Source organism: Manacus vitellinus, unplaced genomic scaffold, assembly GCF_001715985.3.
Source record: "Manacus vitellinus isolate BGI_N305 unplaced genomic scaffold, ASM171598v3 scaffold_0_pilon, whole genome shotgun sequence".
NCBI classification, from domain to species: domain Eukaryota; kingdom Metazoa; phylum Chordata; class Aves; order Passeriformes; family Pipridae; genus Manacus; species Manacus vitellinus.
The window spans coordinates 27042155-27165091 of NW_021938789.1; the positions used below are offsets into that span (position 1 = coordinate 27042155).

At 40.6% G+C, this 122937-nt stretch overlaps 3 protein-coding genes across 8 annotated transcripts; 2 read left to right on the forward strand and 1 right to left on the reverse strand.

Annotated features, from left to right (window-relative positions):
- The first annotated feature begins 50093 nt into the window (after positions 1-50093).
- Positions 50094-89455, forward strand: ACSL1 (acyl-CoA synthetase long chain family member 1). Of its 2 annotated transcripts, none has more exons than XM_018070310.2 (21): positions 50094-50219; positions 59379-59606; positions 65681-65795; positions 66199-66263; positions 67548-67649; positions 69729-69828; positions 69991-70169; positions 72980-73012; positions 73190-73241; positions 74052-74125; positions 75163-75240; positions 77547-77681; positions 79303-79437; positions 80184-80279; positions 81292-81364; positions 81919-82007; positions 85001-85117; positions 86721-86864; positions 87361-87462; positions 87560-87631; positions 87828-89455. In XM_018070310.2, exons 2-21 carry the CDS (start codon positions 59412-59414, stop codon positions 87966-87968), a joined length of 2097 nt encoding a protein of 698 aa, XP_017925799.1. In that variant the 5' UTR covers positions 50094-50219; positions 59379-59411; the 3' UTR covers positions 87969-89455. The 2 variants fall into 2 exon arrangements, with proteins under 2 accessions (XP_017925799.1, XP_017925805.1); XM_018070316.2 differs by lacking the exon at positions 50094-50219 and adding an exon at positions 50794-50873.
- Positions 89456-91140: 1685 nt separating this feature from the next.
- Positions 91141-105549, forward strand: CENPU (centromere protein U). Its single transcript, XM_018070375.2, has 11 exons — positions 91141-91497; positions 92957-93074; positions 94478-94583; positions 95162-95252; positions 96322-96394; positions 99266-99383; positions 99774-99852; positions 100941-100988; positions 102330-102391; positions 103706-103862; positions 104581-105549. The coding sequence occupies exons 1-11, from the start codon at positions 91447-91449 to the stop codon at positions 104716-104718; spliced, it is 1041 nt and encodes a 346-aa protein (XP_017925864.1). The 5' UTR covers positions 91141-91446; the 3' UTR covers positions 104719-105549.
- PRIMPOL (primase and DNA directed polymerase) lies at positions 105013-121220 on the reverse strand. Of its 5 annotated transcripts, none has more exons than XM_018070329.2 (13): positions 120964-121213; positions 119114-119298; positions 117975-118066; positions 117157-117298; positions 115954-116101; positions 111518-111811; positions 110036-110198; positions 108697-108794; positions 108248-108334; positions 108053-108161; positions 106781-106863; positions 106655-106701; positions 105013-105706 (listed from the first exon to the last, which is right to left on the reverse strand). In XM_018070329.2, exons 2-13 carry the CDS (start codon positions 119291-119293, stop codon positions 105401-105403), a joined length of 1749 nt encoding a protein of 582 aa, XP_017925818.2. In that variant the 5' UTR covers positions 119294-119298; positions 120964-121213; the 3' UTR covers positions 105013-105400. The 5 variants fall into 5 exon arrangements, with proteins under 5 accessions (XP_017925818.2, XP_017925842.2, XP_017925832.2 ...); XM_018070336.2 differs by having other exon boundaries at positions 105450-105702; positions 120964-121220; XM_018070363.2 differs by lacking the exon at positions 106655-106701 and having other exon boundaries at positions 105567-105706; positions 120964-121220.
- Between the last annotated feature and the right edge of the window lie 1717 nt (positions 121221-122937).

Sequence of the window (122937 nt, forward strand, 5' to 3'; positions counted from 1 at the left end):
CCCCGGCAGGTGTGGGACCGGGGGGCTGGCACACGATATCCCCCTCATCACCCCCCCCTTTTTTTTTTTTCCGCCGGCCCAGGGAGGCTCTCGCCAGTCTTTGGCACACGACGCTCCTTTTTTGTGTGGTGTGCGCGTCTGTGCGTTGTTGTTTTACCCCCCCTGCTCCCCCCCTCTCCTTTGGAGAGGCTCAATTTGTAGCCTATTATCCTATAGGAAAATGTCCCATTGAAAAGTATGAATAGTTTCATTGGGCCTAAATTTTAATAATGCGGGTCAAAGAAAAGAGGGGCAAATAAAGAGGGGATCGCAGCTGGTCCGAGAGTGCATTATTCGGTGTCACCTGCGAGCGGGATCGCCGACAGACCCCCATTCATTTGCCTAATTTTGGTCAATTTAACAAACTTCAGGATAAATTATTGTGGCATTGTTAAGCAGAGTAAAGCTTTCTGATCGAATTAACAGCATGTTTTGATCCGGTAAATGTCATTAAAAAGAAAGAAACAATCGCGTTTAAAGGGGGGCTCCGAGTTAAACGCGCCAAGTGGAGACGCCGGAGCGCAAAGCTCACAAAGGGAGCAAGTAACTGCCACAGGGGAACTTTTGTACGCTCACATTGCTGAGGTTTTTTACACAAAAAGGCATTATTTCATACTTGAATACGTTTAATCCAACAATTGTCTATTTTCTGCAAACATATTTTCACAGCATTGTTAGCTTTCCTCTCCGCGGCCCTCCGCCCGGGCAGCCGCGCTCCTCGCCTGGCGAGCGCACCGAGCCCCCGGCCCGCCCCGCCCGCCCCGCACGGCCCCGCACCGCCCCCGCCGGGGCCGCCCCGCCGGCGCCGGTGGGGCCGCTCGCCCCCGCCGCCCGCTGCCCCCCGACAGCCGGCGGCGGCGGGCGCGCGCCCCCGCGGGGCTCTCACGGCCGGCGGTGCGCCTCCGATCGGCACCGGCCCGGGGCCGCCCGCCCCTTCCCCCCCGGCCCTGCCGCCGCCCCCGCCCCGCGCTGCGGGGCGCGCCACCCCTGAGCGAGGGAGGGACCCGAGGCGGCCGGGCAGGCGGCGCGCGGGCCAGTCTTGGCGCCTGGTTCTGCCCTCCCGGGCGACGTCGCCGAGCCCTAGGCAGGACTGCGGAGACGGCGACATCCCCGCCCTGATAGCTCGGGGAGCTGTTCTCTCGGAAATCTCCACATCTCCTCCCGTGCCCCGCGTTTTTCCACCCGTTCCCCCTTGCGATTTAAAATGGGAGAATCATCTCCATGGCATCTCTCCGTGTGGGAACGGCGGGCGGCACGGCCGCTCTCGCCCGTTCACTTCCCCAGAGGTGTCCGGGGGACAGGCGCGGTGCCGGCCCTAACCCCGCGCCCCAGGACGGTCCACAGCCTCCCCGGGCCGGCCGGGAGCACCGAGGGCTCCGCGGGAGGATGCTCCGGGATGGCCCCGGGGCGCGTCTCCCCCGGCCAGTGGGGCGGATCTGGCCGGGCCCGCTGCCCGCCCGGGCACCCCTGCGTGCCGTTCCGCCGGCCGTATTATTCTTCCAGGAGCCTTGTAGGTTTCGGTATATTCATTCTCGTACAATGGGATTAAACACTAACCGTTATCATCCAAATTAACTAAACTCTGAATAGCAAATGCTTGGGCTTTTATTTTTTTCCTCCTCTTTTGCTCCACTGGCGGAGATGGAGTTGATCCTCTTACTGTCTGAGTTAACCGCCAGCTGCAGGCACCCGCGAGGCAACTTCTTACATGAGGGAAGTTGTTTATTTTCTCGCTGGCTTCTCCCTCGTTGATTCCCCTTCGGGCCGGGCTGCCTGGGGCAGCGGCGGGCGGGGGGCGTGGGGCAGCCGCGGCATCCCCGCGTGTACGGTTTCCTAACCCTCGGAGAGCTGCGGCGGGGCTGAAGCCAGAGGGAGATCACCCGCCACTACCGCGGTCGGACTGTCAGTCTTATAGGGAAGCCAGGCGAAGGCGGGTTTGAATATTTTTTAGTTTTAGTTCCCCGTGGGTGCCTGTTAGCTCTCCTTGCGGGAACGCGTGCACGGTTCTTTGGCAACCCAAGGCGGACACCCGCGTCCCCATCACCCACCACAAATTCTCTGCTCCCGCTGAAGTGCCCCGCCGGCGGCAGCCCTCTCCCCGGGCGAGAGGCTGGCCGGGGGCCGGGCACAGACCGTGCCCCGCTCCGCGTGGAGGGGGATCAGCCCGCTGGCACCCCGGGACCGCAGGGGCGGGGGGAGACAGCACCGCCCCGGCCGCCCCTCTCACCCTCCCCGCGCCGGCCTGGGGTCCCTTGCCCGGGGGCTGTGCCCCGGGAGAGGCCGGGCCGGCCCCCGGGATGCGCTGCCGGGATGCGCACGGTTGTGCGGGACCGGCGGCTGCTCCGTGACCTTCGCCGCGTCTCAGTGGCGTTCGGCCCCTGTTCCGTGGACACTGGCGCTGCCGACCTCTGCCAGCCGCGGGCTCTGCCGAGGAGGCGAAGGTCATCTCGGAGGTGTCAAGTTGCTTTGAAGTGGCATCTAGGTTTGCTTTTTTTAATGAAAACAGGTCGTCTCCCCGCTGTTTCTTTCCCTCTTCTTTTTTGACTCCTGTATAATAACCTTGGGGTTATACGCAATTACTTCACCAAGTAATTTAAGCTGCAGATATTAGGCTTGAAAATCATTGTCACTGTGCACACGCAGGAGGCCAGCTAATCAGTCTCCCATGGAAAGTGTTGCCCGTGAAACTGGTGGATCGAGTGCAAGAAGTAAAATTCCCAGCGTGGCTGGGGCTGGAGTTGGCCCTGCCGGCATGGTTTCATACTCGCATACCGGAGGTCCTGCTGCGTATTGCGGAGAGGCAATCATGCTTCTGGATGATCTCATGGCTGATAGGGAATGAGAGAACTCACTGGGTACAACAGGTCTTATTTGTTGGAGGGGGTAGCTTTATTACTTGGCAATCCTGAATCTGCGAAGAAGCAGTGATCACAAGAGAAGGTATTTCATTTAGTAGTTTAACCCTCAGCTGTACATACAGCAGTGCATCACACTGTTCTGGCTTCTGCTGTGAGTTTGTTTACTCTCTTGTATTCTAGGTGAGGCGAGATTGGGTTAGCAATTTTGGAACAGGAGTTCCCAGTCTTTTCACAGCTCCTAATGATCTCTGACTCTGTGTCTGGGGCTGCTTTGTCGTCATATTATTCCTCAGCTGCAGAGGTTCCCCTTACCTCGATGTTACTGTTGTTTCCAGCTGTGGTCTGCCCTGAGTTTTCCTCCTCTGTCACAGTGGAAGACACATGCTCCTCTGTTTGCTAACCTGCCATGAATGGTGGTATCACCAGAGCTAAACTTTGATCCTAAAAACTCTAAAACTTTGATCCTTACTACAGGAAGTTGTCCAGTATCTCTTGGTGCTTGTGGTGGCAGATAGGATTTCCAGGTCAATAGCACTCCCGAGTGTTGCTATGTGCTTGTTGTATTCCACCTCTGAGGAGGTACATTTTATTGTAAGTATGTTTTGTTGTGTTTTTTCTTCGTGATTAAAAAGCCTTTCAGGAATGTAAAATCTGACTGGTTTGGTTTTGTATTACTCTGTTTTGTATGAACTTTTTGGAGTACGGATTATTTGAAAGTCATTCTCTTTCACATGTTCCTGTAGTTTCTGGTAACTACTTTGTTGACTGTTTTTTTCAGCAGACTTTGTCAGGCTTATATGTAATACAGCTAATATATACAGAATTATATAGGGTAAAATGCTTCACTGATTAAAACCAGGTGTAGTTATGTATGTTATAGCCATTTACAGAAGCTGATTTACATTGACAGAAGACCCAGTATAGCTTTTGCCCACCAAATGTTTGTGTATATATAGCAAAACTTGAGAATGTCCTCTGTGTCTTTGTACAAGGTGAGTCCTGCAAGACAGTGGAGAGATGTCTGCAGTTTTCCTGGTGACAGCTATCTTCTCAGCCATGTCACTGTTGAGATAGGATGCATTGCTCTTTAAATGACAGTCTGTCAAAATGAGTGCTAAAATTCTTTTCAGTTGGATTTAGATAGTCACAAATCACTGGCGAGGTGTACCTTAGATTGCTTGTGTCTGAGGTGTTCTAACTAGTCGAATAGCTAGACTTAGTGGCTCTCTGGCATGAATAAAAACTGAAAGGTTTGGGAAGTACAAGAGCTTTTTCTGTACTGACGTCTAATACTGATAAAATGTCTAACCTCTCCAGTCTTAGTAAAAACTAAAAACAAATAAATAAAAAAAAAGTAAAAACTTTCACTCATCATGGCTTCACAGAGGGGAAGTCATACTCGATCCACCAAATAATCTATGATGAAGTGACTGGCTTGGTGGTTGAAGAAAGAGCAGTGGATACTCTGAAGAAGAGAAGGCTTCAGGGTAACCTCGTTGTGGCCTTCCAGTACTTGAAAGGACCCTACCAGAAAGCTGGAGAGGGACTTCTTGGCAGGGCATGTAGTGATAGGACAAAGGGTAATGGCTTTAAACTGAAACAAAGTAAGTATACATTAAATATTAGGAAGAAATTCTTTACTGTGAAGGTGGCTCTGGAACAGGCTGCTGAGAGAAGCTGTGGATGGCTCATCCCTGGAAGTGTTCAAGGCCAGGTTGGATGGGGCTCTGATTAGTCTGCTCTAGTAGAAGGTGTCCCTGCACACGGCAGGAGGGTTGGAACTAGATGATTTTTAAGATCCCTTCCAACTCAAGCTCTTCTATGATTCTATGATTCTGTGGTACCATCTACCTGGATTTTGACATTGCCTCCTGTAACATCCTTGTAGAGAAGCCAGTGATGTGCAGGCTGGATGAGACAATGAGGTGGATTGAAAACTGACTGAATTGCCAAGCTCAGAGGGGGATGATCTGTGGCACAAAATTTAGTGTCCAGTAATGTCCAGTTACTGGCAGTGTACTCAGCAGTTCAGTACTCAGTCTAGTCACATTTAATGTCATTGTTAATGAGCTGGATGGTGGGGCAGAACGTACCCTCAAAAAGTTTGCAGGCGACACAAAACTGTGAGAAGCAACTGATACACCAGAGGGTCATTCTGCCATCCAGAAAGACATCAACAGGCTGGAAAAATGGGCCATCTGCAATCTCATGAAATTCAGCAAGGGTAAGTGTGAAATCCTGCACCTGGGAAGAAACAACCCCCTGCACCAGTACATACTGGGGGGCTGACTGGCTGGAAAGCTGCTCTGTGGAGAAGGACCTGGGGGTCCTGTTGGACACAGAGCTGAACATGAGCCAGCAATGTGTCCTTATGGCCCAGAGGGCCAATAGTATCCTGGGGTATATTAAGAGGACTGTTGCCAGCAAGTCGTGGGAGATGGTCCTGCCACTCTACTGAGCACTGGAAAGTCCACTGGACTCTACTGGAGTTCGGGGTCCAGTTCTGGGCTCTTCAGTACAAGACAGAGATGGCCATACTGAAGAGAGTCCAGCAAAGAGCCACAAGGATGATCAGGGGACTAGAACACCTCATGTGTGAGGAGAAACTGAGGGAGCTGACACTGTTCAGCCTCAAGAAGAGAAGGCTCAGGGGACGCTTACCGATGTTTACAAATACTAGAAAGAAAGGTGCAAAGAAGTTGGAGCTGGGCTCTTTTCAGTGGTGCTAAGTCATGCAACCAGAGGCAATGGGCACAAACAGAAACACAGGAGTTTCTGTGTAAACATGGAAAAAGCTTTTCTTCTGTGAGGGTGGTTAATCACTGGAACAAGCTGCCCAGAGACGTTGTGGTGTCTACAGTCCTTACAGGTACTCAACATCTGTTGGGTTGTGGTCTTGGGCAAGTGGCTCTAGGTGGCCATGCTTGAGCGGGAGGAGGTCAGACCAGATGACCACCAGAGGTGCCTGCCAACCTCAGCCACCTCGTAGTTCTGTGCACTTCCTGTGTGAACATTTAGTTTTTATGTAATTCAGTCCCAGTTTGGTTTAGCATAGAAGAAATGTCTTTTAATTTTGTCTTACACTACACAGCAGATTCAGCTCTTTTACTCTGTTCTCAATAGAGAATTGAGAACAATAGAGAATAGAGAAACAATTCATTTAGATTCAGGGCTTCTACACCTGTGTCAAGCAGAATGAATGGGAGGGAAGCAGTCTTTTTGTTTATTGTACTTCACCACGTGTTGCATTGCAACTCGGCTCATTAAAGACTCGTTAACATCCATTATATCTATGATTGCTTTGTAAACAATGCTAATTCAATAGGACTTCAGAGCTTAATTCCCTCTAGAGTCCTCTAACTCCTAGCCATGGCATTTTTTCTTGCTGAAAGGGAAAAAGGGACCCCCTGAGAGATTTATAGACTCTGCAAAACCTACTAATTTAGTAATGGCATAGTTCAAGCATCCTATTATTATGAACCCTCAGTACTGAGCTTACTGCATGGACTAGGAACTTCAAGGACTTCTTTTCAGCGAAAAAATATCCTTTGGGTCAGCCCAGTTTTGCTCTGACTTCCAATGGCCAAGTGGACCAAACACTACTCCCTGTTACATTGGCTTCCAGAGAATTAATTATGCCCTTTTTGCTAACTCTGAGGGATTCAGAACGCTGCACAGAAAGGCTGTGCCACGTTTCTCAGGTTTAAATGTTGGGCTTGTAACAGTCATGACACAAATGCAGAAAAAGAGGTAGATGATGGGACCCATATCTCCATTTCTCTTCCTCTGTGGAACAACGAGGTGATATCGATGGTCCTGCATGTTACACTGGTGGCTGGCTTTAATGAGGTTTTCCAGTGTCAGCATGTGGCAAGAAGCATAAACATAAGATCTCAGAGACTTTGTGAAGGCAGCTGATGTAAGGGTTATACTGTGCAATAAAAAAGAGAAAGGGACTGATGCCTTGGGGTTCCTGCAGAGTCTGTCATGCCTTCTAGGCAAGGACTGCAGTCCCAACCAGTTGCCTTTTGCAGCTTCATTATTGTTGGGTGAGTGGGTGGCCAGCCTTCCTGCTGGTTGTTTCTGTGGTTTTCTGTTGGTGTTTTTTGCTTCTCCAGCTTTCATGGCTCAGGTTCTCAAGCATTCCTTATGACCATTAGAATGGAAAATTATTTTTTATTAAATCCTTAGATCCTTAAGCAAAAGTGTAACCACTCAATTTCATTGGAATTGCTAAAGGAAAACAGAATGGCTTGAGGAACACTAGAAAGAGTGTCTGTGATAGATATGGTGCCACCTACTTTTCATTTCATCTGGCTTATTTTTTAAACTAATTATAGCAGGCTGGGAAGAAGTACCCATGTCCCCTCTGGCTTTAATGCCATGTCTGTCCCATGGACCTTCTGATGGAATTTTATTCTATATGACATGAGAGTGTATAACCATCTCATGCATGGTCTCAGATTCCATTCTTCCTTCACATTCACACTCCATCCCCCTAATGGCACAGATAAGAGTGTGTCTGGGCACCCAGCCTGTTGTGGAACTTGAAACATTAGTTACTTCTTTTTCTAATAAATTTGGTTTATGAATGGGATAGGGAAAACAAAGCATGAAAGTGTCAGTGCCAGAAAGGAGAGCTGGGAAGAGGTTGTCAGTGCCAAGCATTGGAATCACTTACTGCATTCAACTGATCTGGCATTGTTTCACTGAAGATATATATATATATATATATTATATATGTACATATATATATATGAAAGTATTATATAAATGGCATTGATATAAAAAGCACTAATTTCTGCAGTGTTATGTTATATGCATACACAAAGATTCACATAAAAATGCAGATCGGAATGTCATCACTGTGCCCCATGGCACATGTGGCTGACAAGCTACGAGGGAGTGGAGAATGTGTCCCACAGTTTGGTCCCAGCACTTGCAAGGTTGAAATGTCCCAATTCTTCTTCCACAGCCTACCTGTCTGTGGTGCTAAAGGCAGGCGCTGTTAGATAAAGAAAGAAAACATTGTTTGTATTACTTGTCACCACGAATTTTAAAAAATAACTAATGTCGAGGAGTGTTAACACTCGTGGCGAACAGGAAGGCTTGCTTTTCACCATCCAACACGAACATCGTCACCGGAGAGGCTGGTCAGCCCATTCCCTGTGTGGAAGCCTTCATAGCTTTGTGGGAAACTGTGGGGACATTAGGGGTTGGCTACTGCCCTCTAGTGATCTTCACCGTCACCTGAGGTTTTAATTCGCCTTTTATTTTTCTAACCAAGTTGCTAAAAATAAACGTTGTGTGTGAACAGATGCATGAAATTCAGTATTATGAAACAGTGTCTGAATCACCAGATTGCAGGACTTACATGAGGCGATGGACTGTACCCAGAGTGGACACCACCTGATACAGCTCTAAAAATACAGTTAGTGGAATCCAAGCATGCTGTGCAAGGCATTTATATTATCACCTAAGTTAGTTATTTCCCAATTCTTTGGAAATTGATTTATCTTGGTTTGAATAAGCTTATTGATAAACTTTTTCCTTAAACAAAACATTGCTGCGTTTTAAATACAGCCTTTTAATAATAAGCAACTCACCCTTCTCTCAACAAACAAATAAATGAAACCAAAATAATGACCATGGGAAACGTTATAGCAGATAAATTATTGAGAAATAATTGAGAATTACATAAAATATTGAGAATATTTGGTTCAAAAATAATGATTTAGCTGGATTTTGAGTAGCACTACAGATCTTTCTCCTTTTTTCTTTTTTTTTTTGTCCTCTATGCTAAGATGAGCAAATACCTTTGAGTTAAGAAGTAGAATGTGTGGCTTTTTTTGCTATAGCTATTGATTCAAAATGCTTGGTTCCCTGCTTAATTTCTCATCAGGTGTTACCTGATGGAAGTGCTGTTTGAGCAGAATTCTGCTGTTGGCATTAGAGGGCAGCCTTGAGGGTGTATGTGATTTTTTTTTTTTGCATATCAGTCTAGCTAGGATCTAATTTAAAGCAGCTTAAGGCTATTTTTGCTCTAAAAGCAGTACAGTCAATTAAGAAAAACTGTCTCATTAAGTCTAGTGCCCAGCTGTGTTGCTCATTCATGAACATCAACAACTGCGGGTGAGAGACAGCCGAGCTGCTCTGCAGATAGAATGGCTGCAATTACGAGATCCTCAGAGCGACAAGTGTGTTGATTTAATTGGCCTATGTATTAAGCACACAAGAGAGCCACCTTTACTTTTATCCTGGAAAAATAATTGAGTGAAAAACTGGTTCACAGCTCTGACTTGTTTTCACAACACAACTTAGCAAAATGAACATGCTTCAGTTCTCTGCAGAGTCCCATAGACTGCTCCATGTTTTGAGTCTGGGACATGATACCATCACACACACGAACAGTGCAGCTTATCTGCTCTATCGTGCCTTTTGTGCTCTTGCTTCTAGGCCAATGAATTCTGCTTGCCATCATCTGTAGGTACAACGTCTTTGTATTTCATCACTTATCCTTGAGACTTATGTAGGGCAAAGGTTACAAAAGTTCTTGGCATCTGCTCTATGATGTAGGAGGAAACCAGCATCAGCAGAGAGTCTCTTGTGTAATCTACTGATGTTTTTGGAGATATGTTTGGGTAACAAAATGTTTACTTTGTATGATCAGGCTGCTTCCTATAAAGATTGTCTGCTATAAAAAAATGTTTTTGCGGCAACTTTATAAAATGAAACTACAAAGGCATGAGAATAATTAGCAAAGCCCAGACTTATATGACATATAAGGAAAAGCTCTAGAGCAAATAGAAAGCAAACAGAAAGCAAATGATCTTTCATTAACATGGGATTGTCAAATTATAGTGATTCATCATTCAGCTGCGGGCAGGGGAAGGTTAAAACAAATGTGGAAAAAATGATGATCTAGGTGAGAATGTGTTTCAGATCCTAAATCACCTCTCCATAAGCCATGCTGATAGCTACTCTGTTTTTTGATGATTGTTCTAAATTTAACATCACTTGTCTTGAAATGATCTTGAATGGTCCTAAAAGTATCTTGGTACTGGAGATGCCAATTTTTCTAGTAATTTCCTTAATGTGTCAGCAGAATTATTAGCTATGAGAAGCAATGCCCTATCCTCATCTCCATGGCGAGATGATGTTTGTCTGCTGCAATACAGTACTTTAAAAAACAGCATACTCTCCATTTCTATGGTTTTCAGTGTGTCCTACATACCTTTGAAGATAACCCCATTTATGGCTGACAACTGCAGAGATAGGAGGGTCTCATGTCCCCTAACCTGATAGCTGGGCCATTCAAAAAGGTGAACAGGGGTCTCACCAGGTGCTGTGCTAACAGAGCAGATTTTTCAAGGTAATGGGGTAAACCAGGTTCCCTATAAACTGGCTAAACCTGAGTCAGGCTGTTTTTTACCCCCTCTTCTCCTAACAACCTCTTTCCTCTGCTTTCCCACTCTTATCAGAGCCATACTGATTCCAGCAAAAGCCAGGAATCTGGAAAAACTTGATTTCCACTGAAATCGGTCCACAGCAATGACTTTTGGTACTAGATACAGAGGAATCTCTTAAGTATCTTTAGGAGTACAGCATTTAACATGTGGAAATCCTGGTCTCCTTATACAATTAGTTGCTCCAGATGCATCAGTCAGCCTGCAGTAAGCGTAACAGCTCTGAGAGCGACCAGAAAGTCCATAGGACTATCTCAAACCTTTGGAAACCTGATAAACAGCAGCTCAATGAAGCAATAGACTCTGCTGCTGCCTGAGCACATCCCACACTGTTGTTTCTGTGGAGGCACTTGCATACGTTTGGCATACAAGTTAAACATACACAACTAACATACTGTACTTCTGCATAGAATCACAGAATATCCTCAGTTGGAAGGGACCCACAAGGATCATCAAGTCCAGCTCCTGATATTGCACTTGACATCCCCAAGAGTCACACCATGTGCCCGAGAGCATTGTCCAAATGGTTCTTGAACTCTTTCAGGCTTGGTGCTGTGACTGCTTTGCTGGGGAGCCTGTTCCAGTGCCCAACCACCTTTTCCTAATATCCAACCTAAACCTCCACTGACACAGCTTCATGCCACTCACTTGGGTCCTATCACTGGTCACCAGAGAGAAACATCAGTACCTGACCCTGCACTTCCCCTCATGAGGAAGCTGAGACCACAATGAAGTTTCCCTTCAGTCTTCTCCAGGCTAAACAGATGAAGTGACCTCAGCCACTCCTCACACAGCTCACCCTCAAGGCTTTTCACCATCTTCATAGCCCTTGATTGGACACTCTCTAGTATCTTTATATCCTTCTTATGCTGTGGCACCCGAAACTGCACCCAGGACTCGAGGTGAGGCTGCACCAGTGCAGAGCAGAGCAGGACAATCACCTCCTTCAATCAGCTGGTGATGCTTTGCCTGATGCCCCCCAGGACATGGTTGGCCCTCCTGGCTGCCAGAGCAGGGCACTGCTGACTCATATTCAACTTGCCACAGACCAATATCTCCAGGTCCCTTTCCTTGGCACTGCTTTCCAACCTCTCGTTCCCCAGTCTGTACGTACATCCGGGGTTGCCCCACTCCAGGTGCAGAATCCGGCACTTTTCCTTGTTGAACTTCATATGGTTGGTGATTGCCCAGCCCTCTAATTGGTCAAGATATCTCTGCAGGGCCTCCCTGCCTTCGAGGGAGTCAACAGCTCCTCACAGTTTTGTGTTATCTGCAAACTTAGTCTACTGTGGAACCCCACTAGTGACTGGTCACCAACCAGAATAGTGCTGTCACCTAAAACCACATGGTGGAAGGAGAGAAAGAGTTCATCCCAGGGAACAGCATTTTATAGCTTTCTTCAGTGTTATAACTGGCCTTTTTCTCCCTTTGGTGACAGTGGTCTGCAGAGCCCCATGTTTCTTCAGGCTGTCTCTAGATGGTCTTCCCTCTGCCCTGCTCCTGGTTGCCAACATGCACCTCCTGGGAAGACAGAACCTTATAATTATTAACAAGTGATAAAAATTAATTTACTTTAATCCCTGCACCTGAATCGTCACAAGTTATCCTATCTGTCTGGCAATCCCATGTGAAGAAAGTGGGTGAGGACAGAGTCCTGTCGCTGCAGATCTGACTTACAGGGCTGGGCTGGGTTGCACAAGCTCCCACTTCACCTGAGAGGCTAAGGGGAGCTGCCAGCAGCTCACCCCACTGCTCCAGCTAGCAGGCTCCTCTGCTCAGCTAACTGAATAACGAGGGAGAAGGGTAAAGAGAGATAAGAACGAAATCTGAGGGAGTAACTGGTGTTTAAACAGTGAAAGTTTTTCTCTGGTGTCTGCTGCGCAGGGCTGAGTAATGGTGACAGCTGTTTGTATGCAAATGGTGAACTTGCCCACGCTAACTGCTTGCCAGGTTAGCTTAGCACAGAGGCCCAGTCTGAGGAAGCTACTAAAACACTGCAGATCAGCAGGAAGAAAGTATTGCATTTTATTTATATTTTATTAAAATATTGCATGTTTATTGCCTTGTTAATTTTGACAATGATTTTATACTGAAGGAGTAAATCATGATTAGCACCACTCATGTGTATAGGATACCCAGTGGCAGCTATAAAAGTATAAGAGGTAGACTGGGAGGGGAAGATTCTTAAGTTTCCCATGAAGACTATTTTCCCAGCATTTTTCTGTTATCTTCCATTCCCTTTCTGTCCTCTCTTTTGTGCTTTGCAAACCCTTACTCCTTCTTCATTTACTTACCCATGGCTAGGATGTACACAATCAGCCTTCTACATATTGCTATTTCCTCTCACAAGTGTTTTTGTGGAGAGGGAAGTCACAATCTCCCCATTTGTGTTGGACCTGTGATCAAAAACCCGTAACAAACATATATTTGCTTGATGATTCGGCACGCAGACTGTCCAAAGATGATCTCACAGAAACAACTTATTAATTCAGTATGCACCTTTGCAGGTCATTTATACTTAGAGTGTGTTTTGCTGTATCTGTCTGGGAAGAATTTGGTTTGAAATAATGTCGGGAAAACAAGTGGCTGTCTGCTGTGATGGCACTCAAGAGCAAATGCACAGAGAAGAGCACGGGCAAGCAGCACAGACAGCGCTGCAAGAAATGCATTTCAGTGCATTTGTTGTGTAAAACAGGAGCACCACTTGTGCCTTCAATCCTGCTTTTAATACCCATGAATCAGTATAAAGTCAACTGCAAATTAGACAGATTTTGACACAAAATCAGAAGGGGCATATGAAATGATGTTGACGTGTTTTACCTTTTTGAGATATTTTTGTAGCATGCATCAGCTGATTGTTCTCATAACACTTCAAACTGCCTTGAAAGCTAAAAGCATTAATGAATCTGCAAGTGAAATTAGGAGAGTTTTTCTTTTCCTTTTGGTACCTCCATCTGTAAAAAAAGTGTTTTTATTTAAAAAGTCATGTTAGTTAGGTGAGATTGCTCTGCAGGATGGGAAGGAGACTATCAAGAAATATGTTGATGAACAAGTAGACTGATGAACACTAAGGGACTGTTTTCACATTCGTTTTATATTACCACCAAGAAAAAAAAAAACCTGTGCCGTCCTCTTGACCCTTATGGCAGAAATGAGGGACAGGAGAAGTTGGTCCAGGATGTACATGAGAGGCTGGATGGACACAACTGTGGCTGATGGCTCTTGGAACATGGCCATGTAATTTTAAATTACAACTGTGCTATTTTTATTAAGCAATGATTCTCATCCACAGCTTTGTAAGTCCCTGCATTATGAGTTCTGTTACTTGGATCCTCACTTAACCTTGGCCCATTGGTATTTTCCTTTTTATACGATAAACACAAATCACAGCTTTTCATTATGTGTAGACTACATACACCGACCAAGTCATCCTGCTACTGATGTCAGCACTGGAGCCCTTAGGCACAGTTCTGGTTCTTTATTTATGGTCCTTCTTACTCTTTCTGCATGAGCTGACATTGCTACCTCTTGCCTCTCAAATCATTCCCAGTCTGTTGCAGAGGTGGTCTTAGGAATCACCTTAGTCATGGCACTCACTTGTGCGATGTAAATGTGTGTGTGGTATTATTATATTATTATTTTAGACTTTCTCTGTGTGGGGATGCTGCCTGGGTGCCTCTCTACTGTCTGCAGAGGAGTGCTGAGGTTTGACAGCTGATACTGCAGGCACTGACACAGGAGAGCGGGTGCTGTACGGCACAGGGCAATAAGCAGAAGGAGGAAAGGGGCCATGGCTACTGTCACTCTTGGTCCCAGATGCTCTCTTTCAGAGCAAAACTAGTTTTATTTCACAGCCACTGGGCCTTTTAACTCCAAAACAGTCCATGAGAATCTACTGGGGTCATTCCATTAGCACCAGAGAGCATTAAATTATATCTCTAATGGCACTGTTTTCACTTGTTGGCAGTTTAAGTCTATTTAATGTTTTTATTTACACTGCATGTTCATCTTGATTTTCTAAACATGGAGTTAAAACATTGAAGTGTCAGAACAAACTTTCTCTGTTGGTGATGCTACTGATTTTTGCACTGAATATTTATTTCCATGAAAAATACAAGTTTACTTTTTAAGGCCACTACTGTCTGAAGAGGGCTTTGGTTTTTCAGATATATGAGGAATCAACAGTTTAAATTCATGTCTGCTATATTGCTTCTGAACTTAGTGAATTTACATAAGGGATAAATTTGAGCAAACATTTTCAGACAGCTGTCACTCTGCTCTGGTCTTTAACCTCACTATTACAAAAAACTCTAAAATAGATTTTGGAGATCTGTTTGGTTAAGAGAGTGAGTGAGTACATGAAAGACTACTTGAGCTGCAAAAATGTCTTCTAATGATGATGTTCAAGCACAAGCAATTACTAGATGGGTGCCAGTAGGAGAAAGATCTGTAAGGAAACCAAAAACCTGGGAATGTATCCCATGGAGCAGGGCATGGTGAAGGGAGCCCACAGCTAGCACTAGTAAAAGCTATGGGAGTTCAGAAAAGCAAAAAAAGAGGCCTTCATTCATAGTTTTTGTATAGACACTCTTTACTGGAAGTTGTCATGTTTATCAGACCATGGGACATACCTTCTATTTCCTTCAAGGAGTTTTTTTCTGTTCTATTGTTGTGTTATCTGGCAGCTGGAAAGGGAGGTAAAGAGCAGCCTCAGGCAAAATAGTTAAAGGGAGAAGGAGGAAGACATTAAAATTTAGGAAGAAAACCAGACTAATTTTTTTGATCTATTATACTAAGGCATAATCTTTCAAAGAAGCTGCATTAGCAGAGTCATCTTTAAACACCCTGGGTAGAAAGCTCAAGGGAGCACTGTAGGGAATTGTCCAACCCTGGTAAAAGGGAGAAGTAAATTGCTTAATAAGCAATTCTCCATTTGTAATCCTTATTACATTTCACCCTAATCACTGAGCGTTAACAGCAGCAGCTGTGATAGCAGAAGTCATAAATTTTTTTTGGATCAGAGAATTCTCCCTCTTTTTCTGGGAACTTCATATTCCAGTACTATTTTGGGAGTTCGGGGACCTTTATTTAGCAGTGTAAATTTTAGTTTCCAGACACACAGAAGCATATTTTGTAATAAGCTTGCTGAAGACAAATTGCTGGTATTCAGTATCTATGAGATGCATTGTCAGAAAGTTTAAGATTTTTAGAAATTTAAAGCACCAAATAAGCTCAGGTACCTGTTTAAGTATTTTGCTAAATAAGGTTGTGTTTAAGACTGCTTCTTTTCCAGTGGAATTTGTACCCTTCAATCAGTGTGAAAGGTTTGTCAATGGAGTGCTTAGCCCAATAAGCAAACAGCCAAATATTTAAATAAGCTCCTACTGAGGTGGTTTTGTTTTCCTGTGGTTCTTGGAAAACAACATGAATGAAAGGTGATACAATTTGACTTCTAAACTGCTGTGAAGATTGGTAAAAAATCCAGAGGATCTCCTATAGATTGAGGAAAGCCCTTCCAACAGATATAGGTTTGTTGCAGCAATACAAGGTTTCGATTAAACAGTGGATTTTAGGTTTTCTACTGTTTGCCATAATTCGTATTGGTTTTTTGGTAGAAAATAGTGTTTTTGCTATCTGACCTTTTTGGTATTTGTGAGCGGCATTCAGGAATGAGCCTTGAGCCTCACCCGAGGTGTCCCACTGCAGAAGTGGACACCTGACCCTTCAGTTAATCACAGGAATGCCCTGCACAATGCTTGAGGTAACCTACATCCCTCAAAGCAGAATCCAGAGTTGAGGCAGTCTGGTGGTTGTTCTTGCCAGGCCCATAGGAGACGGTGGCTACCTGCCTTTTGTCACCAATGCACCGGCGACTGCTTTCCTTTGGGAGGCTTTTCTCACATTTTCCTTTTGTTTTCTTCATTTGGTTTGTTTGCTTCTAGAGAACCATCAGTGTTGCTTTCCAGATGAGGCATTTAATCAAGGTTTTGTAAGTTCTGCACAGTTGCCATTCATCTTTTCTAATGTGTTGTGCTAGGAATTACCTCCTAGTGCCTTTAAAGGGAACTTGGTTTAATTTTGAGAGTTCTTCTTTAGATCCATAGTAAGGTCCTAAAAATGCTGGCCTGACTATCCCATGGTAGGAGATTTGACAGCTTCCTTCAGGGTTTGGTCCATCTGACAGCTGCAGTTCACAGTCCATTGAGAGACCAAATAGTGTGTATTTATCTTGGATTGACATGTCAGCTCAGCTCTGGACTTTGCCCTTCATCAGCTTTCATTCCGAATGTTATACAAGTTTGCAGTGGGAATCACAGGTCATCAATTTGGGGATTAAAAAAGTCAACGTTTTTTCAAGGGAGCAGGGGCAAAGGGAGGTCCTTTCAACAACAGCTTGGAGTGATAAGACCACAGCAGTACTGACATGTTTAAATATCTGGAGACATTTAAATCCCACATAGACGTAATCCTGTGTAACCTGCTCTAGGTGAACCTGCTTTGGACCAGATGATTTCCAGAGGTCCCTCCTAACCCAACCATTCAGAGATTTTGTGATTAAGTATAGAAAAAACTTTGGCACTGGCCATCTTTCCAGAGTATTCTCTGATTTCTTGTGGCCTTTGGCACTTCTGTCCCTCATGTCTCTGATTCACATCTGCTTTTGTCTGCTGCTTTAGATTCTCATCTGTGTTCACAGTATCAGAGTACTGCCATAAACTGTAGGGGTGCTCTGTGTCAGTGTGATGGGTGTGCCTTTCTTTGGTGGGCAAATTCTCTTTGCTTTTTCCCAAGTTGATTCTAAATCTCCCAGCAGTATTTTGCTAAATTCTTCCCGTCCCAGATCTGAGTTATATCTCTTGTTAGAAGTTCACCAAGCTTCTCAAAGGTAGCTCTTTGCCTCCCACAAGTCACAGATCCTCTTGCTGTTTCTCCTTTCTTTTTGTAGTTAAAACCATACTGCTTACAGGTCTCAGTTTTATGAGGCATCTTACTCTTCATTCTTTTGTGGAATGTTTCGCAGTTTACTCCATCTGCCTTGGTCAGGTGGAAGCTCCTACAAGGTGATTTTGAGATGCCCTTTACTAGAAGCTAGGCTGATTTCTGATTGCCTTCCTTTTTGCTAGGTCTCAGGGTTTGTAGGTAAAACATAGTCTTCTCCAAGACTATCCTCCTGATTTCTTTTCCTGGCTTCCATAAACACTAAGAATTGTGACTAATGTGGATCTACATCTTTTGGTGTCTGAACTCTACCTATACAGCACTAGGATTAATTTTGCAGCAGTCTTATAAAGGTCTGTTCCTTCCAAGAGTGACTTGATGTTACCCTTCCACTCTGCACATGGATGTGATGGGCATGTCAGTGAGGAACGGAGAAAAGAAAGGTGATGTGATGGCTCAAGAGGAAATGATCTGTGAAGAAGGTGTGCCTGGACTGATGCATTTTGTTTGGTAACACGGTGAGCTGACCAGTCCCTGGAAGACATGGATGAAACTGGTAGATGTTTCTAGTGGGGCAGTCTTTTTTATTCAGGAGGACCTCAAGGAGCAAACCTGGACTATTTTGATGTTTCAGCATTGAAAAATAATATTGATCCATCTACAATCATACCTCCTTGTACTGTTTCTCTTGTGCCTCTGGTAGTTCTTCTCCCTTTTGTGGGTGCAAAAAGAAAGAATGCTAACCCAAAATGTAGTGTAAATGTAATGCCTTAGGAATTACTTGAGGTAGGATGCCTAGAAGTATTGCCATTTTTTAATTTTCTGACTGGTGTTTCTTTTGAATTATACCTTTCAGCTAGAGACTCCCTGGTAAGAAAGGTGTGGTGATCTTCAGACTGGTTTGTTTACTTGATTTGAAAGTAGCTTTAAAACTAGGTATTTAATCCTCTCCTGTTACTCAAGAATCTCTGTCATTGAAACCAGGAGTTTAAGCTGAAGACACATTGCCTTGATTGAGTCCGGCTGCACCTTGCATTTTAGATAATATAGAAGCATTTTTAGGTGAAATTTTCACTAATAAGTCTTTAATGTAATAAGGTTTAAGAAAAAATGGATATTTTTAAACCTTAAATCTGTTTAAGAAAGAAGTTGTTTAAAAATGTCGTCATCATCACCTAAGGCGTCCTTCTGCTGTGCCTTTTGCAATCTGACTTGTCTATCTCACATTGGCCTTTTTAATCACCAGTGCACTTGTAGCAAGTGTGGGTAGAGTCCTTCCCAAATTTTTGTTCATGAAGACTAGCCATGATGATGTTTCTTTTTCATTAAAAACTATGCTTACTGTATTCTGGGAGACAGGTTTTTTTGAGGTTTTATCAATGCAGAATCATTTGATGGGCATACTATGCAGATTGTACAATTGTTGTGAAAATGACCTTTTGTAACCTCCTCACTTCCTTATTAGGTTATCTTTTGCCTAGTGATTGTCTCTCAAATGAATTCTAATTCTCTGTACCAAACCCTCAGGGCACCTCAGCATTTGTGAATGGTTAACTCTGATCTCAGATAGCTGGTTGCATTCTTTCAGGAAACCCAAACCAGTGATATTATTTTAACCTTTTACCTACTTAACTTTTCCCATAACAACTACAGTTCCCTCTGCTCTATCTACCTTACACACCCAGCAAAAGGTTGAGGCATTCATGGCAAATACATAACACATAATACATAATACATGCAAAGGACGTATGCTTGGTCCTGAAAAATATTCTCTTTCACTGCTGTGTTGTTCTCCAGTCTTTGCTGCTTAAGAAACTGCAGAGATGACCATTCTAAATAGTTTTGCAGCATATGGAATGGTGCATGTTGCTCCAACATGCAGTGTCACAACGGGGTTGGCAAAGGCAGCCTGAAAGAGATCATGGACCCAAATTGCTGCAACAGTCTGATGAAAGGCTGTGGAAAATGCAGTGTTGCAAGTCAGGCAGAGGTGAACAGCAAGCACAGCGCTGGGAGTTTGGAGAGGACAAGTCCAGACCTCAGGAAACTCAATCCGTTGGACCCTCAGAAGATGCAAAGGTGCATCCAGTCTACCTCTAGTGCAGGGAGCCACCTTTTGCCCATGTGTCACCATGGTGCTGGTGACTCTGAGGAAGGAGCCCAGCTCAGCATATCTGTGCGGATTTAATGTGATCTATGAGGTCAGGATGCACCTTAGATGTCTTCTACTGCATGGTGTGTTTAAAATACAACTTGCATCTATACCAAGCTTCATGGACCTGACCTTATCTGCTCACAGAAACCCTGTGGTGGCTGATGGATGGTAACAGGAATGGCACTGGGAATATCTGGGCTGCTGCACACATAGGTCATAGGGATGTGGCCACAGAGGATGCAAGGATGTTCCCCAAGAGATCTGCCTGCCCAACTCCATGCAGGAACAGTTCTTGGGCATAGAGCTCAAGCCTGTGCTTTGATGGAGCATTGTGGCATCAAGGTGTGCTTGGATGGTCTGTGGCCTGAAGAGGTAGAGGGCCATCAGTAATCTGCAGTGGGGTTCCTGTGACAATGGCACCAGTAACATTGGAGGAAAAATAACATTAAAATTTGTCCATTTTTTTCAGCACTGGAAACCAAGAGAAGATGATGTACTATCCAGGCTAAGGCAATTGCTTGCAAACTACAGTTTTGCTAATAACAATTTTTGGATGGTAAGAATGAGAAAAAATTTGAGACACAAAAGTAATTTTGGCTTCCTATTTTGTTTGTTTGTTTTGTTTTGTTTTCCCCTGAAACATCTCACAAATCTGCACTGGCTTAGGAAAAAAACCCAAACATTCTTTTTTGGGTTTGGTTTATTTTAAAATTAAATTTGGGTTGAGAGAGCAGTTCGAAATGACAGTCTGAACTTTTGTACTGAAAATGTGAAAAGGAAAAAAGAAAATGTAGTGATGAGTAAATGGTGAGGTGGAGGCCTGAAACTGTTGATATAAATATGTTGATATTGATATAAATTTATGACTATCTTTACTGAGCTGCAGGGAAAAACACAATGACCTACAGATCACAGGTTTGAAATCTCTGTGTACCAGGACAGGGATTAAAATAATAATTGTTCAGACAAAATTATTTTCAGTATGAAGGCTGTTATTTTCAAGAATTACTGCCATTCTGCTTATCCATCTTGAGATTTCTGTGCAAGTGTCCTCCTTTTCTCCCACTTTGCCTGAGGTCCAGTAAGACAGTTGAGCAAAACAGATACTTCTAATATAAGAAAGAAGTATCTCCTTAAGTAAAGTTGTCAAGCTGTGAAATGTTCTACCATAGGTGTCTGAATTGTTGTTATTAATTACTGTAGTGCATAGAAGTTTGCTCTTGGGCTGGGTGCTAACAGTTCTGAGCAAACAAATATTCCCACCCTGAGGAGCTTGGTCTGGGTCAAAGGCTAAAGGCATTTTGGCAGGGTAGGAGGAAACTGAGAAGCTGCAGTACAGCCTGATAGATGATGGTCCCAGCAGACCTTTTCTAAAGGTCTTCCTGAAGGCCTTCTTTGTGTAGCAGTGCTTTAAGAAAGCATTAATTGGAAGGCAAGTATGGAATCACCCCAGGAAGACAATGACTACAGAGGCTTTTAGTGAGGGGAGGGGATGGGAGCAGGTGTGAGCTACATGCATCTCTCAGATGGGACAGGGTCACCAGTGCACATGAGGAGTTAGAGAAAAGAGCAGTGTAACATGGCAAAAAGGCTTTTAAGGATTTAGGAGAACAGCTTGTCCTATGCCAAACAGGTGTTGAGAGTGAGTCCAGGAACATGATGCCCAGTACAAGAGGAGCAGGAAGGTTTTGAAACTCCTCTCAGAACTGCTTATATGCCCAAAGAAGGACCCTGCAGAAGAACTGCATTTGTAGCTAGTGGTTCCCCTCTGGATTATTTTGAGGGAAGCACTGATGCTTGCTCTGAAAGGATGCTGAGGTATTTTTCTCAGGAATTGAATGCCCTTTTTCCTCTCTTGTTTATGTAATAAGCTCTGGCTGACAGATTTTGTTTGCTTGGTTTTGGTTTGGGGTTTTTTTGTTTTGTTTTGTTTGGGGTGAGGGGTTGGGTTTTTTCGGGGGGATGTTTTTGCTTGTTTGGTTGGTTGATTAATTTTGGACAGTGTGGGGGTGGTGATGGGATTATTGGGGGGAAGGGGTTGTTTGTTTTGTTCTGTTGTATAGCAGTGGCATTTGGTGTTCTAGGCTGGAAGCAAGAACAGCTCCTGTGAGCGTGAGAAAATTCAAATCTGGTAACATGAGAGGATAAAATTATGGGAGAAATTAATATGGTCAGTTTTTCCTTAGATTAAATCAGCAACATCTTGTGCAAAGAGAACTGATGGAAGGGTGTAATATGAGAAGAAGAGGCCAAACTGGGGTGGATGGTGTTTCTGGAAGAGGAGAGAACACTGTTCTGTTAGGGAAGACCATCCTTCCTACAGGATTTCTCTCAGAGATGATCTGTAGTATCAATCCAGGTGACAGGTCTTGATGAATAAGTAGGACAAGGTGAGGTGGAGAGAAGTTGTAATGGGAGGGACAGGGAAAAGAATCAAACATAGAAGAGGATACAGAATGGTGAGAAATAGCACTGTGCCAATGGATAAAAGAAGGCGAAGCCAAGAAGAAAGAGCCAAAGTGTAACGATTCCTTGCAAACCACATCTCACAGGATGGAGTGTCTCGGGAAAAAGCTTAGGTAGCTTGAGGCCAAAGAACAGCTATACATTAGATGAGGAATTGGAGGTGAACTACTTGCAAAGAACGTCTTCATTCAAGACTCTTCTTCTGAATGGAAGGAAAAAAGGACTGTGAATTGGATGAAGTTGTGATGACAATAAAACATACAACTGAGGGATGGAGTGGTTCCTTGAGCAGAAAATGGAATTTTTGTGGCTGTGACAAATTGAGAAGGCAGAGGGAGAAAAGTCTTCAATCAGAAGGCTGGTGGGAAATAACTAGGTGAAGTTCACGTAATAACATGGCAGAGAAGAGACTGCAGGGCTGCACGAGGATGATAGAGATAGTGGAAATTGCAAACAGCAGCAATATAGCAGAGACTACCCACCTCTTTAAGTCTCTTCTCCTCCCTTTCTTGGGTTTGATCGAGATGAGAACGGTGAGAAAAATTAGATACTGTACTGGATTTTCAGGTCAGGGTATATTTGCCTTTGTAAGTCTAGCTGCAGTGCTTGAAGGCAGAAGCCTTGAGTGTGGTTAGGCATCCCTTTCTTGACTCATTTTCAAATACAGTGATTGTCTTTCAGCCAAAGTGAGTTGGATCTTGGCACAGTTTGGGATCACTTGGAACTTTAACTGCAAACAAAACAATGTCTGGTTTCCGTTTTGACCTCACAATTCATAGCATAGTTTTACTCACTCCTAAGTTTCTCCTGCTCACTTTTGGATCATAAACACAACAAATATTTTGTCTCTGTCTCTCTGAAACCATTCTCTTACAATTGTTTGTGGAAGAAAATAAGCATATAGATGCCAGCTGTCAGATAAAATATATCCGTGGTGACATGTAAGAGAGTCCTAGTGTTGAGAACACATGCACTGTAGGATTATGCAGTGAATTAGAATTTGTTTTGCAAGAATACCCATGTAACCATTCCATAAACAAACTTAACAATGTAAAAAAGATGCAGAGAATGATAATAACCAGCACTCCCCTGCCCTTCTCTTTCCCAACTTCTCTTGAGATGAAATCTGATTTAATAAAATAGTATCTGTGAATACATAACAGCTCAACAACCACTATTCCTTTGCACCACTGTATCCAACTCTGCTGCTGGTGCATGTGATGCCATCCTTAAGTGTTCTTAATCTTTTAATAATATCCATACAGAAAAGTTGTATAGATTTATCAAGTGAAACCAATTTGAAAACCATTGTAGTCTAATTAATTTGAATTCTTTGTGCATGCAAACTTTCAGTTTTCATGCAGTGACATGTCTGTTTGCACCATACTATGTCAAAATGCTCTGAGAGTGGTAAGTACAAACACACGTAAGCATAAAATCAATGTCACACCAAGTCAACTACAAAGCCAATCAATAAATCATGGAAGGTGATCCCTTTTGAAGACCAGACTAAATACAAGGTATTTCTGTGGACATTGATACCAGTTTATTGGAGTACCTCAATCACTGTTAGGTAGTACCAGCACAGTGGTCTGCACAGGAGAACTGGCTTGTTACTCGATTTTAGAGAAGGGGAAAACTAAGTGTCTTGATCAGGAGTTCTGAGATAACCCTAGGTCTCAAGGTCTTGCCCAAATTTCTGTGGCTTTATAGTATGCTAAACTACCTGGTAGCATCTAAATCTGGCCTTAGATGAAAGCAAAGTTGACGGTTGCCCAACGGTAGTTAGATACGACTGGAAAAATGGTGTTCTGAAAAAGGAGTTGGGGTGAACACAACACACCAAGATTTTCACTTGTCTCTTCTGCCCAGGTCAACAGCACCATATATACGTATTTTGAAGGTGATGGGGAGAGGTACAAGAGTAGTCTGACTACTGTGGGTATTTATGTATGCAAAGAGCTGAACTAGACTGTGACCTCCTGTTCTTGGGATAAGGGAGCTCACTTAGTTATAGTACTATGAGCTTGTCTGAGGCAGCAGAGTCTGGCACAGCCCTTCTGCCACTGCTGTTCAGTTGAATTTTGACCCCTCCAAAGGAAGAGCAAAGTGTGCCATTCTGCTTCATCCTCAGAGCAACTACGGTTCAACTTTGCCCAGTCTACTGAGAAATGCTGAGCATGCAGGTCCGACTATGTATGATTGGCACAACAGGGCTGCCAGAGCAAAGTCAAATCTCTAGCTATATATAAGAAGGAAACAGAAATCTTTGGACTTGCAACAGTGGACTTTTCGCCATACTTAGCAGTAACAGTTAGACTACAGATCTAAGCAGGCAGAAAATCCATGACTCAGACAACCTTAGTTAGTGGAGCTTAGAGGAAATAAACTATGCTTTGAGGCATTGCATTTGAGAATGCTTGCAATGGCTTATTTTGCATGTTTCAAAAGAAAGTCAAGGCATTTAAATGGAATATTTTTTTTCTGAGGATATTCAGGATCAAAAAGAAGTCATGAAGAAGTAAAACATCTTCATGAACAAAACTATTCCCAAGAGGTATGCAATGTAATATAAAAGCATATCACCCTGTGTAACATAAAATTATCAATAACTGACCATCTTTGGAAGGTCTTCTTACAAGAGAAAGAATGCCTTTCAGTAGAAACAGATTTCAGGACAATGTAAACAAGTTTTATGACAGCAGTAGATCAAGAATAGAGGCAATTTCACCTACTCCTCTCAGAATGTTATAATAACATGCTGAGGATGCAAAAGTGCATGTCTTTGGAAGTGGTCCATGCCTTATTTTATCTACCATTAGTTGATCACTGCCATCCATTGATAAATCTGTGCCACCTTAATGCAGAGTGGATCAGGACAGCCAGGTATCCCATGGTAGCTGACTCTGCTGGACTACAGAGTGGTGTGGCTACCCCACCCTTTTCACTCGCTTTCCTGGAGCTGATGGCAGAAGAGTTTGAAAAATCTACACAGTGGATTTGATGACCTGGATGAAGTATAGTATAGGATGTGCATGTGCAAAATCCATGAATTTGGATGATTCTGTAACAAGAGAAACTGGCTTATAGATAAAACATTTAGCCAAATGAGAAGTGTACTGGAGGTGTTCTATCAAGAAGTCTCCTTGAAGCCTGTAAGATGTTCTCCATGAGATCAGGGCTGGCTGTAGGTGAGAGTACCCTGCCTGGGCAGCAGGAGAAGGAGAACTGAGGGGCTTCAGGTTGTGGAGGCATAACTTGTTCCTTGTTCAACTCTGTAAGCCTCTTTCAGAGCTACAAGAGCTAGCTGTCTTGTCCTTTCTGCAGACTCTCTTCCTCCTGATAGCTGAAGGGACAAGGTGAGATCCAAGAGCTGGCAGCTGTAAACAGCTTCTGTGAGCCAAGGTTGGCAGACTTTGATTCCCATGGCTTGCCAAACAGATGCTCTGTGGCTGTGAGTTAATTACATTTGGGATTGCAATGAACTCTCCCCAGTTCTCAAAGCCACGAGGGGCTGTGTGACTGCTTCAGTATTACTGTAGTAGCTGCAAGTGATCCAAGAGACAGCTGGGTAAAACTGTAATTATGAAATTGCCTATGAGTTGCTAAGTACAGACTAGCAGAGAAAAAAGCCTTCAAAGTAATGCCTAAATGTCTCTCAGTCATGCTTAACCTCTGGTGACTGAAACTTACATGTTCCCTTCCATATGTGTGGATGAAAATTTCCAGGGCCTTCAAGCTTGGAACAAAACTAACTTGGAGGAAAACCATATCCATGTGTTAATTTGCTCTAATGTGTTTATTTTCTCTGCACCTGTTGGTGTCAAAGCAATACTTTGGTCATGAAAAATACACCAAGAAATCTTTGAACGAAGTAGGTTTTCTAGAATAAGTGGCTAATACAACACTTGTGGGGAGGTGAGGAAAGAATGGCTTACTTGAAATTCAGAGTTAAGAAACCTATGTGTCAGATAACAATGTGTGATGATTGAAAGGCAACTGCAGATCAAGGCTGCAGTGCAGACAGACAGAGGAAAAAGCAGGCAGAGCCTCTTTGTAGTGCCTGAACTTCCTTTATCTTTAGGAGCCAGGAGATTTCAATCACAAGTAATACTGGCAAATAACTTACTTTAAAGGGCAGCTATCTCTGTGACCTGTAGTATGCGAATGAAGCATAGCTTACTCAAATGGCAAATCAGCAGTGTAATTTTGAATTAAATATTAAGCAGTTCTATCAAAAATAAAGTCCAAGAGCATGTTAGAGGCGTGGTGCGTGTGTAGTGTGTGGGGTACACTTGTATGCATAGACATGCCTGTGCTGGGGATGGAGAGGGCAGCAAGGAGCAGGGAGGGGCAGGCTTGATTGGATGTGAATAATGGGCTTGATTTCCAGGCTTTTCATCATGAAGCCTCTTCCAGACTGAAAACTTTCCTGTTCTTCCTGTCTTAAAGCAGATTTCATGGCAAAACAATTCCAAGACTTTGGCTGTCATCCAAACGTACTTGGAACTGTAGTATTTTAGCTGATCAGCAGGCTCCTTTAATTTTTTTGTCATGCAGCCAAGATCTTGCCGTATAAAGATAATCCTCACTTCAGCTTTACCATCTGAAATTACTTTTCCTTAGGAAACAGTGTTTAGGAAAAATAGTGTTTGGCCTTAGTGATTCTGGGATATTTCAGTAGACTGTTAATGGATATTACAGAAACATCAGTCTGATTTTTTATATATATCAGATATATGTATGTATGACTTTTAACAGGATTTTAACAAACTGATAATAAGTTCTGCCTGAAAATAGTGGGACACTGATAATTGTATCTATTTCTGTAGGCAGCAAGTAGGGAGACTCTTCCTTGTATTTTTAAAAATTCTTGTTTATCAAACTGCAATTATACACCTTCATTGTAGGCAATAAGAACATGGGTTTGTGGGAAGAAAAGTTATGTGATGACAAACTATGTGAAATTAAGTTGCAAACTGTACTGCATGAGTTTTGAATTGTTTTCTGTTTAAAGGTAAGATCCTGAAACCCTTATTTGTAAAAGTAAACAGACTACAGGCAACAGGATTGCTCCCCATAAGCTATATTGTTTGCAAGAGCAGGATGCACATACCCTGAAATTACTACACGGCTCAGAATCCCAGTGAGCTTTATGTGTCTGTTTTGCTTACTGGTTATTTTGCAAGGCTTTGGGCTTTGATTGTCAGTGTATGTTGCTTCCAAAAAGTGATTTGCATTTTGACAACTACTTTGTTGTGTAAGTTCCTATATAGTGTCTGTCCTTTTCAACGACTGGCTATGGAGACACTGCTTTGCCTTCAACAGGGTGGCTTTATTTTCTGCAAAGCAATAAAATTGAAATATGTCTGTGTCCAAAATTCTTTTGGACTATCTTCGTTTTAATCCATTGTGTGCTTGCACTAATGTTTCCTGATGGATTGTATCAAAATGGCTTTATCAGTGACATTCAGAAGGTACAGCTTCTTTTTTTTTTTCCCCATCCAGCCATAACTATCACGTTCAAAAGAGGACTGCTGGCTTCCAATGACTGCAAGGTTCCCACTGTGCACACTTAACTGCATGAAATTTCAGTGCTTACTTTTAAACAGTGTTGTTACTTTGCAGATTTTTGTAAACGGTGAATGTCAAGTATGTGAGGAACTGCCAACAGTTGCATTGTAGTAACTTGAGGGGATTTTTACCATCTCCAGAAGAATACAGACTTTCAGTTCATGATCTTCTTTTTATTCATAAGGTAGTTTGTATGTTTTTAGAAAAATAATATTTCTATTCAAACTGAACATGACTCCTATTCCGCTTGTGAGAAAACAAGTTCAGGAAGCATCGATGTGTGTATAAACTGAGTTTACATTTACTTACTTTTCTTCATATCCTGTGGGTCTGTATTTGCCTTCCTTCCCACTTTCCTGCCTATCCTCCCCCCATGTTTTTCAGGTGAATCTCAAATATGACACATTTTTTCCAAGATCCTGTTGTTCCTGTGATAATCTCTGCCCTTCTTACAGTTTGAAGTCTAATAAAGTCTCAGGCCTGTTCCAGCTCAGGACTCCTCAACACAGCAGTGGGAAAATTGTCTAGGGAATGCCACGTAAGGTCTTGAGAACCTTTTATCACACAAGAGATACCTGAGTTTTTACCCAAACCTTGCATATAGGAGTCCTTTTAATGCTGTTTTCACCTGAACTTTTTACAATCTCCACTACATCTTCTAGGAGCACTGTGTCATTTTCAGTGGGTCATTAAAGGAAAATGTTGCTGCTTTATGCTCTGACTCCTTCTATAACTTACTTCCCCTGAAACTCTAGAAAGTCTTCATGCTGGCCAAGGGGTTTGTCCATAGTGGATCAGTGTTGTATGGAGGCTTTACCCTGGAAAGGGACTAATTTGAACAAGTTTTCAATGTGTTCAAGTGAGCTTAAATTCATTTAAAAAAACAATCAGCACAAGTGACACCCCAAAGTTCACCATAAAAGTAGTTTATGGAAGGACAAAAATAAATGTCACCACTGGAACTCCAGATTTCTGTTCATCAGTTTGAAGCAAGAACATTTCCTGGAGCTCAGTGCTATTATCCTGGTGTTTTGTAGTCACAGGGGGTAGCCTGAGTCTGAACTCCAAAACATACATCTTGTCACTCAATTTTCATTACCTCTCGGGAGTTTTTATGCCAGTCCCTCTGACAGATCCTAACACTAATTCTTATTTTTGCAACTTCAAGGACCCCTGATCTTCTCTTCCCCACCACTGTGCAAGGAGAAAGCAGAAAAAAGAGTCCCTCCCCTCCTCAGATAAACTTTGACCCAATTCAGGCTAATCTTGGGAAAGGCAAGTGCCATCAAAAGCTGCTGGGAAGCTTCAAGAGGAAGAGGGCACAGAAGAGCTTTGTGTGACAGTCCAAGTCAAAGCTTAGTCATGTATTAACTCAGCATTGATGACACATGCCACCCTACATTCAGCCTTAGCTTCATTCCTTCAGATGTTTTATTGTTATAGAGGGGTTTTCAAATGTAGAAAGATATGATAAGACATCAGCTTCAACACATAATTATACTTAAAGTAACAAAAAATACCCAGAGCATAAATTTTTGTCATACCATTAGCTTTTGCCTGAGCATGGATATTGTAGACCTTTTTCTTGACAGTTAGAAGAAAGAATCTCTTTTTGGTTCCTTTTGTTGTGATCACCATACAGAGGTGAATGAGGACATTTTATGTTCTGGCTTCAAATATACTGTGGGAATCCTGAAAGATTACAGAGGGCACAAAGGACCAAGTATCATTTGGAAATAAGAGGTCTCGATGCTGATGTATTTCCCTGCTTACTAAAGTAGGGAAAGCTCAAGGGTTAAGTCATGACTTTGTCGTGCACTTGAATATGAGGCCTGCTAGCTCTGATGCTGTCAACGGTGTGATTCAACTTGTGGTGTCCCTACACAATTTCTGAGGATGTCTGCAAGAAAAGAAATTCAGGAGTTTGTCAAACTGTGAGCAACGAGGGAATAAAAAAAGTCAGTGCTCTGGTTGTTGACTCCTATTGCAATCATCTTAGATATCAAATACATTTCATACAATGAAAAAGGTCAAAGCTGACAATTACAAAGTAAACTTGAGTACTGACATTATTCTGCTTTGAAAAATGTTTTACCACTTTTTATGTTCTTTAAGAAAAATACTTGATATTGGGAAATGTGTGAAAGAGAACATACAGAGAATAGGCAGGGGTTTTCTTTTTCTTTTTGCTTTAGCTACTACTCAAGAAGTGACTTTAGCACTAAAAGGGAATTACGAAAACAGCTGCAGCAGTCCATCCTGGGTGGAGCAGCACAGCCAAGTCTGGTGAAGGAGTGTTTTGCCAGGGCATTTAATAACCAGTGCAGACATGGCAAGACTCCCTATTTTTCTGGGTGAAATAAGCCATGCCAGCTCTTTTGAGTGTCGTCATGTTGACACCGGGGGCCCTTGCCAAACTGTGTTGATATGGGACTGTATCTTTTGCCACCTTTCCCTGATTTACATCAGGGAAATTTTGCAACTTGTATCTGAGCTGTTTAATGCAAAATAGAAGTAAAGATTTTTGGCACTTCAGGTTTAGTCACTAATAAGTAGGCACTGGAGTATCAGACAACAAATACATGGTTTTATCCTGCCACTTTTCATTGAAGACCTAGTAGTAGGCATAGAGGCAGAAACATTTTGCAGTTTTGCTCTTATTCTTGATATTCATTTTGTTCTGTGGGCAAATCAGTGCACTTCTCTTTGCCCTTCTTTCTCAATCTGTGAAATGGAGATAATGTTGCTCTGAGATTTCAGATGGCTGGGCAATGCCATTGCGGGCTAAATCCCAGGGCAGTTTCAGAAACCTGAAGAGGTCAGCATCATTGTGACTTAGTTGGAAACAGTCCTGGCTTGGTCTGGGTATGTGTCAGCAGAAAAATTGACCTCAGGAGGGTAAGACTGAAACTGTGACTTTTCTACTAGTGATGATAATGCTGTGAAATGGAAGGCAAGATCTGCACTGTTACAGGAGACGTGCTTTTGGTGTAATCAAAATGTACGTGTCTTGTGGTTGGTTCTGTGGTAGCTGTAGATCTGGAAGGAAATTAGGAAATGTGGTTGTGAAAGAAAAAAAATATGTTGACCAGAGCATTAGGAGACAGTTACCCTCTCTTCTGTAGGAAACCAGGAATTAACTGTTTTCTTTAATGATTGGAAATAAGATATATTCTATTTCAAAGAGACTTCTTGAAAGGCTGGCTCAGTTATACCAACCTCTCCTCAATCACACTCCAGCTTGCCCTCTGGGCAGCCCTGTGAACTTGTCCATGGTTTGTTTACAGGCTCACTGCCTGCTGACAAGGCTCGGAGGATGTGCTGGGAAAATGGCAGGCAGGCAGTACCTGCAGTGTGGGAAATTGTCTTTCTTCCAGAATGGAGGCCTTTAAGCTCCTGTACTATTGCTCCTGTTCCTCTCTGCTGTGAAGAGAACAGAACAACTCTACTTCAGGTTATATGCAGATTGTATTTTCTTTTCCAGAACTGTCCTAGCAGCGAAAAGAGATCAGACAAAATCTCTGCAGGGGAGATTTAACATACTGCAGGGCTTTTGTCTAATGTGACATATTACCTGAAAAGTAAAACCTCAGAGAGCATTTATTGGAGTGACAGAAGCCTGGTGTCCTCGCAAGTCCTTGTTTCTAGCTCTCCATTCCCCATGCATGCCCTGCATGGACTCTGTGCCAGAGCTTTTGCTGCACTGCTGCTGGCTGATGTAGCTGATATGCTCTCAGTTCCTCTCTGAATGGTGTTTGGGGTAGGAAGATGTCATCAGAGAACCAATGAATACAAAGAGTAAAATCGTAGCTGAAAATGGTCTTCTTTCAGTTTTATGCCATTAGGATTAGCAGGCTCCCATTGACCACAGCTGTCTGGCTGCTCAGCTCCCAGGAAGTTTCTTAACTTACCAGAAACTTGAGCTGACACAGAGTGGGTCAGGACTTCCTCTTCTCTCTTGCTGTATCACATGTAAGAGGCTGATGATCCATTGCATCATGCAATGGAAGCAAGTGGCTCTCCTGGCAGCAGCAGCTGCAGATGTGTCTCCATAAGTCAGTCCCAAAGATACTCCTGTGTTGCACCTCTGTGCGGATATGAAGTGAGAAGGGAATTAGGGATCTTTTTCTTGGATGTTTCTTCTCCACTCTGTATGTTCGGACTGTTACTTGGAGTAGGGAAAAAAGAGTGATGGCAAGTTTGTGGGTTGCCTTCTTGAAGCTGGAGTGTGTAAACCATGCTGATGCTGCGCTTGCGAGAAGAGCTGGATGTGGGAAGGGAAGCTAGGGTATGTGCTGGTATGAGATGACTGCAGTTTCAGAGGGAGAGCGAGCAAGAAAACTACTACCAGGAAAGAGGAAGGGTATGCCTTGGGATAAATGATAAGGAAGAGTGAATATTTGCCAATATATTGCGGGGAGCCCTTGGTGTTGAAATTATATTTGTGATCACTGATCCATCATAGCACCTGGGATTAAGGGAGCAAAAGGCTCTCTGGTGACAGAGAGGCTGCTTGAAAAAATGTATGCAGGCTCCACAGTCAAGTGTTTTGTGCTCACAGCCATGGCGGGGCTGAGGGAAAAGCCAGACTATTTCTCCAGTGCTATCTGACCATTGGCCAAACTATATATTTAAAACAAATAATATTTAAGTCTGTAACAAAGTTTTGTAGCCTAGATTTGTGCAAGGTACTGCCCCATCTCCCAAATTCTGATTTCTGCATCGGGTGTTATTTCTGTTCCTTTTTCAGAACTGTGATCAATACTTTAAGAAACAGAGTCCATGCACTTGCTTTTTGAGTGTGTCCAAATTTTCTGACCTTAATGCAGCACCTACGTGTCTTTTCCTTTTTGCTCTGTTTGTGCTTCTCACAAGGCATTGGAAACTTTCTTCCTTCTTCCCCCACTCATGTAAATTAGCTGAGCTTATCAGAATGCTGGAAGCCTAGGCAGGGCAGTTTGGTTTCAGGATTGCGGTAGCACAACTTAATCCAGTCAGACCTCAGATTCCCCCTGCCTTGCAGCACAAGAGCTCTCTGAAGCAAAAGGAGTTCCTCCTTAAAGGCAGCTGCGATATTAGGATAGCTTTGTATGGCAGAGGACAGCTCAGGACTTCTTGTTTCTTTGACATGTCCTTGAACAAATATGCCAATGCGTGTATAAACCTGAACAAATACTGTTTTTCTTGGACTTTTACAGGGAGCACGGACGAATGCGTGGCTTAAGCACTCACTATTCTGCTGTAAAGTGAGCCCCAGCAGCATGACTGTACAGCAGCAAAGCTATAAAACACTGCTGCAGAAAGGGGTGGTGAATTCAGAACTCAGCTGCTCCCTCCCTTCTGAAGAGGTGCCACCTCTATAAGCAAACCTTTCAGTGCTAAATTCCTCTCTCCAGGCAGGAAAAGGAATATAGAATAGCCCACCAGGAAACAAATTAACCCTAAGAACTTTTCCTCTTCTCAATTTATTAGCATATAAAATCCTTGAACTGACCCTAGAGTAGATTTTTATGCAGAAATAAAGGCAGGTACCAAGGGTTTAGTAGACTTTTACCACTATTGTTGAATTAATATGGAAGATCACTTGGTTTTGATGGCAGTGATCAGCAGTGCAGAAATGTGAAACAGCTGCCTTTGGATGTAGTGGGTTTGGAGTCATGGGCTGATAGAGTTCCTACCAGCATGTGCTCCTGTGTTAAGGAGAAAGGAAGCAAGAGGTATGTACTTACCAGCCAGTTCCAGTTAAAACCAGAAAATAATTTCCACCCCATAATCTTTAAATTACTTTGTAAGCCTTGCAGGTTCCCAACTCCCCTGTCTGCAGACACCACACCTGTGCAGTGTGGATGTGAGTGGGTAACCATATAAATCAAGCATTAGCAATCTACACTGAATAAGCTGATAAAGCAGCAGGTACTTGCATACCTTCTTTCAAGATATTATTGTAGCTAATATTTGGTTTGGGTAGTCATGGAGTTTTTCCTCCTAGCTGGGCTAGTCAGAAGGTAAGAGAGAGACTACTGTGTGCTATGGAGAGAAGGTAGGTCAGAGTTGTGGCTGCAACCTGTGGAGACCAAGGGCTTGTTTAGAGATGTATTTGTGATTGTCTTCACTGCTGTGCTCTCCTCTCCTGTTGTGCTCTGGCCAATTGTGTGTAGTGGACTATGTCACAGATCTTACAACATTGATCTCCATCTCCCTGTGGGAATTGTCTCTCAGTTTTTATGGCTTTGCAGTACCGTCTTCCCCAAGGGATAATGATCAAGCGCTCTGCCACTGTTGAAGTGCCACAACTGGCTGAAAATCAGCCTTGCTTTTTGTTTTGTCCATCTCACCCAAGCTCCAAGTGCCCTTCTTTCTGTGCGCTAGAGAGTTTTGTTTTGTTTTGTTTAAAATGATAAAGCCTTCATAGCAACATCCAGGCTTGCATTTTGACCTGCCATGAAAAGGAGGTCCTAAATAACTGTTAAGGTAGTTGATGGTTTGCTTAAATGTCACACACTGCTGGAACATCCCTTCCAGTCAGTCAAAATTATCTGGGGCCATCTGTCTTCAGGTCCAGCCTAGCACTGTATTACCCACTCCTGTCTCACCGAGGGTTTATTACTGATGCTTGTAAAGAGTTCTGATGATAAAAGACCCGATGTTTGAGATACGGATATCAATACTGTACTCAGAATTCATCAGTCACCTATCCGTAGGTGCTTTGCACTAGTTATTTCCTAAGGAAAATGGAAGCTCTTTTACTGGAAAATGGAAGCATAACTGGTAGGGGAGTAGAAAAGGAATAAGGAACTTGCCAGCAAACCTTGTGAGTCATGGGGTTGTTGAGCCTTTTATTGTGTAATGGCAGTAGGTGCTGGTTTTGGATGTACAACTGAATGTGACATTCCACAAACAGATGTGACAAACATAAGGTAGCAAAATAAAAATATTTAGATAAGCTACTATTGCAGTATTTGCATCAAAATAACACTCAGACACTTGGTCTTTCAACAGGTGATGTGAGCAAGCAGCACAGTGTGCTTGTGCATGTATGAAGTTTCAAAAATTAAGTTGCTATGCAAGTGAAGCTGGGTAGGGGGCTGGGGAAGAGGACCCTGTTACAGCAAAGGTTCATTCTGATTTCAGATGTCTTTAGAGGCCTGGAGGTGACTGAGCTTTGCTTTGGGCTCAGCTCATTGCATAGAAGCAAGGATTGTTGGAAAGAACAATTATCAATCTTAATTTCTTCCAGAACTTAAAGGTTAGAGGAGAAGTTTAGTCTGTCATCACACAAATGTAACTTACAAGCCTGTTAAGAAGAAAACCGTGTGCCTTTTCGAAGGAATTGTGGAGGAGTAAAATGCACTGACACACAATATTTGACTATTCCCGAATGCACTGCAAGGTGTGTAATGCTGTAGAGGGTGGACAAAGTTGGAAGAATTCCCTGGACTTGGAGCTACATGTGCTTTTCTCTTACTGCAGGATGGTAGGAATATCACTAAACAACTTCTCATCTTCTAATGGCCACAAATGGTATTGAACAGCCCTCTACAGCTGTGCAGTGGCACTGGCTTGGAACTCCAAGAGTTCCTTTTGTTGCTGCTGTTGTTCCCTTGCAGTTGATCCACGCTGAGTTCTGTACAGCCTGCTATGGTGAATCTTGGATCTTCTGTATTGGAGGGGAATGACGCTAAAGCATGGTCTGGGGCACAGGGACTGTCTGAAGAGCTGCACCGTGCTGTTTTCTGCTGTGGCAAGGAGATGAACATCCACAGGAGGCTGAACCTCTCCAGCTCTTAGTGACTGCAGAGAGGGAGCTGCATTTATTGCGCTTCTCAGGTAATGTTTGTTCAATGACACGATGCCAGATAATTCAGCCATTCAAAGCCATTTGGACTCATTTGTCTAAGTAGAGTGTCAGCTCTGGGCTAATCTCGTCAATTATTTAATCATCTTGTACTGCCTGAGAGCACTAGTGTGGAGATGTCTCTCAAGCACTTATTCATTTAGGTTGTTTTATACTCCATTTATACCTATGCTTCCATTATTTTGCTGCACCATGTGAAGATGCACATGGAAAGGCTCTGAAAGGCTTTGCTGCGTCGTGGTTTTGCACCCAAGGCACGGGGTAGAGGCTTCGTCATGGGAATGATGATTTTCCTCTAGCTTGAGGAAAGCTTCTTAGTTTTCTTTCTTTGTAACCAGGCTTAAGACAGCAGATGCTCATGAAGGTTTTAATTCTTGATTTGTCTCTCATGGCTCACAACCATGCTCCTGAGAGCCAAATTGGGGCTGATTCCCAGTCCAGATATGACAGTAGCTCTCCAGGGGACCCTGCTGCCCTGTTGCAGAGAGAGAGGTGAAGTATATGGACGGTTCTAAGTAAGACTGTGATGTTGGTTTTGGAAGTCCTTGTTGGCTTGCTCTTTATATTCAGCCTAGGATTTGGATTACCCAGCAGTGCATGTGTCAGCTCAACTCTGTTACTGGTTACACAACATGATCCCCTATAGGAACCTCAGATAAATGTTGTTTTAAACACTGCATCTTTCAACTTGGTCCACAATTTACTAATGTGGTACACAGTCTGTGTAAGGTTGTTATTTCTAATCCTATAAAATAATTATTAATGCTCAGAGTGAGCTATTGTCCTGGTGTGGGAGATGTGGGACAACTGTACTGGGGTAGCAGTGTAGCAGAGGAAAGGGAAAATGCAGTCATGGTGTGACACCAGCATGCAGACTATCAATGCACAGACTCTCACCTGAACAAAAATTTAGCAAGTAGTGGTTAAGATATTACAACAAATTTTCATCAAGTAATGGTTTTACCCTGATGATTTCTTCTTCCTATCCACAATCCAAAGATTTTGCTGTTGCTATTGACTTTACCTGGAAAGCACTCCTGATATTATCAGGGGAAGTAGTCTGCTGAAATTTAGGATGGATATTATATTTGCTCCCTGGTGATTTAGTTAGGATTTTAAAATACTGATAAGGTGTGTAGTTACTACATCCTGTACTTATTTGCAAGTCCATTCATGCAAGGTAAGATACCAATTGCATGCTTCTCATTTGGGCAGAGATCTTTTGATTAAACACCTCTCCATAATCTTTCTGAATTTCATTCACATTATGTACTTTTGGGTGCTGTACATATAAATGAGAATATTCTCCACTTTGTTGGTTCTGGATCCCTTTCCCCCCATGGCGTGGGGCGGCCCAGTTCTAATTCCATTTCCATCTGAGGAACCATTTCCAACGGCTTGACGTGGATAGGGAAAGGGAACTCCAGCACCAGGGGTTTCTTCAGGTCCTGAACCTGGAGGGGAGAGGTGCTCTTCCCTCCCCCTCCACCCACGTGGTCCCATGGCAGCCACAGAGACACCACAAGAGAGAGTTTATGGTTGGGGGGGTTACATTTATAGGGTTAGGAGGATTCACAGAGTAACCAATTAGAAGTCTCAAGGGGCTCACAGGAACACCCAATCACAGGAAGGGGTTAACAAGGTCCAATGAGAACACCTTAGGACATCTTCCCAGGACACTCCTGAGATAACACTACCGTGGGGGGTCTTGGGAAGAAGAAAGCACGAGCCAGCAAAGAGACTACAAAAAGCCATTTTGAAGCATGTTTAAACAAGTTTCTCATCAGATTTGCTGCTACAGTTGGTCCCTTGAGAAATGTGGATATTGGTTGAACAATTTTTTTTCTTTTCACTCAGCTCTTCTTGTAGCTTGTGAAATTTGTAGCCAGTCTAATATTATACACATGTAGTTTTGTGAATAAGTCTACTTCGACTGTATGCACACAAACTGAGTATGAAAAAAACAGATTAAGGAAACTGAAAGTCTACAAGATAGCATCATGTTAAAAATTAATGTTTCATAACCATCCTGAAACACAGCGTATGAGTTCTAGACTTATTTGTAATACTTGCAAACAGAAAAGAGAATTACTAATTCTGACTAATTTACCCCAAACAAGTGGTTTTCTATGACCTAAAGGACTGAAATAAAAGCTTTTTTTTTTTTTTGCTTACTTTGGAAAAGAATCGGTTTTTCTGTGTGGAAGGAAGCAGTCCCTGGGGAAGAAAGGGGAATTTATCAGTAGTGAAATTACTGTGGTTCTCCCCACTGATCACAACTTCTCACTCTTGGTCCTCTTCCCACTTAGCACAAAAAAAATAAAAGGAGTCCTAATACAAGATTTTATAAAAATCCCCTCCCACTTTCCCTAACTGAAAAGCTGAAACCCTTTCATGCCAGAAAGCTACTAAAAGGAGTAGGTACACAGTGAGCTGAGCAAGAAAGTCTGAGGAAGAACAAACTGGTTTTACCTTTTTTTTTTTTTAATTAGGGATTTATGTCTGGAGTTGCTGGTCAAAAGAGGAAACATGAAGCAAATTGGAGATGACCTTCTTTTTACCAGACCTTACCATATGAAAAGCCAGGGAAATCTTGTCCTAGATTTCCGTGGAAGTAGGACTGAGAGAGTCACACTAACCTGTGAATCCCTCAGCACCAAAAGGTAACTTATTTCTGTTGGACTGGAAGTCATTAGTAAAGGATTCTGATGCACACAAATAATCACAGTCTTAAAACTGGAGTGTTATCTGAAAGATACAAGCATCTTCCTATAAAATGGAAACAGTATTTTTGCCCTTTCACTTGGAATTTTTTCCATGTTTTTATTTCTTAAGGATAACTAACTAATTACTTTTCCAGTTGTGGTCTCAAATGACTGAAAACCAAGACACCTCCTCCAAAAAAACGTACCTCAATTTGTGCTTCCCAACATTTATACTGCTCTTTTCCTAACCAGAAGTGCTGTGCAGCTGCAATTTAGTGAGGAGGTCTTTCCATGTTTGCATGTCCTGCAGAGAAGGCCCTGCTTGGTGGGAGTGGGCTGCTGTTCTGCCAACACACCACATGGTCTCTCAGTGGAAAAGCTCATAAAGGTCCTTTATTGAGAAATATTTTTGTTACATGAAGAGTTTGGATACTTGAAGTTTTTAAGTTTTCAGAGACATTTTGGTCAAACCCATTTGCTTTGGTACTGTAAAATTCTTTGGGAATCCTTCATAGATGCTGAAGGGAATTTTTTACTTGGTGGAGAACTTGCATTGTAAGACATACACATTCTTAAACTATATGTGTCTTTAAAATCTGATCATACCAAGGGTAAATACAACCGTGCAAAACCAGTGCCATTTTACTGTAGATAAAACCTCACCAAGCAGCAATAGATCTTTTAGGCAGTACACTGCACCTGCTGTGTATTATTAATATCCTAATCTAGATTCTGTTGAATCTAGAATCTTTCTAGGGGAAAGATTTTCATCAACTCCAGAAGAAGTTGAATGAGGTTATTAGCTGACCCTAGTGTTCATGTGCGCACATAATCACATTAAAGGACTTCTAAAAATTCAGTGCTGCTTTATTAGTTACTATGGTGATAAGGAGGAGACCCTTACTGTATATGGCCTGTTTGGACTGATTGAAAAAAAGGTTGAAGATGATCTCTGCATTGCTTCCACTCCCTTTGTATTTCTATTTCACAATTCTTATTGAATTAACCTGTCAGAAAAGTCCCTGTGGTTCATCATCCTATGCTACAGTAGGTCATAACAGATGTCAGGAAATATCTGTTGATGTGCTTCAGTTGAGTAGCTTTTCCTGAAGTTTAGAATTATATAGCTTTCACTATGTGTTCTGAATGACTGCACCATGCTGCTGGACACTGACACAATTTCCTGGCATTCCAGGCAAGCTCAAACCACCCTCTCACAGGAGGGAGAACTCCTTCTGCATGAGGCAAAGCCATGCCCTCCACTACTTTCTGGTAATATGATAAAGGTTCTGTCATCCTTGTGAGAGCAAGATCTCTGATAACTCAGCATAGTTTGTGACTGTGGTTGCTCCAGGGTTTATATTGTAGGCTTTGAAGGGTTTTTTTCCATGCTTAGTGGGGTAGATAACAGTAGAGAGAAAGTTGCATTCAACAAGCCTTTGAAAGCAAAATGAGAATATTGAGTTTACTGAGGGATAATGAATGAACTTGTATTTTTACAAAGCCAAAAGCTACTTTTCAGCTTCATCACTTACCACCGATGATTCAAGATGAGCCTGTGCTTACTAAAAGAGACATGCTACAGGATGCACCTGGTGTAATGGTGCTTCTTTCCAAAGTGGGTACAGAACATGGGGATCACGTGCCCTGCAGCCTTGGAGGCCATGGGCCAGCTGTAGGAAGAGAAGAGCTGTGCCATTACAGAGGGTAAAGCAGCTGCTGAGGGGGAAAAATATTACCCCACTTTCTGGAAAGGTTACTAGCTCTTGTATTTTTTTTTTTTTATTTTTTATTAACAGCTCATTTTAAATTTCTAATTTTTCTACTTTGTTACCAACTAGTCTCTAAATTGTTATCTAAAGGTTACCTCTGCTTTATATTGCCTGTTAAGGTGTTAGCCAAAGAGAGCAGAGGGAAGTTTGCAAGTGCTCTGGGGAAGAACCTATGCAAGCTGCACATTTGCAATTTTTTTTTCATGTCCAAAGTTGAAGGGGAAGTGTAGGATACTGAAATTTTTGCCACATTTGATATTTGCTCAGGAGTCCTGAAGTTTGTGGTTTCACCCTAAGATGCCATGGGTTTAGTGAGAAGAGCAGCAACTGTATTTAACCTTGTAGGTGTGCAGTTAATAACGTAAGAACAAAAACAAGTAAGCAAAAACTTCCTCGTCTGGGCTTATAGGATAATTTTCAGCTTGTCATTAACTCAGACAAAGCCAAACTGGTGTCTTTTGCCTTCTTCAATGATTTGTGCCAAATAATATGTTTCAACCTTTAGTAATTTCAGCTGAAAGTGTATTTTAATCTTACTTTGGTGTTTTGTTGTGGTTTTTTTTTAATGTACTCAGTGCTCCATACTAAACCTCTGGGTCCTCATTCTCCATGGTCACCTCAAGAAATAAAAAGTTAAAAAAACCCCTGCCCTAAATGTGTGTCTTGTTAAAGTTCTGTCAGCAAACGCTCATGTAATGGAAACTTCATGTGTAACAAAAGCAGTACCTGGTGCCACACAGGTGGAGTAGGAATGCAAAGGTAGATTTTATTTCCGGGCAGTTGGGAACCACAGGCTTCTCTGTGACCTTGGGGTGAGCCTTGCCACCTGTTGCCCTTTTAACACAAGTAGCCTGTGCCAGCCAGCATGAGCGAGTGTTGACCTCTCTGGGGGAGAAGCAAGCAGAGCACAGGAGGGCAGTGAAGCAGCCTGGCAGAGCAGTTTGGTTTGGAGCACATGAGGTGCTTGTGACCAGCACGAGAGTCCCAGGCTTCACACACTGCCAGAGCTGCTCCTGCCTGCTGGCACTGCCAGCGCCTGCACCTCGTACTGCTGTTACCACGTCTGGATATGCCAGGCAGTGCTGGCTGCTGTTGCAGGGAGCCCAGAATAAATTCAGTCTTCCAAATTGATTGTATGATTTCTCTTTAAGCGTGGTTGTAGTACTAATAATTTCAAAACAGAAATGAATGGAGGATCGAATAGGAAAAGAAACTGCAAAATGTTTATATAACTTGAAATAAAAATAACTGCTTTAAGTTTAGCTAACCTGAACTTAAATATGGCTTAATCAACTCAATTTTTATTTAACATTAAACTTTAAGTCTGAATTTAAAATCTTTGCTCTTTTCACCCATCATATTGATCTAATAATTTCTTAGTTTCTAACTCTGTTTCTCTTTACAGCTCTCCAGCTAAAATATAAATATATATGCTGTATTTACCTTGTGGGAAAAAACCCCACCATTATCTAAATAGCAGCCCAACTGCTGGGGTGTTTTGCCTATGTAACAAAATTCAGGATGGTCACTTTTTTAGGTTTTGAAGGTGTTAAACGTTTTTCTTGAGAACAGGTCCTAGCCACTGAGAAGCAGTGATTGCATTGGGTTGTTTGGTGGCACCTGGGACTCACTAGCCCATTCTAGAGACTCTAGTTGTTTCCTTAACTGAGGTCTTGAAGTTTAATAGAGTGAAGGACCATCACCCTTATAGATGCTTTCATCAAAAAAGGGTACCTCAGGTACACCTCGGGTATCATAAAGGTAATGAATAAAATAATATGGTGAAAGGACTGTGCTGGACCTGCTGGCACCTGCAGCCAGCAGGAACTTGCCTGTGTGTTCTGTAACATGCTGCAAGTACTTGCACTGTCTTTCATTTTAGGGTCTCCGTGTACTTTATACATATACAAATTTATGGTAGTGCTTAAGAGACTTAGATCTCTTCATCTGAGTGATCTCTTACTCTGTTGTCACTGTTTCATAGAAGAATGTTAGGAAGGAACTTAATGTAGTTACTTTTGAGACAGATAAAATTACGGGGTTTTCTGTCTAGTAAATGTCTGTTGGTGCTAGATATTTCTAGACGGGGACCCTGGAAAATCAGTTTTCTAAAGTACAAACATGTAGGTGTCCATGAATGTCCATGAAAGCTAAGCACTTCAAATAATAATTTTTAATATCATTAAGTGGTTTGTTACATGAAGTAGTACTCAAAATATCCCTTCAGGCCCATCTCTATCTAAGGAATAGGAATTTCATTACCAGGATGTATAGTAAAAGATGTATTTCCAAGGATAAATGCTTTTTCATCACTTAAAATAGTGTTGGATGTAGCTGACTCTAGGACGTTTGCATCTTAAAATATAAGAAAACAAAATAGAGAATAAACTTAGACCATTAAAATATCCCTAGACATGTTCATTAGTTCCTCCCACAAGACAACAGGTTGCAAATGATCTCTTCACTGAGTCACTCCTCAGTAGAGACCACTGATGTGTATCTTCCTGTCTTGTGTAGCATAGGAGAAAGGAAGTAGCCTCAAGCAGCCTCACATGTCCCTCTCTGCAGGAGCTTGAACGTTGCCTGGGGGAGGACAGCTTGCAAGGACAAATATGCTCTTGTGTGGAGCAGAGGCTCCTGCATCCCATCCCAGGGATCCCTCTGCTCCAGCTGGGTTGCCCTATTGCATGAGGCAGCGGAGGGTAGCATGGATGAAAGGCCACAGTTGGAGCCAGGGAAGATCAGGGACATGATAAAGTGAGGTCTCCACGATAGGTAATTGGAGTGGTGTGATTGGAGTGGTAGGTGTCACAAGTGGGATGGGCCAGGGAAGCAGAAGTGATGGCTTCATCAGCTTGTGCTGTTCAGGAACGGGATAGGGAAATTGCATTTCCAAGAACTACTTGGTGTTCCAGCTCTAAAACTTTCCTGGGTCCATGTGTGGTGGTGGAGTCCGTGTTAGCCATCACTCACCAGTAGGGACACCGTGCAAATACCTTGTAGCTATTTTGTGTAGACAACTGGATACATGCTCAATAGATAATCTGATTAATGATGGTTCCTTCTAACATAGGCATGGACAAACAATGCTTATTTTTCTCTTATAATCAATGTTTTACCAAGCAGAGGCATATTTAGCCTGGTTTTCATGTCCATTTCCCATGAACTCAAGTTTGCATAGGCAGGTTTGTTAGTCACAAGCCAGACCTATTTGTTTTCCTGTGCAGCAACTCTATGAATTACCCCATCACAGTGGAGGAAGGAGGGTGGAATTGTTTCCACCCATTTCCAGAGACAGGTGATTTATGATGAAGGGCCTTGACAGATTGCTCAGTTAATCCCTGGATTGGCTTTTATCCCAAATGAAGATGTAGTTTACTGATGTACCTTGCTGTGGAATACTTTAATGAGCTGTACGTTAGCCATGCTGATCTTATCCATGTTCTTCAAGCCTTTTATTTAAAGTATTCCCAGGACTTGTCTTTGCCACACCATCAACTTGTGAGTTGGCTCTAGCTCTCTCCCTGTCCAAACACAGCTTTGCACTGAAGCAGGAAGGAGTGCACAACCTCAGATTTGTAGACAAGAAGGAGCTTTAACTAAAGCCTGAGCTGCTCCAACTGCCAACCTAAGCTCCCTGCACTTAGTCCCTCTTTCCCACAGAAGCCAAGCACTGGAACAGGGCTTGCCACATGTGGAAATTGTAAGTCTTGTCCAGAAGCCTGTGCTTTGGCATCTTTTTATGCTTACATGGGTGGCTCCCGTGGATCTTCTCCCTTTGTTTAAGGCAGGCAGTTGATAATTTCCAACATCTGCTCGCCCATTGTTTTGGTCTGGCATCTTCAGGCTCAACTTGTTTGGCATTTGATGGCCTCGGGCAGATGAGATGTGGGGCCAACCTTTTGAAAGCAGAGTTCTGTTTACACACATGGTTCAAGTATTGTGACATAAGTGTCATATGAAAATGCAATTAACAGAATTAATGTGCGTGTTCAGTCTGCAGATATGTTTTGTAAGAAATAAGGTTTGTAGAAGCCTTTTTGAATGCTAGGCACTAATTTAAAGTCATAGTATCAAAATCACTACATGCAAGCTCTTTGGCCTTGGGAAAGAGAGCTAATTCTTTCTGGTTTCTCTTTCTGAGTCCAAATGAACCCTTGCAGTGGTGGAGCATGCTTTTTAACTGACAGCTTTGGGGAAATGGGCACACTCAACTTGAGATATCCTTGAAAAGCAGATGTTCCTTGCCATGACATCTAGACTCCTCCTGAGGCTGAACTTGTGAATTGATTCTCATTAGAAATAGTTGCAAGAAGGTGTGGGTATGTGAAGAATGTGAGATCATGCTGTGCATTTAGCGGTCATTGTTGGCAAGGGACATTCAATATACTGTGGGCTGGCAATACCTGGGGTTCTGCTGTTCATTTTTGTGTTAAACATGTGCCGGTGAACTGTGAATTCTACCAGATAAAACAACTTACTCCTTTTGGGAGCTGGAAAATGTCGTAATCAGGATATGTTCCAGCAGAAGAGATGGTATTTTATTTTTTGACACAGACAATTTGTTTCTTAGTTACAGTTTAAACACAATAAATATTTAATTTCTGAGCTTTCTTGCTCTGATTATCTCTGTGTAATATTTTGCTTGATACTCAGTTAAGCAGACAGAACGTTATGGTTGGTTCATATATTTCAGTAATATACCTTTATATATTGCAGCTTCTGTTCTCAAACAGATTTTAGAAGTAAAGAACATAAACTTTATCTTTTTTTGTGTGGTGCCTTTGACCCTCAAAAAGATATATATACAGTGGAATGGTGGTTGGAAAATACTTTACAAGTGAAAAAAGCGAACAAGTTGTCTTGTTCATATTGTATTGACAGAAACAACTAGCAGAACATTCTTCTTATGTTTGTGATTTAACTTAAATAACTCTCAAATTTGAAAAGCTTTATGTTGATAATTTTGATTAAGCAAGTAGTAAACTTGCTAGTAAACTTTCACACATGTAGAGCTTAGAAGAGGAAGGAGGTGGAAACAGCCTGCGAACCAAAGTTCAGAAAAAGAAGGACTAGTGGCAAATGAGCTGACACAATTTAATCTATTGCTGTTTTAGGCTGACTTTTCCAGCCCTGTGTCATTACACAGGTACCTTATCATTTGAGGAAATAACATTTTTGTTAGCCTGACATAAGCAAGCTGAATCAGTTATGGCCAGGTTGTCTTGTTTTTACTGGACAGAATACTATTTCCATAGGACTCCTCAATCTCCTTCATATTTTCTGGGGTTCAAACTGACACCTGAATGCTTTGAGAAGGGCAGTTTCTGTGTGCTGAGTGTGAACTAAACAGAGACTTTGTCAGTTTGTACAAACGTTCATTGGAAGATCCTAAACCATAAGCTACACATTTATCTTACAAGAGGTATGGAGCAGGAGAAGGAAAACTATGTGATAAACAGAGACAGTAATAGAAAGTGGAAGGAACAGTAAGCATAGCCAAAAAATCCTTCCTGTATTTAAAAAAAAAACAACACACAAAATCCTCAAAACACAACAAAGTCATTACATGCTTAAAAACATGGAATTGCTATTAAAGTTGGCTTTCTAGTTTTGTTTCCTTTTTGTTTTTTAAGTCTCTCTAGATATATTTGTGTATGTATGTGTGTAGATCTATCTATCTATCTATCTATCTATCTATCTATCTATCTCATGTCTCTTTTCTAGTGTGCAATAGAAGTTTCACAATTTTTTTTCTGTGCTTTTATACAGAGGATTTTATAAACATTTTATTTTCCTCATTAGGTATCTCAACATTCAGAAGACCTATGCCTCATGGAACTCAGTACACTCATTAATTCCTTACCTCTGTCTTTCTAAGCTGAAGAACTATTTAAGGTAACATATGGAGGGTGACTGAAGCATGGTTTAGGCTGGCTCTGCGCAGACCTTTATCCAGAGTCCTGCCAGTACAGCTCATTCATGACCCCAGTACGTTAGGGTTTGTGTTCATCCATGTGTAAGGAAGGCAGATGACTGTAGTTTGCAAGAATCTCCCTACATATATTTTTTCTCTCTGATCTAGGACAGAGTTTCTTACTTCTGGGCATCTCTTACTTTTGGGTTATTTGCTGCAGTGCCCAATATGATGTGTTGTTTCTGAGAGCAAAATGCACTTGTACAATGACATAGACCTGGCATAGAGATAACCAGATTCAGTTGTCCTCAACAAACCAGTTTGTCTGTTTCAAGCCCACAATATCTTATTCTAGTATCTTCTTTACACAGTACCTTTTTGTCCCATTTAGGTTGGAAAAGACCTCTAAGATCAAGTCCAACCATTATATAACTGTCATATAACTTCAAGAAACTTAGGTCCCCGTGTCTTTCAATGTCTTTCAATGTGTGGCAGGAATATGTGCACTTGCAGCCCAGAAAGCCAACTGCATCCTGGGCTGCATCAAAAGAAGTGTGGCCAGCAAGTCAAGGGAGGTGACATATGTCCTAGCCTTGTCTTCCCCAGTGCTGGCTCCTGCTGTTCCCCACTGGGTCTCCATATGGACCCCAGACCTGACTTATTGCCTCAAATTACCCAAGGCTGTTGGTCCTGGAAAAGAGCTTTGCTTCTGCTGGAGTTGGACTCAGCTCCTTGCTGGTCCCTGACTATGGAGGGACCCCACTCCCCTTTCCTGCTCCCTGGTGTTTCCTGTCAGCACAGACATTCCATTTCTCAAGTGTATGAAAGTTACAAATGCAAAATCAACATTATTCCATTTCCTACTAGGAAGAGGATTGACAAGACATAAGTAACTTCCTGCTCCACAGACTGGTGTAGTTGCTTATGTTTTTTAATTGCTATATATGCTAGACATTTTGAAGTGCTTATTTACATAACATCTTTGTTTTAGTTCTCTTGCGATTGAACACAAGTGTTAGCAGATGCAGATACAGAATGGTAGGCTAGACAGTCTGTTTTGTATAAAAATGATATGCTTAGGATGGTTCAGAAATGATACACTTGGGACTGCCATATTCAGTAGAGTCATGTGCAAAGTCTGTAAATAAAAATAAAAAGAACACATCTAAGAGATTTTTTTTCTGTCAGATGCTTATTTTATTTTGTCAATGACCACCAATACATTTATACAAGAACAGTACTTTGACATCAACATTACTGGGAAAAGCAAATAACAGTGCTGAAAATTCTATAATGTCCATATATTGCTGAAATGGAAATCCTCTGTTTTGGGTAATCTATGGGATAATTGCCCTGTTAATGTCGTAGTCCTGGAGAGAAGAGGGGTCCAAGAAAGCTGATTGATTTTTTAAGGATCATCTTCTCCAAGCTCAAGAGTAGTCCACCCCCACATGATCCTTCCCCTCTGCTCAGCACTGGGGAGGCCACACCTGGAGCACCGTGTCCACTTTGGGCTCCTCCATACAAAAGAGACATGGACATACTGGAGAGAGCCCATGAATATGGTAAAGGGACTGGAGCTTTTGTCATAAGAGGTGAGGCCAAGCAAAATGGGATTATTCAACCTCAAGAAGGAAAAATTTGGGGCTAGGGGGGATCTTCTTGGTGTGTGTAAATACCTGTTTTGGGGGCAAAGATGGAGGCAGACCCTTCTCAATGATACTCAGGGAAAGCACAAGAGGCTATGGGCACAGGCTGGAATACAGGGAATTTCCTTTAAACAAGAAAACCAGAATCTCCTTTTGGATGTCTTTATTGACTCATTTGTTTTATCTGACATATTTTATGAGCAGATTTCCCTAATTAAATGGATTTAGAGTCTGTATACCATGTACATCAATAAAAAGAGTTGGTTACACCTCAAATATAATTAAAAATGTTTATGTAGTTGCTAAAGGATCCTAGACCCTGCTGGTCCACAAGAACACCGGGTTCCTTAGTACCCCTGTGTAAGACAGTCCAATATTGTTACAGTAGACCTTGTTCATGTACAGCTCCTATTCCACTTGGTCTATGTATGTTTCTCTACACAGTTTGGTTGAGACTGGGTCCCTATCTTTTCTGAGCAGCCGGAAAAAAGCCAGTTTCAGAGAGTAATGTAGTCCCTGGATGTATAATGTGGTAAGTGTCAAGGAGCATCAGAGAGATGATACCTGGCATTAGAGAGATAGCTATTTAAATATTGGGTAGCTGGGACTTTTGCAATTTCATGTTGCTGACAGAATTCATGAAAAGGTATGTATGAGAGAGAGAAAGAGAGATATTTTCTAGACACTCTCTTTCCAGTGAAAGATGAGAAAATCAGTTCACTGAAGTTTCTTGGAGAAAGCACTGAAATGTGGTTTATGGCCTTTAGAAACCCAGATGTGGAGAAAGATGTCCTAATGAAGGATTAGTTAGCATAGTAGATAACATAATAATAAGTTTTGGCATTTGGCAGATGGAACCTAGATGCATTCAGGACAAAACATGAAATTACCTGTGAAATGGTGTTTGCATTTCTTCATCACTTGTTTCCTTCATCCAAAACCCTGGACAAAACGCAAAAATCAGTTGGCAGAGTCTAGCTGTGTCAACATGAGCACGAAATGTGGTGCAACAGGAGCAAAGCAGCAGAGCCCACCCGTGGCAGAGCAGCTGATGTCCATGCTGCCTGTGCTCTGGGGCCTTACTCAACTAGCTTTAGCATGGTGCTATGGACTCCATGTCCATGAGCAGCTGCAGTCAGTCAGAGGCACTCCTGGATCATGTGCTTCCACCTCCTTTCCTGAGAAAGGAATTTATTTTGCATTTCTGAGCCACTCCACAGTGTGAACCCAAGTGAAGTTAAGTGGGGCCTATCAGCAGCTTCACAAGTGCCCTCCTCCTTTGTGCTAAAAAGTGAACACAAGCTCCTTCTTTTGACAAAAATCTGTTCTGCAGGAAATCCTTTGCGTGGTATACTCCAGTATAAACTGAAGCATCAGGAAACAGTAGTTGCTTTTATGTAAAATAAAAGTACCCCTGGTAATTTATAAAATATAATATATATATATGAAAGTGTACAGCCTTAATCCCCCCCCACATTACACTCTTAAAATAACCCAAACAATACCCATGAGACACAGGAAGATTATGACAATGCAGAATGTGTAACACTGTGGGACTTTGACATGTGGGTTGATGATTTACAGGTCTACTAGACTGATGCAGCACATGGCCAAACCAAAACCAATTGCAGTAAAAACTGCCATCCGGAGGCACCCAGACAGACTTGAGAGGTGGGCCTGTGTGAACCTCATGAAGTTCAACAAGGCCAAGTGCAAGCTGGGTTGGGGCAATCCCAAGCATGAATACAGGCTGGGTAGGGAATGGATTGAGAGCAGCCCTGGTAAGAAGAATTTGGGAGTGTTGGTGGATGAGAGGCTGGACGTGAGCTGGCAACGTGCACTTGCAGCCCAGAAAGTCAATTTTGTCCTGGGCTGCACCAAAACAAGAGTGGCCAGCAGGTCAAGGGAGGTGATTCTGATCCTCTTCCCCACTGTGGTGAGACCTCACCTGGAGCACTGCATCCAGCTCTGGGGTCCCCAGCATAAGGACACGGACCTCTTCAAGCAGGTCCAGAGGAGGGCCATGAAGATGATCAGGTGGCTGGAGCACCTCTCCTGTGAAGACAGGCTAAGAGAGTTGGGGTTGCTTAGCTTAGAGAAGGCTCTGGGAAGACCTTACAGCAGTCTTCCAATATCAGAAGGGGGTCAGCAGGACAGCTGGAGAGGAACTTTTCACAAGGGCATGTAGTGATAGGACAAGGGGTAATGGCTTTAAACTGAAAGACTGTAGGTTTTGATCAGATATGAGGAAGAAATTCTTTACTGTGAGGGTGGTGAGACACTGGAACAGGTTGCTCAGTGAAGTGGATTCCCCATTCCTGCAAATGCTCAAGGCTAGGTTGGATGTCTCTTCGAGCAACCTGGTGTAGTGGAAGGTGCTCCTGCCCATGTCAGGGGGATTGGAACAAGATGATCGTTAAGGTCCCTTTGCAAGCTGTCACCTCAGACTTGGAAGGTGTTAAGCGAGGCACCCTGCAGTCCAGCGCTCCCCTCAGCTCCCTGTGCATCCTTGTCATTCGTGCCCGCAGAGCGCTACACTTCCGCGGCCTCCCTGCCGGTTCGTGCGCGTTCCTATGGGCAGCGGCAGGGCCGGGGGCAGGGCCGGGAGCGGGGCAGGGGCGGGGCAAGGGCGGCCGGGCGGCGCGGGGCAGGCAGGGCCCCAGCGCCCGCCGGGCGGCGCGGCGGACGGAGGCGGTGGAGGGGGCGGGAGGGGAGGAGGAGGAGGCGGGCTCGGCAACGCACACGCCGCTCCCGCCGTGCTTGGCTTAAATAAGGCGGCGCCGGTGCAAGCCGCGTACAGCCGTGGTCGCCGCTGCCGCCGGAGGTGAGCGGGGTTCGGGGCGCGCCGCTGCCGGCGGGGCCCGGGGCTGCGGACCTGGCCCCGCTGAGGGGCCGTGGGCTGTCGGGAACGCGCCGCCGAGAGAGGCGGGCTGGGCCTGCCGGGGCCGCCGCCGCGGGGCCGGGGTGGCCTGCGCGGCCGCTGTCACCCGCGGGGCCGGGCGGTCCCGTCCTGTCCCGCCGCCGATCCCCGCAGGCTGCCGCTTTCCTTCCCGCCCCGCAGTGGGACCAGCGTCCCGCGGAGCCGGCTCGGCTTCCCCTCGCACAAAAGCCTTCAGGAGACCGTAGCCGGCTGCCTCCGGCCTCCCCCCGGCGCTGCGGCAGCTCGGGCTGGCCGGGCATTGTTCGGGCCGGCGCTGCCCCGCGCCCCGCACGGCCCGGCCCGGCGGGGAACGGCTCGGGCGGGCCGAGCAGCAGGTTGGGGGGCTGACCCGGGGGCTCGGGTCCGGTCAGCTGCCGGACCTTGCCTTCAGTGAGGGTGTTCTTTCGGGCACGAATGCAGCATGTACTTGAAGCAGCTTCTTTCTTTTTTTCTTCTTTTTAAGCAGTTTAGGGCGCGTATGGAAACGCAACGTGAGGCAAAGTGGCCTAAAATGGAAGGTTGAGGGGCTTTGACTTTGCAGACCTCCTCTGCTGTTAGGTAGGACTTGCAGTGCTACAGCGCAGGGATTTAGCCTGGTTACACGACGCTTTTGTTCTAGAATGCATACATTTCTTGTTCCTGTTGAACAGGAATTGCAACACTTGAAGCCTTCTGAATTTCTAAAGGGCATGTCTGTGAGCTGTCTGGGGTATTACGGACACGCTCTTGGACTAAGTAATGCATCTAAACATATGCCTCACTTGGGTTAGTGTCTGAGATATGATGGTCAGGTCCTGTGATAGGAAAGAGTGACTTCTAAAGCAACTGCTATCGATACCCCATGGTTCTCTGTCTGTACCCAGACCTGTTCCACAGAACTGTTCCATGTTAGCAGATTTCCTTTTTCATCGACGTTGCTTTACAGGGAATCATGCTGTCTCCTGAGCCTGCTCAGGAGTGTTTATGTTTGCCTTTCTGCTTTGGAACGTGCTCTCAAACTCACAAGCTGAGATTTCTCAGCTCAAGGATTTGGATCAGACTTCTTGGATCAAGAAATCCTGAGTTTAAGAGGGCATCGAGGTTACTGAGAAATACCTTTCTTTTTCTCTTGCAACAATAGCAGTATTAATAATGCAAAAACTGATATACAAAGTTCCTCATGGAACTGTTTGCTGTTACTCCCTGACTTTTTAAAGTTTAAAGATATGTATCTTGCTTGTATTGGGATATGAAAATATTTGAAGGATGGCTGATGGGAAAAACCTAAAGCTTGTCATTACAAGTAACTGTTGTGTGAAGTGTACTCAATTCTAGGTCTTGAGCAAACGGCCTTAGCCTAGTCTGAGAACTGCATGACTATAATGGATTTACAAAGGCAGCTTCTAAATTTGGTAGATGTTGTTTTACAACTACAAATTGACCAGTGTGAGGTTTGAAGTAAGTCTCCCTTCTTGAGGAGGAAACCCCCAAATAGCCTTTTGATTCAAGGACAAGTATAAGGTTGGTATCAGTGGAAAAACAGCCAGCAATCTGAAATGGAAGGAAAGACAACTTTGAAATAGTTGTCTGGGTAAGTGATTCTTCTTTTTTTTGAGCAAAGTCTGTGTAGCTGGTTATCTGTCCTATCTCATCACTCCACTAGAAGTGAATACTACATGGGATTTTCTGGAGGAGACAGAGGTGAGTTATACCTTTGCTGTCCTGTGTGTGTTGCTCTCCAGTGGGGAAGAATAAACAGTTTCTTCTCTCTCTCTTTCCCCTCCAAGAAAACAACACTTTGACTAATGTGAGCAACAGAAGGTAATAGTAGGTTTCTGTACTTTGTTTTGTTTTTCTAGATCTTAGTAATATGGCTGATTGAATTGGGGAGACTCAACTAGACTAATGGCATGAAGCTTTTTGAATGTGCAGCAGACGGAGAGAGATATTCTGGCCCAAGGAATACATTGCTTGATAAATTGGGTTTCTGGTGGTCTTATGAATAGACTGCCTGCCATATCCTGCTTCCCTGCTGTGCTAAATTACAAGTTCAGATACATTAAATATTTTACTCTGGTAAATACAATTAGTGGCAACTCCACAGAAATCCTTGCAAGTAAGAGGGACAAATGTTTGTTCATTGGCAAACGGTTTTGCATGGGAGTTTACAGCTCTGTATGGCTCAGGGAAGCTTTGCTGTACAGCATTGACCTTTACAGGCTGTAGAGGGGACCCTGGCTGCAGATGTGGGGCTTGCATTTCTGCAGATCCCACCTGACTCCTCAAACAAGGACATTTGATCATAACATAAGGCTCTCTTTCTGCCTTTCATGTTGGGAGTTATTCATCTACATAGGGTAAAATATGGTTCCCTGCCTATGGCAGGGAGCTGGGAACTAAATAATCCAACCCAAACCATTCTATGACAGTAAAATTCTTCTTTTTGGTTACGATTTGAATCTTAGTATTACTGGTAGTTTGTTGACTGAAAACAGCTTGCATGGTTTTATAGAGATGTAGAGGAAAAATGGTTTTTACTTTTGTAGTTGGACCATTTAAGGGTTATAGCAGAACAGTGTAATGTCCTGTTTCCAGCAGAGAACTTTTGCCTTTTTGTGTGAATTACTGTTTTTGAACCCAGAACTCTTAAGCTTTAGTTTGGTACTGCTTGTGCCATGTTTTAAAAACTTGGCCTCTGCAGTTGGATTGCAATAATAGACTGGTAAGGTTGAATTGGTTTCCTAGGAAAGCTAGAAGAAAATGCTTACTATCACTGACTCAGAGGAAATGCAGGCATACCTTAATGCCTGAGGTCAAAAAGTTACTTGATTTGTTATACTCCTTGTGCTGTTGGTGTTGGGAGGTCATTCAGTGAACCAATTGCTTTTCATAAATTACTGATCTGTCCAGTCTCGTAGAGTTAAGGAATATGTTTTTTAAAACAACCTTCTGAATGTAAACACTATCTAGTGTGATGCAATGGGGCTTAGTATGCCTGACCCAGGTTGTCTTCTGCAAGACTTCAGGTGTCATAAGTATGACTAAGAAACTCATTCTCATGGAGTCTCAGGTGAGTGCTTGAAGCATGTGTTAACTTGATGTTGCATACTGGGTTTTCTGAGTAGTAGCTTTTTCCTGGGAGGAGTAGAATGAATAAGTTGCTATGATCTACTCAAGCTGTTACAGCACAAGTAAGCTGCTGGCTTGTAGCAATGTGCTTCTGTAGGGTGGTTTTCATCTTTACTGTATTTGGATTGATGTTACATTAACAGAGCAGTACTAGGATGTAATTGCAAATCAGAGTTGTAGGGATGTAATTCTGATGGATAGCAGCTTAGGTTGCAAAATAAGTGTTTGTAAGCATCTTCTCTGGTTTTTGAAGGTGAGAAACCAGTAAGACTGTATAGTGACATTGTGTGTGTATGGGCATGGATTAAAAGTAACTTAAATCAATCACTGTCTGAAAGGTTTTAGTGGCAAGTATTGCTTTTCCTTAATGCACAGGGTTACCAAGTGCTGCTGGAGGACTGTAATTGCACAAAAGGCATTGAGCAGGTTTTTGTCATGTGATTCTGCTCCTGAACTTGAATAAACTCCAGTGACCTCACTAGCGTGCACTCAGATTACTTGTTGGACATCACTAAGATGCAAGATTCCAGGTGATGTTCCACTTGATTGCCAGAGGATTGCAGTCAAATGTCTGAAGACGGGGGATAGGAACAGAGCGTTGAGACATCACTATCAGATGCAGTGCTCTGTAAAGGTTGCAGCAGGAGTCTTAACTTCAGTGGCAGCTTATGAAGTAAATCATTGTGGCCCAACTGATGGGTCTGAATCCAGCTTCTAGGGTGTTTTACTGCAGGTCTGCCTTGTCCTAAATGCAGAAACAGAAGCTGAACCTACAGAGGCACCTGAACCCCACTACATGAATGCCCTCTGGTTGCTTAGAGCCAGACTGAACAGGAGTTGGATGGGGGGAATGAATGTTAAGGACCTGATGGTTCTTCTCTGAGCATGGGATATGTTCCTTACTGACAGCTTTTTAGTTCCTCCCTTTTTACTCCTGCAGGAAAGGAAATTTGTTAGTTACTGCTTTAAAAGGAGGATTTATAGCTCTGTTGCTTGGCTTGGTGAACTTGGTAATTCTGGATAAGATATTTGGTGTTTTTTTTTTTTTTTTTTTGTTTTGTTTTGGTTTTTTGTTTTTATTTGTTTGTTTGTTTGTGTTTTTCTGTGGTTTTTTTGGTTTTTTGGTTTTTTTTTTAGTTGGGGAGGGGGCAGGGAATGAGGTATACGTGGAGGAGGAGGGCAGAGTAGGGGATCAAGCAGTTCAATAGTTCTTGGTTTATTCAGGAAAGTCTTCTGTGGCTGAGGAGAGACTGTCACATCATGCATGATATGAGAGGCTGCACCAGAGGAGGCATCTTGCTGTCCTATTTGTGTTATACAGGACTTAAACTGGGGTTTCTCCTTCACATCTCAAATACTGAAGCTCCTTTGCTGTATCTCGAGGGTGACTGTGGTTTGCTTGCTGGCTGCAGTTTGGCGAAGTCACAGGTGTTTGCAAGACCTCAGTCAAGTTACTGCCTTGACTGCAGGGCAGAGGCAGAAAATCCTTGGAGAACTTGCATGCAATGTTTGGAGTTGCATGGCTTAATGTGTATTATTGCAACAGTCCATCACTTTCCCTGGCTGTGCTGTCATGTTTCCATCTGGGAACTAATGGTTGTCTGGTCATCGAGACAAGAGTTGATCAGTTGAGAACTAGCATCACAACTAACCCAGGAAAATGGTGTTTGCCAGATCACCTCCCTAGTGATGCCATCAGATGACTGCCTAGCCAGCATGGAGGGGGTTGTGGGAGCATTTATCTAGGACAGGTTGGACTGACTCAAATTTAAGCTGACTGTAAATGCAGCTGATATTAGGATTATGTGTTCTAATCAGACAAAAGGATTTCTCTGGTTAATAGCAAAGCTATTTGTTGTACCCTGTTTGATATGTAATAAAGGAGCTAGAACATGATTCTGCACTTGCTCTTTCAAAGGTTGAGTGGAGAAAGGCTTAAGTAAAACAGATCTATGGGAGCTGTGCAGTGTAACCTGTAAGAGTTACAAGAAAAGAAAGAAAACAGTTGTAAGAAAACAACAAATTGCGATGGCAGTATCTGCCAGGACAACACCAAGGTATATGGGTGGCTGGCTCCCTGTTCCAGCATGTCATAGTAAAAACATTTTAGTGCCATATTGCTCACAATAAGAGGTAGGCAAATTGTCTTGTAGCTTTCTCCTGCCTGTAAGAGGCTGTAGAAATAACATAGCCTCTTCTACACCATGTGGTGGACCTGCCTTTATGGCAGGCAATTGCCGTGCTCTGGGCTGTTCATCTAAATATAAGAATAGAAAGGAAGAGAGGCTATTGGTCCTTGGGGTTGTTTTCTTTGCTATACAGAAGCTGACGGCTGCTCCTGTTCTCTTCCGTTGCACTCGAACGATGTCTGGCTATGGATAGACAATAGGCAGGCTGCTGCCCACTGTAAATAGACCATTGTACGCCGAGAGTAGGAGCAGCAAAGAACGGCACAGTCGTGCCAACTTGGGTCGTTGCCTTGAGATACTGGCTCTGCTGTAAAGAATGAGTCTTGGGTGCTGCAGGGTGTGCGTGTGTGAGCAGAGAGAGCTGGCATTGTCTGAGCCTTACATATCAATTCAGTTACGGGGTTCTGTGAGTTCAGAGGGATGCCTTCTTCGGCTGGATTTTGGGAACTGTTTCTGTGGAGGTGGTCAGGAGAGGTAGCTATCTCTGAAGTAGTTTTGCCTTATTATCAAAACCACTTTCCCATATCTGTCTGGTTGTGTTTCTGAGAGACCAAGGTCTCCTGGTTGCATTGAGAAAAAAGTGCTTTTGAGCTCAATTCTGCAGGGTTTGGGTTTGTTTTTGTTTTGTGGTGGTTTTTTTTTTCTACATGTAGCAACCTGAGTATCACAGATTGGTACTTTTCATTTGGATCTTCTTCCTTTGGGTCTTCAGCTGTGTCTCAAACTGGGGCAGAGCTACTGAGTCCACCTTGTGGTCCAGATCCTGTCTGGTGAGAAGCAATTGCAGGACCTGAATTTGTGAAGAGAGCATGGCTTTTGTGCTTGTCTTGAGTGAGCAAATTTAGCTGGGTCCTTCCTTGAGGACAAGGACTGAAATCTAGATCCACACTCCACTGTGATCCTTGTATCTCAATCTAAAGGCTCTAAACCACTCTCCTTGGTCATGGTGAAAACCCTGGATGTCTGATGTGGTTGGAGTATGAGCCAAGTCAATATTGAGATGGCTGAAAGAAGGCTGGGAGGCACTGAAGTCTCCTTTCTTGATGGGCCATATTTAGATGCATATGTTAAGAATGTGAATTTATTCTCCCTGTTCCATCTAGCTTTACCTTAAATACAGAAAACAAGAGCTGATGTGATTTAACAGGTAGTGTTAAAGCCAGGAATTGCTTAGTCTTGCAGAAAACTCTGCCCTCACCTTGTTTTTTGTGCTGATGAGGCAGAAGGTATAATAAAATATAATCAGTATAAACATAAGCCGTAAAATGTATTATTATGTACCAGATAACCTGTGGTATAACTGCTCAAGAAGGATTTTTATGACAGCTCTACAGCTGCTCTACAAAGAGCTGGTCAAGGAAATGAAAAGCAGTGGTGTGCATCCCTTCTCTTCACCTCGGCTGAAATCTTAGCAGCTCCTTGACTACAGTGGGACTCTTGCATGAATGAAATGATGATGTTTACTTCAATTCTTATTAGCTGTAATGGCACCACAGCCTTTTTAAGGAGTAATTAGAATTACACTGCATTCCTAAATCATAATGTGTGTGTGGGACACTTCATGACTAATGCAGATAGGAAAGCAATTTTAAAAGTCCAACATGCTTTGTGGAGCTTGAAGAAGAAAAAGCTACGCTTGCTTTTAGCCCTTACACACATCAGAGCCCCCTTTTTTCTAGTTTCATGACATAGTGTCTATGATATATGCAAAACTTGTAAGTAGAGACTTCATTGTTGCTGTGATTTGGTTTTTTTTTTTTTTTTGGTCTTACTGTTCATCTGCGTATATTAAAACTTAAGAAGTAGTTTTCATGGTGCAATGCTAATGAACATTATTTGATGCATAGAAAGCAACAGTATGATATTCTAACTATTAAGCCAGTAACTGATTTTTTTTTTTTTAATAAAATTTAATACCAAGGGAAGATGAAGAACTTGTTAATATATTCAGGTTTTTTTCTACCTTCCATCCACTGATGTGTTGTGGATTTTGAGTACAGTCTGCTGTGTATCACAGTGCAAATAGCCAAAAGGCATTTCTGTAGTGGCCCTGCACTGCATATCTAGGTGATGCACTCCTATGCTGTACAGCTATGCCAGGAAAGAAAAGGGAGGGTGGGGGAGAGGGCAATGTCTGCAGGCTGGGGAACACTCCGTGGGTCCAGGACTGTTCCAGAGGTGGAACTTGACTCTATCCTGACACTACCCCCATCCATGACCTTACTTCAGCCTGTCCTGTTAACATTGTGAAACCATGGGCCCTTTGAACTAATTTTATGCTTTTCTGCTGTCTCTAGCAAATCCTTGTCCAAATACTGGTTAGACTTTATATGAACTAGACTGCTCTTCTGTTGCTTTGTTGAAAAACTGCAGCAGTAAAGATTTCAAGGTTGGACTGTAAACTAGAGGTTTTCCTGTAGAATTATGAAATATTAACCTGCTACGGTTGGTTTTTAAACTAATAAACGTATAATTCTACCTATTTGGATTTCGGAGCCTCCTATGCTGCCATCCTGAAGCAGTGCATTGATACACAGTATGCTGTAGCTGTTTAAACACATCTTCTGACATTCTTTAGGGCCTTGTTTAATTTTATCGTCCACAGGAAATTGCTAGGACCTAAATTGCCGAAGTAGATACATCTCTGCTCTGCAGGCAAGCAGGGAAGCGCTGCTCGCTGCCAGTGGCCATTGCCGGCCGGCGGTGGGAGCGAGGGCCCCGCTCCGCGGTGCCAGCCGCGCTGCCGCCCCGCCAGTGCCCTGCGGCCGGCGGTGGGGTGACGGGCTGCGGCTCCCATTGGCCCCGGGCGGGCCTCCTGCTCACCTCTCACCTAGTGGGCACGGGCTGGTGGGTTTGGCATGTGACAAACGTCCCGGGAGACCTTGGCTGTAGAGGAGAGCACCAGCTGAGCTGACTGCAGTCCGTTTTTTTTCCCTGCAGCTGGTTCTTGCTGTGGAATATCCGTGTCAGTGAGTGCTGGCGGGGAGCAGCCTCTTGCAGCTCTTCCTTCTGTGTGAACGTGACAAATTAAATGTGCTTCCTGTGCTTGATTGTACTGTCGTGTGCTGCTGCCTTGGGCCTCATTTGACACTGCTTTAGTCTGCCTCATGACCAGAGATAAATTGCTGGCATGGTGCTGGGAGAAATAGGAAACTTGCTAGTAGCATAGGGGAGCTATGGGAGGAGATTGGCTTTGAAGGCAGCTTGCCGTGCTGACCTTTCTGTGTGTGACTGAAGGGAGAGTAGGAAAGAGTTTATTTTACTGGACTTAAATGAGGAAAAATCCTGCTCCTGCTACGCTACTATAGGATTAGGATGCTCTCTGTTATATGCAGGCAAGATAACCTATGTCCCTGCCTGTCCTCTCCCAGACTTCCCTGTTTGACACTTAACTGTTTAAATAATCTTACAGTACAGCTACTCTACAAATAACTACTTTACATTTGTGAAATGCTCTCCTTTACCAAAAGTTTTGGGGTTTGTTTAATTTTAATGCAGTCTCTGTTAAAAGCAATATTAAAACCCTGAAGAAATTCCCTCCTTTCATCCCCACCTGTTTTTCTAGAGTATGAACCAATAATTGCTTGCTTACTTAGTAGCAGCACAGAAGTCTAAACATACTGCCTGTCTACTAGCAGATCTAGGTATTTTGGTAGTGAGAAGCCAGTAGGAAAAAGCATTTATTGTGCTCATACAGCAACAGGGAATCAGACGGGGATTTCAGATTTTTGTTTTCTTTTTGTGCAACTTTCTTTTATACCAACAGATTCCAGCATTGGAACAACTGCACTGAACTGCAATGCAAGCACATGAGTTGTTTAGATACCTACGAATGCCGGAACTTGGGGATGTCAGACAGTATGTACGCACCCTTCCGACAAATACGCTGATGGGCTTCGGTGCTTTTGCTGCTCTCACGACCTACTGGTATGCAACAAGACCAAAAGCACTAAAACCACCATGTGATTTAGCAATGCAGTCTGTGGAAGTAGAGGTAAGTGTCACTTGATGGATGCTGTAGTTCACTGAAATTTGAAGCTTAGATGCAGCATTGAAAGAGACCAAACAGTTGATTTACATAAGTGTTTCTAAACTTATAGTGTGTGGGCGATACATTTTTGAAATATGGCTTGAATTCATTATTTTGGCTTTCTGAATTTGAAAGCAGCTTGAGGGTTGAGGTCATAGTGGCAATAACTAGCATGGGAGAAAAAGACTGTGCTGAGACAACTAAGCTTCTGATCTGACTGGTAGCAGGTAACTTGTTCGTGTTAGAAGTAGCACAGTGTAATTTTCAATTCCTTGCCGTGTGTTTAGGTGATGACCTATTAAATTAGGTCTGGGGGTCAGGGTATGTATGCTGGTATATACTGATTAGGCTAATACTTTACTGTTATTTTTAGTGTATAATAGCTGACATATGAGACTTTATATTGGGTTACAAGCATGAAGAGAGTACTAATTGTCCTCAGATGATCTGTGGAAAGAAATATTAGTCTGCCAAGAGATCTCAGCCATAGAGTAAATTGAAACTAAACCAACCACCCACTAAACTCTGCATATGCCAGCTTAGCTTTTGTCTTATGCTTTTTAGAGGTAGACAGTTACTGTTAGGTGGTAGCATTTAAAAGTGAAGTTAAACACACAGTCTGACTGGGAGAAACTGTTGCTTTATAAGCAAATATAGGCAACTGATTACAAGGCTGAGGTTTCTTGAGCAGTGGTTATATTGATTCCCCTTGTTCACTACAGCATCAAGACCACTTTTTCTTTCAAGAGTACTTCTGTGTTTCTTCAGGGTAGACAAGGTGTCTTCTCCTTTTGAAGGAAGGAGACAGCTTTGAAAGGTTGTGATCTTCAAGGGAGATACTTATAAAATGTAGGATTGAAAAGCTGACAGCTTTTTGAAGTAGTCTTTATTGTCAGAAACTATAGGTGTTTTTTTTAACATATATATACTTTCAACTGTAGTTTCTCTTTACAGCACATTCTTCTGCGTGAATAGACAGCCTCTAGTTGTCCTATATCAAATGCAATTAACATGACTCTTGTGCTTAATGGTAGATGTGACTACAACCTGAGGTAAACAAATGTGGTGGAGCAGTTTGAAATTTACAGTAGGTCAACTTCAGGAACTTCAGCAAAGCAAACTCCTGTCATAGCCTCAAATTGGGCACTGTTTTCGATGTTTCATGATACTGACATGGAGGAATGGCACATTACTTGGCCCTTCCATTCAGAAGTTTAGTAAGTACCATTATTCCCTAATCTTCTCAGTAAGCATACAGTAAGCTTACTGACACAACAGTCATGCTACTATAGCAAGTAATGGTCTGCCTCTAGAAGTACACAAAGTACAAAAAGATGCTCTGGCAATGTGATAACTGCCAAAATTCCTCTTTTCAAGCAACATATGTAGAGTAAGGATCTAGATATTAGATATTACTTCTGTTGGTGACCTTTTCCAATCCTGACACCAGCCACTTAGACAGTGGGCTGAATTGTCTTGTAAAGCAGCAATATCTTTGTTGCTGGAATAAACTAGCAGTGAGAAGTTTCCACTGTGCAGGACCTCACTAGTCAATATAGACCTCAGCAGATTTTGGGGGGCATTGCATTCTAAGATGGTAAAACAGTGGCTCTTAACTGTCCATAAACCCAGTGACAAATGCATATTTGTTTGAGGCTCTTTACAGCAGTCTCAGTTCACTGCCTTTATCTCTTCAAGCTAAATTACTTGTCACTGCTGGATTCTGAGATTGAAATCACTGTTTGGTGCTATGAAACTTCACTAAGCTACTTAATGCATCATTGATCCATATTATACTAATTATCATTGGCTCTCTGATCAGAGCAAGATAGGTATAACAGCATTATTTTTCATTGCCTCTTTAGAAAATACATTTTAATAAGAAGATAGAAGAGTAATAAAACTTAAATGGAAAACAGCTGGTGTGTTAGCAGGTGATAAGAGTTCAAACTTGGAGAACGTGTTGAAATGAGCGAGATCAATCCAGTTTTGTTCACTTTAAGGGCTGCATCTGAAGTATTAATAATTTGTAAACTGTACCAAACTGATCAAATGAGAACCTATGTTTTGAAGCAAATTTCAGTGTATGTTGGAATTGGTAACAAGACTGTAATACAGTGCTTGGGATTCAATTTCTTACTACATTTTTCTTGGAGTTTAACTTCACATACTTCATTTTCTTATGTATATGTTAAGGTGTCACTTCCACAGGGAAAAAAATAATCAAATACTGCTCTCAAATTGTCTTCACATCTTTTTTTTTTTTCTGCTTAAGCAATACAGTGTTAAAAGGACTGAGGACTAAACAGTGTGCTCCAAAAAAGACATGACAGAAGGCAATGCCTCTTCTCTACCATTTTAATATCTAATCTACCTGTTCACTAATAATAACAATTTTGAACTAGAAGAAAACTTTTACGTAATTCTTACTTGTGATTTGTTTCCTTGGCCTCTAACAAAGTTAAGTGAAGTCATTAACTGGAGAAGGGTTTCTACATGTTCTGATAACAAATCTTTATATAGGAGGAAAAAGATCCTATTTACTGCTGTTCCAGGTCACTTCCCCTCTCTGGAAAACTTTGATTTGGTAGGCCTGCACCCAGTGACGCATTTGATCCATCACTGGATAAGCATAGAGGTTGCACACTTAGTTGAATGTGGTTACAAAGAGGTGGCAGGGACACCTTCTACTAGACCCGATTGCTCAGAGCCCCGTTCAACCTGGCCTTGAACACTTCCAGAGATGGAGCATCCACATCTGGATCTGTCTGCTTGTAGATTGCTTGCTCTTTCCACTGGTGACGGACAGCTGAGCGTCTTTGACTATTGACTTTGAGTGCAAGTGTATGGCTGTCAAATATATTAAACCTTGTTTAAACTTCTTTTTGTCCCAAGTTATGCTAAAGCATGTAGTGGAATAGAATAGAAATAAATATTAGGATGTCAGTATTTTCTAGTAGAGTAAGATTTTGGATTTGTGACTGGCTTTTTTGTTCCCTTAAGACATTCAAATATGAAGAGAGATATTCAGCTCATGAAAGCTTTTAAGCCTTCTTACATTCTTCTGATACATTACCAGAATTCTAGCATGCTTTGTCTTTCAAGAATCACTTGATTTAGATGTGTGCTTGTCTTCCTGTGAAGTGATCAGTGGTGCACACTCACCTAGGGATTAGCATGCCTAAAGTTACATGGTTGCTTTGAAAACTCTGGTTTATACTACTTGCTGCTCAGAATATGCATGTTGGTGAGCTAAGCACCACTTGCTAGTATACCTTCCCTCTCAGGTAAAGGGAAATTCAGTCTCTTTCCTTTGAGGTGTGGTGGAACCCACAGTGTATTTTGACATTACTGTGAATCCTAAACAGTGTGTCATCCTGTGTCAACAAGAAGCAAACCTGTGGCTTGAACAAAAGCAGCTATTTTATACGACCTGAGTAGGAGTTGATGGAGTGATATATACTTCTGTTCTAGACTAAATCTGTTTCCTTTAGCTGCTGCTATTCTGAACCAATGCCAAGGTTTTACTTAATGTCCAGCACTTGATGTCTAACGGGTTAATTTCCTGCAACAATCTGAGCTGCTGCAAGGGCTGCTCTACACAAGTTAACTAGAAACTCTCCTTGCATTAATCAGATTTTATTACCTGGTTCCTTAAGAACACTTTGTTAAAACTGGCAACTCTTTTGGACTGATCTGTTAGATCCCGTTCAGATAACTTGTGTGAAGTCAGCCATGTATTCCAGTCCTGAGGTTCAGATGTTTGGTGGTTGTAACTACCAGTGATTCTTAGACAAGTTTACTGCAAACAGAACTTGATATTGCACAAATATTCTGGATAAGGACCACTTGGACAAGCTCTTAAAATAGCAGTTCTTGCTGCTCTCAAACAAAATGTAGACCAATTCTGTTTTCTAGTAGATAAGTTAATTTAAACCTTGCCTTACATTCCTAGTTTGACCTTCAGCATATCTGGGAGTATTTTGCTGCATCAATAACATTGAACTCCTTATGGTCTTCACACAAGGAACTGCGTGTTTTTCAGCAAAGTTCTAGGGCTATTGAAAATCCAGTTAATTCTACCTTACTATGGGAAAAAGAACAAAGTAAGCAAAACTTTAAAGGTTATATTTCCCTTTACTGAAAACTCCTAAGAACTGATGGGATCTCTTCAATAGTAGTCTGTTATAGTTTCTCTTTTTTCAGGACAGTGCTATCAGTCCTATGTCTAAGCAGTGTGCTGTCTGATAACTCTCATCTTCAAATTTGGTTGGTGACCCAGGTCCTGCAAAAACTGCTTTTGTGGTGCTGCATAATAGGGCTTGTAAACAAAACGGTACTAGCTCACATGAAGAGAAAGAAATACTTCTTGACTGTTGCTAAGGAATGGCTTAGGATATTGTATTTCACTTGATGCAGAATTTACAGCACCTCAAACATGGTACATGTGATATACTGCACTTGTTGATGTTACCTGTGGCCGTGGCAACAAACTACTTAGTGATCTTCCTCAGTTTAGCTCCAGAGGTGGTAAAACTGGGAAAATCTAGAAGCTGACCTTGGTTATCCAATACCTGAGAAATCAGTGCAAAAGTCTTCCTTTTCTTTCCAGGCTGAGATATGTATTAGTGATCTGTTAATTTCCTCTAGAGTAGATGTTGGTCTGAGAGCAAGTGTACTCTTGAATTTCTAATGTTACAAATTTTTAGAGGTGAGCCGCTCATTAACTTGTTCTGGGTCATGTTCACATGCACGTTTGGGCTCACTGTCAAAGGAGTGGCAAGCACTGCATTACGCACAGTGTTTTGCTAGAACAAGTTAGACTTGTTTTAGTGTAAAAATATTTTTTTCCTCTCTCTGTGCCTTTAATGTGCTAGCTCATTTCTGTGGACATGGGCAATATGATATCTTCTGCAGATAAAACTGTGTTTATGTAGCTTATACATACAGATGATGTCTGGCCTTCCAGGATACTTCAAAAACAGGAAAAGAAACCAATGGCCATGAAGAACCTATGACTGCATATGAGCAGATTTTTGATGTTGTGGATGATAGACAATCCAGACACAGATTGAGTTAGCCCAGGACTAGACTTTATGAAAGAGCCAGATATTGACCACAACCACTGATAGAGAGAAAAATCTTATGAAGTGTTTACTCAAGACCCTCTGTTTAACTAGCTGGGCTCTTTTGATAAGAACTTGCTTGTAGGTGTCTGTCATCATAACAGGGCTAATAACTGTGGCCCAATAGTAATTGCATAGCTGCAATTTGTGAAACTTGATTGCTATAAAATGAGATTATTTAATCAGTCACTCTAAAAAAGTGTTAAAACTGAACTGTTAAATTCTTGTATTGACTTCCAATTATAGCCTGTCTGAATGTTCACCTGCTGAAAAATTATGTTAATTCTCAAGGTAGTATATTGTCTTGATTGCATTTAAATAGATCAGGAGGAAACCCTTTTTGTAAGATGGAACTTAAATTGGATTAAAGGGCTCTATTTTTATCTGGAACAGAATATTTTACTTATGAGAACACTTGTTTAGGGTGTTGGTGACCACCCTTAAAATCATTTAGGTTTTGAAACCACAGATTCAAATGTGATTATGTTCTGTAATCTTAATTAGAAAAGGAGATGAGGATTGCAGCGTTAATGTTCTGAGACTGGAGTGACTTTTTAGAAAGCTTGATGAAATTAATTATGCTATATACTGCACTAATAGAGTAAAACATTTCTTAAGAAAAACTGTCTGACAAAATGCCCTTTGACAGTCTTCAGTATTCTCCTATGTTCTGTCCTATCATGGGTAGCTGAGGAATAAGATTTTGCCTGACAGGCTTTTGGTAACACAGGGAGCAGCCTGATTCTTGAAACAATGTCCTGGGAAACCTTGCATATCTCTCAAGTTCTCTTAGGAAGAATATGCCAAGGCTTATAACAAAACTTAATGGATGAAGTATTTTTATTCCTTGAAGAAATTCCGGTTCATTTATAGCCAACAAATGTGTGTAACCTTTCTAATTGATTTTCTTAGGGCAGTGAACGTGCTCGAAGGTCCGCTCTTCTTAACAGTGATGAACTGCTGGTTTACTACTATGATGATGTGAGAACAGCTTATGATATTTTCCAGAGGGGTTTACAAGTATCAAGTAAGTTTAAAATTAAAGATAATATTTTCAGTATGTCAGGAACTAGGTATTTGAACTCTTTTGAAATGCAGTTGGGGATAGGGGATCTCTACCTAGCAATACAAAAAATGTTTTGAATGTGAGTTTTTTTTGAAGGTAAATTTAACTGACCTCTTGTGAAGAAGAGTTGTGTGAATAAAGTCTGTGCTGTGTTCTTAGCCTAAATGAACATCTCTGTCTCTGTCCTTTCCCAGCATCCCTCCCTACACCCCTGAAAAAAACCCATGTTTGTTATCTAAAGGTGTCTGCAGAGAATGTAGAGGCTTAACACAGAGAGCGGTGTCAGGACAGAGGAGTCGGGGTTAAATTTTGAGTAACTTTTGATTACTTTTTTTTTTTTTTTTTTTTTTTTTTTTTTTTTTAGATAATGGTCCATGTCTAGGTTTTAGAAAACCAAACCAGCCATATGAGTGGATCTCCTATAAAGAGGTAAGTGGTCTCTAACTTAGTGTTAGACCTGCTTTTGCTTGCTGAGACCGTTGATACAACATCCAGTAATGTGATATAACAAATATGAATTATTTGTAAATGTTTTCAAGTAGTAGCAGAATACTGCAGAAAGGTTCTAGTTCCTATTACAGTGGCTTAGAGGAACAACTTCAAATATGTGCAAGGGAGAGAAAAGAGCATCTCCTGCACTTGGTTTAGTACAGTTTTATTTCAGATTTTTTTGGATTATCTTGGCAGTCTTAAGCATTTCAATGCTGAATTGTTTAGATATTGGACACTGCCTCTGGAGGGCTGCAGCTTTGAAGTAGTGTTCAGAAGCTCAGACTGCTACCACTTTAGGTGCTTGCTTTCAAGAGGCTCACTTTGCATTAGAAGTCCTATCTACAGGTGTTGCTTGGGCTTCTTGACAACTTGTCTCCATAGTGCTGAATGATGGTTGTATAGAGTGTCAATAGACACACTTCTAACTAGCAGCATTCTGCTTCATGATCCCTGAAAATATCTGCATGTAAGTCTCCTTTAACAGCTGTGTGTTTTTAGGTTGTTCCAGTTTAATCAGTTTGTCTTCAAATTTGTGTAAACCTAGCCTACTGCATACTGTTAAGGTCATTAAACACCTGCATGTAGCAGACCTCACTTTTTGCCAAGGTGACTTTGCTGGGAACTTAGGTACAACCTCTCTTCTATTAAAGCTTTTCTGTTTGAGTCACGTGACTTAGCATATGACTTGAATCCATGTTATGTGGAAAGAATTTAGAAAATTGCCTTCCCAAGCTTTGTTTATAGTACTAACTGGGTTTTGCCTCCTTGTTCTCCTGCTTTTTGAAGGGAGAAATGCTATCCCCAGAGACACTGAATGAAGCAGAAGGATGGCATATGTAGTGCTTGTGTTTGTCCAGAAATCAAATATTGGATCATTCCAGGGTCACTTCTTGCGTTTAACACGGACACAACAAAACACCCTTTTCTGTGTATGTGGCTTAACTTTTTAACACTTTCAAGTCCTGACTGGATTAAGTGTCTCTTCTGCTGCATATTGAGTGCAAGTGTAGTAACTGTAATCAGTGCAGTGTTTAGGTTGTCAGAGTCACAGAGGACATTCAAAATAGCCTAGAAAACTTCTGTCTCATTCATACCAATTTTTGGTGGTTTTTTGCAAGCCATAGTAAAATAATGTTGAGAGGATTTTGCAATTATAAGCTTGCTCTTATTTTTTTTGTCTTTTTTTGTTTGTTTGGTTGGTTTTTTGTTTTACCCCTCCAGGTTTCAGACAGAGCTGAGTGCGTGGGCTCTGCGTTACTCCACCGAGGCTTCAAACCATCTCACATTCAGTATATAGGAATCTTTTCACAAAACAGACCTGAGGTAATTTAATTGACAGTGTTTGCATTTGTGGTCTAGCTGTTATTGAAATGGACCACTCCTGTATCTCTTGGCAGTGTACCGAACTTCCCTACTGAGAGCCCCTTTGGCGTTGGGCTGAAGACTGTCATTGTAGACCTACAAGCCATAGGCATGGCATCTTCAGCTAATAACCAAAACTCGTAATTGGCACAGCTGTCAGTGTCTTATATTTTTGTGGGTTTTTGCTCCCAGAGCTAAATGCAGAAGGCTGGAGAGCAGGAAGAGAAACAGGGAATCCAGAAGAACTTAATTATCTTCTATTTCCTGGTTATAGAGGAGGCTTGTTTAATAGGAAGCGAATGTAGTACTTAATGAATGTAAACACTACTTGCTTTCTCTTAAAAAGTGACATTAGAGTACAAGATAATTGAAAGTGGTTGGAAGTCACAAGGAGGTGTTTAAACCCTTCAAAACACAAAGAAACACTTAGTGATTAAATATTTGGACAAATAGAACATGGATAAAGGTGATAATTCTGTCTCTGCCAGAGGCTCTGGGCATAACGATTCTGGGAGGAACAACTGCTGATGAAGGCAAAAATTGAAAATTAATTTAGTAAAAAGGGGTAGAAAGACTGAAAGTGACATAATTAAAGAAGAAACCTTGAAACAACTACAGGGATAGTCAGACTGATTAGCTAGCGACTATCCATTTTAATCTAGAAGTGGTTCTAGATTGCTGTTTCTAAAAATATTATGAAATATTTAGTAAGTATATATTCTCTAGACCTGTTTACTAAATCTGTTTAATGGGACCGAATTTCTCTAACCTATGTTTATGTGCTTAATAGCTTGAGTTAGTACTTGCTGCGTTAGCTAGTTCAATCTAAACCTGTATTAAGAGAGGAGACTGGTTCTTCTGTTTTGTCAAAAGGATGCTGTCCCTCTTCATTAAACACTGCCAGCTTGATGCCATTATCAAGGGCCATCTACAATGCTGACAGGGTTAGAAGCTCTGTCAGTGTCTTGGTCTCTTGCTCTCACTGAAATGCAAGCTGTGTGACAAGTAACTTTGGCTTCCTTCTTCCTCTCCCAGCCTACACCACAAGAAAACCCCTAAGTCTAGTCTTTTACAGATGAAAAGAAAATAATTTTCCCAGACTCCTAAGCCTTCAGTAGTTTGCCACTCAGATTTTCTTGCTGGAATTCTGATTCTAACAGCTACCATTTTATTTCTGTGATCAAAAAGGCTGGAATATACACAACTAGGAAGCTGTTAAATTACATGGTGTTAGAGACTCTACAGTTCAGTCTCCTGTGCATATAACATGATTAACTGGAAGTGAAAAAGGGAGACAAATGTTTGTGTTGTGCCCATTTGAACTGTTTCTCTATAGATCTTTGGGTGTGAAGTCTTTGACTGCTGGGTAACTGGATTTTCTGAAGAAGAGCACAGAAATGTGGTTTGCTCTTGGACCACAGAGACAAAATGTGCTTGAGTTGCATTGCTTTGAGTTGGGTCAGGAATGAGCTGAAAAGGCTTGTTTAAACCAGCAATTTTAAATCTGGGATTTTCCCTTCTGAAAAATACTGGATGGGTGTTGTGACATCCTGAACATAATCACTAATCCAGACAGGAGATTATGTGAAGGTTTTTTTCTGTGAAATGATTCATATTTGTCAGTTCAGGGAACAACTGTTGGGGAAAACCCCTGATAGGGAAAATTCCAGCATCTTAATTGCTTAAATATTCACTGAAAAAGAAAATAAATATAAATACAATAATAATATTACTTTCTCTTTGAGTTATTAAGAAAGTCATCTCTTCTGGAAGTAAGTTTTGTTTTGGATTGAGAAAACACAATAATTCTTTCCCATAGCTCCTTATTATTTGGGTTTTTTTCTTTCCTCCTTTCACAGATAAAAACTGAGTAGGTCTTCAAAGTAAATAAATTATAAAAATTCACACTTATTTTATAGAAAGACTTGTCCAAATAAGCTCTGTCCTATTAGCTTCCTTGTTAGAATTTGAATACGAATCTTTCATGGGAGTCTGTTACAATAAGCAAAACAGTGACTTGCGTTTCTCCTTTTTGTGTAGTGGGTCATCATTGAACAGGGATGCTATGCATTCTCCATGGTGGTGGTACCACTCTATGATACACTGGGAGCTGAAGCAATCACATACATTGTGAACAAAGGTAGGACATTTTCAGTAGTTCAGCAAGTCAATATATGATGACAGAGCTGACTGAGGGCAGAATTATAGCCTTCTGCAGAAAAGTCTTCTATTATGATGTACTGAAGTATGTATGAATCTAGTCTAAACTCGTCACATTGATAATGTAGTTCTCTTCCATCAGCTGACTTGTCATTGGTTTTCTGTGACAAACCTGACAAGGCCAAACTTCTGCTAACCAGTGTGGAAAAGGGAGACACTCCAATACTCAACACCATTGTTATCATGGAGTCTTTTGGTGTGGATCTCGTGGAACGTGGCAAAAAGTGTGGCGTGGAAATCTTCAGCATGAGAGAAATAGAGGTAAGCATGCTTAACCTCATTTACTGCTTTCATCCCATTGTAATGGATTAGTTTCAAAATACTTAGCTGTCTCTTGGATTGACATTTACACAAAAATATAAAAAATAATAGAAAGAAAACAACTTGGTAATAGTACTTCTCGGTGCTTGAAGTATAAAAGTGGATCTGCCAAGATGATGGAATGAAAGCTGATTAACGTGGTCCAGACTCAACATTAGATCTGAGTGTTAAGGCTTGCTCATGTGAAGCACAACATGATAATTATATACCATGACTAATACTTCAGAAATAGTTACTTTAAAAAGAGCTTGTGTAGGTTTTAGTCTTGCGAAAAACGGCATTTTCCCCTGTACGCTGAATCTACAAGATATTTCCTGGGGGAGAAGGAAAATGTCAGTAAACTTTTTACAGAATGAGGTTATGATGTAGGGGAATGAGATTTCCAGGTTTTGGAAGTAGAAACCATTTTGCTTAACCACGTAATGTCCAAGTCTTACTTTTGCTTGTAGTTATTTTGACTGCATAGATCTTATGCAAATGTATTTCATAACTTCACTTGTTATTTGGAGAATGCTCTCCCAGGATCAAATTGCATAAATTACATCTTTACTGTGAGATCATGAAACTGAATTTAGTCTGGTTTCAGCTGGAGTTCTGGTAAAGGCTTGGCTCACCAGGCCTTGAATATCTCCAGCGAAGTGTGCTTGTTCTGTGCAGGTGTCAGTAACTCCTGTGAAATGCCTCATTTCACTGAACTAGTTTTCGTAGCAGTTAAGACAGCTATGTTAACAGGGCCACCTTCTGGTAAAGATACAAAAACGTCTGCTTGCTAAAAGCTGATTGACTATATTGTAGCTAAGGAGCCTCAGCAAGGCAGCCAGGCTGAAACGGGGCTAAAAACATCATGCAGAGTAAGTGATGTAGACCTCACTGGCCAAAGGTTTGGGTTGGAAAAGGGTTGACCCGACTGTAAGTTGTTACACTAAAATCAGCATCTTTCTGTGAGTTTAGCTGCAGCTTTTGACAGAGGAAGATGCTTTCCACTGGATCTTTCAGCTACATAAAACCAAAATTGACAGTGAATGTTGTTTTCACATTAGAAGTTAATATGCTTAATTAGTGACTTTCAATAGTACTTTGTAGCTCTTACTGCATTAATCCAAAACATCATGTTGTAAGTAACAGGTGCTCCAAGAGCCTTTTGTTTAAATATTTGAAGATAAGTTAGAGGCAAACTTCAATATTTCTAACAGTGCTTCGCTGAACAGGAATAAGTTTTTATCACTTTTTTTTAAGGGATAGAGACTTGCTTTCTCCAGGAAGGTAACAATGAACTGTTTAGGAGCTTAGGTTGCAATAGAATTACTGTTTCTAGCTTGAAGTACTTATTTTCTGGATTTCTGTCTTGAGCGTATTGCTCAGCTGTGTTTGGGTTATGTGACCACTTCCTCTATGTATCCCCCAGATACCATCAGCTTGGTTTTTGATGCCCAGTATCTATATGTATTCTGTGGCTACTTATGCTGAGTAGCTAGGAATAAATGGTTTTTTTAGTAGGGAAAGATGGTGGAGTTCTGTTCTAAGAGACCAAAAGAAGTGTCTGGAAATCTTAGCTATATATTCAGTTAAATACCAGATCTTACTCAAAGCAGGTTGTAGGGAGGTACTGAGCTTACCCTGGTACTTGAAATGCAGATGATGTTTTGAGCAGACAACTGTGTTGTCATAATGGCAAGTCTTTGCATAATGCACCCTTTCAAAAAGACAAGCCTGCAGGTATGGGAATGTTAACTGTTTCCAGACATTCCTCGTCTTAAACCTCTTGGGCTGATCTGAGAGGTACATCATACTAAAGGAATTCTAGGGCTAGTAAAGGAATGCATGGAGCTGTTGTTGTGTACTTGGAATGTAAAGGCAATGGTGAAGTTGATGTCTGTCCTCAAAGGGTGCTTTCAAAGCTATACTTAACAAAAGGTCCACTTTAACTTGCATAAGTCCTCAAGCTACTATTGTCTTAAATAGGCGTAACAGTAATGTCTCGATTTGAAACTTTAAAGCTCATAGATACTGAAGGTCAGTTTGCAAATATTTCTTCTTAATTATTGTATCTTTTGATAAAAGGATCGTTTTGGTGTCCTTTCTCTTCTGCCTAAAGTCCCCTGACATTAATGCTCAGGCCTAAGTAAGTAAGGAGGGAGATGGAAGAGGTTCTGCATGAGAGATTCCTGTACCTCCAGTCCTGTATAAAAGGAGTACAAACCACCAGTGACTCCTTCCATGGGGAAAGTGTCTTCCTTCTCACAAGCAGTGATAGTGTGAGGTGCTTACTGAGATGGATATTGCTTCATCTATTCAACAATTGTCAGTGGCACATCTTCTGCATGAAGTATAGGATTGATTTGTCTATCTTGTCGTAACACTGCTAAACCTTGAGCACCCCCTTGAGCATGACCTCTGGTATACTAGCTGGAAAAAACCTTGGCGAGTTTTAGATAAGTTATCCCTTTTGTATTTGTAGAACATAGTAGTTATTACATACGTTTTTAAAATGTCTTTTAAAGTCTTTGTTACTCTTATAGTGATCATAAGATGGTTTGGGTTGGAAGGAACCTTAAAAATCATATAGTTGCAACCCTCTGGTCACAGGCAGGGATGCCACCAATTAGGATCAGGTTGCTAAACAAGTTAAAATGCTGTAACAGACAGTCTAAATAGTGAAGTATTATGGTGTTTGTAATGTTTAATATATTTAAAGCAAGAAAGTTACATGTATATGTCTAAACTCTCTCCATTTTCTCTCCTTTCTGTAGGAGCTGGGAAGAGCACACAGGCAAAAACCTATGGTAAGTATGAAATTAGTTCAAGTGAGAATCTGAAGCTGATGAGCATTCTTTAGATCAAACTAGCAAATCTCCCTATCTCCTATAGCTCAAAAGTAACACTAGTATCTTGATATTTTGTCCAGAAAAATATTTTTCCTTGTTATCTTAACCATACTAATACTTTCTTAACTCTCATAGCCTCCAAAACCAGAAGATCTAGCAGTCATCTGTTTCACCAGTGGAACGACAGGTACACCTCATTACATTCTGCAGAATTTATTGTCCTGTATGTGCAAAATTAATTCAGAAGGCCTCCTACTTTTTTTTTTTTTCTTCAAGACTTTCCCCGACTGCTGCATCTTTTTGGCAAGTAGTTGCTGGGGAAGTGTTATGATAAGGCTCCTGCTGATATCTTTCTTTCCTCCTCCCCCCCCATCAGTATGGGATTGCAGTATTGAGGATGGAGGTGTTACATTTTTGGTCTTGGAAATAAGTTAAGTACTGAACCTGTATTTGCATAGTGATAAGGGCTATGCATCAGACTTCAGACGATATATCAATTCTTCCTTAGTCTTTTTTGTACTGTATTAGCAAAATTGTTCCATACCTCTAAGCAGCCTTGCTGTAAGACCAAAAGAGAGGCTCTCAAGATGTCGCTTGCTTGACATTTGTGAGTTAATACCCAACACTGGCACAGAGCAAAAGGAAGGAGTACAATGACAAGCTACGCTTTTAAATTTCCATGAGAACAGAAATTAGTCTGGGTTTGATTGCAGCATCTTCACAGAACAGTTGAGGTTTGAATGAGAAGCTTATCCAAGAAACACAACAATTTCTTAAGGATTTACTCTCCTTAAAAAAATTTAGGCTTTCAGGACAAACTTACTACTTAACTGTTGCCAGCTGTCGTTGAAAGTGTTCAGCCTTTGTTTTCAGCCTTTGTTTAGTTGATACATAAGAAATGTATTAATATCAAGGAATGCTATCAGATTAGTTTTACCACTGCTGAACTTAGAGGATCTAAATTTCACTGTTGAATCTTCACATCCTTCTTCCTTAGGAAACCCTAAAGGAGCTATGATCACTCATCAAAACATAGTCAGCAATGCTTCAGCTTTTGTGAAAACTACAGAGGTAAACTGCAAAGATTAACATTGTAGACTTGCATGAAGGGAAATAGTCTCATCAGTAAAACAAACATTAAAATCTCATTAACTTAGGTTTTAAGGTTTCAGTAAGAGACAGGTGAAAATGTAACTTGACAGCTCTCTGTCCCCGCTAGTCAGAAGTCAATGTTTACTGGTTTCTTCTGTCACTGTCGAGAAACTGACAGGTTTACAATTTGTTCTGATCTAAGCAAAATGTTAGAGATCCTGATGTTGGATGGACATTACATTGTGCCGTGGGCATATAATGTTTCTCATTAGTGCAAGCTCTGTTAGAAGGTGTGTGTAGAACCTTTTTCCCCTGAGGATGGGAGAAACTATCATGTATTTTAAACCCTCGAAATATTTAAAGCCTTTGCATAAAGGAGCAAGGAGCATGACTTTGTATTTTTACTTGATACAGTGTTAACTTATAGCTTACAGTAGACAACTAAAGTTCATCTGTAGGCTAGTTAAGAAGATGGTTCTAACACATGCAGATGCAATTAAAAGTACACTTGTACTTTTTTTGCCAAGTACTATGCAAATAGAATTGTCTTTAAACTAAGCAACTGGTCTCACAATTAGCCCAAGTAAGGCACTCCTGATATCAACCTTAGTGTTAATTGTTCAAGCAAACTTACTGATCTAAGATGAAAGTGGTGTTTTTTAACCCCAAAGGCATACTCTTTTAACTTTTTTTGTTTCCCCTCCCCCAATGTGTGTAATGGAACTTTCTGTGGCTTCTATCAGAATTTATTCATGGGACTATGAATAGAAATAGTAAATTATAATAATCTGGTCACTGTAATCAACTCTAAAAGACTATAATTTCTGCAGTGTGTCTTTACTCATGCTAGAAGTCATTGCTGCAGTCTTCCTGATGAAGGAAAGACAAAGCAGCTCCATTACAAACAAAACTAAAGCGAGGGCTGTGCTCTAGAGTTTAGATGCTAGATTTCACTGTTGTGTTTCTTAGGCAAAATAGAGAATCAATGAGAATTAAACTTTTATTAACACTTTCAGAAAACATTTATGCCTTCCTCTGATGATGTTCTGATATCATTCCTGCCCCTGGCTCATATGTTTGAGAGGATTGTTGAGGTAAGCATCTGTTGTATTGAATTACTGACAAGCTTGCTTGTCTTACAGAATGCATGTCTCTTGGATCCAGGTGATACATGGTCTTGCTTCTTGACTCTTGCACGTGTATATGAAAGCTTGAAATAAGGTTCAGGAAAACAGTGTCCCATATCCAGTGAGCACTCAACCATTGGTTTTCATTGGTTAATGCTAAGCATTAACCTTACAGTTAGGATTAATAAGAAACTGGTTTACTAGAACATGAGATAATCCCTTAGCACATGTACACTGCCTAGAAGTTCCTTCCAATATAATCAGTGCACTATTAAAATCCATACCATTCTTAAGTCTGCAAACTTGAAAAATTTGTTTTATAATGTGGCATCCTGTTTGCTTACACAAAATTAATTTTAAGTTGGTTACACTTACCATTGCTTCCAAAAAATTTCTGTAAGGAGGAAGGAGGTTTGCTTCTGTGGAATCTCTTCCAGGAAACAGAAGTGGCTTTTAATGCCCCTTAAGTGACAAACTTTGAAGTTCTCTTGGATCACTTGTTTTACTGTACAGAAAAATCTGGGGCTTAATTTTTGAGAATGAGAGGGCTCAGGTTGTTTTAATACTGGCAGTTTTGAGGACCTCTGAGACCATAGTTGAGTGCTATACATTACTGAAAGGATGCAATTCCCTCAAACTACTTATATACCACAGAGGCTCAGGTATTTAATTACTGCACTTATTGAAGTTGAATTAACATATCTTCCTCAGGTGAGATTGCAAATACATATGTTCAGGGTTTATATAGGGAAATAAACAACATCTGTGCAAATGTGAAAAGTCACATGGAGCCAGAAATTATCCTGTGATTTCTGTTAGGAATCCTAAACTTTCTGCGAAGGGTGTGTATGTATACATACAAAAATGTATATATGAGTGCATCATATGTTATGAAGATTGGAAATTAGAGCATAACTGAGGTGTACAGGCACTCCTAGGCTTTCAGCACTCCTTCTTCTCCTGGTAACATTGGTAGCAGTCATCTTCAGTGTCTGTTTTACTCTCCTGTCTTGCACCAAAAGACAAGCTCTGTAGGTAACAGCTCTGCTCTTGATTATGCAGTAGAAAGAGGATGGGAACTTTTATTCTAAAGGATAAAATGAAAAGAAAGTGTTTGGATTGCAGAATTCCTCTGCTGTTTGAGGCCTGTACGAAGTAGGTGGTTACTTGTATGTTTATATGAGGACGTGAAGCAAGAACACTTTTGGTAGAAAGCAGAAAAGATTTGTTACTGTTTGGGGTAGATATGAACACAGGCTCTGTGAGAAGCAATCTTTAGAGTCACGTTGTAAAGTTGATGTTTGCTGTTTTTTGGCTTCATAAGGAAGTTAGAGGGTGAGTGAACTTGACATGACAAATATGTTTGCACTTAGTAAAGCCGGTTGCTGCTTAGTCCATCTGGACTGATACATTTGCTGCTTTTAGCAGATGGTGGCAAAACACAGGTGAAGGGGAAAAGTGACACTTTAGCATGTCTTATGCAGAAAATGAGAGAATGGATGGCAGGGAATGAGGGAGTAGGTGTTATGGAGGAAGTTGGAGAAATAAAAACAGGTAGGTATAAACCCGAGGAAAGAAGAGATGTTAAAAAGAATAAGTTAAAACAAAAAAAAAATAGAAGAAAGGTGGGGTGGGGTGGGTGGTGAAGCTTCTAGGCTCTTAACAGAGCATATATAGAACACAACAGGATTAAGTCTGCCTTCCTTTGTGTAGGTCTGAAGTGATGTAGAAATAAGCAGTGGCTCTGCTAGAATCTTTTAAAGAACATCTTGATCACCTAACAAATCTTGTGACATGAGAAGGATAACCGGAGTTCAAGAGAATGGGAATGAAGTAGCATAAGGCAGAAATCCCCGCTGGACTAGTAAATAGCTTGTGCTGAGTTTAAATGCAGAATTTCTTAGTATATATCAGGGAACATGTGGAAGTTTAGTATTTTTAAATAAGCTTATTTAAAATGGAGAAGTTCTGCTTTTCAGTCTTTTGGTACCTCTTGAGTCACTGTCATTGCCTTATTTGGCCAACTGCCTTTTTTGCATAGGGGCTTTTGTGCTAAGCTTGAAAGTCTTTGACTTGTGTACACTAGGCATGTGTTGCTACTTGGTCTTTCTAGTGCCATCTTATAGTCTGAGAATGCTGCAGAACTAGTCCAGAAGCTGAGAGGATTTAAGGTGGATTCTGCACAGTCCATACTGCATAGGATATGTCATACATATACAGCTAGAACACATTGTACTTCCTGTGTTTTCAGAGTGTTTACTTTTTTCTAACAGTGTGTGATTCTGTGCCATGGAGCTCGGATAGGATTCTTTCAAGGGGATATCAGACTACTTATGGATGACCTAAAAACACTGCAGCCAACTGTATTTCCTGTAGTACCAAGACTGTTGAACAGAATGTTTGACAAGGTAAGTCCACAGGCATATGTCTAGACCTGTGCAGGGTTTTTAAGAGACTTCATGAAGTTTGTGCTGCCAGGGTAGGAGTAACTGGCTGTACTCTGGAATATTAAATGGAGCATGCTAAGAAATTTATGTTTCTCTTCCTAAAAGAGAGCTGAAAGTGCAGGGAGTAGTACTGGTTGTATTACAACACTTTCAGGCAGCAAATACTAGTGTTCAGAAGTCTGACTAGTGAACTTGGTTCTCTCTGTCTTGATAAATGACTTACTGTTTTGCTCTGAGCAAGTTATTTAAGTCTCGTCTACAACATGAAAATGAGGCTTGGCATCTGCATGCCACACTTTTAGCATCTGACTCATGGAGTGGAATTTGCAAAGCAAGGTCAGGTATTTGCCTGTGTTTGCATGGACACATACAAGTCTCCTACACAGCAGCCAGTGTGTTCTAGCTGGGAGAACTGTAAACCAGCCAGTTGGGAGTGCTGGAGAGAGAAGGTGTGTCAGTAGCTCCACTCTCCTGTGTGTGCTGCTTGCCTGCTCAAGGTAATCTGAGATGGGAATTTGGAAGCAGATTCTTTCTTGAACTTCAGATTTTAAGTTGTCCTTTTGCATTTGGACAACTGACTCTTGGTAGAATACAGCCAGAGGATTTAAAGGATATTAAGTCCTGTGACTGCTAAAGAAATGGCAGAGCTGTCTATGCTGTCTTAGCTGGGACATTTCTCTGCTTATGAGACTAGAGGAACAGCAAGTAACACAAGGTTCTGTTTGGCCTCAGGACCAAAATTCATTGGAGGGGAGGAAATCCTGAGACCAGCCTTTAGTGCTTCAAATGCAGTGCCTCATACTGCACACACGTTCTGTACTGGAATTTGAGAAGCAGAGACAAAGCTTGGGACTTTCTTCTCATGATGTCCTCTTGGTTGTGAAGTCTGGTGCCCTTTCACACTGCTACAGCACTGTTTCACCCTCATCCAACCTCGCAGTAACCTGGCATATGAAGTGAACAATTTAGGGAACTTGAGTGGCGGGGGGGCATAATGCTGAAGAGTGACTGGGTCTTCCTATTTCCAAATGAATATACTAATGTGTGGTTTGCTGTTGAGTCTGCTCTGTGGCTTCCTGAGAACGACTAGAAGGAGCCTTTGACAAGTGATATAAAGTGCAAGTTTGTGAATGCAAGACAGATCTCCATTTGTTGTCTCTGAAGTTACCTGCTTCTCCTCAGAACACCACGCGTTACTTTACATGTTGTGTAAGGGTGCTTTTCAGAAAGCGCCTCAGCACTGATTGATTATGCTCAATTTGAATTTTGATGATACTAGAATAGAAAAGTAAGCCATCCATTTTCATTCATACATTTTAATGAAGAAATCATACATTGAAACAACGTCACACAGTTTGGATATCAAGAATTAGTTAAGTGCTTATTTCAACTCTTGAACTGAGGTAGAGGTTAAAATAAAAGTACTCAAGTATTTCTTACTAGAATTAACATGCCTACCAATAAAGGTTGTTTTCATTTCCTTGGTTTTCACTGTTGATAGTCTCTATGCATGCATCTGTAAGTAAAAGTGAATAGTAGGTAGTCTGCCAGGCTTCTAACAGTAGTTCATCTTTCTTAATAGATTTTTGGACAGGCAGATACTTCATTAAAGAGGTGGCTGCTGGATTTTGCTTCCAAGAGGAAAGAAGCAGAACTCAGAAGTGGTATAATTAGAAATAACAGTTTCTGGGATAAAGTCATCTTCCGCAAAATACAGGTATGCTTGAAAGCCTCTGAGTTGAAGTTTGCAGTTACTGAATTTCATATGAACGTTTAGAATCTGGTATGGCTTTCATCACTGACTAAAGACTACGTGGCTACTCAGAATAAAAATCAGAGCTGTCTTTATTTTCGACCTCATTTTTTCAATTCTCTTAGTTCTCATAGCTAACTGTATTAAGGAAGTTACTCTAAAACAGTCTGGTGCTTCTTTCTTATCACTTTGAAAGCAAACACTGTCCTCCTGAAGGAGGAATGCTAAATATGACACAGTGCCACCTGTAGCCCCTACTGTCTCCTCCCTGTTGGTTACTAGTACGTTATGCCTGCTGTTATATCTGACATTCACTTGCTATGGCCTTTAACCTTGGTTGTACAACATACTCCTAGCTGCTTTTTACAGCATTCAGGATGTATGAGAAGCTGATAGAAGGCAGTTAAAAATAAAGCCATCGCTGTAAGGCCATGGCTTAAGCTCTTCAAACTTTTGGCAGAGTCTGCATTGCAGTGACACCACAGCATAGTCTTTATTGATACTGTTTGTTTGAGATATCATGTCTTCCAGCCATTAATGAGACTAAAAACACCGCAAGAAAGACAGCTTGCAATAGTAGTCTAAACTTTATTCTCTAACACTTGTGGGTGGCACTGTAGGTGAACAGTGGCTGAGGGTGGAATAGGAGGTGACTCTGGAAATATCTCTAAAATGCTTTTGGTGTCCACAGTATCTTGTGTCTGTTGTAGGCAAGTTTGGGAGGAAAAGTAAGGCTGATGGTTACAGGAGCAGCACCTGTATCTGCAAGTGTACTGACCTTCCTGAGATCAGCTCTTGGTTGTCAGGTGAGTTGCTTGGCCTTAATCCTAAAACATAAAGATTTTAATGCCTGATTCCAGCTTTGATATTAGAGCATTTCCAGTAGTCTGATTATATGGATAACTCTCTGATATTCTTGGAGATTACACAAGTTCATACTCTTTTTCTGAGTTTCTCTCAGTCCTCTGAAATTTCTGCATTCATCCCAAAATCTTTTAAATGAAGTAACCAACTGACCTGTCTTAAAGGGAAGATTTTTTTTTTTCAAGGGGGCTGCTGCAAGCAATAAATTACACATCTGGATTAAGTTTCTGGGGTTTGCCTTGCTTACAGAAGTATTTGCAGCTTTAGAGAATCTAATAATCCATGTGATGATATTGGTAGTGTTGTTTCTTTGAGGATGAGGTTGGGGTGAATCGGTTTGCACACATGTCATTTATCTTCAAAGCCTTTTCAGAGCATGTTTTGGAGGTGAAACCTGAGCGACAATGGCACAGAATGGAACAAATGTGTTGAAATAAATTTCAAGGATAGAAAACAAAAATACTGTAAAATATCAGGCTTCTGTAACTTCAAGTTTCTCAGTGGTGTGCTGGTGTAGCAATGCATTTTGCATAGAAAAGCCTGTCTTGTATATAGTAATCACAGAGCTGTGATGGGGTGTAGGGATTCCATTCCTGACTGTCTTGGACAAACCTGTCTTTAAATGATGTGAAGGAAGTCACTGCTGGTGCTATGGTTCTTTATTTCTTTTTCTTGCTTCCTCTGGTGCTTTCTGTTTTAATCTAAACAGGTGTCATAAACTATGTGAAATTGAGGGAGACTTTGAGTAAATATTGGAACTGAAGGTGGAATATAAGCACTTAAAATTATGTATTGTGATAAAACTAATATTCTTTTTAGAAAATGCTGGGAATCTTGTTACACTCAAATTTAAACAACTAGAAAAAAGAAACAAAATATTAATTTCATTTTAATGAAGAAACTGTGTGTTTAATTTAGATAATATTTTTATAATATTTTGATTCCACATTCTAGTTCTATGAAGGTTATGGACAGACTGAATGCACAGCTGGATGCTCCCTGTCATTGCCTGGTGACTGGACAGCAGGTATGATGTTTAATAGTCCACCTATCTGTTAAATTTCAGGGTGCTGAAATTTTCAGAGGTCCCTGATATTATTTAATCTTCATTAACACCTATCATGAAGGAGAAGATTAGTTTTCTTCAAATGAAATAAAAAGTTTTGAAGGCATCCCTTGAAGTTTCTACTCCTAAATAGCTATGAATGTTCTGGAAAATGAATGTGCTGGAAATCTAAATGGTAGTTTTTGGTGCTGGAATGAAGAGTCTGCACTTCTGTCAGCTGTTACATCTCTACCTCCCTAACTGAAATAATATTGATAATTGAAACTATAATGAGGCTTCTCCTGCTTAAATATGTATGTAGAGTGAGGATCCTGATTATAAGAAAAAGCAGACCCAAGTAGATGGTTCAGCTTATAACATTCTAGGGATATCTGAATATTTAATATTTCAGTGCCAGCAGTCTTAAGCTACCAGAAATCAGTTTTCCATCTTTCTTCAGTGTGAAACCAGCTTATTTTTTTAAGAATCTGGCTAAAAAGCAGTTCAGACTGTGGAGGTGTTACTCTATTTAATAGGTCATGTTGGAGCACCAATGCCATGCAGTCTCATCAAGCTTGTTGATGTACAAGAAATGAATTACTTGGCTTCCAAAGGAGAGGGTGAGGTAAGTAATTTCAGAAGGTCAGCATGAGCCTCTTGTGAAATCTTGGAAAATGTTTTTTTGCTACTGAAATAACTAAGTTTAGTAAAAGTGCTAAACATGGCCTGTTACCTAAAATCTAAGATGCCTGCGTGCAATACCAGTTATTGATTCACAGAAGCGAACCCAGAAATAGTATATTGGAGGGGAGAAGAAGCAGCTTACATAGTAATGTGTTACCCCACAGTATGTATGGTTGTGTGACCACCATACTGTCTTCCAGCTGTGTAGGATAGCTGAGAAGGTAGAAGTAGCTATCTCATACTGCATTTATACTTCAGCAGAACGCTAGCAGAGAACTTCCCTGCCACGCTACTGCCAAGTGCTGGAGAGCAGCTGATGCATGTAGCTGGTTACCTAGCATTTCATGTGTGAGATGAGGTAACTTAAAATGGCTGCAACACTTCTAAGAGAAATGGAGATAAAATGCCATAAAGGCTGCTGATGATTTGTGATGAGTGCCTGCACATTTTTCTGCATTTTTTTATGCAACCTGCACAAACTGAACATGTTTTACAAATTGCACTTTCAGGACTCAGCTTTGTATGTAATGCTATAGACTGTCGTTTAAAATATTTTTTCCAAGTACAATAAATACAGATTGAACTTTGTGTATATACTTTGAACAGATGTCAATGTAGTAATTTACTTTCCCCAAACCGTGAAAACAAATTAACTGTGGTGTCTTTCATATGCTTTTGAGAAACTGTGAGGGCAGCTAGGGAGTGAGAAATTAATAAGTTAAAAAGTAGCTTGAAAAATTAAAAAAGTAGCTTGAGAAATTGACTGCTTTGTGGCTACAAACAATTTATAATCTTTGTTTTGGTTGTAGTTTGTATGCGACTAGAGTCAGAAATACTCAAGGATTTTATTGAGCTTGGTTAGTGAGAAACTGTTTGCAAGTGGAGAGCAATGTCAAAATTCTTTACTGTCTTGCATATCACCTCATATTTAGTCTTGATCAGCAATTTTTACTTCACTTTAGGCATACTTTTAAAGCCTGGTCTGCTAGAGGAATTGAGTATAAATTCTTATAATAAGAAACAGTTAAGTTGGGGGGTTTTTTGGGGTTTTTTTGTGGTTTTTTTTTTTTGTTTGGTTGGTTGGTTTTTTTGTTGGTTTGGAGTTTTTTTGGTGTGTGTTGCTTTTGTTTTGTTTTTGTTTGTTTTTTGTTTTGTTTGGTTTTTTGGTTTTTTTTAAATTCTTAAATATATTTTGCTTACACTTGCTGTAAAAGTTTGCTGCATTAGGAGTTACTTTGGACCAGAATAAAAATAGTAGCCCCTTAATATATTAGGTACTGTCCTAGGCCTGAAAGACAAACTTCCTCAGTGTGAACTATCCTGAATATAAAAAAGTGTTGCAACTTGTTTCACAAAACTTGAAGCCCATGGCTATGGAACTAGCTCTACTTATCCATTTGCCTAAAATAAGTCTTCCAGCTGAAAAGCCAACAGTAGGGAGGATTAAATACTCCTAGTCTTCCTTTCTGAGAGTAAGCTTTCTGTATTCTCTGCTTTGTCAGCCTTGCTTTCACTTTTGTCAGTTATCCATGTTCAAGAAGGCTAAATTTGTGAATAGAGTTATATATGATCATATGAAAATGAGGTTTTAGTGCCAGTTAGCAGGATACAGATAAATGGTTTGCTGTCTCTACTGGGAAAAGCTGTCGCCTACTGCCTTCCTGGGGTAGTAGGAGCCATGAAAAATTAAACATTGCATTGGTCAGTCTTTGGAATTTACTGGGATATTGGTTTGGTTCCAAGTTTGGTACTGTCTCTACAAGGTCATCATAACCCTCACTAACACTCTGATCTCCCTCCTGTTGACATCTCATGTTCATTGTACTACACTTGACCAGCATGCTGCAGTAAGCACTGAAATACTTAGGATGAGTTCTTCAAGAATTGGTTGCTGAACTACATTAGTAATTTCTTCTAGTCTGAGAATCTATATTAGTGCCTGAAGACTTATCAGCCAGTTCCTTGCCCATTTAACAATTGTACTAATCCCCTAGAATAATAGTTGGCCTAGTATTGGCCTTAATTGATATTTATTCTCCATTTCTGCTTAACTTAAAACTGCATTTTCTACCCCATATCTTCTAGATTTTGTTCTAGAGTTCTGATACTATTGCCCAGACCAGACCCTTCTTACTGACTCCTATCATCGTGTGTGCCAAGTCACTCCCATGCTAGTGTGATGGTTTGAATCCTTTGTTGCTTCTGAGGACTATTTTGTAGAGCTTTTGAGTTTTTTGGACTCCTGATTCCTCAACAGTTGTGTGCAGTGGGCACTTTAAGTTTTGCTTCAATCTTGTTAATCTTGCCTATCTCTGTGTTCTCATTCTTAGGGAAGGTTTTCTATAGTCCTGCAGTTCCTTAAATAGTAAGAGTTGTATACTGTGTCCCCCCTCTCCCCACCAAAGAAAACTTACAACCTTGGGTGTTATATATGCGAAGAAAATACTTAAATCTGGGAGTGTCTCTGGATGCTTCAGGCTCTATTCCATGTTCCTGAATAATTGTTTTATTTTTATGTTCTCTTACTGACACATATTCTATTGTTTTAATTTAGTGTGTAAGGTGTTTAGCAAACAGTGCACAAAAAGCTGAAATGAACATGTTGCCAGGCTGAGGGATAGTATTTCTGGATCCAGCAGAATTTCTTCACATAAATAAAAACATATTTTTTCTGATGAATTGAGATTTTTCAAATAGCAGGTAGGAACACTGCTGCTAGAATGTAAGAGAACAGATGCTTCCCATGACTTCTTAGTATACTTCATAGTAATGGAAAACGTTAGGTCTCCAAAACCCGTAAGTAGAGATCTGCACAAACACATGAGCTTCATCTTGTCTTTTTAGTGGGGGTTTTTGAGAACCATCAGAGAAAGCATTTGTTGCAAATAGTGATTATTAACTTTGCTTCATACATTAACAAACTGCTATTTTCAGGTGTGTGTAAAAGGGCCAACTGTGTTCCGTGGCTATCTGAAAGATCCAGAAAAAACAGCAGAAGCTCTGGACAAAGATGGCTGGCTTCATACGGGAGACATTGGGAAGTGGCTGCCAGTAAGTTAACTTACATAACTTCTATAGCTATCAGCAGTAATTTAGAAATAAAATAGAAAACATTCGGTATTGAACAGAGTGAATTAGGTGAAAGATAAGTAATTTGAGGAGGAGGATAGTTACTGTTGTAGCTAAATCTGTATGCCTGGGGCTAAAAAAGTATTGGCAGTATCAGTCCTGAGGCTTTCCCTAGTTTAGATTAGGATGGATGTGTAACCTTGTCATGGTTTGAGATGGCCCCAAAATCCAATTCCCTAGCTCCATTCCCCCCCCACATCTCAACTTAATGTGAGATGGGTTTTTCCAGACAAAACACACCAGACTCAAAGTGGGGAAAAGGGAAATATATTACAATGACTATACAAATAAATACCATATCACATTATACACACGATCACAAACTATCTCTACCATGACATATGTATTTACAGTGGATCAGATCTCTTCTCCCCTCCAAATAAAAGTCCAGGAGGGAAAGAAGGACAGATCCCTTCCAGTCCTTAAGCAGCATCTTCTGAGGCAGCAGTCTGTCTTCTTCTCCACATGCAGCAGCTGATAGCTGGATTTCTGCCAACACTCACGAGGGAGGTATTCAAGCCTCTCTCGGCCCCATCGCCTCCAACCGAGGGGTCTTCCGTGGGCTTCGTAACCCCAGACAAGGTCGTATCACCACGTCATATCACGAAGACACAGGGGGGTCTTTGTGACGGTCTGGTATCTCCAGGAGACTCAGCTCCTTGCAGGGCCTCTGTGCCCTGTCTCTCAGGCTGCCACCGTGGCAGCAGTGCAAGGGGGGGAGAGCCAAGGTCAACTCCCCCCGCATTCCTCTGGCCATCCCGGTCCAGCTCCGGGACGCTCTGAGCTTCTCAGCTCCTCTCTCTCTCCGGTGCTGCATGTCTAAAACTCTTCTCCTTAATAGGAGTCCATCTCCCTCTTCTCCAAGAGGGTCTCAAAGGAGTTTGGGGGGCTGGTACAGTCTTACCCCCAGAACTCTGTCTCTCAGCTGCTGGCTCTCTTTCTCCCGGCTCTCCTTCCAGGAGTCCTCTCTGCAGTGTTGCATGTTGCTTCTGCTGCTCCTCCAGTTCAGGTTCTTATCTCCTGGCTCTCTCCCACCGTTTCTCTGGTCAGTGCCAGTTGCTGCTCTGTGCCCATGGAGAAAAACATCTCCCGGCATAACTACAGGCACCTAGCCCAGCTTTATGCTGTTCCAGGTCCCTGCAGCCCCCAGCCAGGGGCTGGGAGGGCCCAGAGGGCCCAAGGGGCTCAGAGCCCCTTCCTCGTGGCTCTACAACATGGCCACCTCTCCTGCAACAACCAAACTCCAACTCCTCTTTTCCGGTGAGATTGTGGGATGTTGACATTTTTGCAGGAGCGCCCATTGGACAGAACTTCAAAACTTCCAGGGGTTTCCACCCCTTGGGGTCTACCACTTTTCTAGCCTCTGGGGGAAAACAAGATTCAAACCATGACAAACCTGTTCCCTTCTACCATTAGTTTGACAGTATTCTGGCTCTAGCGCAGTTTTACTGAGCATGCTTAAGCTGTATAGATTGGTTTTCCACTTGAAGTGCCTCTTCTGAGTGAAAGTTATTTCTGTCAACAGAATGGTACGTTGAAAATCATTGACCGGAAAAAACACATATTTAAACTAGCCCAGGGAGAGTACATAGCACCAGAGAAAATAGAGAATGTGTATCTGAGATGTGAAGCACTTGCACAGGTATTTGTTCATGGAGAGAGCTTGCAGGTAAGCATTTTTCAGGTAATTTAAAAAATTACTACAAAAGGAGATGGCAGAAAAGTTTTTCTTCCTCCCCCCCCCCAAGCTTTGGGACTGAAATCTTAAATTTTTATCTTAAATTTTTATCATTATACATTTTGGTTCTGAATGGATTTCAGCAGTTACATAGCATGTTTCTGTATTTAGTTTCAGACCAGGTAGGGGAGCTGAACTAATTTAATTGGGTATTAATGACTGTGTATAAATTTGCTCAGAGTATGCAGGGGGGAAAAAAATACAAAAAAACCCAGGTTCTTTCAAGTGTAAATAGAAGTGTGGGTCTTTAAGAGTAATTCTCTCAAGTGCAAGCTTCTGAACTGCAGTCCCGTGTTCAGGTACCAGAAAGCTGCTGACTGTACAGCAGGATCAAGAAACTCACTCCAAAACCTGACTAGTAAGAAATGTGTAGTAACTAAAGAGTTGGTGTAAAGAAAAAAAAAACTTGAAAAAAATTCCTTTTTAGGCCTTCTTAGTAGCTATTGTGGTACCTGATCCTGATTCTCTTCACAAATGGGCCAAGAAAAAGGGAATTGAAGGCTCCTATCAAGAGCTATGCAAAAACAAGGTGAGACATATCTAACTAAACAGTTGTTCTGCATAAACTTCTTCAAGTTGATGCTTATACAAGCATGAAGCTATACAACATATTCCTGTATCCACAGGATGTCAAAAAATACATTCTGGAAGACATGGTGAGAGTCGGGAAAGAATCTGGTTTGAAGTCATTTGAACAGGTAAGACACTTGTGAGAACCAAACACCTAATTCTTTAAACTTCTCAATACCAATATAATCTGATTCTCCAGAAACTGCTTTTTATTTGCATCTGGAAAACTTTTGAAGTGATGGGCTTTATGATATCTGGGCAAGTTTTTAAAAGCCTCTCCTATTTCAAGGAATGCAGCTTGGCTAGTAACTTCTTATTTTCCAGGTGAAAGACATTGTCCTGCACAGTGAAATGTTTTCTATTGAGAATGGCCTGTTGACACCAACACTGAAGGCGAAGAGACCAGAACTGCGAAAATACTTCCAGTCACAGATAGATGAACTCTATGCTAATGCCAAAATGTAACTGCAAATGGAATGAGGAAAATGGCACACATATGATGTCTACTGTTGGTCTTCATATCTGTATTTTGACTACAGCAAACATAGGGAAGGAAACTGTGCAATCATTAACTTGTACAAAAATGGGTACTTGCCATAGGAACATTGAAGAAATGGAACACTGCCTTACTGTCAAGTTGTGTTGCATACTGTTTTTATGGTGACCTACAATTTCCAAAAAGAGCCTTAACTATAAATGGTAACTCTAATGTAAGTTATTTAATATTTCCTTGGCCAAAAATGGGACTTGCCTTCACCAAGGAGCTAAGGTTTTATTGCCAGCATGTTTGCTGTCTGCAGTGTGTTTTGCAGTTGTCAATTCCACAAAGGATTTGGCAGCTATGAAAATGCCTCTAAGTATCTTGCATCTTCAGAAAAATGACTTAGTCTGTTCAAAAAAACCCCACCACCCAACCACCAAAAAACCCCAAGCCCTTACAGTTGTATGGCTGGTATCACATCTTTCATTAGTCCTAATATTAACTGGGGCAAGGCATCTGAGTTGTATCTCCCTTCTATATCTGCATCCAGTTCTGAGATGTACTTTCATAAGGTAGAAGTCAGCACTCCACTCAAAGGAGACTGATGAATAGAAGTTCGTCAGAGTAAGTCTACAGATGTGGTTCTGCACAGGAAGTGTGGATGTGGTTAAATCAGCAAGTGTAGCCTCGCTACATGGTGCCAGCCCTGCAAATGAGCTGATCCTAACTCTGGCAAGAACACTAGAGACTTAAAAACCAAACCATTCAGAGGCTGGGCTATGCTAACAGTCAGGGTAAACATTGCACCTGTTCTAGCCACTTGTTTCTCTGTAATGACCTTGTATTTAAAATGCATTTTTAAAAAATGTGCCAGGTCCTCTAAGTGGAAGAGCTTCTGACATAACCTCTGTTTTCCATGCTTTATGTATGAGCCACTGAGTATTCTTCACTGAATAGCAAAATAGGTCAGGTAGAATGTTTTTTGCCTGATGCTTTGCAGCAATTGGAAGTATTTATATATGCCAACAGAACTGTGTGTTGGCCCAGGATAGGTATTTGTTCAGGGATAAAAACCTAATTCTCAGATAAATTGCAAAATAACTAGTTACCTTTTATTTGAGAAATCAGCAGAAATAAGCCTTATTACAGCATAAGTCTTTTGCTATCCTTAATAGAATTGGTTTTGCATTAGCATTCATTGCTGTTTTTTTGAAAACATGGATATATGTAAAATACAAGCACAACAAGGTTTGCACTAAGATTTGTGTGTGATTGTAATGCACTACTCTGTAGCATAATTTCATACATGTGTGCAATTAAGGTACACAAATCCAAGTCAACTGTTAGAGCAGTAGTTTGTTACATTGGAATTCAAATGTTTGCTTAGTGTTGGCTATTTCTATGTTTTATAAAACCAAAACAATTTTCAAAACCAATGAAGGAAACCAAAATAAATATTTCTGCATTTCAACTCCTTGACGTGTTTGTTTATCAAAGAAATGCTGCTGACTAACAAGCCCAGGTGTAATTTGGTAACTGACACACTGTAAAACTCCACTGCTATAAACATACTAAATACAGTATAAAGGCTGGTTGTTTACGCTTTTACTTTTGGAAAGTAACTTCTTATGTTGAAGTTTTTGGCCAATATTTGTAAGAAAGGGATGCTGTTATATGTAACTTGCTCTTTCAGTATATTCCTAAACAACAAATCTTGTATTGTTTGTCTGTTTTCAGTATAGTTTCTGACAGTTGTGTTCTTACCATCATCATGAGTAACTTGAATGAAAGCTGGAGTTTTCTTAAACTCTTATGTAGCTTGTGGGTGGTAGTAGTTTTCCTTATTCCTGCCCTTACACTGTGCATCTGGCTTCAGTCAGGAGTATGGTATAAAAGATTTCATGGGCTGAGTTACCACACCAGGGTAGATGAAGCATCACTACCAGGACACTGCTTAGAGCTCTATGTGAATACAGATGTCATTGTGAGATACTAAGCACACTTCTGTTCCTAGCCATTGTAGACTTCCTCCTCAAAGTGATCCTGTATGTTCCTTTATACATTTCTTCTGTACTGAAAAAAATGTAAACCAAATTTTTGTTACTTATTCAATAACCAAGTATGTGTATGCTGCTTGGAAAGACAGACTGAAGTGTCACTAATGGAGATAGCTGAGAGATGGATGACAGCTGGATCTAAGGTTTAGGTTCATAACACATTGTATCAAAGAAAGCTTCCTGGAAGAGCCACATATGACTACTGAAACAAAGCTGTGCTATATTAGCCTTGCCTCAGGGACTGCTAAGTGAGGCTGGATGTTATAGCCAGCAACTTAGAAGTCTAAAGAGACCTTGCCACCAGTTAATTCTAAAGTCATTATTTCACTGTTTTAGCTTATTGGGTTAGGTAACAATGGGTAGCTGGGCAGATGATCTTTAGAAGAACACCTTGACTGTGGATGAAGAGATGTAACATCAAAAGGGCCCCTCTCAACTAGTGAGACTTTTGATGAATTGCTAAATCCCTTATTAACAATTAAATTATTAATTTAAATACCAGAGATGGAATTAAGTGTTCAAGGTAAAGCCTATTTTTTTTTTTTTTTTTTTTTTTTTTTTTTTTTTTTTACGTTATTATAGCAAGTACTGGTTTTGTGTGTTATAAATTACTATCACAAGATTTCAGGTTATCTTTACAGAAGTTATCTCGTCCACTTGTTTTTCCAGATGCACAGCATAAGTTCAGGGAAGGGAGGCGGGGAGAAGAAAACGTGGAGTTTTGTGGTTGTTTGGTCTTTTTTTTTAGTCAGACTAATTAATGGAAAAACACTCAGCAGAGTGATGGTTGTGTGTATTCTTTAAACACGGAATGAACGGCGCGGGCCCCCTTCATTCCTCGGCCCCGACCGGCGTCGGAGCTGGGCTGTGGCGGCGCTGTCCCTGTCCCTATTCCTGTTCCTGTTCCGGCGCGGCGGCTCCTCCCCGCGCCTTCCCTTCCTTCCTTCCCTCCCGGCGGCGGCGCGCCCGGTTCGAACGGCGGCGGGAAAAGCGGGAGTGTGCCCTGAGGGGTCGGGCCGGGGGGCGCTGGTGTTCGCGGGGAGACGGGGCCGGGAGGGCGGGACGAGGGTCTGCCCTGCCCGCCTTGGGGCGCTCGGCGGGGCGGGCTGGGACCTCCTGCGTGAGGGGAACTGCAGCGGCGGAGCGAAGGTACGGTCCTGAACGGCATCGTCCGCATTTATCTCTTTTATGTGCCTCGCTCGTTACTAACTAACATGCTATATGGAACTTATACGTCGGTCTAGGCTAATGAAGTGGGGTTTACTGCTTTTAGAGTGAGCTGAGCTTAATAAATTGAAGTAACAAAGATTTCCCGTTCTCTCCCAGGTACTGACACAGAGAAAGCAGATTTGTGTCGGGGGCAATTTTTCACTGACTTTATCCTCAGCATATACTGAATAGCGAAATGTCCTCGAAGAAGAAAATAAAGAAGACTCATACAAGCTATAAATTAGAGGTAGGTTTTGCTAGGTTGGGCAGAATTCAAACAAACCGGTGTTTTGTTTTTGTTCAGAGCATCCAAAGGAGGGTAGAGAAGATGGTGAAGAGTGTAGAGGGGAAGCCATAAAAGGAGCAGCTGAGGTTACTTGGCTTGTACAGGTGGAGAAGAGGAGACTGAGGGAAGACCACATCGTGGTCTCAGCTTCCTCTCAAGGAGAAGAGGAGGGGCAGACACTGATCTCTTCTCTGTGGTGATCAGTGGCAAGACCCGAGGGAATGGCCTGAAATTGCATCAGGGAGGTTTAGGTCAGATATTAGAAAAAGATTCTTCACCCAGAAGGCTGCTGGGCACTGGAACAGGCTCCCCAGGCAAGTGGTCACAGCACCAAGCCTGACAGAGCTCAAGAAGCATTTGGATGATTCTCTGAAGCTCATGGTGTGACTCTTGGGGATGGTCCTGTGCAGAGTCAGGGGTCAGATTTCAATGATCCTTTTAGGTCCCTTCCAACACAGGATATTCTGTGATTCTGTGTTGTGTTATCATGCAGTCAGGGCATTGTCTCTGGAGGTGGATGCACAGGAATTAATGCAGGGCTTGCTTTCACAGGCACTGGGAACGGCTGTGCAGTCCCTGCTGGGGCAGGCTTGGGGTGCGTGCGGGGGGTTTTCTTTTTTTCCTTCTGGGAGTAGTACAAAATGGACCAGTGACTTTCAAACAGGCAAAAGTTTAAAAACAGTCTCATAAAAGAAAAGAAAACAATTTGTAGAGGAAAGAGTTGATGTGTCTGTATTTTGTACCATAACAGAACTTGTGGGGCACTGCTAAGCACCAGTAAAATTAAAAAGCTCAGGAAGTTGGTGTTTTCTGCTTATAATGCACTCTCCATGCACTCACACAAATCAGTGAGAAATTCACTCTCACATGGTAAGAATGACACACAACTGTTTCATAAACCAGTGTCATTCCCTTTACCCTTCTGTTTTACAGAAGTGTCTTTGTAATCCTTGATTTAAAAATTCCCCTTTTTATAAGGTTACACTGTAACTTTTCAATTTTTTAAAATGACAATAATTAAATTGAACAAGGATGGAAATTTATGTATTATAGAGATGAAAGAAGAAATACTTTAATGCCTGAGAAGAAAAAGGACACAGATCATAGAAATCAGATACTAGACTGTTATAAGACTTCTAAGCTTGCATACTTATTTTTATGAAATAAGACAAAGCTCACACTAGAGTACAGTATCAAATAGTGCAATGTACATGTTTTATACTATCACTTCTCTTAGAGGAGAAAACCCATGGCCTGAGGAAAAAACATGCTTCAAATACTTTATGCCATGGCTCAGTAGTTAATATGGTCCTGGTTAAATGTATTTCTAGTCAAATGTTCTTGAAATGCATTGTCATATTTAATCTGTTGTGCATTCAAAAAGCTGGATAAACTGGCTGTTAATTTCATACCCATCCAGGAACACAAAGCCAATTCCAATCTTCGCTGGAAATCACTTCTGCTTGAGGAACCTGATGTCTCAAGGATATTGAAGGTAGCAGAAACAAAACACCTGGAGGAGCTGGATGATTCCTTTGGTTAGTATTAACTTGAATGTCATTTAATGTATGATTTTCACAAACAAACCACAAGGGCAAAGTACTTCAATGCTTACCTAGGAAAAGTTATTGTTTTTTTGCCAGAGAAAGTAATGGACAGGAGAGACAGAGAGTTTGTTATGTTATTTTTATAATTTAGGAAGTAACAAGAATAATGCTGTAATATGTACAAGTAAAAGTTAACAGAAAAATACTGGCTATTCAAATTTTATATCTGAATGGTAGAATTTCACACATTATAATATTGCAGATGTGTAAGAATTTACATTTAAAACCCTAAGTTCAATATCTTAAGTTATTCTCTATTAAGCTACAGAAATTATGAAGTGAAATTTTTGCTATTGTAAGAGCAGCAAATTTGGCAGCAAATTTGGACATTCACAGAGATGTTGTTGTGCCAGTTTCAAATCTTATTTAAAAAAATAACATAAAACCATACAATTTTTGGTGAAGGATTAAAACCCTTTCCATGCTTTGTATTGTACTTCTGTAATGAGGCCTCAGTATAGAGGCAGAGAATCAATTTAGATGAAGTAGGTGCTCCTGAGTGAAGTCCTCTATTATTGTGTTATATATATATAAATAATTGAAAAACTGTGTGATTTGAAGTTGTCGAGAAAATGCTAAGAGTTATTTCTCAACTGTAATTGTTATTACTCTAAGAAAATCATGGAAATATACATGTGACTACTAGAAAGAGCATTGAAAATGAGGTATAAATAATTTAACAAGAGGGTTGTTATAAGGGCGAGACGGAAAGATGAAAAGCTCTTCTTTCCCTCACTTCTGTGCTACGTATTTAGACTATAAAAAGGATGCCCACTGACACTAATGTAAACTAAGACAAAATTTATGTGGCAATGTGCTTGAAAAAAAAATTTATACTACAGAGGGCATGCTAAAACCCAAAGTTCCCAGAGTTCTAATCTATTTTGGTAGCTACCTTTAGGAATTCTACATTTACAAATATTCTGTAGCAGCTGTAACTGTCTTCTTATGGCATCCAATAAAGCAGCTTAAAGTCTATATTAACAAAAATTAGAAAGCAGTTGTTTAAATATGTAGAAGGTTTATGTATGCCATAGCAAAGAGAGACTTTAAAGACACTGTACAAAATATTTTGCCTGCTATGTGCCATATGTGCATGCCCAGCTTTCCTGCACCTTTGTTTTGAGTTTGTAAAGAAATAGCAGGTGGCTGGGTACGTAAAACTTTTCACTACATATTTTTTTCTAATCCTCAAATAATACTTTTAACAAGAACTTCCTTTTTAATAGCTAGCAAACCACAAATACCTTAACTAAATGCTTAATGGCAAGCAGTGCTCCTTGCCTTAAGAGATGGGAGCAGTTTTCATGCAATTTGTTTTCTGTTCTTTACAGATCACCCTTTGCACAGTACTGCTGTGGATGCTTATGCAGAGGAACACTCACAAAATGAGTCACTTGGTCGTGTTTCAGCACTGCAAAGGCAAAATACAGAAAGAAGGTCTGGTGAAAAAAAAATAGAATTGCCAGCATTTAATCTTTAGATTTTTAGTTTAAGTGGGAAAAATGTTCAATTTGTCGAGTTTCCCTAGCTGCTTATTAACCAGATGCTCTAACTTAAAATTCCCAAGATCAGAAACCAAAAGAGTGAGGTTGAAGATTGTGGAAAACAAATGGTAGAGTAAATCTGAGTCTGCCTTTTGTAAGCAGTACAATACTTACTGCTGGTTTTATATTGAAAAGATTTTAAAATGTCTCTGTGAGGTATTGATTAGTTCTCTAAATGCTGGTGTCTAAAGTTAAAAGATGGAAAAATTGAAAAATGGATAGAAACCGGTTAAATTATATGTAACAGAGAAAATTATTTTAAAAATATTTTAATTCAAATTTTTGTATGTTTCTCATTTGTTTAATCAAATTTGGTTTAAATCTGAAATAGTTCTAATTTGAATTAAATAGCAAGACAGTAATAGTGCTTGTATGAGAGTATGTTGTGAGAGTATTGTTACTTTGATTTTTGTTTTGTTGTGTAGATCATTCTTTCTCAGTGTATAGCAGTGTATGTTTTTCTTTTCCTAGTAAAAAAATGCATCTATCAAAGACATCTAATGGTGATAAGCAGATACTCAAAACAGCTGGTGCTGGAGATGGACCTCTTAAGGAGACTGTGGTACACAAAAAGTTGCCTAAGTATTATCAGTCAATTTAATTTTAGCTTACTTCTTGCCATGCCTGCATTAGAGGGTGAGGTGAGAGGAAGACCTTCCATTTGTTTCTTAGTACTGCCATAGTATTTAATTGTATCCAAAATAATCAATCCTCAAAGTATTCCTGAGAGATAGCCAAGTGAAATGCTTAAAGCTACAGTCATCATGTCAGCATGGAATATAATATAATAGGCAGGTGTTCTGGATCCTGTAGCCTATTCTCTTTTTCATTTGGGAATATGTTCTTTCCTTCTTTCAAATATCTTCTTTGTATCTAGAATACATGTGCTTGAAGAATGGCATACCAGATGGAATATGAATCCTTTGTGCCTTTTCAGTATTGAAACAAATTTATGAGAGAAAAGAATACTGATAAAATTAATTTTGAATGTGTATTAGAATTAAAAGCCATCCAGTTTTAAATGAGTGTTTTTCCACACTTACTCCACAACTAGTGTAAAATGCTCTTGGCCCATTTCCAGACATACAGAGGAAGTTAATCATCTGCAGGCTCAAAAGTAGACCTGTGATAAAAGAAACTGTGCAGTAGTTTGTATAAAAGGTTTTTTACATATTGAAATTTATTGGAATTGCTGAAAATGATGCTGTGAAATTCAATACAGAATGTTAAACTGGATGCATGCAGCACTTTTGTAAGAGCGCTGTTGGTGTCACAAAGTAGTCAAAGTAGAGAAAGAATGGGGACAGAATGTGGGTGAAAAGGAAGGTGAGCAGGCAGTGTTGATCAGAGAAATGTTAACACTGGGCAATGACTGTGCTGAACTGAGGGTCCTTGTGCTCCTTAACGTGTTCCTAGTCCTGCTGCACGGCCAGTGGCCAACGTGTCAGTTGGTCAGTTCAGTCAGGCAGCTGCTGTCCTGCAGCAGTGTGGTCACTCTGCTGGGATTCTGCTGAAACGAGCCTGTGTAAATGTTACAGATGTTTCAGTCAGGAAATGCTTTTTGCCTAATTGCCATTTTAAATTAATAATAATGGTTTATTTTGGAAGTTAATCTTCTTTTTGTATCACAGAAGGGTCTGAATGCTACTCAGTTCCAGGCGAAAAAGAAGCAGCCTTCAGAGGAGAGCACATCAGACCCTTCTGGTAAAGTAGACTTTTCAAAACTCTCATATAGCTTTTCCTCATTCAAGATGAATGTTTTTCCATGCTTTTAATTTCTGGTATCTAGCAACAAACTCTTGGAGATAAGGCAAAATAGGAAGGTGTATGCCCAGTGGAAGCAAGGTCAGGAGACAGAGGAAGAACTCAGAGATGCTGCTTGCCACTGTAGGGAGAAAATTTGTGCAGCCAAAGCTCAGCTGAAGTTGAAGCTGCCAGAAATGTGAGGGGCAATAAAAAGTTTTTTCAAATACATTAATGGCAATAGGCAGTGTAGAAATATCATCGGCCCGTTACAGGATGAGGATGGTCACCTCACAAACAGGGACAGAGACAAGGCAGAGGTGTTTAATGCATTCTTTGCCTCTGTCTTCAACTCAGATGATGGACAAAGGGGGTCTCAGTGCCCTGAGCTTGAGGACCATGACTGTGAGAATGACCAACTCCCTGAAATTGTGCAGGACCTGCTGCTCCAGCTGGACCCCTACAAATCTATGGGGCCTGATGGGATTCATCCAGGAATCCTCAAAGAGCTGGCTGATGTCATTGCAAAACCTCTCTTGATGATTTTTGAGTGGTCTTGGGAATCCAGAGAGGTCCCAGCTGACTGGAAGCTGGTGAATGTTGTCCTGATTTTCAAGAAGGGCAAGAAGGAGGACCCCGGAAATTACAGACCTGTCAGTCTCACTTCAGTGCCTGATAAAGTTATGGAGAAGATTATTCTGGGAGGTATTGAAAAATACCTGAAAGACAATGCAGTCATTGGTCACAACCAGCATGACTTCATGAGAGGAAGTCCTGCTTATCAAACCTGATTTCCTTTTATGACAGGGTAACCCACCCAGCTGATCAAGGGAAGCCAGTTGATGTAATATTTTGGATTTCGGTAAAGCTTTCAATACAGTCTCTCACAGGACCCTTCTGGACAAAATGTCCAGCACACAGCTGGATAAACACATCATGCAGTGGGTGAGCAATTGGCTCACGAGTAGAACACAGAGGGTGATAATGAAATGGGGCAACATCAGACTGGTGACTAGTGGGGTTCCACAGGGCTCCATCTTGGGCCCTGTGCTCTTCAACATCTTTGTAAATGACTTGGATGTAGGACTGGAAGGGATATTAAGCAAGTTTGCAGATGACACAAAACTGGGAGGAGCTGTTGATTCCCTCAAAGGCAGGGAGGCCCTGCAGAGAGACCTTGACAAATTAGAGGACTGGGCAATCCCCAACCATATGAAGTTCAACAAGGGGAAGTGCCAGATTCTGCACTTGGGATGGGGCAACCCCGGATGTTTGTACAGACTGGGGAACAAGAGGCTGGAAAGCAGTGCCAAGGAAAGGGACCTGGGGTTCCTGGTCTATGGCAAGTTGAATATGAGTCAGCAGTGCCCTGGCAGCCAGGAGGGCCAACCATGTCCAGGGGGGCATCAGGCAAAGCATCACCAGACAGTCGAGGGAGGGGATTGTCCTGCTCTGCTCTGCACTGGGGTGGCCTCACCTTGAATATTGTGTGCAGTTTTGGGCACCACAATATAGGAAAGGTATTAAGCTATTAGAGAGCATCCAAAAGAGGGCAGTGAAGATGGTGAAGGGCCTTGAGGGGAAGTCGTGTGAGGAGTGGCTGAGGGCACTTGGTCTGTTCAGCCTGGAGGAGACTGAAGCGAGACCTCATTGCAGTCTACAACTTCCTTGTGAGGGGAAGAGGAGGGGCAGGCACTGATCTCTTCTCTGTGGTGACCAGTGATGGGACCTGAGGGAATGGCCTGAAGTTGTGTCAGAGGAGGTTTAGGTTGGATATTAGAAAAAGATTCTTCACCCTGAGGGTGGTTGGGCACTGGAATACGCTCCCCAGGGAAGTGGTCACAGCACCAAGCCTTGACAGAGTTCAAGAAGCAATTGGATTGTACTCTCAGGCACATGGTGTGACTCTTGGGGGTGGCCCTATGCACGGCTGAGAGTTGGGCTTAATGATCCTTGTGGGTCCCTTCCAACTCAGCATGTTCTGTGATTCTGTGATATTGCTTCAAGAAATGGAAGGTTTTAGTTTCAGTTTTGTCATAGACCCACATTTGATCCCCATGGTTTGCCTATTCCGCTCCTGAAGGGGTAAAACATGTGTGCATTATCCCTCTAAGGCAGACTGGTTCCCTTTGGAGGGAAGGCTGGGGCCGTGGATATGAAGCTGTAAGAGGTGTCAGTACATTCCTTGGTCTGGAAGCCTGGAGCAGCAGCTGGGGCAGAACTTGGAATGCCCCTTGTGTCATCTTGCTTCCTTTGAACCCATCATATTGTAGTACTAGACTGACATTTGAGAGTGTGTGAAGAAACATGGTTTAACTTTTTGTGGGATTAGTTAATTATACTGTTGCAAAATCTAAGGGTATATAGGGGTTTTTTGTATATAGGGGTTTTTTGAAGCATATATGGTATAAATGCAAAATGTATACAAATATGAAATAAATGTAATAAAATAAATATAAATAAAATACAAATATAAAAGCTCATGATTCTTTGCCCAAACTCAGACTAATAGCTTTTACAAGACAAAAAATTATGTCTACAGTCAGTGTGTAGTTTATCAGTTAGTTTTTTAATGTGTTTCTGGACTTGCTTGAAATGATTAAGAGTAAGTTGTATATGATTGATCATCCCAATTTTAAAGGGCTTCTGGATAAATCTATCATAGTTGTTCAGCTGAAGACAGATGAAATAATATATCACTCTTCTCAGATTTAATATTAAAATATTCATAACTTTTGGATGGTTATTTTGATCGTGGGAACAATAATTTTTCTATTGTTTTAGAACATGTACCTGAGTTATGCAAGACTTATGTTTATTCTGTTGTTTCAGTGGACAGCCCACATTCTGTACAGGTTTGGTGTCCCAAAGAGCTGGAGAGATCTCCTAGAGATATTACAGAACTGGATGTTGTTCTGGCTGAAGTTGAGAAGATAGCAGCAAATTACAGGTAAATATTCTGCTTTCCTATGATTGAATATTCAAAGTTTTAAAAAGGATTTACCTGTGTTTTTGCTAGTGGGCTGTCCTTTGGGGAATGCAGTATTGCATGGTTACATTCTAATGTTATTTTGATGATTGTTCAGTTTCTGTGATACAAATGTTTTTTCATATGTGATCTTGACGTGGTCTGCAGGGATTTGATATTTTTTCAAACAACGCCACATCTCAGCTGACATTTTTCAAGGTAGAAATTAAGCTATTGCTAGTATATGAAAGATCTGCAGTTGCCTAGCTGCTTAATGCTGAGTTTTATTCATTACTTAAAGAAATGTTTTGGGATGAGATTTCCCCTTTACTGAACTAAGTGGGTTGTGTTTTGTCCCTCTGACTTCTCCAGACAAAGCATAGAATCAAACATTTGCAGAAAGGCTATCAATGACTTCTGTTCTGCTTTCAAGGGCCAAATCACTGATCTTGTAAGTACACCAGAAATAAAATCAAGTTTTGTGGTCAGAAATGCCTCTGGTTTTATATTGTCCATTACACACTTATTTTACAGTACGTAAAATTTTCCAATCTATTGTCAGTATAAATAATACAAAAACAGTCTGTTGTGTGCAGGTTATGATTTGCTGCCTGTGTGCAGGCTTTCGTAAGAATTGCCTCCAGACACAGCACTACTGTCATGCAGGTACTTGGCAAAATTGTCAGCTTTTGAGAATAGGGAAGCATTTAATAATCCTGAAGTGTTTGTCGTATCTAAATCATTATGTAGGAAAACTGGAGGGCTGCATAATTTGAATGAGCATAACAGCTGTGTCAAACACTGTTTTAAAACCTCATGGACTAGAGTTTTAAAAGGCCAATGATTTAATTTTTATACTGCGTCTCAGTGACTCTTGTTTAGAGGCCTGAGTAAGGCCTCTAACATAGCCCAGGGAAAATCATCCTTTTTTAATTAGCAGTTTGAACATAACTGTAAGATATTCAGGAGCCATCTGGACACAGTCCTGTGCCATGTGCTCTAGGATGACCCTGCTTGAGCAGGGAGGCTGGACCAGATGACCCACTGTGATCCCTTCCAGCCTGACCCATTCTGGGATTCTGTAACAAGCTTATTGGTTAGGAAGACTAAGATTTCTTCTCACTAATTGTAAGGAGTGAAATGAACTCAGAACTTTGTAGGACTTGTGATAAGTACAATGGATAGGTACTAAAACTATAGTTCTAAGTGTTTCATGAGAAGGAATACGTTTTAAAAAGACTAGATTTATACCTATATATATAAAGTTATAGAAAACTTAAGCTAAGTAGTATTACAGTAATTGGTACAAGGAGTATTACTTGCACTAACTAATTTTGTGCAACAGTCTTTCTCCGGCATGAGGAGAGAGGAAAGACTCTATACACAAGTGATGCACTTGTAATCTCACTTTGAAACAGTGTTGGTTTTTTAAATAGCTTTTTTTGTTATTCCCAAGGAATTCTTGCAGCCATGATTTTAGGAGGATAGTGATGAATTCAAGATCCATAGTCAATCTGTAATTCTTCTTTTCCTCTGTAGATAGCAGGAGTCCAGGAATTAAAGAATATGAAGAGGAAAAATGCTAAGGTAATACATATATATCACTAGATTGTATGGCATACAGTAGTGGGCATTGACATTTCAAGAAGCTGACTGGAAGAAATAAAATAATTGACAAAAAGGTGTACTGTACTACAGAATCAACTGCACAAATAGGGGATAGGGAACCACCAGAGTATTTTTGGAAAAGATCTGAGTAAATATGATGGAATGCAAACTCCATACATATACTGCTATAGGGAGTAAAAAGAAGGAATGCACATTAGGATGTGTAGGTGTCTATGCATGTGAAGTACTCTTCTGGTTTTTTGGAGTTAGGTGTTTTGTTTTTTTTTAATGAGTACTTGTGAGGCCTCTGGAGAGCTAATTAAATATTGAGTGCTAACCTTCAAGACACACAAATGAATATAAAAATCTATGAGAGCAGCAAAGATGGTGACCTGTGAGGATAGAATTGGATTTCTTAGTTTAAAGAAGTCTATGGGAAGTGCATTCCCTAAATATATGCAGAATTTTTGTTCAGAAGAAGGCAGTTCTGTTCATTCAGAGTGAGTAGTAATTTACTGAAAATGCAGTTGGGGAATGTTGACAGGAGGAGGAACTAGTGTAAGAGCAGAAAAACGTTGCAGTGGTTTTATCAGGGAGAGGTGAATGCCCTAGAGCAGAGAGATTTAAGAGAAGCATAGGCACTGTCTGGCTTTCTGCCCAGATTAACATCTTCTGCAAACTTTTCAAGGACAAAATAGCTTTCAACAAATAAGGTCAACATGAGGCTTATTCTGGGATGTAGCAATTAATATGCTAAAGTCTTGTTGATTTGAGGTGATATGGCAAGCTACTCAGCATGTAAAATAATACACATATAGAATTCACAGACACTCACATTTCTCCTTACTTTGACTCGTATACATTAGTTTAAAATCAGATTTTTAGTTGCTAAATTTAATTTTAGGATCAGTTTTGGGTGTTGCTTTTTTTTTTTTAAATTGGATGTTATATTAAAGAAAGCTTAGTTATGGCAATCATACTGAGCATAGCTTCATGTTAGTTTTCATTTTGACCTAGCGTCAACTCCTAGAGTTGGTCATGTTCATGTTCAAAATGTCACAAACTCCTTTTGTATGCTTGTAAATTGAGTGTTCCTTAGGAGAAATTTTGGATGGAGATAAAAGTTTGTCATTTTAAATAGCTTTGAAGTGTTTAAAATACAAATGTAAAATATGGCAGTTTATAAGGTCTGATATCTTGGAATGTTCCACGAGAATCAGAAGCATAAAATCCCAGAGAAAAAAAGCCAATCAAATATGAGTTGTTTGCCTTTGAAATTGCAGAAACTGTTTCAGAGACTTTGCTCGCTATTTGTTTCAGGCAGTAACAAACATCAAAAAGAAAAGGCAGCGACTGGTGCAACTCAGAGAAGAGCTAATTGGGTATGTTTCTAATGATGCACAATAATAGCCTGAAGAGCTTAAAGAATCTGTATTTTGTAGCTCAGAAGGGAAAGTAACTTTTTTTGTTTTTTTTTTCATTTAATTTGTTGTCTTGCTTTCTGTTTTTACAAAAGCTTGTGATGACCTCTCCTTTACATATATCAGTTGCCTAGATAGTCATTCTTGCAAGTTCTCTTAGCTAAATAGTTACTAGGATGGTGTTTCACACCATGTGTTCGTAAGAAAAATACTAATGTTACAATTTGAATTGCAAAGGTGCTGTATCATAAATTTACAAAGGTAATACATAGGACTTTTTTGGTTTTGAGGTGGGAGATTGTATTTCACCTCTGCAATTTGACAAGCGTTCCTCTCAGTACCTGATTTCTTTTTCATCTCACGTGGCTATGCAATTCCCCATCTCTAACTTGGCATTAATCTTAAGAGTCATTTAGATAAACAACATAGAAATCATGTTATTTGGAAGAACCATTAGGCTTCCCCACATCCCATTGGTTGCTAGTGACAAGTTTTATACTGAAGCTGTGTAAAACGTCACTCCATAAGTTAACTCTGTAGGGAACCAGGGCCTTGGATCGACAAGAACAGTGTAAAAGCCTTTTCTCTGTGGCCATGAGAGCTTGTGTAACTTTGCAGTACTATGGACAAATTATGCTCAAAGAACTAATCCCTCTATATGGTTTGAACCTCCTCACAGACTGAAAGCTGTCTTCGCATTTTTTATGTGTTCTGTTGTAATCCTTTGGTCATTTTGAGAAAGCTTTTTTTCTGTTGAATGAAAATGGCTGTTGGTGTTCGGTTTTTGGAGTGCTATTGTAATGGTTTGAGCCCTCCAGTTTACTTAGGCAGAGGTGTAGGTAGTTTGTAGATCCTGAGTATGCTTCAGCATAAGCACTTGACACCTCAGCCTGCAGACAGGCGTGTGCAGAAGGAGAACACCTAAAGAAACTATATTTGGGGAACTTAAATGCTTAAGAGAGAGGAGCTACATTGTCAGACTCAAAAGACAATTTAGAGTCTGACAAAAGAACTGTTCTTTTTGAGAATTAAAAAAGAGTTCTCAAAAGAGTTTCTCTTTGAGAAAGAGAGGTTTGGGGTTTTTTGGTGGATTTGGACTCATGCTCCTATTTAAGTAATATGCTAGTTGTTCTAATTAAACAGTATGCTATACTAACCTATGTTTTATGTTTCTGAGCAACCTTTCCTTCAAGTCTTCTTTAGAGGAAATATGTTCATAGTTACTCATGCAATAAACATGCAGATACAAACATCAAAGCCTTGACGTTTTTTCAGAGCTGAACCACAACTGACACAACTAGAAAGAGAATATGCTGAGATAAAGGAAAGGAAATCTTCCTTGAGGCAAACAATTGAATTACTTACTGATTTAAAGGAGCTACAACAAGACTGTTTGGATTATAGAGAAGAAAACCCAAAAGAAAAAGTGGTAGTAAGTACAAATTTTGCATGTATTTCTGAACAGTTCTGGGTCACAACTCTCCTCCCCATTTTTTCTTTCCTGGACTGCTGAGCACTTGTATTAATGTTTAAGTTATATTAAATAGCAATATTTTGTTAATTGTCTTTGTGGAAGCAACTTGAGAATCACTGCTGTAACTGCACTGTAGTATCTCACTCTTTTTGGTCTCATGTTAAAAGCTGAAGTATTTCAGACAGGATTCCGCTGCCTTGCTCTCTATGTCCAGGAGTTGAAAGGACATAAAAGCCTAACAGTTGTTCTCAGTTGTAACTTTTTAATAGAAATTGAAGAAATATTAACACTGAGAAACAAGTAATTAATTTCTTTTGTTGTTATTGTTCAAAGAAAGGAAAAGCTCTGGTATTTCCATGTCTGTTCTGTAAGGTATTTAATGCTAAGAACAGTGCTTTTATTACATGGCCAGAGTAACTTCTCATGTAGCCTTAGAACTCCTTCCCGTTTTACCCAGGACCTGGTGTGGTATTTTCTGTTGACAAAGGTACATGCCTGCCATGTGTAAGGGAAATCCTCGCATTTCATAAGACACTCTTATTAATCTTGGCCGTTCTTCACTTTTAAAAATCATGTTGTGCCATTTTCCAGATATAGGAAAAATAACTACAGACATGTAAGTGATCTTTCCAAGAGTTAAAAATGTTGCCTTGTAATTTTATTTCCATATCAACAGTATGGAACTTCCAGCCTCCCTGCTCTTCTGATGGAGTCACGGAGAATTCTAGGAGCAGAAAGACACTTTCAGAATATTAATTTGAAACTGGAAGAGGCTCTGGCTGTACAAAGAGAGAGGTTATCAAAGAAAGACTAAGTGTTTTTTAAGACTTTTTAACATTTGTTAAAAACAGTTATTAGAATGGTAGTGTTTAAAGCGTGATTAGTCACTGTTGCTCTATTTTGTTTCAATGTTAAAAAGTCAATGACTTGTCGAGATGTATCTTTCTATTGTCAAATAGTCTCAGTGTCAGTGAAATGACTGAAATAGCAATCCCACTTAAAGTAATAAAACTTTTCTGTGCTTGTGAACAATGTTGGGTTTTAATCTTGTGCTATTAAAGTAATGTGATCTTGACAGCAACATACACTTTTAAAGAGAACACAGACTTTGGCTGAACTATTCACAGATATCTTTTTATTAAATTTGTATTTTAAATAAATAATTTCATCCCATTTCTGGAACTAAAGAAGTCTGCTTAACTTGGTTTATCAATAAAACTTGGACATAAAACTAGCAAAATAGAAACTGTACAGCAGAGAGCATTAAAAGTGCTAAGCTTGGAGCAGCATTCATGATGAGCGTTTCAGTCCAGCACTCTTCAGACTCGACGTAATCTTCCATGATCTCCTCCTGCCTGTTCAAGATCATCCAGCTAATCTGCTCTTTGTCCTACACCTCTGGAATAGTGCTTTTGAACTACATCGCAGTATCTTTCCAGAGGCACAAAGCATGCAGGTGTCACTGCTGGCAGTCTGTGTGCTGGCCAAGCCAGTGGTTAGCTGCCTTCTTTATTGCAAGAATCTTCTTTCCTTAAAGCTTCCAAAAGAGCTTCATCCGGGATTTCTTCCATGGCATAATTCAGACTATCATTTGCGGCTTCAGCGAGTTCCACATCTTCGGCAGCTTCCAGGAAACAGGCATCGTCGCTTGCACTTTCCCACTCACTGTCTGACAACAAGAAGTCTTGAGACAAGCTGTTTGCCAGAGATCCTGAGCTTTCTGACAAGTCTGATGCATTAAAATGTGGTTTCACCTTTTCTTCTGTGTTCCCCCTTTCATCCATTGGTGTATACTCTTCTTCCTTTGAGAAACAAGAGTACTACTTACTCCATATGAAAATGGTCTTCATACCTTTAACTGCTCTGCAAGTCTGAAACTTGTACTGTCACACATAATGGATACTACAGAAAGCTGGCCAGCAAGACAGATTTTCCAGAATGTTAATTTATAACCATGTTAACCTCTGGAAGTCTATTTCAATAGGAGTAGAAATTTGCTTTTTTTCTAGCAACCTACAAGCAGTCTGTTGTATACAGCTTCTTAAAGTAATGCAAGGTTAAAACTGATTTTAAGGTCCGTTTAAAGATACTGTCAGGATCTGAAAGTGCACATAAATTGCACTTCCTATGAAATAGTACTAATAGCTGTTGATGCTCAGCTTAAGTAGAGCTTAACGTGCCATGCTGCAGTATGACCTTTAAAGCTGTCAAGTTAAATTTAAAAGTTGCAAAAATGCCAACTCTTATTGCCTAAGCAGTGGAAAAACTAGTATGTTCAGGCCTTAGAATCTAGGTGCAGTATTAGGTTGGCTTAAATATTCTACCAGTTTAGGGGAAAGGTAACTGTGTTGATACACTAAAATGGAGATAAATGAACTTCAAATATGAGGGTCACTGACCTACATTTGACTCTGATTGACAAGTGTTCCAGGAGCAGCTCCATTTTGGCTTGCCCAGCATGAAATCAAACTCGGGCAGTTTTTCCATTCTACTTGACCCTGCAGTGTCCCTGTGGCTTATGCACTGGGAACTGCTGTTCAGATCAAAACAGAAGGAAGTCTTTAGTCCCAAGTGAAGTTAGGTGATTCCAGTAACTTAAAAATGAGTATATGGTGCTACCAGAACCTCTTCTATACCACTGTAACTAGTGCATGGAGCTCAACAGACTCTGTCAGTGGGCATGTTCAGTGATTTCCAGAGACAACAATGGCTCACAAGAACCTTAGCATATCGATAGGACAAAAACATACCTCTTGGAAAAGAGACGGGAGACATATCCCAGGTGGTAATGGAAAACCTAAATCAAATATATGGCATTAAAATTAACATTCAAAAAAGTATTAAGTATAATTGCTTTGAGATCACAGACTACATACTTTGTGATTTGAAGTTTTGTTCTCTGCAGACAGGATCATGACACTTTTGATACCAGACTTCGTTCTTCAGATCTACCAGAATCCTAAGAATGAAATCATTTAGTTTTTTTCAGTAACAGTAAATAAATGAAATGAATTCATACAGTAGGAAACTCTGACACTAAATGAACAGGTGTTGTTTATCCTCAACTATGGACATTGCTTTCATACTCTGACATACTAATTACATGTTTTGTACAATTTCTGATAAACTTCTAGCTTCATAAGTTAAAAGAAATAAATTTTTTAGACTAACATCTGGAAGTGAAATTTAGTTAACTTCATTACATTAAGCTTGGAAGACAGTCATTAAAATAAGGTTAGCATATGGGATTTAACTGTAAGATAAGATTTTGTTGCTGCTGCTGTTACAGATAATTTCACTATAAAAGCCACATAAAATCACTATTTCCTGTCAACTGATTAGATCACCCAGCTTTTTCAGCTGTGCTTTACAAACACCAAACTTCAAGCAATGTGCTTGGGAAACACCATCTAGTGTAGTGGCTGTAGGTTTTTTTGAGCATCCTTGTTTCTCAAAACCCTACTCCTTATGTTTCAGTGACTTTAAATGTTACACAGAGTTATTTTTAAGTTAAAATATTTCTACTAATGATATACTGGAATTCTAATGTAATCTAAAAAACCTGATTTTCCATCACTTATTTTGCTAAAACTACACAAAGTCCAACTCCTTCCAGAGTCACTGGCAAAACCCATCTTGACTAAAGCGGCAGCAGGAATTACCCTTCTAAAATGGTAATTCTCAATTATTAAAATGACAAAGTCATTTTAATAACATAATAACATCATTTAAGGTGCACTGTAAATTAATTTAAAAGTGGTCTGCTTTCTTTTTGTGATTTTTCAGCTTCCTAGCTGTAAAGTATAAATGCATAGTACTGCTTAATAGCTTTAACATATTCTGACTTTTATGTTAGCATCTTTAGGCACATATTTTAAATATCATGAATACCTACTTTGTAGAACTGTTAGAAATACAAGCCTGGTTATCACAAAGTAAACTTGAGGGAAAAAGTTTGGTTTTGTCTGGGTTTTTTTGGGTTTGGTGTTTTTTTTTTTTAATTGAAGCATTGTATCCTCATAGAGCAAGACAACAGAAATTGTAATAGGTGCTAATTCTATCCATAAGAGATTTTTCAGCATTTTTAGAGAATAACAGTTGAGCAGGAGAATAAGAAAAAGCTGTTTAAAACTGAATAAAAAACACACATTATGTTGTTACTTTTGTGAGCTCTTCCAATATTTTCACACCAGCGGTAACCAGAAATATCATATACAAGTATTTCTTTGAGAGAGAAGTAATTCCACTGCCGTATCCCTGAGGGAAAAAAAATTAATTCTTTAAATTATTTAAAACTAGGGATGCAGAACACTCATTTGTGAATAATCAAGTGGTCTCTTTACCTCCTTGTAGCCCATCTTTATTAACCAAAGAATGAACAAAATTATCAATTTCTGGATATGGTGAACCCTGATAGCCTTCCATGGAATCTGTTAAAACAAAGGCCACATATACATACTGTTAGTGGCTTTGCCATGGCAACATGTAATTATCACACATTACACATATAGACAGAAAATGGACATGAATCACATCACACCCTCAAATGTGAAACCAGGGATAAATCCAATGTTACTTTCTTGTAGATCTTTAAACTGCTACTCCCACCCTCAAGAGGAGAAGGTAAATGGCAGTCAGGGGCTGCAGAGCATCCTTCAGTACAGATGTACTCTGCCTCCTGCAGAAGGGTAGCTGAAGAAGAGCCCTCCTAGAGGTTATCAGGTGTACAAGTCACAGTACATCTAATTAAAGAGAACTTTTTTTTCTATACAGGAGATAAGGCTTGGGGTACCTTGGCTGCTTCTGGTTGTTTTACTGTTTAAAAAAGCAGACATTTTTCTCTCCTCATCTGAAAAGCCAGATGACAGAACTTTTGTGTCATCACTCACTCTGAAGAAAGAAAAGAATACAAAGGAAAATGTGTGTTTCTTACAGCATAACACAGTAGCATATAAATTACCACAGTATGGCATAACATAACATGACAAAGCCCTGGGCCACTGGCTCCAGGGAGCCCAGCTGGAACAAGGGGGTGGCCAGGAGACCTCCAGAGGTCCCTGCCAACCTCAACCAGCCCATGATTCAGTGTGCACCATTCCCTGTCCCTGGAGCACTCTCCTCACTTTGGCAGTTTCCCTGACTGGCACCAAGGGCAGGGGTTCCTCCTCCTCAGCAGCAACATTTGGTTCCTGGTGGAAGTCCCAGGACCCAGCCATTTAACGACTGCTGGTCCACACTCCTACAGCGTATTTATGTAAATATACCCTTTGAAAGGTTTCAATTTTTTTTGTCTCTTTAAAATGAACTAGTTTTTTTGCCATGTTGCTAGCTGAAGCCAGATGATCAAAGAAGTCTAAATTCAACACAGCAGAATTTCTCAGCCATATTTATGACAGACTCAGCTGATGCCTATGATCCGAATACACTACATGATTTATGCTACGGGGTTGCTGGCATCAGTTCAGGATAATGAATATTTCAGGATATAAAACCTGAAGTCAGAACAAATCCATGTTTTGAATAAAAATATTACACCATTTTAACCCTCTTTCTGCTGCAGCAATGATTAGGATCTTCTTAGTACAGTGTATGATATATCAGAAGTTTGGATTAGCTACAGAAAACTTGGTTATTGTACATACGAGTACCCAACGTAAGGAGGTATTTGTACCAAATGGGGAATCTGGTATGCAAGTAAACACGTACAGGATATTTCTTATCCTACTTTGGAAAATATTCAGACTCTTCATATTTAACTGACTGGAAATCTGTAATTTTTGTTTTCAGATACAGAATCTGACCAAACTTAATAATGGTTAAGTTTTGGCATTTTGAGTGCGTACAGAGAAATGAGGCACAACTCAGGAGCTGTACCACGTGTTCTGTGTCCTTTAAACACTTGGAGGTAGGTTCAAAAAAAAAAGCAAACCAAAAACCAAGACTCTCAAGAGTTTTGTTCTTGTTTTTTCTTCAAAAACAAGAAATTCTAGTAGGAACTCCAAAATTACACTGTAAGAATGTTAATGGAATAACTGCTCATTGGAAGTAGCTTTTTGTAACTGCTGAGGGAGAATTATCATTAAAATACGTATTTAAAAATATTGTAAATTCCACTGGAATTAAATAATTACCTAATGTTGCAGATTAAGGAGGAAAGAAAATATGCTTCTTCCAAGGAAACATCCTTTTCACAGCTAGGGATAAACTTATTATCCTCTGCTATCTTCAGAATCACATTTTTTCCTGCTTTTGATGATTTATACATCCGGAAGTTTCTATTCTTTGTATAAACTCCTACAGGAAAACAAATATTTCGTAACATAACAATGCTGGCTAGGATTTAGGGTACTTAGCACTTGTAAATTAAACAATTTTCCTTAGACCCAGCTAAGAGTCTAATGAATGGACAAATACTATTACTGACTTCAGCTCACACCCCATAGCTGAAATGCAACAAAGCAAGATCATAATGCATGTACATTTTTATGTCATAGAAGAATTAAGACAAACACTCAACAGCCCTACACAGGCATCTTAATGATTCTGACATTTTAATTGCTAAAAGTTTCACTTCAGTATAAGAAACCCATGATTTCAAATTAATTTTGTGAAATACAACTGAGGACAAAAAGCTGCACATTTATCATCAAATTCTTAGAAGGTGACACAGTCAAAAAATATGGTTTTATTTAATTTCCATGTATGAATATGCTTGAAGGAATTTTGAACAGTATGTGAAAGTAATCCTTCTGAATTAGACAAGCCTACTGTAGGGCCCACTCTGGGATTACATTTCAATAGATCAGACATATTGAGGAGGCCTGCAATGAAAGTGATCCTGAATTCCATGAGAAGAATCTGAAGGAATGGGGGTTCTTCACAGGAGTCTGAGAAAAAAAAGACAGTAAAGTCTTGAAGTACATAACACATTGCTGTGCAAAAGTGTGCTGAGCTATTTTCATTTCACTGAGATGAGGCAAAAAGCAGAAAAAAGATACAGGAATGAAGAAGGGTGGAACTTTCAAACTTTAGTTTGACTATGGGTGTTGCGCTCCTGGAGATTAGTAACATTTTAATACCTTCAACAGGCTAAGCCCAGCTGGGCCGTGAAGTGCCCAACCCAAAATTTCTATTATTCCATCACAAACCTAACAGCTGCCATTCCAAACAGGGAAAGAAGGCTCAATTCATACACGTAGAACAATTCAGAAGGCCACGCCTGTAAGACTGATTCCATAATTAAGCAGCTTCTAATTCAACTGAAATAACAAAAAAATGCAATATATGCTATTCTCTTTTAATTCAAATGGGAGCACTAAGTATTAGATGAAAAAAAATTATTAGTCTTGCATGGCAAGAATTTCTTCAAATTTCAGAAAAAAATAATTAAATGTAGTAATATAAGAAGTTCCATGGACCAAGAATCTAAGGTTCCTTTAAAGGATAGCACTTACGATCACAGTTTCAGCATGTATTGTATTTCATTTAAATTCTGACCATAGGGACAACAGTAAGAACACCACTGTTCTTACTGTCTGTAATAGAAGATTAAGAAACATCTAATTTCTTAACTTTGTTGCATCCCAAAGAAGTTTAAAAGCACTTATATTTACCTAGATCCACAAAAAGTTGCTTGTTGCCTTTTGTATCATTTACTATTAGAAAAGAAAAATCCAAATTTTCTCCCTGGTGTGACATTTCCATATCCTTTGTTTTGTGAGCAATGGCTGGCCAGCCTTTGGAAGCATCTTCGACAGCTGTGAGGTTTCTAAGAGAACCATCTAATCCAACTGCTTCTGCAGAAGACTGGAAAACACGTCCTGCTTCTTCTTCTGGAATCACAGCAGCAGCAGCCTTACTCTCCATTAATCTTATGGCAGGCTGCAAAATGGTTCTCACAAAGTTACCTTAAAAACAAACAAAAAAGGCCAAAAGCAGATAACGTCGTTTATGGGTCAGGAAAGAAAGAGTTTCTGTGCAAACATTTTTTAAAATAGCCAAGATGGAAGTGGTTGGAGTTTGGAGTCTTTTTAGCCCTCCTGCATTTTTAAAAAAACCTTTTGGTCAGCCCACTGTACAAAATGGTTCTGGCCAATAATGAGAAACCAATGCTTGGCAAGAATTTGTATTAAGCTTCTTAAAAAACCCAAAGACACAAACAAGCTCAGATTTAGGATTCTGAAAAGCTTGTGATTGTCCCTCTCACTGCTGCTTTCCCTAATATAATTTCCAGAATGACTGAAAATGTTTAGTTGCAGTTTCATAGTGTGATCAAAAGATACTCAAACAACAAATTATTTTTACAAAAGTATTTTGTAATGACTTTTCAAACTCCCACTACTGTAATTCAAATCCACTGTACCTCCAGGCTCTGCTAGATGGTAACTAAAGACAAACAAATAAAAACCATGGCCATAATATTTCCAGGAAGAAAGCGGAGAACAGAATAAATACACATGTGGGAAAAAAACTGTGAAGTCAAAGGAATACTGGGAAGGAGAATTCTGCAGTTGTTGGATGAGCCTTCAGTGGGGAACATGAAAGAATATGAAATATAAGTCCTCCTATGCTACATATCAACAGAGTGACTCAGCATATCAAGCATCAACATCATCATTATCCTCATTATTCATTACAGGACTACTGAGGCACACAAATGAGTCACAGTCACAGACAGTGTTTTAACCCTGTGTGTCCAAATACGCACAGAGAAATTCTTAGTTTTATAACAATAGTTACTTGGATCTTCAGTTCAGGGAGAAAATGGACCTATTTCAGAACTGAAGTTTATTTCAATTATGATAAAAGTTAGAGTACCTGTAGAAGTCCTGGTTGACCACTTCACTTTTTTGTGTCTGTAACTGAGTAACAATCACTCTGGTGTCAGAATAGCAAGGGTTCTGTTAGTGAAAGATTATTTTGGGACTTATTTCTTTATCATTCACACATGCCTTTGTTTTCTCTCTTCCAATGTCTTCTAACTGGTCAGATGTGGGAAACAAAGCGTACATTTCATACTTTTGATCCTTGAATGTATTTTTTGTATGTGGGATCTGTCATCTGAGTTGATCAATGCAAATTCATTGATCGCCACAGCTTTCCTGTGGACATTACATGATCTCTCTCTTACGAGAGCTATGAACTCAGCCCCTGTATTTTAATTCTAGCTAGTAACTAATTCCCAATATTATATACTAGAAGTTTTAAATCATATTTAATTTTAGGCCCATGCACTTTGTGCATGACTCCTGACATAAAATGCTTATGATACAATATCATCCAAGATGTGATACTTCGTATTCTAGTTTATCCCACATAAATACCACTAACTCATCTTAAAGAACGTTTTGTATGAGGCAGAACACCACAGCGCTGAATACAAAAAAAGCCATCACTTGCATATGTTTGAAAAATATATTAATCCCTTCAAGTTTAATATTAGACAAAATCTTTCCATCACATCAAAAATAATTTTTTTTCATATAGGTTTTGGGAAATTACTTTATGTAGTTATCTGCATTTTTACTTCTTTACTACAGCAGAGTACTTTGCACAAAGTACAAATCTAATACACCTTAGCACAAGTTTGTTAAGCAGGTTACCAACATCCACTAATGAAAAGTCTCGAGTATAATATTATTGGTAACATGCATGAATTTAACACTGGCATTTACAGTTATAAAAATTTGATTTTTACTGTGACTTCAATATCTTGTTGTAAAGGCAAAGATGGAATATGAATACACAACCTAGAAATGTATTTTTAAGTCTGGCAGTTTGTAAACAGGTCAAATTCACGTCACACTGGAGACACAGAACATTTAAACCAATGGGCCAGAATAAACAATTCAAGCTTCTACTGAAAGAACTGACTAATGTAATTTAGCTATCAAGATCAGAGGCTAAAATTGCTGTCATACCATATTATTTATCATCCATGTATTACTTAGGTGTTTATACTGGCAGAGAAGTTAAAAGGCCATACTTCTGAACTAAAAATTGCAGTACTCTCATTTAAGTCTTCATGGTTTGTAACTGCTACCACGGTGTCAAGTAAGAAATTACTGCTCTGTGTCACACTTAGATTTGGCAGCCAATAGTACAGGCAGCATTTGCTTATAACCAAGACAATCTGCTCGGCTTTCCTCAAGCTACTCCTCAAAAGATTTAGGGACACAGATTCCACTACTCCTAAGAATGAGAAACTGGGGGTTTTTAATGTTAAAAAAAGCTGGAAAAAAAATCCTCTGTTCTGGTAATACTCTGTCCTCTTTGTGTTAGAGTTAGGACCTGAATTTTGGCCTGAAGTGGTGCTTAGGCCATGGACCAAATGCTTTACACTAAAAATACTTGGGAAAAAAACTTATATGTAAATGCGGGCTTACAATATCCATCCTGTCCTTACAGTTTGCTCTATTCCTCCAGATGTTCATGTTGACAAGACCTTCCATAAATGACTCCTCAGAGCAACACAAAACATGTCAACCCGCTAACACTTCAATCCAGGAGTACATGTGTTGTCCCCATGAAATAACTAGACAAATTCAAAAGGAAAATAAGATTTTCTCTAATGCTGTACTGGGCTAGACAGAAGTCCAGCACTTTGTCATTAATAACAGTATCGCCGTGCAGTCATTAAGGACTAAAAGCAAAGAGATCATCTTTCCTGTACTCTCTACAAGACTCTGCTAGGTCATACAGAGCCTAGTAAGAATCTACTTAAAAACACAGGAGGTATTAAAAAAATAAGAAATACTGTATAAACTTTACTCAAGACTGGAATGAAGGAGGGTGCAGAGCTAGAAAAAGAGGTAAGGGTGAGAAAGGGAGGACTGGGCATGAAGACAGACAGATTGTGACAAGTAGACAGCAGAATAAAAGTGGGAAACTGAGTGGGATCAAAATTTTGAACCAAACACCCTGAACTCTTCCTATTCTACTGCTGGGGGAAACCCAGTAACAATGCACATAATTTCTTGTAATCCTACTGCTGTTGTCACATTTCTTCCTGAACACAAACAGTAGAGCTAAATGTCACAAATCTAAATTTCATCCCTTCTAATAACCCCTGAGATACTAATCTCTGTATAACAGCATTTCTGCTTATTTTCCCTCATCTTTTTTGTTTATTTGAAAAAAAACACAATAAGGAACAAAGGTTACAAAAATAAACACTCAAATATTAAGATATTACAAAATCAAGGTTGCAGGTGCAATGTTAATTAACCCAGAGTTCTGCATTTGTAGGTTGATACAGACTTTAATTCCACCACTCAGCAAGCTGTTTTCCATGAGTTCCTGCTCCACTCAGACAAAATTTAGCTGATATTCTACTGTGCCCTCATTGGTCAAATTATGTCTATAAGACTGCTTTACTGCACACTACAGAGAATATACATACAAGAAAAAGAAATTATGAATTTCAACATTAGCTTTTCTTACTGTTCACCACTAGCACTTCAGTGCTTCACAGGCAGTATTTTAAAAGTATATTCAAAATACTTCTGTTAAGTGAGGAGGTATTATTCTACTTATTTTAAAAATGGAGTCATGACAATCCTGAACTGGCAACTCTTTGTGTTGAGAGTTGCCATATCCCAAGAAATACAAACTTACATCAACAATTAAAATTGCTTTCAGCTTCCTCTTAATCACGCTTATACACAGCTGGCTTGAAATCATCTTTGTCCTGCCTTCCTGACCCTATGCTGAGCACAAATGAACTGTATTTAGAGCAAATAACAGGAGCTTTAATTGTTAAGACTGACATTAACCTGCAAATTAAGGAGTCATAGACTTGCCAGTTTCATAGAAGTCAGTCTTGTCCATACTTTTATAAATAAAAGAAACATGCTAATTATGGGAAAAGGAAGTAGAAGATGAGAAAAAATGAGGCTTGATGAAACTGATAGTAATTTCTGCTGGGATTACATATTTGTTTCCACATATAATTCCATTAAAATAAATATTCAAATGTGAGATGGCACTGTTGTACGAAGACAAAACTTCATCTTTTATTTCTAGGTGTAAGAGAAAAGAACACACTTACCAACATGAACATTATCCTTAAATACAGTCTTTTGGGGTAGAAATATTAAGTGCCGACTAAATTTTTCATCAGTACTGGAATCTAAATTCAAGACATCTTTAGTTGAACAATTTACATCATAAAGTTCTTTTAATTTTTGGCTGACAAGCTGAAATCATAAACATTAATTACGTTATTTTCTCTAGCATTTTTAGTAGTGGTATCTATAAAACCTAACAAAAATGCAGATTCTACATTTTCTCAAGGTTTCTTTTTGGGATTTTTTTCTCATTTTAAGTATACAATTAAGTTAATTCAAACTAACTCATATCAAGTTTTAACCAAATTTGACATAGACCATGTTTAATTAAATGTGCAAGTCACTAACTATACTACCACTGATAACCTGAGCAGACTTTCAGTTTTTCAGGTCAAAGTCTGATTTAGTGGCTTTATCATCTAGGGTTTTTTTCCACCACAAAGTAGTTCACACCCACAATGACAATATTTGTAACAGGTACAAAAGTAGGTGACAGAAGTCTCACAAATAAATGTCCACTTACTAAGAGATTTTATTAGAAGATATTCTTCTAAAAACCTGCTGTATTTTCCACCTCTGTCATATTGAACTTGCAGAGGACTTAATTTTCCAACCAAATTTGCAATAAAGTGAAACACAATTGATAATTAGCAAAGATATTCAAATTTAGGCACCAAATTGATAAGTGCAGTCACATGATGTTCTCCACATCATCATTTAACTCAACTATAATGAACTGTTGTCTAAAGAACCTTAAAATCAGAAGGGATTTATTTAAACCTTGATATACAACCATTTGGCAAAGGGAATGAATTTGGGAATATCTGAGTGGAACTTTTATTGATGCTACTTTAAAGAATCCCTAAACATTCCTTCAGTTTTACAGCTTTGAGGTGGCATAGGACATAAAACAATCTCCAAAAGTAAACTTATCAGTAGTAAACCTACAGTGAATACAAACATTCCAACAGCCATCATTCTTTATTTTTTCCTTTCACTTAAAGAAGAGAACCTTTGCTCTAATTAAAACAGTATTTTTACTTAATTAAAAATAACCACTAAGTCTATGATTTTTTTTTCATTTTCCTATAGCATAATCAAGATAAAGTGGTAAATCCTTTTGTTTCATATTAAATCAACAAGAAATTCATATTAATCTACAACACGACTTTGATCCAGTTTACCTCAATTAGCTTTGCAACCATACTCTTGCCATCTGCACCAGGATTTGCTGGTTTGTAGAACTCCAAATCAAAATAAAGTTTGCAAGCATCTTTTTCAGGAATTACTTCATAGCAATGCATAAGACTTGTTTTGTAACCTTTGCTAAGGAAAAACAAAAACAAATCACAACCTCTCACAATAAACATTATACATGCTTTTCAGTTGCAAACAAGAATCCTACAAGTCCTAAATATTTTTTTTTAGTGCTTTGAAAAAATTTGTAACTAACTTCAGCATCAAATATCAACAAAGATTATTTGTCTGGCCTAGAATTTAATTTTGTAAAATATTCCTCTCCCCATGTCCCCACAAGTCTTACAATGCACACTGTAGGTTGTTGAGCATTTAAGGAACTATGAAAACTACAGCAAAAAAATGAAGTTATCACACATATGTCTTAAACACGAACAATGAGATTATACAGAGTTTGTCTAACTAAATTAAAAAATAATCTCATTTTCAATTTGAGAAAAAAAATCAGGCTTTTCATATAAAAATTGACTCAGATTTCTTTTACTTCATAACAAGATGTCTTATTGTAAAACAGCCAAATGGGGAAAAAAGTTCAGTACATGATCAAATTGTCAATACTTGGAACCACATCATTTTTCCCACGGCCAAGATGAAACCTCAGGCAACTCATTACAGGTCTGTCCTAGTCAGAGCAGCAGGCAGCTCCTGGGGATGGCTATCCAGTCATACCTCTTACTAGGTAACAGGATATCCAGTACACTACTATCTTTTAGCAACATACAGCGGCACCTTTTCCCATACTCACGTGTAATAAAACCAAAGCTCTTTATATGTTGTCACAAGGTAAAACCTCTGTCCACTCTGTGTGTTCTTTTCCAAAGCAAATACATGAACATCCTTTTTAAATAAAAACATTGAAGGTTTTTTGGTTTAGTTTCATGCATAGAACCATTTAAAATCTTCCTATTTGACATTAATCAAAGGCTAGTAAAGACTAGAGAACTATAAGCAGATCACTTATGCTTTTTCAAGCTAAGTAGCACCGGGTTTTAATGTAGAACATCATTCTGATATAAGTTACAAAGGTGAAACTTTAAGCATTTCTTTGCTGTGCATGAACATAACCTCTGCTTTCTCTGTAAAGTCTTCTTTTTTCTGGTAAGCAGCAAGTGCATCTGACAGGAGGAGGAACAATGTTCTCAAAGGATCGGCCTCATGGACATGATGGCAGCATATGGCTTCATGGCAAATATTTTTCAGACATTATGTTATTTAAATTAAAAAAGAGAAATCTGAGAAGAAAACCCCCAAAAAAGTACTGCCAAGCCAGCGAGAGTGCATTTTGGAAAACAGATTGCCAAGATTACTTAAACACCTAAAACAGCGTGGAGAAAAACACGGTTCTTTCTTTAAAAAGAGCAATCAATTTGAAAAGTATTAAACTGAAAGTAGAGGATACTTTTGCATAATATTTGTTTGGTTCAACACTTCTTATCATCTGAACTTGCTACTCTGATGCCACTGGAGAGTTGTATTGTTTTTATTTTGTCTCTGTCTCCTGTTTCTCTCTTTTTCTTCCTTCTCTTTCTTCCTGCTCAGTTCTCACTACCTTCCCTTTCTCCTGCCAACCCTGGCAGCTTGCTTATCTTCAGAAGGAAGAAACCTAGCACTACAATGTTACCAAAAAGCACTTTACTGTTAGATGTTAACATCACATATCAATGTGATATGTGTATGGTAGAATTAGAGCTAGTACTTTTTAGAGATACCTCCAGTGCAACATGATCTCCTACAAAGACAAAAAACCCTAAACTTGCTGTTTCAGGATTGGGAAGAAAAAAAAAGATCTTGCAATCTGATAAAGACTTCACTGTCAACCAAGATTTTAAGTGATGTTCAACCTTGAAAGTACATATATAGTAGTTCACCTAACACATAATATACCTCTTTGCAGATTTTTACATAATTAAAAGCTTCAGCCTGTCGAGAAAATATTTTCCAAACAGAAGATGGCTGAAAGGGTTTGGACAGTCTTGGTCTATAAACTGTAGGAAGAGGGTTTCTTTCATAGTAGGATGCTCGTTCTTCCACTTTCTTCAGTCTTTCTTCCCATTTTCTCTTCATTTCTCCTAAAGCAATTACAAATAGTCAAATTAGTTTTAATTTCTGTTTGCACGACAATTTTAATTTTAATCATCACTGCTTTTGATTCTTGTTTTGTTGAATGTAATTTATCAATTAACCGGGACTAGCTGATATTCAAATCAACACCCAACCTTGCTATGATACTCATTTTAATTAAATCTATCTACGCTGTTTTGGAAGTACAAGATAAACACAACAGAAAAATCACAGTAAGGGGAAGCCTAGAAAGTTTCCTTTCTATCTACAGAATGGTATTACATTCCTCCTCAAAAAGTATACAAACTCTGCCAACTAGCCACACAACATCAGTAATGAGTGAAAAAATACTATTATTTCTGCTTTATGGTTGGGGAGACAAATGAGATCATTAATTTGTGTGGGTAGTACAGCACTTGAGTTCCTCAGAAGAATTAAGATTTCAGTGACTCTAGCTCTGAGCTCTATGTCTCAAAGTAAAAGAACTGAAATCTAAAATGAGGGCTCCATTCTCCACTGCTGACCTTTGCTATTGATCAGTGATACGTTCACCTGCTTTAAAATCTCATGTACTTTCTCCCAGTCTCAAGACCTTATCCCTTTTCAAGAAATAGCACCCTACAGTAACACTTGCTTATCTTGTAACCTTTAAACTCCTAGTTCCATAAAGTAATTCAAATGCTACGGAGTAGTGTAGTAAAGCACAAACACACATATGTACAAATATCTCTAAGTTGAACACTTGCAAATCAGAGAAGTGTATTGCTAAGAAACGGTGAAACAGAGGAAGAGGGGCAAGAAGGAACAAACACGAAGGGGAATCTTTTTGTTTTGCCCAGCATAACCACTTGGTTCTCATAACAGCCTACCAGATGCAATGAAAGATAAAAATGAAACTGACTGTACTCAAAAGTATTCAAACCTTTAACAAGCTGGATCCACAAGGTGAGTTTAAGTATTTAAGTATTCTTGTGAGGCCCCAAAGCCCAGATTTTAGATCCTCTGAATTCCCCCTCTAACTTTTCCACAGCAAAAGTTACTGGACACTTACGTTTCTGCCCACTGTACCTCTAAGCCTGCCTGTGTTTTGATAGTTTAGTGCCTATATCAAGTCCTAATAACAGAATGTTTTTTCTCTAACAGGGGTCAAAAATATTATTTCTATAGATTTTGTCAGTCCTCTGACCTATGCACTTCCTCCACTCCCTTTTTGTGCAATTAGTTTCTTCCCGGGGAACGAAAAGTTAAATTACAGACAGCAATCAGCATTTCTCAGAATTGCTAGCAAAACCCTCATTTCATTTTCATGTTGTTGGCTCTGTTGTAAATTAACGGGTGCAGAGGACATTCCCTACATCAGCACTTTCCCACAAGGTGACCATTAAAAAAGGAAAGTGAAAGAGAATTTCTGTAGTTCTCTATTCATTTTAAAGTTTCTAGTTATATTAGGCTATATTTTTGGAGAAACACAGCTGGGAGGATATCTGAACCTGGGAGAAGGTGGATGACCCTTACTTTAAAACTTAAACCTATCACTGTTCTTTGCAGTCCAAACACTCTCAGATTCTCAGCAGTCCAACATGTCAGTCTTTTCAAGGTAACTTCAGTTCCTGCATGAACTATAACACAGCACATCCATTTAGAGCACGTACAATTTACACTTACAGACTAACCTTCTGAATTCACTGGGGAATTCACGCTTCATCTTCCTCTCTTCTGTCCCACCAAAAGTAAGGGGAGTACTTATTTTTATTTTACTTGACAGAAAGAAATTTTGTCCCCAACATGTTTGGACTTCAGTGTTATTGACTGAGCAGGATGGAGAGCCTGGGAAAATGTCTCCCGAGAGATGACTTGAAGAACTTGCTATTTCAGTTTCTCTGTTTGATGGAGGACTACTCATCTGGTTACTGCTGAGCACAGTTGACATCCTGTATTTTTATACCAGGTTATATGGTTGGTTTGAGATTTTTTCTGTTTGGTGGTTGTATTTGTTTTTTTTTACTAAAATGTAGGGACACATATGATGAAATCACACATCTATGTTTGTCTTTCCCCTGTAGCATGAGGCATTTCTGAAATGGTTTTAAAAATGTTTAAAAAAAAGGCTCAACAATCTGTAATGATTATGATAAAACACACTATCCACACCTGCTGAGAGCTGAAGCTGAGACATGCAAATCAATTGCTACTCAAAATAACGTAATTACAGTTGTTTCCTGGCCAGTATGTATCATGCAACATAGCTCTATGGCAGAATTCATGGTCCTTGACACAAATAAATCCATGAGATTTTCTCCCAGCTACTGATTCCAGCCTTAGAAGAACATAATAAATAATGATGCCTCTATTGTCAAATTTCTTAATGTTAGTGAAAATTAGCTGAGTTATCCTTATGTTGACCTGACCTGTGGCATACCGACAAACACTACTCATCTTCCCTCAACAACAACAAGGAGCACCAAATTTTCACCTTGCCCTCCTAAGAGAGGAAGTGGCCTGTACAATCACAGAATCAGAAAATGGGTCAGGTTGGAAGGGACTACAGTGGGTCATGTGGTCCAACCCCTCCACTGAAGCACAGGATTGCATCCAGATGGTTCTTGAATATCTTCAGTGAGGGAGACTGCACAATCTCTCTGGGCAATCTGTTCCTCAAATTAAGATTTGAGGACTTCTGTGCAAAACTCAGTATTTTAGACCAGGTATATAAGACCTCAAAAAGTAGGTTAGTATCTGTTGTGAGAAGCTGGAATACGTATTTTCCAATGTTATCTTACTCTGACGTCTGCTATGGAAGGTCACTGTACAAATATGAAACTAACTGACCTGAAAGTTGATAGTGAAGCCAAAACCAGCCCTCAGCTTTAGAGAGCTGTTGTGCAAGGCAGATCAGCAGGCAGGCAGGGACATTCAGAGTGTACCTGTCTGTTGGTTTTATAAGCCTGAGGCTCTGACTGCGCATGGTGGGCAATAACCTCACCCAAGGGGCAGGTTCTGCTGCGGTACAGGCCAGCACAGCCGGGGGGATCTCACACGCCAAGGTCTGGAAGGTGGCTGCTTGTTTGGTAATCGTCCCCACAGATTACTGACTTAACAAACCACCATTCTGTCAGAATCACAGAATATTGTGTTCGAAGAAGCCCCTAAGAATCATCACATCCAACCCTTAAGCCTGCACAGGACCAGACACAAGAATGACACCACGTGCCTGAGAGTATCATCTAAATACTTTTTGAACTTTGTCGGGCTTGGTGCTGTGACCACTTCCCTGGGAAGCCTGTTCCAGTGCCCAACCACCCTCTGGGTGAGAAATCTTTTCCATCTGTTCAGATGAGGCTGAACAGACCAAGTGACCTCAGCGGCTCCTCATATGGCTTCCCCTCAAGGCCCTTCACCATCTTCTTTGCCCTCCTTTGGACGCTAACAGCTCAATATCTTTCTCATATTGTGGTGCCCAAAACTGCACACAGTATTCAAGATGAGGCCACACCAGCATGGTGCAAACGTACCAGAATGCTACGTTTCTCTCAGCAGGCAGAGGAACTGAAACAACAGGCCAAACCTAACGGGGTTTAGGTGACACCACTCGAACCGAAGAGCAGCGAGTGCAGCAGTTCCCGGCTCAGCGCTCAGACCCCGCAGGG

Coding starts and splice junctions, on each gene's coding strand:
- ACSL1 (XM_018070310.2), top strand. CDS start 59,412: ATGCAAGCACATGAGTTGTTTAGATACCTACGAATGCCGGAACTTGGG. Junction 75,241..77,546: donor TGTTTGAGAGGATTGTTGAG/GTAAGCATCTGT, acceptor TTTTTCTAACAG/TGTGTGATTCTGTGCCATGG. Junction 80,280..81,291: donor GATCAGCTCTTGGTTGTCAG/GTGAGTTGCTTG, acceptor TCCACATTCTAG/TTCTATGAAGGTTATGGACA.
- CENPU (XM_018070375.2), top strand. CDS start 91,447: ATGTCCTCGAAGAAGAAAATAAAGAAGACTCATACAAGCTATAAATTA. Junction 91,498..92,956: donor ATACAAGCTATAAATTAGAG/GTAGGTTTTGCT, acceptor ATACCCATCCAG/GAACACAAAGCCAATTCCAA. Junction 99,853..100,940: donor AGGGCCAAATCACTGATCTT/GTAAGTACACCA, acceptor TTTCCTCTGTAG/ATAGCAGGAGTCCAGGAATT.
- PRIMPOL (XM_018070329.2), bottom strand. CDS start 119,293: ATGAAGAGAAAATGGGAAGAAAGACTGAAGAAAGTGGAAGAACGAGCA. Junction 116,102..117,156: donor TGGTTGCAAAGCTAATTGAG/GTAAACTGGATC, acceptor TTATGATTTCAG/CTTGTCAGCCAAAAATTAAA. Junction 106,702..106,780: donor ACAAAACTTCAAATCACAAA/GTATGTAGTCTG, acceptor TATTTGATTTAG/GTTTTCCATTACCACCTGGG.